Raw genomic sequence first — 124,781 nt, 5'->3', positions numbered from 1 at the left:
CTGGTGAGTTTTGGCTGCCCAGAAACAAAGCTAGAGACTATAGACGGACTGTGTGTGTGTGTGTGTGTGTGTGTGTGTGCGTGTGTGTGCTCTACCTGTCCACCTCCGTTGAGCTTGTTGGTGAGTTTGACCTTGCTGAAGGAGACAGGTGCCTTCATCCAGTGGGCCCCGAAGTTGGGTGAGTCGGGATGGATGTACACACAACCATTACCGACAGGCTCCGGTTTACCGGCTGTAACCCACTCCCCGTTAACGTACTTCCAGCGGTGGCTGTCAGCTGGCTGGAAGTCCAGCAGGAAGGAGTACATGGCGTTGGGGTCCAGACCCGATACACTCACTTTCAGCACCGGAAACATCCGCCTGGAACACCACAGTCGGAACGCACAAATTAATACACATACACAGGCACGCAGTATGCACACACACACACACACACACACACACACACACACACACACACACACACACACACACACACACACACACACACACACACACACACACACACACACACACACACACACACACACACACCAACTCTAAACTTGCTGTTTCAGACTTTTTTGCCTTTTTTCTGACTCTTTTTACTTATATTAAATTATTTTTTTGTTTTCCCCAAATAAAAACGTTCTGAAGTGGCCAACGTGTAAATGGACAGACACCCACCAGGTGAGCTGACCTGCCACTACAGCGCGCGCTGGACCGGTCAAGCCGCCCCTCAGAGCATAGGAGGGTCGGCACAAAAGTGGCCATGCGCCAGAAAAATCTATGAAACCGTCGGATACACTACGGGCAATACTAAGTATAGAACGCAGATTTTTTATAACTAACATATTTTCTTAATTTAAGAATGTGGCGATAAATATAGCCAGTAATAACCAGCTTGTCGAGGTTTGCAGTCGGATTTTTGGAACAAAGTCTTCCAAACGAATGTTTTGTAGACGAATCAAATAGACTATTAACATATCAAATGTTAATTAATGACATGAAAGACACGAGACTATACAATTAAACAGAATCAATTTGAATAACTCTCTCTGAAAAAAAATGCTGCCCATTCCTAAATTATCTAATATTATTCAATAGCACTTGGTCTTAAATTACAGATAGGCCTATGTAATTAATAGTTTTCGCTTGGATCTAATTCTTATGAAATCGTAATGATTATATAGGAATAAAGCAATAGCTAGGCCTATATACATTTCACACAAAGCTGAAGTTGAAAAAAGGGCTGAATTAAAAGATTCGATCAAGATGCGTTTTGGAAGAAGTGCGTAATTGAAAATGGAATTATCAATTGAAATCGAATGGTCTCTTAATTGGGTAATTGATTCAAAGCCATCTAATTTAACATACGTGTTAGAATTTTTAGAATGATATCTGTGACAGAGAAATATAGGTTTTAATATAGGTTTCAATTCTGCTGCATGTGTTCATAAAATGAATTTAGCAATGGGTGGAAAGATATCATGGGTGATCAAATGACCAAACTCCTGAAACTTGCATTTGGTATTGTCTGTATGTTTGTCTGCGAATCTCCTCTCCTCAATAAATGTCCTCTTGCGGTTGAGGATCAATAAAATATTTTTGACTATTCAAAAATGCTCGTCTGTCTTACTATCCGGGGCTCCGGAGTGGCGCAGCGGTCTAAGGCGCTGCATTTCAGTGTTAGAGGCTTCACCCTAGTTCGAATCGACGCACAATTGGCCAAGCGTCGTCCGGGTTTGGTGTAGGTCGTCATTGTAAATAAGAATTTGTTCTTAACTGACTTGCCTAGTTAAATAAAGGTACAAAATATATAATTAGCTCGAGCTCACCTGCCGCTTTTGGTGACTATCATCTCATTGGTGACTTCCTTAAACTTCCGCCACAGTTCCGCTTCCTCGAGCGTCACCTTCAGCTGCTTCTCGGTGGGGTCCCCCTTCTCTCGCCCCGCTTGCAACTCGCTCTCCACCACGCTTAGCAGTCGCGAGATACAGCACTGGCTGGCAGGACCAGGACCTTCAGCTAAACCCTCAACCTTCATTTGGGGACCTCAACGAGGTTAAAGGCTACCTCTCAAATAAGACAGATGTTTTCTCTAAGGAAAGTTTAAAATGAGGTAAAACAAATATCTTACTCACAAATTTCTCACTCAGCAGGTGATGTGGAAAAAAACTCGTTAGAATCGGTTAAATTTAAATAAAACAAATGAATTCCCATGTGGGGGTTTTAGCCATGAGGATTAGAAACTGCAGTTGAAAATCAATGCGACACTGGTGCCGAGCACAAGACAGGTTCGGCCGGACGGTCATGTGATCAACTGTCACTAATTTACCATTTATAGAGCGTCATTTGTCAGACGGAGAGAGGAAGAGCGAGAGAGGAAGAGGGAGTGAGAGAGAGGAAGAGGGAGGGAGAGAGAGTTTGAGAGAGTTTTTTGACGAGCTAGCCTAGACCTTAAAGGGTCAATCTGCAGTCCTACATCTAATTGTGGACTTATAAATGAATGTTACATACCCCATTGATTCTTGAAGAACATAACGTGTAAATGCCTCATAATCTTAGTTCAACTGTAAAACCTCAACATAACCCAAACTTTAAGCTTGTAAACATTGTAAATGTAAACAAACACTGTAGCCTATAACCTCAAAACATGCTTAAAACTACAATTTGGATATATTGGATGATCAGTCCTTGCATCCATAGCTTCGTCTATGAATTTGAGAGTGGTTACATTTCCCAGGCACATCCCTCAGCTTTTTACCAAAACAGAGGCAGGATGTGGCTTTGTTATTGTTTCAACTAGGCTAAGGATAGCCCCTTTAAGTCTTCAGGCCATAATATCAGTCTCTCTCTCTCTCTCTCTCTCAACTTGCATTGAAATACCATACGTCTATTTTACCACTTTTGTCAGCATGATGACTTTTCAGGCACACACTTTCAGCACCATGGACAGCGAAGGACCATGCTGGAGGGGGCCAGAAGTCTAGGTGACTGGCTTTTCCGTTCAGAATGATCACAATTCCACAAAAAGACAAACGTCACAGTCGTGGGCCTATAGCCTTATTATATAAATCATTATCCGTGACTACGGTTAATGGTCTAACTACCGGTGCTCTTGGCAAGGAGTGGAATCAGATGCTTTTAGCGCACGGACTGAACAAGCCTCCCTCTCTTCCAAAACGACAGAAAAGCTTCTGAAGAAAATTAAATATAGCCTAGGGCATTTCATACGGCTATTTTTTCGGATAATAATTCAAGTTCCTGCTCTTAAGCATATTCAACGGAAACTATGTTGTTAAAGTTTGAACGACTGAAAACGTAAAATGCTTCCCAGAACATTTCCCTCTACTCTTGGTCTGACGACCTACTTGGCTCAGAGACCAGTCCATGTGGACTACACTAATGTAGCCTAGTGTGTGTTGTCTAAACAAATTTAGAGTTTGGGACTATACGGTTGTATCTGCATTTATTTAACATGTAGTTATTGACACAGCCTTGTTCGGTTCAATGGTCTCTACATATACAGTAGTCTAAATACCTCATGACATGTTCGGTTCAATGGTCTCTACATATACAGTAGTCTAAATACCTCAATGACTTTTTCAGTTCAATGGTCTCTACCTATACAGTAGTCTAAATACCTCAATGACATGTTCAGTTCAATGGTCTCTACCTATACAGTAGTCTAAATACCTCAATGACATGTTCAGTTCAATGGTCTCTACATATACAGTAGTCTAAATACCTCAATGACATGTTCAGTTCAATGGTCTCTACATATACAGTAGTCTAAATACCTCAATGACTTGTTCAGTTCAATGGTCTCTACATATACAGTAGTCTAAATACCTCAATGACTTGTTCAGTTCAATGGTCTCTACATATACAGTAGTCTAAATACCTCATGACATGTTCAGTTCAATGGTCTCAACATATACAGTAGTCTAAATACCTCAATGACATGTTCAGTTCAATGGTCTCTACATATACAGTAGTCTAAATACCTCAATGACATGTTCAGTTCAATGGTCTCTACCTATACAGTAGTCTAAATACCTCAATGACATGTTCAGTTCAATGGTCTCTACATATACAGTAGTCTAAATACCTCAATGACATGTTCAGTTCAATGGTCTCTACATATACAGTAGTCTAAATACCTCAATGACTTGTTCAGTTCAATGGTCTCTACATATACAGTAGTCTAAATACCTCAATGACTTGTTCAGTTCAATGGTCTCTACATATACAGTAGTCTAAATACCTCATGACATGTTCAGTTCAATGGTCTCAACATATACAGTAGTCTAAATACCTCAATGACATGTTCAGTTCAATGGTCTCTACATATACAGTAGTCTAAATACCTCAATGACTTGTTCAGTTCAATGGTCTCTACATATACAGTAGTCTAAATACCTCATGGTCTCTACCTATACAGTAGTCTAAATACCTCAATGACTTGTTCAGTTCAATGGTCTCTACATATACAGTAGTCTAAATACCTCAATGACATGTTCAGTTCAAAATAATACTATTTATTTCTGACACTATTCAAACCAATGAGGGTTCGGAACTTTAAAGCCAATTATCTCAGAATCATCTTTTTCAGGTAGAACCAAGCTCTCGAACTGCTGTTGATTCAACTAGTTTGTGCACAGTGGAAGCTCCGTGCCCCACCCGAGGAGGGAAGAACAAGAGCACACGGAACCGTCAGTATCCAGAAGGGCCCCTATAGCGACACCCGATCCCCGCGAGCTGGCGGTGTGACCGAACGGCCTTGTGAGCTCGCAGCTGCGTGTGTTTGGAGAAAGATTTTTTTTAATCAGCGGCGGGCGGCGAGCGGAGATTAGGGGCTTTACTGATTTACAACGCATAAAGGAGCGTCATTAACTGAGCGCGAGGCAAATATCAAAAGGTGGGAAGCAAAGCACAGGTAAACGCACCAAATCATAAACCCACAATACACACCTCAGACCTTTTGTACAAGGAATGCGTTTGTGTGTGTGGCTGTGACCCCATCAGAAAATACAAAGCCAAGGAAGGCAAAACAGGTGGTACAACTCGCTCACTCTTGCACATTAAAAACACTCCACAATATAGTTTGAAAATGTTTATTTCGGTTGTAAGATGGTGTCACACAAACATGACAAGAACATATGAAACATGATTCATAGTCATACATTATTAGCCTACAACATCGCTAAATGATCGTTACACTTTAAAAGTGTTGAATCTCCAGATACTTTTTAAATCACGATGGTACAAAAACTATTTCCAAACCTGTAACTACCTGCGCTCATATTAGACAAGTAGACTAACCATAGTCCTAAAACAATGTATCCTGAATATAGAACATATGTTATTCTATAAAACAAGTGTTTAATAGCATCATACATGTTTTTCTGCAGATGAAACAACCATCTATAGGGAGGGTTTTATGAAACAGAGGCCACTCAGGGGAGTTACAGTATATATATATTTTTTTTAAAGCAGTGATTCCCTGGTTTAAATCATGTAAAGTAAGGCATTTCTTTTTTGCAAGTTAACATAAAAGTCACACAACCCCAGTGAGAGGGTTTTTTAATGGTCGTGACTAGGGCATGCTGAAGCCAGAATGTATATTTTAATTCTGCCCAGAAAACAGATATAGTACTAACCATGAAAGAGTTAAAACAGCAGTTAGACATGTTTACAGGAGACAGAGTTGAAATAAAAATAACAAAACAGACGTTTTAAATAAAAGGTGAAAGATTCAGGAGCACTTGAAGCAGTTCTTCCCTTCTTTTTTTCAGCATGTACAGTTGAAGTCGGAAGTTTACATACATCTTAGCCAAATACATTTAAACTCAGTTTTTCACAATTCCTGACATTTAATCCTAGTAAAAATTCCCTGTCTTAGGTCAGTTAAGATCACCACTTTATTTTAAGAGTGTGAAATGTCAGAATAATAGTAGAGATAATGATTTATTTCAGCTTTTATTTATTTCAGCACATCCCCAATGGGTCAGAAGTTTACATACACTCAATTAGTATTTGGTCGCATTGCTTTTAAATTGTTAACTTGGGTCAAACGTTTTGGGTAGCCTTCCACAAGCTTCCCACAATAAGTTGGGTGAATTTTGGCCCATTCCTCCTGACAGAGCTGGTGTAACTGAGTCAGGTTTGTAGGCCTCCTTGCTTAAACATGCTTTTTCAGTTCAGCCCACAAATTTTATATGGGATTGAGGTCAGGGCTTTGTGATGGCGACTCCAATACCTTGACTTTGTCCTTAAGCCATAACGCTACAACTTTGGAAGTATGCTTGAGGTCATTGTCCATTTGCAACCAAGCTTTAACTTCCTGACTGATGTCTTGAGATGTTGCTTCAATATATCCACATCATTTTCCTACCTCATGATGCCATCTATTTTGCGAAGTGCACCAGTCCCTCCTGCAGCAAAGCACCCCAACAACATGATGCTGCCACCCCTGTGATTCATGTTTGGGATGGTGTTCTTTGGCTTGCAAGCCTCCCCTTTTACCTTCAAACATAACGATGGTCATTATGGCCAAACAGTTCTATTTTTGTTTCATCAGACCAGAGGACATTTGTCCAAAAAGTACAGTCTTTGTCTCCATGTGCAGTTGCAAACCGTAGTCTGGCTTTCTTATGTGGTTTTGGAGCAGTGGCTTCTTCCTTGCTGAGGGCCTTTCAGGTTATGTCGATATAGGACTCGTTTTACTGTGGATATAGATACTTTTGTACCTGTTTCCTCCAGCATCTTCACAAGGTCCTTTGCGGTTCTGGGATTGATTTGCACTTTTCGCACCAAAGTACATTCATCTCTAGGAGACAGAACGCGTCTCCTTCCTGAGCGGTATGACAGCCCACTTGGTCCCACGGTGTTTATACTTGTACAGATGAACGTGGTACCTTCAGGTGTTTGGAAATTGCTCCCAAGGATGAACCAGACTTGTGGAGGTCTACAATGTATTTTCTGAGGTCTTGGCTGATTTCTTTTGATTTTTCCATGATGTCAAGCAAAGAGGCACTGAGTTTGAAGGTAGGCATTGAAATACATCCACAGGTACACCTCCAATTGACTCAAATTATGTCAATTAGCCTATCAGAAGCTTCTAAAGAAATTACATAATTTTCTGGAATTTTCCAAGCTGTTTAAAGGCACAGTCAACTTAGTGTATGTAAACGTCTGACCCACTGGAATTGTGATACAGTGAATTCTAGGTGAAATAATCTGTCTGTAAACAATTGTTGGAAAAATGACTTGTGTCATGCACAAAGTAGATGTCCTAACCGACTTGCCAAACTATAGTTTGTTAACAAGAACTTTGTGGAGAGGTTGAAAAACGAGTTTTAATGACTCCAACCTAAGTGTATGTAAACTTCCGACTTCAACTGTATATCTATCCAGCTAGAAGAACGTTTAACAGCAGGACCTTAGAGTCAGACTCCTGGTAAGTGCACTTGGGATGAGGTGCAAAAGGTTATCTGACTGTACAGATTTCCAGACCTGAGCCGGTGAAATGATCAGTAGTCAGCTGTACATTGTGAACATACGTGAATAAACCCCTACAGCACAAATAACTAGTGAAGACACACCATGTTGGCACCTCAACATAGATCTGAATAGTTTTGGTCTGGTTTGATTTACAGTTAGAGAAATGACAGAGGTGGTGCATTGACCCTCCACCTACAGTAAATTAAGAGGAGCTGGACTCACCATGTAGAAAAACACACAAAATTCACATATACACCGACCTTAAAAGGGACACAGACACCACACACACCCACAGAGAAGATAAGGCATCCCTCACAAACAGATTCCTCTACACAACATCATACCTCAGGTACACTTCTACTCTGGAAAGCATTCGCTGACGAGTGTTTACTCAGTGGGCACCAGTCCAGCACACCTGTGTGGAATCTGTGTGTTTGCCAGAGAGTTGAGGGCTTTAGCCAACCCCCAAACACACACACATCATAACCCCTCAGAGGGAGAGAGAAAGGGAGGTTTGTAGCCTCACTTCAGACAGACAGAGAAGGCCTTTATCACGGCATCCCTGTGAACAAACAAACAATAATAATTAGTAAAAGAATAAACACGCCAAAGTCATGTTTCAAAAACTTCAAAGCCTTTGCTTTAGGACTGAACTATCACTAAATGGGAAGGGAAGATGTAATACTGTGAATAGGGCTTAAGGCTACGGACAGAGGTGGACCGGCAGTTAAGGCTATGGACAGAGGTGGACCGGCAGTTAAGGCTATGGACAGAGGTGGACCGGCAGTTAAGGCTATGGACAGAGGTGGACCGGCAGTTAAGGCTACGGACAGAGGTGGACCGGCAGTTAAGGCTACGGACAGAGGTGGACCGGCAGTTAAGGCTACGGACAGAGGTGGACCGGCAGTTAAGGCTACGGACAGAGGTGGACCGGCAGTTAAGGCTATGGACAGAGGTGGACCGGCAGTTAAGGCTATGGACAGAGGTGGACCGGCAGTTAAGGCTATGGACAGAGGTGGACCGGCAGTTAAGGCTATGGACAGAGGTGGACCGGCAGTTAAGGCTACGGACAGAGGTGGACCGGCAGTTACTGTAAACCAACACTCACCTTGCGAATGGAATGTAGGACAGGCCATACCTGAAACACAGAAGTATAGCATAAGTCAGCATCATACATCACACACAGCAAAGGGCTGTATAGGTCTTTATCTGAAATGTGTCAGTGGCAGAGAGTTTGTGAAAACAGAGTTTATGCATGAGTGTTTGTTGTGTTACAGTGTAAGTTATTTTAATAGTGTTTATGTATGTCTGTAAACTAATTGCACATCTGTGTGTACCCCTGTGTGTGTGTGGGCGAGAGAGAGAGAGAGAGAGAGAGAGAGAGAGAGAGAGAGAATGCATCTCCTGTCTTTGTGAAGGAGGTGCTTGAGAGAACAAAGATAGCTGCATTAGTCGTGTGTGATTAGCCAGGCTAAAAGCTATGGCCATAATTACTCTGTTTTCAGTTACAAATAAGGACCTGGCATTGAGCTGCCTGCCAAAAAGCCCTCAGCACAGAACAACTCTGTGTGTGTGTGTGTGTGTGTGTGTGTGTGTGTGTGTGTGTGTGTGACTCAGACTGCAGACTGTAGGGATGTAATACCACACAAACACAAACTAAAGGAAGGAAGGAGATTACTCACCAAGCGAAGGCCAGAAACTGTAGAATACAGAAGAGTAAGGCTAGACCATTATTCTTCCACTGTAGAGAGAGAGAGAAGCACTCAGGACTCAGATATACTTTGAGGTAGAACAATGTAAGACAAAGTTTAAATGAGTAACATACTAGCTAAAAAGGCCTGCAGGTATTTGATAACACAACAGGTGCAGGATATGTATCATGTGTCCGTTCTACTCACCCAGAAAGCAGAACACATAGTTAGCACCAGACAGGTCTGTCAGGAGGGACACAATCAGCATGTCATTAATGAACAGAAAAACTGTGTGTTTTTTTGGTTTTACTATCCTTGTTGGGACCAGAAGTCCTCACAAGCATAGTAAAACAAGGACAATTTTGACAAGTGGGGATAGTTTGTTGGTCACAACAAGAAAAAAAGCTATTTTAGGCTTAGGGGTTAGAATTAGGAGTTAGGGTTATGGAAAATAGTATTTTGAAAGGGAATACGTGTTTTGGTCCCCACAAGGACGGTAAAACAAACATGGGTGTGTGTGTGTGTGTGTGTGATCTCACCAGCATGATAGCTGTGGCCAGCGCTCTTTCTCTGGCACACATCCTCTTCAGCTGATTAAGGGGTCCCATCAGGAACATAGTGCTGAGAATACACACATTATTTTACTAAACTTACTTATTTGTAGTAATGTTCAAATGCACTACAAATTTGATAGCTGTATCATGTGCACCTTAGGTGTTAAACTGGACAAGAACAATGTCAGCTTTGATCTGGGGAGGGTCCCAGGGATACAATAAAATAGGCCTAACTGTTTATTAAATTCCCACATAAGCCACATATACACACACTCACACTCAACAACGCTCTACTCACCTGCACAGAGAGGCAACATTGCCGAATGTGTACAACACAGCAAACAGAATCAGACCAACCCTTGGAATCCACAGCAAGCATGTCCCCTGCCACCAGGTGAGAGCATGAACAATTTAGCGTCGGCCCCTATTCTACTGTAGACACTATCAATTGGTCCCAAATGACTCCTATTCTACTGTAGACACGATCAACTTGCCCTTAGTGTCTAGACCTCTATGCACAGATTTTAATTTCTCCGAGATCAACCCCTCCATACTTTCTGGAATAAATACATATCTATGTGTACTGGCTTACTGAGAGAGGTTTGGGAAACACAACTGAGTGACACACGTCATTGACAGTCAGAGCAATGCTGAAATGGGAGAGAGATGACGACTCACCAGAATCGAACACAAGACCCCGAGCACGAAACACGCGATAAAGCCCTTCATGCGCGTGCCCCAGCCCAGGGTGGAGGCGTGGTTCGCCGCCTGTTTCAACACCGGACCATTTAGAAACAACATAGCTAGAAAACACCATCATTGACCTAGCTAGACAAGTGTTTCTAGCTAACGTTATTGCTAAGCAACTGTACTCGTAACGTAGATAAAGCATGCTTTGCAAACGGCTAAGCGATAAAGCCAAACTTAGCTAGATATTATTTAAGGTAAATAACATAGTAGCTAGCTAGCTAGAAAAAGTACCTACTTGCAATATGTCGCCGTCATCATTGTTATCTTGGCCACTCAAAACTTTCTTTAGTTTGTCCATTAAAGTTGACAGGGATAGAATGTAGCTAGTGGTTCTAGAACTTTCCCGTGGCTTCGATTGGCTTAGTTTTTAACAAGGACAAATATCGATTTTGTCGAGGTATTTTTGCTGTTCGAAGTGCAACAGGTGGATTGCGGTAACTTCCGCCAGTGTGTAACCACGGAGACGAGGCGGGCTGGGGATAACTGCAGTACCACAATCAGAGAAGGGGGCAGCACAGCCTTATATTTGTGGTGGAAACCTTCACAGGAGTACACAGTAATAATGATGATACAACTTAGTATACATTTTACAATTAGAACAACCAAAGTATTTTATTCAATGACTAGGAGAAAACAAAGACGTAGATGGGATACAATGTAAAAATGTAAATGCCCTTACCGACTAAACAAACAAAATCTTGAAATAAACATGTTGAATTGATAATTATAAGTAAAACATCCATACATTTCACTCATACACTATCACACAAACAATTTTAAAAGATACTGGATTATTGGGATTTGGGGGAATACAGAGAAGAGAGCTCTCTCTCTCGTTCCCTCTCTCTCAGCACAGCACTCTAGATACAGAGATTTAAGGGATAAGTTCCGTCCGTATCTAAGCAGTTCTGCACGGTTCATTACAACGCTAGGCAGTTCTGAGTGTTATTCTGCAGTTCTTCACCGGTTCTCATCAGTTCTGTGTAGTTCTTCCCGGTTCTGTGTAGTTCTGTCCAGGCAGTTCTTTCCAGCTATATGCAGTTGTGAGAGGTTGGGTCCAGTTCTAGGCTGTTCGACGTGGTTCTCAGGGTACTTTGACCCGAGTAGAGTGGTTCTGGCAAGAGCACCACCTGCACACAACACACCTGCCTCCTCCACAGCCACTCTTATATACACACTTCAGGGGACAGAGAGAGAAAGAGTGTGAGAGAGAAACAGTGAGAGGGGGAAACAGTGTGTGACAGAGAAACAGTGAGAGAGAGAAACAGTGTGTGTGTGTGATTTCAAGCTGCTCTTACTTGGCTGTGGAAGATATGAGAGCAGTGCAGCTCCCTGATTCCACTCCCTCCTCTGTGCAGGTCATCATGGCAGATGAGACACACACATGATCGGCGTCGCTCTGCAACACAAACACACAGATTTACTTTTAACAAAGTGTTAATTGAACGGAATGAGACTAAAGTATTGTTCTCAGAAAGACTCCCACCTGGCCATCACACACACAGCAAGCTCCCCGGAGACATGACGTTCTGCCTGCGGAGCCACGTCTGCATTTGAATCTGGAACGGTGGATGGCTGGTATCGGGCAGCCAGGATCGTCAGTGGACGAGATGCATTGCCGGGAGTTTTGCCTGGCGGGTGACGTGGCCCTAGCGGTGGTGTGGAGACGAGACAACTGCATCATCGCTGTGAGTTGAGCCTGAGAGAGAAACACACACACACACACACACACACACACACACACACACACACACACACACACACACACACACACACACACACACACACACACACACACACACACACACACACACACACACACACACACACAGAGAGAGAAAAAAAGTGCACGAGAGAGAGAGGAGGAAAGAAAAGCAGATAGAGAGATGAAGGGGGGAGTGGGGGGGTTGAGTGACAGATAATTCAGTAAATTAATCTGAATTCCCAACACAAGGAACTCAAGTAAACACACACACACACACACAAGGTGTGTAAATTACGTATGCTCCTGCTCTGTAGCCTATTATAATCCCATTAGTCCCTGTCCCCTGGCTGTAGCTAAGGCACAACAAAGCAATGTAACAACTTTTATTTCTCTGGCTGACAGTCACTGCCTTTTTGTTCTGACTTCCATCAAATCTCTCTAGCTGCTGTTTCCAGAACATTTGGTGCTGTCTGATAGGGATATAAAAGGGCCTGTCTCCAAGAGGCTGCTGTTTCCAGAACATTTGGTGCTGTCTGATAGGGATATAAAAGGGCCTGTCTCCAAGAGGCTGCTGTTTGCAGAACATTTGGTGCTGTCTGATAGGGATATAAAAGGGCCTGTCTCCAAGAGGCTGCTGTTTGCAGAACATTTGGTGCTGTCTGATAGGGATATAAAAGGGCCTGTCTCCAAGAGGCCAGTTAGACATTTCCTCAGCTTCTGTGCTGGGTGGTGTCACCCTGTTGCAACTTGTAATAAACCGGAAAGATTTTTGATTGACTTTACCCTACGACTGCTCTCCTTGAAATTCCTATAACACTGAGCTTGAGAAGAAGAAACAGCTATCTACCTGTACTTTGGGGTTCAGGCTAGGAGCTAAAGAGCCCTGTGGTGGGTCAGTGTGTGGTGGGTCGGTGTGTGGTGGGTCAGTGTGTGGTGGGTCGGTGTGTGGTGGGTCAGTGTGTGGTGGGTCAGTGTGTGGTGGGTCGGTGTGTGGTGGGTCGGTGTGTGGTGGGTCGGTGTGTGGTGGGTCAGTGTGTGGTGGGTCGGTGTGTGGTGGGTCGGTGTGTGGTGGGTCGGTGTGTGGTGGGTCGGTGTGTGGTGGGTCGGTGTGTGGTGGGTCGGTGTGTGGTGGGTCAGTGTGTGGTAGGTCGGTGTGTGGTGTGGTAGGGGATCCTAGCGGAGTGACTGACTGTTATCTTGAGTGTCAGAGGTCAAACCCAGCAGCCCTAGCTCTGACCCTCCCCCTGAAAACTCACTCCTACTGGTCTGTGTATACAACTCCCAAAGACAAAGCAGATTACAACAGCATCTCACATGTACACAGACTCACTAGACAGGGTAGTGATTGCCGCCGGTCTGCTCATGGTGGAGCTTGTCGTTCGAAGCTGTTCTTCCTCTCCTCTATCACTGCATCTCTTTTCTCCACCTCTTTATCCTTGTCCTCCTGTTCTGCTGCTTTCTTGTAGCAGCCCATCCATGTGGCAAAGATGTTATCATCCTCCTCCTCATCATCATCTCCCTCTTGTTGCTCCTCTGGCTCAATAGGAATCCCATCTGGCTCCTCAGCATCAGAACCTTCTGGATAAATTAACACTATCCTCCAGTTCTGTTCCGATTCTATCCTCCAGTTCTGTTCCGATTCTATCCTCAGGTTCCATTAGAATTCTATCCTCCAGTTCTGTTCCGATTCTATCCTCCAGTTCTGTTCCGATTCTATCCTCAGGTTCCATTAGAATTCTATCCTCCAGTTCTGTTCCGATTCTATCCTCAGGTTCCATTAGAATTCTATCCTCCAGTTCTGTTCCGATTCTATCCTCGGGTTCCATTAGAATTCTATCCTCCAGTTCTGTACCGATTCTATCCTCAGGTTCCATTACAATTGTATCCTCAGGGTCCATGATAATTGTATCCTCTGGGTCCATGATATCTGCCATGGGGAGCAGGGGGGAGTGGAGGCTCACTCAGGATCCAGGGAGTACTGGAGGAGGGCTGAAGTAGAATAGAGGCTGGGTCAGAGGGTTGTGTTGAGGCAGGGCTGGGACAGAGGGCTGGGTTGAGGCGGGGCTGGGACAGAGGGTTGGGTTGAGGCGGGGCTGGGACAGAGGGTTGGGTTGAGGCGGGGCTGGGACAGAGGGTTGGGTTGAGGCGGGGCTGGGACAGAGGGCTGGGTTGAGGCGGGGCTGGGACAGAGGGCTGGGTTGAGGCGGGGCTGGGACAGAGGGCTGGGTTGAGGCGGGGCTGGGACAGAGGGCTGGGTTGAGGCGGGGCTGGGACAGAGGGCTGGGTTGAGGCGGGGCTGGGACAGAGGGCTGGGTTGAGGCGGGGCTGGGACAGAGGGTTGTGTTGAGGCAGGGCTGGGACAGAGGGCTGGGTTGAGGCAGCGCTGGGAGAGAGGGTTGTGTTGAGGCAGGGCTGGGTTGAGGCGGGGCTGGGACAGAGGGTTGTGTTGAGGCGGGGCTGGGACAGAGGGCTGGGTTGAGGCGGGGCTGGGAGAGAGGGCTGGGTTGAGGCGGGGCTGGGTTGAGGTGGGGCTGGGTTGAGGCGGGGCTGGGTTGAGGTGGGGCTGGGTTGAGGCGGGGCTGGGACAGAGGGCTGGGCTGGGACAGAGGGCTGGGATGAGGCGGGGCTGGGTTGAGGCAGGGCTGAGACAGAGGGCTGGGTTGAAGTAGAGAGGAGTATCGATAGGCTAAGGCTAGAAGATGGAGGCTATAGAAGGATGTGCGGCTGTGCCTTTGTCCAATCACATCGCTGCCTGTTTCCCTCACCCCACACCCAGATCAGTGGCGAGGTAGTTCTCTCTCTCTCATACTGTACCCTCTGTTTGGTGTGTGTGGCTCAGCTGGACACCACAATACACTGCCAGGCCACAGCCCCAACAGCATGTTAATAGCAGAGAATCCTCTGTAATCTGGTTAAAGCGGGGCTGACAGGGGGAGGTGCAGGGGAGGAGCTTAGAGATATAGAAATGAATCCACAAAAACATATGTTTTTGTGGATTCTTTTGGGTAGAGAGAAGGAGAATGGGGAGACCAATGAAGAAAGGGTGAATAGAAAGGTGGCAGAGAGGTGGACGAATAGAGGGGTAACGGAGTGGGGGGGATGAATAGAGGGGTAACCGAGTAACGGAGTGGGAGGATGAATAGTGGGGTAACAGTAACAGAGTGGGGGATGAATAGAAGGGTAACAGAGTAACGGAGTGGAGGGATGAATAGTGGGGTAACGGAGTAATGGAGTGGGAGGATGAATAGTAGGGTAACAGAGTAACAGAGTGGGGGATGAATAGTGGGGTAACAGTAACAGAGTGGGGGATGAATAGAAGGGTAACAAAGTAACGGAGTGGGAGGATGAATAGTGGGGTAACAGTAACAGAGTGGGAGGATGAATAGTGGGGTAACGGAGTAATGAAGTGGGGGGATGAATAGTGGGGTAACAGTAATAGAGTGGGGGGATGAATAGAAGAGTAACAGAGTAACGGAGTGGGGGGATGAATAGAGGAGTAACGGAGTGGAGGGATGAATAGAAGGGGAGTAACGGAGTGGAGGGATGAATAGAGGAGTAACGGAGTGGGGGGATGAATAGAGGGGTAACAGTAACAGAGTGGGGGGATGAATAGAGGGTAGTAACGGAGTGGGGGGATGAATAGAGGAGTAACGGAGTGGGGGGATGAATAGAGGGAGTAACGGAGTGGGGGGGATGAATAGAGGAGTAACGGAGTGGGGGGATGAATAGAGGAGTAACGGAGTGGGGGGATGAATAGAGGAGTAACGGAGTGGGGGGATGAATAGAAGGAGTAACGGAGTGGAGGGATGAATAGAGGAGTAACGGAGTGGGAGGATGAATAGAGGAGTAACGGAGTGGGGGATGAATAGAGGGGTAACGGAGTGGGGGATGAATAGAGGGGTAACAGTAACAGAGTGGGGGATGAATAGTGGGGTAACGGAGTAATGGAGCGGGGGGATGAATAGAGGGGTAACAGTAACAGAGTGGGGGATGAATAGAGGGGTAACGGAGTAACAGAGTGGGGGATGAATAGAGGGGTAACAAAGTAATGGAGTGGGGGGTGGAATAGAGGAGTAACGGAGTGGGGGGATGAATAGAGAAGTAACGGAGTGGGGGGATGAATAGAGGAGTAACGGAGTGGGGGGATGAATAGAGGAGTAACGGAGTAACGGAGTGGGGGGATGAATAGAGGAGTAACAAAGTAACGGAGTGGGAGGATGAATAGTGGGGTAACAGTAACGGAGTGGGGGATGAATAGAGGGGTAACGGAGTAATGAAGTGAGGGGGATGAATAGAGGAGTAATGGAGTGGGGGGATGAATAGAGGAGTAACCGAGTAACGGAGTGGGGGGATGAATAGAGGAGTAACGGAGTGGAGGGATGAATAGAGGAGTAACGGAGTGGAGGGATGAATAGAGGAGTAACGGAGTGGGGGGATGAATAGAGGAGTAACGGAGTGGGGGGATGAATAGAGGAGTAACGGAGTGGGGGGATGAATAGAGGAGTAACGGAGTGGGGGGATGAATAGAGGAGTAACGGAGTGGGGGGATGAATAGAGGAGTAACGGAGTGGGGGGATGAATAGAGGAGTAACGGAGTGGGGGGATGAATAGAGGAGTAACGGAGTGGAGGGATGAATAGAGGAGTAACGGAGTGGGAGGATGAATAGAGGAGTAACGGAGTGGGGGATGAATAGAGGAGTAACGGAGTGGGGGATGAATAGAGGAGTAACGGAGTGGGGGGATGAATAGAGGAGTAACGGAGTGGGGGGATGAATAGAGGAGTAACGGAGTGGGGGGATGAATAGAGGAGTAACAAAGTAACGGAGTGGGAGGATGAATAGTGGGGTAATAGTAACAGAGTGGGGGATGAATAGAGGGGTAACGGAGTAATGAAGTGAGGGGGATGAATAGAGGAGTAATGGAGTGGGGGGATGAATAGAGGAGTAACCGAGTAACGGAGTGGGGGGATGAATAGAGGAGTAACGGAGTGGAGGGATGAATAGAGGAGTAACGGAGTGGAGGGATGAATAGAGGAGTAACGGAGTGGGGGGATGAATAGAGGGAGTAACGGAGTGGCGGGATGAATAGAGGTAGTAACGGAGTGGGGGATGAATAGAGGAGTAACGGAGTAACGGAGTGGGGGATGAATAGAGGAGTAATGGAGTGGGGGGATGAATAGAGAAGTAACGGAGTGGGGGGATGAATAGAGAAGTAACGGAGTGGGGGGATGAATAGAGAAGTAACGGAGTGGGGGGATGAATAGAGAAGTAACGGAGTGGCGGGATGAATAGAGGGGTAACAGAGTAATGGAGTGGGGGGATGAATAGAGGAGTAACGGAGTGGGGGGATGAATAGAGGAGTAACAGAGTGGGAGATGAATAGAGGGGTAACAGAGTGGGGGATGAATAGAGGGGTAACAGAGTGGGGGATGAATAGAGGGGTAATGGAGTAATGGAGTGGGGGGATGAATAGAGAAGTAACGGAGTGGGGGGATGAATAGAGAAGTAACGGAGTGGGGGGATGAATAGAGAAGTAACGGAGTGGGGGGATGAATAGAGAAGTAACGGAGTGGGGGGATGAATAGAGAAGTAACGGAGTGGGGGGATGAATAGAGAAGTAACGGAGTGGGGGGATGAATAGAGAAGTAACGGAGTGGGGGGATGAATAGAGAAGTAACGGAGTGGGGGGATGAATAGAGAAGTAACGGAGTGGGGGGATGAATAGAGAAGTAACGGAGTGGGGGGATGAATAGAGGAGTAACGGAGTGGGGGGATGAATAGAGAAGTAACGGAGTGGGGGGATGAATAGAGAAGTAACGGAGTGGGGGGATGAATAGAGAAGTAACGGAGTGGCGGGATGAATAGAGAAGTAACGGAGTGGCGGGATGAATAGAGGAGTAACGGAGTGGGGGGATGAATAGAGGAGTAACGGAGTGGAGGGATGAATAGAGAAGTAACGGAGTGGAGGGATGAATAGAGGGGAAACAGAGTAATGGAGTGGGGGGGATGATCACTTAAGTAGCTGCAATAAGCAGTAAGCATCTTACAAACAGTGAGAAGTTGGGCTAAAATTTGCCTTGCCAATGAACTCTAAACGAGAGAGAGAGAAATACATGCTATCACACACGAACACACACAAACACAAAAAATAAAGCCAAAGCTTTATTAACTTCCTTGCAACCTGGTTTGCCCACTGGGCTGTTTTTGTGTCTTGAGTCTACCTGTTACTGTCTGTTAGTGGGTATGTCTCTGTTATAGTGTGCGTTTGTGCGTCTCTGTGCCGTCCACATGGAGGGTCAGAGGTGAAGTGCCCTCTCCAGTGTGGTGCCTCTTCTGGTGTTTCTTTCGGTCGCCATCTTGTGAGAAGCTTCTCCCACAGTCAGAGCAACTGTACGGTTTCTCTCCAGTGTGAATTCTCATGTGTGTGGTTAGTGTGTCCTGTTGAAAGAAACGTTTGTCGCAGCAGGAGCACTGGAGAGCTCTCTCTCCATAATGGAACCTCCTCAGATGCCTCATCACTCCATCGGAGCGGGTAAAAGTCTTCCCACATACTGAGCAAGGATAGGTTTTCTTTTCAGAGAGTGGTAGCTCGTGTTTGCGCTTGTGTCTCCTGTACGTTGCATCGTGTCTGAAACTCTCCCCACACTCGTTGCAGAGGTAGGGTTTCTCTCCAGTGTGTATTCGCTGGTGATGTTTCAAACTATGTGCCTGTGTAAAACCCTCCCCACAGTGGGTGCATATGTATGGCATTTGTCCATTGTGTACTCTCTGGTGTCTTTCAAATTTTCCTTTGTGTAAGAACCGCTTACCGCAGTCAGAGCAGTAGAGCGCCAGCTCTTCAGTATGTACTGGCAAGTGTGTTGTTAGTTCTTCCAGGTCAGAAAAGCTCTCATCACACCTTGGACAGCCGTGAGGTTTCTTTTCCTTGTGTGTAAGGTGATTTTTTTCCAGATGTTTTTCAAGCTGCTCTAAATGGACAAAGCCTTTCACACAATCAGTACAGGGGTGTTTAAGTTTCTTCTTCTTTCTTTCATGTGTTTTCAGGTGTGATTTCAGATGATCTGTGCGGGTAAAGCCTTTACCACACTCGGAGCAGAGGTACGGCCTCTCTGTCATATGAATTTTCTGGTGTGTTTTAAGATTATCCGAACGGGTATAACTTTTACCACAATCAGGGCAGATGTGACAAGGCTTCTGTTCTCCGGTATTAGAACTCTTGAGACGGTCCTCTGTATCGTGAGGCTCGTCTCCATCCTCCTGTTTTATTTGCACCTGCAGTATATCTGTGTGTTGATTGTCCCTCTCAATATCAGCCATTGTCTCTGGAGTATCCTCCTGTAGCACTTGAAAGGAATCTTTTGATGATTCGGTCAAAAGGAGGACCCCTTTTGGCCCACAGTGAAGGGGGAGATTCTAGGATTCTGATGTGTTGTCCCAGGTAAGACTCTCCCGCTGATGGTGTGGTGGACAAGATCTGATAGGATCTTCTCACCAAATACCATGTAGTCTTTGTCTTGATGTAAAAAATAAAATAAGAAAAACATGGTTAGCTAGTTCGTAGTTTGACAAAAGAAGGCAAATGTTTAGCCAGTTAGCTAGTTACGTGCCTAATTTGGTTGATTATCAAAATCCATCAGCTTTGTTGTTGTTGTGAGTCGCAGAACGCACGCTGGCTATCTGCTGCTCTATCAACTTCCGGTTCATCAAAAGTTTACGAGGAAACGAGCAGCTAGCCTTGCCTCTTCAATCAACATTTGTAAGATACGACTAAAAGACGGCATATACGATTTCCACGTGGAAACAATATGGGTATGCATTAATGTAAAGATTGTGGCTAGGTAGCTATATAGCTTACTCTTTCTAATCAAGCTGTCGGTGGAAGCAGGCCGTTGTGGGTGTAGTTTAACGTAGCTAGCTAACGTTAGTTATCTAGCTAAAGTTAGCTTCCGCTGACATGAGTACTTTTCTCTAGTCTAGGTATCAAATATTATAGGCTAGCTGACGTTAGCTAGCTAAAATTGCACACTCAATTTCAGTGCATCTCCTGCGAAATGTGGGATTAACTGTAAAATATACTCATACGTACTTGCTTGGTAGCATCACTGGGGTGGTGCTGTGGCCTATGCACCAAGTTTGCCTGCTAGGAGTCATGGGTAACTGCATACATTGAGCGTGTCTGAAAGTGGGCGTTGCGAAATAAGCGGGAGGATCAACAAAAGCGTAAATCTAACAGCTAATTGGGCAGATTGGTTGCCACTCAAGACCGTTTTGCGTGGCTGCTTCCTTGTAGCGTTTTAGCTGAACTCGGCATGGTCAATCCGACGTCTGCATTGGCCATGCAGCATTTACAGCGATATGTCCTCTGCAGAAGTCATTGCATTCATACCTGGGGTCCTGAGTGGCGCAGCGGTCTAAGGCACTGCATCTCAATGTTAGAGGCGTCACTATGGTCCTGGTTCGAATCCAGGCTGTATCACATCCGGCCGTGATTGGGAGTCCCATAGGGCGGCGTACAATTGGCCCAGCGTCGTCCGGGGTAGGCTGTCATTGTAAATAAGAATTTGTTCCTAACTGACTTGCCTAGTTAATTAAAGGGGGATAAGTTTATATATATATGTGTATGTATGTATGTGTGTATTTATAACCAAGACCACAGCCTGTCGTTTCTAATGGCAACAAATTAGTCATAGTGGGCAGAGCCAAGCATGAGCTAGCGAAATCCTATTGGCGCGTTCTAGCCAACATCTGCATATTTCCGTTAGGGAACGCCTACTTTGAAATGCGCGTGTGCAATAACTCATTTCGCCTTTGCACTCCTTCTAAACAATGTGGGTTTTTTTTAACTTTAGTAAAGTATACAAAACATAGTCCACTCTGTTCATAACATATTTTAGTTTTGGGAACAGAAAACCGTATTGCAATCAAATGTTTCATAAATTAAGAAAATTTGCAGAATGTCGGCCAAAAGCCATCTCGTTACGTCTTCACGCACTTCCATGTTTGGTAGTGAGTGGAAACACCAAGCGAATTTATACATCCGGTGAAATATCTGTCTCATTGTTCTGTGTTCATATTTCTTGCGGAATAGCGCAGAGCTGTTGTGAAGGAAGTCTTCTTCTTCTATGGTATTTTGGCGATCGCACAATTGAATGTGCATCCGGTCACCTACTGTGCGGTATGTAAACAGGACCCCCCCGTCCAAACAGATCTGATCCCTCAGTAAAAAAAATAAAACAGGTATGATCCCTACACAGGCTCAAGGGGAACCTGGGAGGACGGGTCTTCCCAACACACACTTGAAACATGGCCAAATAATTTACAATTCTTACACAGCAGTGGTTTGGGAACGAAAGCTCTGACAGAATATCTTACATAACCAAGCTTCACATGCGTAAGTGTTTGCCCTTTATCAAACAACAACAGGACCGACAGACTTTTTTATTTTCTCCATTCAGAACATTTGTCTTAACCAACTTTGCTCGATGCGCTGCTTGATTCGAACTCGGCATCCACATCTGCCATCTTTTCTGCCACGTTAATTATCCTAACCTGCCAAGGTATTTATCCTAACCTGCCACCTTAATTATCCTAACCTGCCACCTTAATTATCCTAACCTGCCACCTTAATTATCCTAACCTGCCACCTTAATTATCCTAACCTGCCAAGGTAATTATCCTAACCTGCCAAGGTAATTAGCTAAAACGCTAAAAGGAAGCAGTTTGCAGTCACGCAAAATGATAGAGTGGCAACCAATTAGCTGTTATATTTCCATACACCCACTTTTGTTGATCCTCCCTCTTATTTCGCAACGCCCACTTTCAGACAATCAATGTATGCAGTTACTCATACTTGGCCAGCAGTGGAGGCTGGTGGGGAGGACGGCTCATAATAATGGCTGGAACGGAGCAAATGGAATGGTATCAAACACATTAAAACCATGTGTTTGATGTATTTCATACGATTCCATTGATTCCGCTCCAGCCATTACCACGAGCCCGTCCTCCCCAATTAAGGAGTTGTGTTGGCCAGCACAGCTCACATTGTAGCTCTGGTCCAGGGCGTCAGCGCATCCCTCTAATGCCCTGGACTAGAGCTATTCACAGTGATGACCAGTGGTGTGATTCTTGGATATGGTGAAATGTGTACTGTTTGAACACTTGCATCTCACCTAACGTCCATCCTTCTTTAAAATAAGCACTGCTGTATTATTAAGTAAGTAAGTAGCCTTGCATGAGTCTATTTCCTGTTTTCTGATGCGTGAGGCAGCTTGATGTGTACTCCCTTTGGACAGGACACTAGTCTATCGCAGGTCTTTACCCCCAATCCATTGCTGAGTGCCAAGCAGAGATGCATCTGGGCCCATTTTTACAGTCTTTGGTGTGACTTGGTCAGGGATCAAACTCCTAACATTCCAATCTCAGGGTGGACACTCCAGAAGTATTCAAACAGGGCAAATGTGTGCTTTGTGTAGCCTGCCTGTCTATACTTACCTCCCCTTCCTTCCCCACAGATGGCCCCCTCCCTCTCTCCTCTCTGAGACTCCTGGTGCCACCGCTGCGTCTGATGTCTGCGGTCATGTGGCAGGTGGTGGGGCGGCGGAGTTTGGAGCATTATGGGAAGCTGGAGGACTTTGTGTGTTTGGTCACAGAGACAGTTCCAGAACTACTGACTGACAGGCAGAGAGCATTACTGCTTCTGGGCCTCAGAGCAAAGGTGTGTGCGTTTCTTCCAGCAGTAACCTACACCGTATTTTCCATGTGCTGCAAATCAGAAGTTCACCTCTGTTGTAAAGTGTTGCACAGTGTTGTAATTTTAAACGGACTTCCTGATCGGTCCGTCTTGCAGATGTCCCAGGAGTGGATAGTTGAGGATGTCGCCCCAGAACTCATCCAGACTCACCTGGACAGGATCCAGTCCATCTGTCTGACAAAGGTGAGAGAGAGGGCTCATGGGAACTGGATTCTTACAGCCTGCCTTTTACTGAATGTATAGAGTGATAGGGTGGAGTAAAGGGAGGGAACCGAGTGCCAAAATGGGGACACACCTTTTCTGAGTGCTGAGAGGGAGACGTTTGGCCGTGACACACACTAAGGTATGTGTCTGTTGTTTTTCCAGTCCAGTGACAAGGCCTTTGAGGATGCCAAAGCCAGGCTCATGGCGTACACCCAGAGGAGTCCAGGAGATCGATGGGCTGTAAGAAAATCTCTTTCTTCACTTGAGTAACATGCAGCAGAGCAAGTGACAGCACTGTACTAAACTCTGAGTTCAGTGAAGAATTGTTCTCTCTCTACTCTCTCTTTTCTCTCTCTCTTTTCTCTCTCTCTTTTCTCTCTGTACTATCTCTCTTTCTCTCGCAACTATCTCTCTCAGTTTGGTCAATACTTTAATGCAGAGCTGGAGTCTCTGGTGTGTGTGTTCCTCTCCAGACTGGAGGAGCTGCTGCCAGTACCAGACTTTAAACAGGTACGCAGTGACCGGCGACCGCATGTCAACCCCAACTTCACTACTAAGAGACTACACAGGCTACACATTGACCACATTTACCAACCACACTTTGACCACCACACATCTCCCCCCCTGTGTTCCCCAGGCTGCCTCCTGGCTTGACTCTGTCCCCGGTGGTGTGGATGAATGTCTGCAGTCTATCCCCCACAGTGACAGGCTGAGGTCTGTGCTGCAGAGCCAAACGTGCTGCCGAGAACACCTGGTAAATAGAGGTACGTCACCAACACTGCAGCAATCACCAACCCCGTCATAGTCTGTAGTCTCAGTTGTTTTAAGGTAAAAAAATGTATTTGATTTGTTTACAACTGTGCTTCTCGCTTGTCTTGTGCAGACTCCAGCCCATCCCAGACCAACCTCCTCAGCTCTCTACCTGTTTGTCTTCCAAATATGATGGTGTACCATCCCTCTGCCGACTCTGACAGTGAGTCAGAACCCATCCCTGAGGAAAGGATGGATGAAGAGAGAGGAGAAGAACAGGAGAAGGTCTGCATCAAACGAGAGGACGATGAGAAATCGAAAGTAGCCGAGCTGATTGGTCAAGACCAGGAATCAGCCAATGGAGTGGCAGGAGAAACGGAAACGTCCAACCTAGGGATTCTGGGTTTCATTGTTCAGAGCCAATCTGTAATGATTATCCCCCAGCCGGGCCAGCACTCTCTGGCTGTCGTCTCCCAGTCTGCACCCACTCTCACCCTGCCTGTGGCCTGCAGGGGGCAGACTGCAGTCAGCTCTCCCCCAGGACAGAGCAGGCCCTCGCCAGAGAGGAACACTGTTCCTGTGAGCAGCCAAAAGCCCCAGGTCTCACTGGGGAGGTATGTATATGTGTGTGTGTGTGTGTTTGTGTTAGGAATGCAGTAGCGTGACAGTAAGTATGGACAGATTGTATCAGAATGGGTGTTTTGAGTGGTAAATGTGTGTGAGTGGTAGTGTGACGATTGGTGTGGACAGAGTATGTGTGGGTGTTTAGAGAGTGTGTGTGTCTAACACCTCAGTGAGGAGGAAAGTGTGGTCAGCGTGTGTTTGGGAGTGTTTGTGTGGAATGCAGTAGCGTGACAGTAAGTATGGACAGATTGTATCTTGTGTGTTTTTGAGGGTACATTATTTGAAGTGTCGAGTGTGTGAGTATTGGGTAAATGATGAATGATTAACATGACATGTTATTTCCCACTTCAGCATCATCCCTGAGTCGTCTGATAAGCCTGTAGAATGTATTAGGGTGGAGAGTGACACAGGTGAGTGTCTTATACCCTCCTAACCACCTGCAGCTCACAGGAGGCTGGTGGGGAGGGCAGCTCATAATAATGTCTGGAACGGAGCAAATGGAATGGCATCAAACACCTGGAAACCATGTGTGGTTTATTTGATACCATTCCACTCCAGTCATTATCACAAGCCCGTCCTCCCCACCAGCCTCCTGTGCTGCAGCTCCTTATCAGGTGTACGCGTAAGATATTCTTATTTTGTCCTCCATTACAAACTCCATTTCCCAATATCCTCTCTGCTTATCCTCTCGTGTGCCTTTTTTAAATGTACGTAGTTCTGTCTGTGAGCAGTACTTGTCTATTAATGTTCGTGTTCTGTGTGGACCCCAGGAAGAGTAGCTTTCACAGCAGCTAATGGGGATCCTAATAAAATACCAATCACCTCTCACCTTCCCTTCCTGTTTCCTCACAGACAGCCCCACAGGGGAGTCCTCGTCTTCCGGGACGCACCCGTCTAGCGTATCCCACAATCCCCGGCGTGTTGCCCACAAGTGCCCGACGTGTGGGAAGTGTTTCATCTACCGTTCCCAGGTGCTGCGTCACCTGACCACACACTCGCGAGGCGGCCGCTACAAATGCGCCCAGTGTGGTGTTGACTTCCCAACGCCCTGGAGCCTGAACGACCACAAGCGCTCTGTGTGTGTCAACGCCACCTTGGACTGCGCACAGTGCGGGAAGCGGTTTGCGTCGCTCCGCGAGCAGTACCGCCACCGCCTCACCCACAAGACCAACACCTGTTTTCAATGTGGGGCGGGCTTTAGGACCAAGCTGGAACTGACCCGACACCACAAGACCCACTGGGCCCAGCCGCTGCACCAGTGCTGCCTGTGCGGCAAACGCTTCCGCCTCCTCTCCAGCCTGACCAATCACAAGCAGACTCACTCGTCCGGCGGCGGCTTCGCCTGCACCCAGTGCGAGCGTGTGTTCGGCTCGGCGAAGGAGCGCGACGCACACCGGCAGATGCACCGCGTACCCAAGCTCGTCTGCCCTGTCTGCGGCGAGATATTCACCTCGCAGGCCAAACTCATCAAACACCAGCAGACCCATCCGGTCCCAGAGGGGAGCGAGGGCCAGAGGTACAAGTGCCGTTACTGTGAGGAGACGTTTACAGGCCTGACCCTCATGAGGATCCACCAGAGAAGCCATCTTGTGGACAGACCTCATCAATGTGACCAGTGTGAGAAGAGCTTCACTACTCTGGGGTCCCTCCAGTCCCACCTCAGAACCCACTCGGAGGAGAAGCCCTTTCTCTGCGCCCACTGCGGCAAGCGCTTCCGGACCAAAGACGGCATGGAGGGACACCTCCGGATCCACACGGGCGAGAAGCCCTTCCACTGCTCCTACTGCGGGAAACGCTTTACGGCGCTCGCCGGGTTGAACGTTCACGTGCGGCGGCACACGGGCGAGAGGCCGTACGTGTGTGAGGTGTGCGGAAAGGCGTGGCCCTCAGGTGGGGACTTGCAGAAACACATGCGCTGTCACACAGGAGAGAGACCTTACAGCTGTGTTGACTGTGGAAAGACATTCTCTATATCCTGTCACCTGACAGAACACATGAAGACACACTCAGGTCAGAACCAGGAGCTTGTAGTTAAAGGGATAGTTCGGATTTTGGCAATGAGGCCCAAGAGTCCGATGAAGTTGTGGATACCATTTTTATGTTTCTGCGAGCAGTTTGGAGGAAGTTGCTAACTAGCGCTATTGCAATTGCTAAGTCCCCGTGTAAGAATTTCCACAACAATACCCATAGACTTCCAGTCATTGCGCTAATGCTAGTTAGCATTGGCCCGTGAAACTACCTATAACTTCCTTCATACTGGACACAGAGACATAACAATGATATCCACGAGTTCATCTGACTCTGGGGAAGTAGATAAAGGGACAACATCCCGAAGTATCCCTTTAAGGGGGCCGTTGATATAACAACTATATGGTGTATATGAATGATACTGTCGTCATTTGTCCAAGAAATGCTAAACATGTTTGTACTTTCATATGTGATGCAGTATATTTATACATTTGTGATCGATTAATAATAAAACAAACGATTTATTCGTAGTTCTGTGTCATCTGAAGTAACTCTTCTGTGTAATCTTGATTTATAGTCCTAAATACTGTCCCGTCCCTCAGGTGAGAAGCCGTTCTCTTGTCCAGAGTGTGGGAAGAGCCTGAAGAGGAAGTTTGATCTGAAGAAGCACCTGTTAACTCACTCTGGAGTGCGTCCGTACCCCTGCCCTCGCTGTGACAAGAGCTACACCCGCCGCACACACCTCAACAGGCACCTACAGAAACACTCGGCTGAGCTGTTAGCAGCAGCATTGTAGCCAGCATCAACATTTGCCCATGGATGGACATCTCAATAGAATTCTGCCCTTGAAATAACAATGGGCTCCCATCACCAAGATTCTGAATTGGAATTCAATGACTTCCAGAGACTAGAGCAACAGAACGTTCTGCCTATGAATGGCAGGGGGAAGCAATGTCTCCCTGCTGGTTGAGTTAGATTGACCGAGATCATGTGACTTTTCTTGATTCATCTTGTGTTAATCAAGAATGTGGTATCACTGTAGTCTGTCGTTATCAAATAGACCTAAAGCCATTTGTCTCCTGATTTTTCTACGTTGTGGCCTCTCGTTTGTTATAAAATAGTTGACTGATGGGTAACTGCTGCCTGAATAATGCCTCTTCAATTTATATCCTGTCTGTAATTCAGTTTATTTTCTTCTGTGCATTGATAAAACCTATCCCAAGTTATACCAGTGTGTTGGCATTCTTCCTTACCTATGACTGCTGGTGGTTATAATATACCCTTAAAAGTAATGTTTCAGACAGTGTAGTTAATATCAAATGCACTGTAAATCAATTGTATTTGTTAAATGTGGTGATAATACATAAATCCTACATGTACATTCCAAAAGAGATCAATTCAACAAATTACAAATCTGAATATTGTACTAACATATCTCCCTGGTACAGTATAATTGATGGGTGCTAAAACAAAATATGCAGGAACACAATGACATCACCATAGATATTTAGCATACTCAATGACCCATCATATGGCTTAGTTATTTGTGACACTAGCCAACTCATGATTTATTTTCATTTATTTATAAAGTAAATGAAAATACACATTTAAAATGAATAAAATAAGGCAAGACCCCCATGCTGCCACCGTACCAGAACCTCCAAGAAATTCAAAAAAAACTGAGCTCCCGTCTCTTCAGGTTACTGGTATGTGGTCAACCCCTAGCTACATTACACTGTTACTATGTGGTCAACCCCTAGCTACATTACACTGTTACTATGTGGTCAACCCCTAGCTACATTACACTGTTACTATGTGGTCGAGCCCTAGCTACATTACACTGTTACTATGTGGGCAACCCCTAGCTACATTACACTGTTACTATGTGGGCAACCCCTAGCTACATTACACTGTTACTATGTGGGCAACCCCTAGCTACATTACACTGTTACTATGTGGTCAACCCCTAGCTGCATTACACTGTTACTATGTGGTCAACCCCTAGCTACATTACACTGTTACTATGTGGTCAACCCCTAGCTACATTACACTGTTACTATGTGGTCAACCCCTAGCTACATTACACTGTTACTATGTGGTCAACCCCTAGCTACATTACACTGTTACTATGTGGTCGACCCCTAGCTACATTACACTGTTACTATGTGGTCGACCCCTAGCTACATTACACTGTTACTATGTGGTCGACCCCTAGCTACATTACACTGTTACTATGTGGTCGAGCCCTAGCTACATTACACTGTTACTATGTGGTCGAGCCCTAGCTACATTACACTGTTACTATGTGGTCGACCCCTAGCTACATTACACTGTTACTATGTGGTCGACCCCTAGCTGAATTACACTGTTACTATGTGGTCAACCCCTAGCTGCATTACACTGTTACTATGTGGTCAACCCCTAGCTACATTACACTGTTACTATGTGGTCAACCCCTAGCTGCATTACACTGTTACTATGTGGTCAACCCCTAGCTGCATTACACTGTTACTATGTGGTCAACCCCTAGCTGCATTACACTGTTACTATGTGGTCAACCCCTAGCTACATTACACTGTTACTATGTGGTCAACCCCTAGCTGCATTACACTGTTACTATGTGGTCAACCCCTAGCTGCATTACACTGTTACTATGTGGTCAACCCCTAGCTACATTACACTGTTACTATGTGGTCAACCCCTAGCTACATTACACTGTTACTATGTGGTCAACCCCTAGCTACATTACACTGTTACTATGTGGTCGACCCCTAGCTACATTACACTGTTACTATGTGGTCGACCCCTAGCTACATTACACTGTTACTATGTGGTCGAGCCCTAGCTACATTACACTGTTACTATGTGGTCGACCCCTAGCTAAATTACACTGTTACTATGTGGTCGACCCCTAGCTGAATTACACTGTTACTATGTGGTCAACCCCTAGCTGAATTACACTGTTACTATGTGGTCAACCCCTAGCTACATTACACTGTTACTATGTGGTCAACCCCTAGCTGCATTACACTGTTACTATGTGGTCAACCCCTAGCTGCATTACACTGTTACTATGTGGTCAACCCCTAGCTGCATTACACTGTTACTATGTGGTCAACCCCTAGCTGCATTACACTGTTACTATGTGGTCAACCCCTAGCTGCATTACACTGTTACTATGTGGTCAACCCCTAGCTGCATTACACTGTTACTATGTGGTCAACCCCTAGCTGCATTACACTGTTACTATGTGGTCAACCCCTAGCTACATTACACTGTTACTATGTGGTCAACCCCTAGCTACATTACACTGTTACTATGTGGGCAACCCCTAGCTACATTACACTGTTACTATGTGGGCAACCCCTAGCTACATTACACTGTTACTATGTGGTCGACCCCTAGCTACATTACACTGTTACTATGTGGTCGAGCCCTAGCTACATTACACTGTTACTATGTGGGCAACCCCTAGCTACATTACACTGTTACTATGTGGTCAACCCCTAGCTACATTACACTGTTACTATGTGGTCGACCCCTAGCTGCATTACACTGTTACTATGTGGTCGAGCCCTAGCTGCATTACACTGTTACTATGTGGTCGACCCCTAGCTGCATTACACTGTTACTATGTGGTCAACCCCTAGCTACATTACACTGTTACTATGTGGTCGACCCCTAGCTACATTACACTGTTACTATGTGGTCGACCCCTAGCTACATTACACTGTTACTATGTGGTCGACCCCTAGCTACATTACACTGTTACTATGTGGTCGAGCCCTAGCTACATTACACTGTTACTATGTGGTCGACCCCTAGCTACATTACACTGTTACTATGTGGTCGAGCCCTAGCTACATTACACTGTTACTATGTGGTCGAGCCCTAGCTACATTACACTGTTACTATGTGGTCAACCCCTAGCTACATTACACTGTTACTATGTGGTCAACCCCTAGCTACATTACACTGTTACTATGTGGTCAACCCCTAGCTACATTACACTGTTACTATGTGGTCAACCCCTAGCTGAATTACACTGTTACTATGTGGGCAACCCCTAGCTACATTACACTGTTACTATGTGGTCAACCCCTAGCTGAATTACACTGTTACTATGTGGTCGACCCCTAGCTACATTACACTGTTACTATGTGGGCAACCCCTAGCTACATTACACTGTTACTATGTGGTCAACCCCTAGCTACATTACACTGTTACTATGTGGTCGAGCCCTAGCTACATTACACTGTTACTATGTGGTCGAGCCCTAGCTACATTACACTGTTACTATGTGGTCGAGCCCTAGCTACAATGCACATTCCAGCTCAAGGTGTTTCACACCGGCATTACAGGTGAGTCAACCTGTGACTCAACCCAAAGTGGTTTAGTGGTGAAAACCCCTTCAGGCGTCATTCCTTAAAGCGGCAATCAGCAGTTGAAACATGAACAAAGCGTATTCCCTGCCCGTTTCAGTAAAAAGCTGAGGGATGGGGCTAATGAAATGTTAACACTCAAATTCATAGACACGGCTAAGGAGTAACCATCCATGATATCAACATTATAGTTTGAACCATATTTTGAAGCTACTTTTCATAGTGTTTGTTTCCATGTACTTTGTTTACAAACACTGGAGTAAAACAAGATGATATATTTTGGGTTCTGATGGGGTACGACAGTTGAACTAAGCTCATGATGAATTTATAAGTTATATTCTCCAAGAAGCAATGGGTACATATGAATCATTTACAAGTCCAAAAATTGATGTAACAACTGCAGATTGCCCCTTTAAGGGAGAAGATCACATGGTTACTCAAAATACACTACACTGTAGCGAACAACATTCACTGTTTCATTGAAACAACTGACATCTGCCATACATACGATGGCAAATAATTTCTACATAGACTGGACTGTCTGACTGACAGTGTTTCTGGACAGGAGATCACATCCTGCATCCTACTGGGCAGCAGACCGGGCCTGGTAGCCTTTCCCCTTCAGGATACGCCGCACCTAAGAGAAACAACCAGAGGCACATTATTGCAATACAGTCCTATCTTGTTGAAGTGTGTGTGTGTGTGTTTGTTTTGAATGTCTGCCAGTCTAACACTTGAACTTTTGTGTATTCTTCATGTTCTGTCTTAACCAGGCCTTAATAATAATCATTGATAAAAGGTTCTCAATCGACTTGCCTGGTTAAAGAATGATTACATGATAATAAAACAAGGACATGGGAATATTGACCTGAAAGATAGACACAAGAACACTATTAAATGCTCCCACAGAGGGAGGGTTCAGCCGTGTGCTGGGATCTTAGATGTTTTTCTCCAGGCAATGGCATCATTTTCTTTTTTTATCATGTAGAACCATGCTGTACTTTTCGTACCCTGCACCTGCAAGTTCCTGGATGTGCTTACACTCTTAGCACCTTTTTTTCTATCTAGAACCTAAAAAAGGTTATTTGGCTGTCCCCATAGGAGAACCATTTGAAGAACCCTTTTTGGTTCCAGGTAGAACCCTTTTGGGTTCCATGTAGAGCCCTTTCTACAGAAGGTTCTACATGGAACCCAAAAGGGTTCTCCTATGGGGACAGCCACAGAACCATTTTGGGGCATTATTCACCTGGTCTCCGACGGGCCCTTCAGCCACCAGCTGGGCAGGCTGCTCATTCTCCAGGTTCTTGGAGCTGGGGTCGGCCCCTCTCCTCATCAGGAGCTTCACAGCATCCACCTGAGTCACGCGACCATACACAGAACTGGCAAAGTGCAGCGCTGTGTTTCCACTGAATGCCTGGTAGAGACAGAACTCATGTTAGAGGGTTTAGGTAACTTACCTCCTGATAACCAAAAACAATGAACAATGGGAACACTGTCTGTCAGCTCAGAATTTGAGCCAGCACGCTGATTGGTTATCATGTATGTTTGTTTTCCAGAGAGGCGAGATCTCACCTTGACATTAGGTACTGCAGCAGTATCTCACCTTGACATTAGGTACTGCAGCAGTATCTCACCTTGACATTAGGTACTGCAGCAGTATCTCACCTTGACATTAGGTACTGCAGCAGTATCTCACCTTGACATTAGGTACTGCAGCAGTATCTCACCTTGACATTAGGTACTGCAGCAGTATCTCGCCTTGACATTAGGTACTGCAGCAGTATCTCGCCTTGACATTAGGTACTGCAGCAGTATCTCGCCTTGGCATTAGGTACTGCAGCAGTATCTCGCCTTGGCATTAGGTACTGCAGCAGTATCTCGCCTTGGCATTAGGTACTGCAGCAGTATCTCGCCTTGGCATTAGGTACTGTAGCAGTATCTCGCCTTGGCATTAGGTACTGCAGCAGTATCTCGCCTTGACATTAGGTACTGCAGCAGTATCTCGCCTTGACATTAGGTACTGCAGCAGTATCTCACCTTGGCATTAGGTACTGCAGCAGTATCTCGCCTTGGCATTAGGTACTGCAGCAGTATCTCGCCTTGACATTAGGTACTGCAGCAGTATCTCACCTTGACATTAGGTACTGCAGCAGTATCTCGCCTTGACATTAGGTACTGCAGCAGTATCTCACCTTGACATTAGGTACTGCAGCAGTATCTCACCTTGACATTAGGTACTGCAGCAGTATCTCACCTTGACATTAGGTACTGCAGCAGTATCTCACCTTGACATTGACAATAGACAGAGAGTCTGGCTGGTCGAGGAAGATGCGTAAAAGCTCCACATTGGCCTCCTGAGAAGCCATGTGCAGGGAGGTGCAGCCACTTTTATGATCCTGTTAGAAAAAGACACAGGTAAGGTCAGACTGTATTGAATGGGCTATGCTGCCAAAGAATGATACGCAAAAATTATAAAATGAAAGATTCTCAACCTCTAGCCTGGTTCCAGATCTGTTTATGATGCCTTGCCTACTCCAATGACCATAGGAGTTGGCAAGGTTGGAGTTGACAAGGCATCAGACAGATTTGGGATCAGGCTACTCAAACTCACCTTAGTTGCACAGGAGGCTCCCATGAGCAGCAGTGTGTTGACACACTGCCCCAGTAGCTTCCTTCTCTGCATCAACTCCACCACCCCAGGGGACTGGGGGGTCACCGCCGCCATACGGCCCAACTCCTGGACAACCGCATTGTGAGACCGGACCGCTGTCTGAAGAGGAGTTAGGCCTGGAGAGAAAATCAGGTTGAGGCATTGGGGAGGTAGTATTTATTTTGCCGTTATGACGGTTAAATAATGTTGACTGTCGTAGTGTGACTGAGCCTTGTGTCGAGACACCGGTTGCCTCACCTGTTTTATTATATAGCAGATTATGAGCAACTCTGACTCACCGTCATAGTTGACTTGTTCCACATTAAGCTCCTGCCCTTTACCCTTCAGAGCTCTTTGGATGGTCTACGGGAAGAGAGAGCGTGAAGGAAAATGTTAAACAGGGGGATAAAGGGCAGATGGGTATAACAGGAAGAACTTTTGATTTCAATTTAAGACACACACACACTTGTGTTAAGGTACAACTGTGGAACTAGCTAGTCAGGGTAAAACATGTCATCGCTAACGACGACAGTGTCAATGTTTAGTTCTAGAGATCTGAAAGAGATAGTAGATGCCAGCCATTCATCAGCAGCGCCTGTTCTTCCTTAACGCATTAGTATCCAACCACAGGAACTGTTGTGAGAGTCATCCAGGACCAGTTGAGTAACAGATTAATAGGCGTTAATGATTGGGAGGTTTAGCGTGCCATGTTCTGTTGACAGTTAATGTTTGATTGGCTAGGAATGCATTTGCCGTGACCTCTTATCAGAAGCACATCTGTTAAACCAGTTTTTCAAAGAAAGGGGGATTTTGTCCCAGTGTTGTTTTGAGGAAATGCTCTGTGATCGGCTGGTTGTTATATCTGTTATGAGCTGATGAGGAAGTCACTGCCTGAGATCTAACCCGATACAGAACAACTGTTGCTATGGGACACAAGAAAACATTCTAACATTCCAAGTCAGGAGGAACATCAAACACAGTGAGACAAAATTCCAATTGAAAGATAAAGATATCACTGAAAAGGTCACAGTTTATCACAGATAATCAAGATGGTAAAGTTTCAGTGAAACCTAGAAATCCATTCATTGAGTCATGAGCCAAATTTGCATAAATTATCAAAATGGCATCAGAAAGTTGCTGACAGATCTCTTCTGATTGTGCAAAGTTCCCTACACTTTTTTTGCATTTGGTCATGAGCGTGCAGGGGTGCAAATCATCCTGCCTTATTTCCATATCCTGGAAGCCTAAAACAATCGACCATTGACAACCAACCTGTGCTTTTACTTCTTGACACAGCGGGGGTAAAATACCCTGAAAACCAAGGTTGCACAGTCCAGATGATATACTTTATCAGATTATGTTCAGGTCATCTGGTGAAGTCATAAATGGATCATTGTTCAGGGCGATCATAAACCTAGCCTTTTTAGTGCCCTATTTCTTCAGAGTGAGGAAATAACTCTCTTATCACATAGTGGAGAATGGAGGACTATTCATACATTAACCAACACAAGGCTCCTGGTAAAAACGTTAACTTTGTCTGCTGTGATTGGCAACCAGTGTTATTAAAAGAGAGAACTCACATCCCTACGGCTCAGTGTTTTCCCTGACTTCTTTTCCAAACACTATTACCTTCCTCTAGTGCCAAGACATTGATTAAAGTTGCCATATGTATTATAATAATAATAATAATAATAAGAGAAACAGAGATTGTGTTCAACAATCATCATGTTTTCAGACCTTTCATTCCATAGTCTCTGTATGATGAGGTATGTTCACTTTAGTTGTGAAAACCCAACCCTAGGCAACACAGTGACTAGGATGTGGTTTCAATTATGGACTCTTTTGGCGTAGAGGAACTAAGTCACTGCCTACGTTGATAAGGGAAAAATATATCTGGGGATTCGCCTCCCAAATCCAGAGGCAGACATGCCAGAACAACGTGAATCTAAACCAGGCACAACCCTTGCAGTTGTTTTAGTTCAGGTAGTTGATGCAAACTAGCCACTTGTGAAAAGCACTCATTAAAAATAACCTCTGATCTCCATATTGCTAGCTACTATTTAGTATTTTATTCAAGCTGATGAAGTAGTGACGTAGGCAGTTCCTCTATACCAAAAGAGTCCATCACTGAAACCAGACCTTAGTCACTGTATTGCCTACACTGGTCTATGTGCATGACACTTCCCTGACTTAAATATATTTTATTTGTATTTATTTAACTAGGAAAGTCAGTTAAAGAACAAATTCTTATTTTATAATGACGGACTACCCCGGAAAAAACCTCCCCTAACCCGGACGATGCTGGGCCAATTGTACGCTGCCCTATGGGACTCCCGATCACAGCCGGTTGTGATAGAGCCCGGGATCAAACCAGGGTCTGTAGTGACACCTCTAGCACTGAGATGCAGTGCCTTAGACTGCTGCGCCACTGAGGAGCACTGGGTTATCTAACTGCTAAGGTTGACTGGCTGCAGTGATGCCTCAAACAGAAGTTGTGAAATACAAGTTATAAGGCTAGAACATGACATGGTCAGATCAAATCCAGAGCCCCTATTCATATCACATCACACTCTTATTATGTGCCACAGTGGGAAAGTCAAAGACCTGGAGAGTGAGAGCGTGGCCCTTCTCTGCACACACATGCAGAGGGGAGCGGCCCCAGCAGTCAGCGGTGTTGATCTGAGCCCCCTGGGCCAACAGGTCCTGCAATATCAGATGCTGATTGGCTGCAACACTCAACTGAAGGGCACTCTGGGTACAAAACAAAAAGACAAAAAAGATCAAATGTTGAAAATGCTCCTTTTCAGATGATATGATTACAACTGGGATAACTGCGCCCTTGTAACCAATTCCAAATCAACCCATAGCCACTAGCTCCTAGGCACTAGTGTGTGTGTGGCAGAAGTCTCTGGGGCTAGGGGTCCATTTAGAATTGGGCGTGAGGATGTAAGTCTTTACCTGGCCATTGTGCTCCTTCATATCCAGCATGCCGACGGTAGCCATCTTGCTGGCCAGCACATAAGCTAGAGCCCTTCTGCCCTGTGCCACAGCTATGTGCAAGAATCTGGCAACACAGAGATAAAACAATCTACACTAACATAAAAGGGTTCCAAAAGGGTTCTTCGGGTCTCCCCATAGGAAAACTCCTTTTGGTTCCATATAGAACCCTTTTTGGTTACAGGTAGAACCCTTTAAGGTTCCATGTCGAACCTTCTGTGGAAAGGGTTCTACATGGAACCCAAAATGGTTCTACTTGGAACCAAAAGTGTTCTATATGGAACCAAAAAGGGGTTTATTAAAGGGTTCTCCTATGGGGACAGCCGAAGAACCCTTTTAGGTTCTAGATAGCAGCTTTTTTTCTAAGAGTGTAAATGTCTGCCAAGCATAGGTCACATGATGGATTAGAACAGTGGTCACTAACATCCTTGTTCCTGGAGAGCTACAGGGTGTGGCAAGTTTGTGTTCAAACACTGTGCTAGGCTGGAACAAAACCCTGCACACCCGTACCTCCCCAGGACCAGAGTTGGAGGCCACTGGGTTAGAAAAATAACTGAGTTGAGTATGTATAGTTGCTTAGATCTACAAAAGGCAAATGTATACAACGTGTTGATCAATACTACACAAACTGACGTGTCTCCATCATTATCCTGGCTTGTGAGCATCTCGGGGGTGAACCCTGCCAACTTCTCCTCTTCCTGTCGTATCTGCCATTGAAAGAAGGACATCGGCTCCCCTTCAGCAAACTGAGTCAATGGCCAAACGCCCTTTGGGCTCAGCGGGGCGATGAAAGGCTGGGGGACAGAGGAGTTTCCCATTGCATGTGGCATGTGGGTTTGAGGGTAGAGGGACTGATAGTCAATGAGGCTGAAGGGGTCAGGGAGGGTCTCCTGTGGGGAGGTCTCTGAGTTCATAGACTCATATCCCAGTTCCATGAAGTCAATGTCCAGTGTGTTTCCCTCTGGAGGGCTCAGAGTCTGAAAGAGAAGTGGATGATAAATACTTAAAAGGGGTAATCTGCAGTTGATACATCCGTTTTTGGACTTAGAAATTAATTGTATGTACCCATTGATTCTTTTTTTAAATGTTTTATATTTAACCTTTATTTAACTAGGCAAGTCAGTTAAGAACAAATTCTTATTTACAATGACGGCCTACACCGGCCAAACTCGGACGATGCTGGGCCAATTGTGCGCAGCCCTACGGGACTCCCGATTACAGCCGGATGTGATACAGCCTGGTTAAACTACCATTTTGATATCATGGATGGTCAGTCCTTACATCCATAGCTCAGTCTATAAATTTGAGAGTGGTTACATTTCTCCTGCGCAATCCCTGAGCGTTTTAGAACGCTTTGTTATCATTTCAACTGCTGATTGGGATTGCTGCTTTAAGTACATTTCCTGTCATGAAAGGTAAACCATAAGGAAGAAAGATATTTGTAGTTGGGTTCCTTCCACTTCCTCAGTTCACTCCAAAACAGCACAGTCTATATGAGCCACACATGCAAAACCTAATAATCTATATGCACGATAACATTGCCAAAGTGTATTCCTAATTTTGAGTTCTGGAATAGCCCTCAGGGTGGAGGCGGTAACTGAGTCTCACTGGGGTTTACCCGGAGGGGTCTCACTGGGGTTTACCCGGAGGGGTCTCACTGGGGTTTACCCGGAGGGGTCTCACTGGGGTTTACCCGGAGGGGTCTCACTGGGGTTTACCCGGAGGGGTCTCACTGGGGTTTACCCGGAGGGGTCTCACTGGGGTTTACCCGGAGGGGTCTCACTGGGGTTTACCCGGAGGGGTCTCACTGGGGTTTACCCGGAGGGGAACTGAGCAAGTGAAGAGACATCAGACTACACAGAAAAGGAGAAATGGAATTGGGCTACGGATTGAAGTGGTCGGTCATATCACACAATATAGTTTGTAGCTATAACAACGTGACCTGCATGAGAGTTTGTGGTTTTCACTAGTTCTTCATTAGCTAAACCAGAGGAATATCTCTGGATTGATTTAACCTGGGTCTATGAAACCAACCCTAGCCTGAATACAAAGAATCATGGGAAAAGTTAAAGGGGACTCAATTAAAATAACGTTATAACCAAAAGCATACAATTACCAGGATTGCCTTTGCAGTAGCAAGTCTTTTAGCAGGTGAATCGGTTATCACGCTGAAGTCCGCAGTCCTCTTATGCCCTTGAAGAAGGGACGTCAACAAATGGTATTATAATGTACTGTATCTACAGTATTTCTGGATAATGTGTGTCGATAAAACGTTAATATTACCTGTGTATTCTCTCTCAGAGTGTTGCTGGACATGAAGAAAAACAGAGATCATGAAAATATGGACAGATGTAAGCTAAATATATGCAAGCTAACCATAATATTTACACAAATTAGCAGAACAATAACTATTTAATTTACCTGTACATTTTGGTTGCTAAGGCGCTTCTTCAGCATGATGAGTTCTTTCACTGTATTCTTCACCCGCACTCCTTGGAAACGGCCAAAAGACCCCACCTCACTCATGGAACACTCTGCAACAGGTATAAATATGACCCATGAGAATCTTTGAGTCCAAGACAAGTTTGAAATAAACACTACTTTTAATTAGTTTGGTATTGAGGCAAAAGTGGCTGTTAAAAGGACCACTCAGTAATCCATAAAATGTTCATTTGCAAAAAGCCCTTGATGTATGATATATCTATAGTGGTAGGATACATGAATACAGTTCCTGGGAACTCTGCCTGCCAAGTTCAAGCACAGGAGCTCAAATAGTCCATTTTATTCAATAGGGCGTGGAAGCTACAAAAAGAGGCATGTCCATATAGCCATTGAAGTTGATCTGCACAGATGATTAGATCTCATTATGTCTGGAGAACTGTCTCAGAACAACTCAGGCTTTATCAACATCAGAATCTCAGGTATTCTAAACAACTCAGGCTTTATCAACATCAGAATCTCAGGTATTCTAAACAACTCAGGCTTTATCAACATCAGAATCTCAGGTATTCTAAACAACTCAGGCTTTATCAACATCAGAATCCCAGGTATTCTAAACAACTCAGGCTTTATCAACATCAGAATCTCAGGTATTCTAAACAACTCAGGCTTTATCAACATCAGAATCTCAGGTATTCTAAACAACTCAGGCTTTATCAACATCAGAATCCCAGGTATTCTAAACAACTCAGGCTTTATCAACATCAGAATCCCAGGCATTCTAAACAACTCAGGCTTTATCAACATCAGAATCTCAGGTATTCTAAACAACTCAGGCTTTATCAACATCAGAATCTCAGGTATTCTAAACAACTCAGGCTTTATCAACATCAGAATCCCAGGCATTCTAAACAACTCAGGCTTTATCAACATCAGAATCCCAGGCATTCTAAACAACTCAGGCTTTATCAACATCAGAATCTCAGGTATTCTAAACAACTCAGGCTTTATCAACATCAGAATCCCAGGCATTCTAAACAACTCAGGCTTTATCAACATCAGAATCCCAGGCATTCTAAACAACTCAGGCTTTATCAACATCAGAATCCCAGGCATTCTAAACAACTCAGGCTTTATCAACATCAGAATCTCAGGTATTCTAAACAACTCAGGCTTTATCAACATCAGAATCTCAGGTATTCTAAACAGCTCAGAATCACACCTTCATACTGCATTGTATAAAGAAACATTCTAAAATGGGAAAGACGACCTGGAACGCGACCTTACACTTCCCCCATTTCCACAGCTAGCGGAGCTCAATCCAAATCCACACTGTTATCTACAACATTCACCAAATGACAGTAACTGTTTGTTTGCCTCTGCCAATCAAATAGCATAATGTATCTACCTTGCTCTTCCATTGTACAGTGCTATTATAGGTCTAAATATGTGGGTCTACAGATGATCAGTGGTGTGAAGTGCTTAAGTAAAAATACTTAAAACTACTACTTAAGTAGTTTTTTGGGGTAACTTTTACTTTACTACATTCCTAGACAAAATTATGTACTTTTTACTTCATACATTTTCCCTGACACCAAAAAGTACTTGTTACATTTTGAAATGGTCTAATTCAAACACTTCAAGAGAACATTCCTGGTCATCCCTACCGCCTCTGATCTGGCGGACTCACTAAACACATGCTTCGTTTGTAAATTATATCAAAGTGTGTGAGCGTGCCCCTGGCTATCCGTAAATTTAAAAAACAGTCTATTTAAAACCAAATACTTTAAAACTTTTACTCAAGTAGGATTTTACTGGGTGACTGACTTTTACTTGAGTCATTTTCTATGAAGGTATCTTTACTTTTACTCAAGTATGACAATTGGGTAATTTCCCCACCACTGCCAATGATCAGTAATCCTCCGTGTCACTAACGCAACGCTCTTTTCGGTTTTCCAGGAGTAGGCTAATAAGGAAGTAACCATTAACTTCAATAATTATTATCGGGTAATATAAAGTAGACTGCCTATCATTAACACAATCGCCTGCTTAGAGGAAAGTTATCAACAATTACAAATATGTATATTGATTTCTAAAAGTAAGGGTTTTATTTTACCGTTTGTGCCACTGTCTGCAGTTGGCGGAGTCATAACATTTCCCCAGCCATCCAACTCGTTTGGCGCACAGAGAGAGTTGTTGATCTCCGGTGCAGCTGAGGTATCCTGGTAAAAAGAGCCCAAATACACGGGGCTCGTCACAACATTCCCTGGATGGACAAGATTCAGGCCGTTCTCGATAATTCTGTCGATGATCATGTTGCGCTCAGAGCTTGATCACTGTGTATGCACCGTCAAGAGTTGTAATGGAGTTTGTTCCCGTTTGGACCATGTGACTACTGTACCTTCAGGAGCGCACAAAAGCGAGCGCGCTTGCAGCCTACTTGAATTACCTATTGGGCGCGTTCCAGATCTGCCCGAGGACGTTCGACAAAAGCAGCCTATACAGGGACAGCGCCTCATAAATATAGAAGAATAGAATACATTCTTTATTGTCTATTTTCACAGAAGTGGGATCAAAGTCACCATCCCACCTCTGACACCAGTGAAGCCAACGCTCACAAAGATGTTGGCTAGACCAAAGGAAACCATTGAAAAAAATGGTCAGCTCAACTTAAATACAATTGTATTGGTCACATGCACCGAATACAACAGGTGTAGACTTTACAGTGAAATGCTTACTTACGAGTCCATTCCCAACAGTGCAGAGTTAAAAAGTAAGACACATTTTTGCAAAATAAAAAAAGGAAATAGTAAAACAATAAAAACAATATTGAGGCTGTATACAATGAGTACCAGAATGGAGTCAATGTGCCGGGGGTACGAGGTAGTTGAGGTAATTGAGGTAATACAGTATGTACCTGTAGGTAAGGGTAAAAGTGACTAGGCAATCAGAATATATAATAAACAGTAGCAGCAGCATATGTGAAGTGTGAACGTGTGTCTATGTGTGAGTATGTGATCATGTGGGTAGAGTCTAGTGAGTGTGCGTAGAGCCAGTGCAAAACAATTAAGATAAATAAATAATAAAGGGGGTCAATGTAAATAGTCCGGGTAGCCATTTGATTAGCTGTTCAGCAGTCGTATGGCTTGGGGGTAGAAGCTGTTAAGGAGCCTTTTGGTTCCAGACTTGGTGCATCGGTACCGCTTGCCGTGTGGTAGCAGAGAGAACAGTCTATGACTTAGGTGGTTGGAGTCTTTAACTATTTTTAGGGCCTTCCTCTGACACCGCCTGGTATAGAGGTCCTGGATGGCAGGGAGTTCGGCCCCAGTGAGGTACTGGGCCATACGTTCCCTCTGTCGCGCCTTGCGGTCAGATGCCGAGCAGTTGCTATAACAAGCGGGAATGCAGCCAGTCAAGATGCCCTCAGATCCTCTTTAAGGATCTGAGGGCCCATGCCAAATCTTTTCAGCCTCCTGAGGGGGAAGAGGCATTGTCGTGCCCTCTTCACAACTGTGTTGGTGTGTTTGGACCATGATAGGTCCTTAGTGATGTGGACACCAAGGAACTTGAAACTCTCGACCCGCTCCACTACAGCCCTGTCGATGTGAATGGTGGCGTGTTCGGCCCTTCATTTCACGTAGTCCACGATAAGCTCCTTTGGCTTGCCCACATTGAGGGAGAGGTTGTTATCCTGGAACCACACTGCCAGGTCTCTGACCTCCTCCCTATCGGCTGTCTCACCGTCATCGGTGATCAGGCCTACCACTGTCGCGTCGTCGGCAATCTTAATGATGGTGTTGGAGTCGTGCGCGGCCACACAGTCATGGGTGAACAGGGAGTACAGGAGGCGACTGAGCACGCACCCCAGACCCTCGTGTTGAGGATCAGTGTGGCGGATGTATTGTTGCCTACCCTCACATCCTGGGGGCGACCCGTCAGGAAGTCCAGCATCCAGTTGCAGAGGCAGTGTTCAGTCCCAGGGTCCTTAGCTTAGTGATGAGCTTGGAGGGAACTATGGTGTTGAACGCTGAGCTGTAGTCAATAAACAGCATTCTCACGTAGGTATTCCTTTTGTCCAAGTGGGAAAGGGCAGTGTGGAGTGCAATAGAGATTTCGTCATCTGTGGATCTGTTGGGGCGGTATGAGAATTGGAGTGAGTCCAGGGTTTCCTGGATGGTGGTATGCATTTCAGGGCTACAGATGTGAGTGCTACGGGCCTGGTGTTCTTAGGCACAGGGTCTATGGTGGCTTGCTTGAAACGTGTACGTAAAACCCTCACAAACTTTTACAGATGCACAATTGAGAGCATCCTGTCGGGCTGTATCACCGCCTGGTACGGCAACTGCACCGCCCGCAACCGCAGGGCTCTCCAGAGGGTTGTGCAGTCTGCCCAACGCATCACCGGGGGGAAGCTACCTGCCCTCCAGGACACCTACAGCACCCGATGTCACAGGAAGGTCAAAAGGATAATCAAGGACAACAACCACCCGAGCCACTGCCTGTTCACCCCGCTAACATCCAGAAGGCAAGGTTAGTACAGCATCAAAGCTGGGACCAAGAGACTGAAAAACAGCTTCTATCTCAAGCCCATCAGACTGTTAAACAACCATCACTAGCACATTAGAGGCTGCTGCCTATATACATAGACTAGAAATCACTGGCCACTTTAATAATGGAACACTAGTCACTTTTATAATGTTTACATATTTTACATTACTCATCTCATATGTATATACTGTATTCTATCCTATTCTACTGTATCTTAGTCTGTGCCGCTCTGACATTGCTCATCCAAATATTTATATATTCTTAATTCCATTCCTTTACTTTAGATTCTGTGTATTGTTAGATATTACTTGTTAGATATTACTGCACTGTTGGAGCTAGAAACACAAGCGTTTTCGCTACACCCGCAATAACATTTGCTAAACACATGTATGTGACAAAGACATTTTGATTTGATTTAATACAAACTGGGTCAGACAGAGGTTGAAAATGTCAGTGAAGTATGCGTCCTGGTAATCCGTCTAGCCCTGCAGCCTTGTGAATGTTAACTTGTTTAACCTTTTACTGCAGTGGGCTAAATCAGGGTCACACAGTGTTTCTTGGTAGTCTTAAACAAATCTACTTTGAAACAAAAGTATACCTCACACACATGGTTATGGCCTAAAAAAAGGAGAGATGAAATTCATTCAATTTTGAATCTTAATATTATACTTTATATACTGTTCGATGGTTCAGGGGGCATAGAGCGATTTCTTATAGGCATCCAGATTAGTGTCCTGCTCCCATGAAAGCGGCAGCTCTAGCCTTTAGCTCAGTGCGGATGTTTGGGATATTTATTTGACCTTTAACTAGGCATGACAGCCTACCGGGGAACAGTAGGTTAACTGCCTTGTTCAGGGGCAGAACTACATTCTTTTTTTTTTTCCAGCTCGGGGATTCGTTCTAACAACCTTTCCGGTTACTGGCCCAACGCTCTAACCACTATTTTTTTAAATGTAAATTAACATTTTTTTTTTTTTATTAACAAATATCAACAAACAAAAGAGGAATAGTCACATGCAAAGAAGCATACAAACAAACTATTTACATTGCCAGGAATCCTAAACAAACAACTTATATTCATTAATAATACAACAAGTTTTAATTGCCTTTTTGTTTTTCATTTTAGTTAAAGTGGTGCCATATTGTTTAAACTCATTTATAAAGTGAAAAAATTTAGGTTTTGAATATGAAATGTACCTAGTATTATTAGCAGTTGAATTAAATATACTACATCTTTATCTATGTCAACATTTCTGAAATAAATCATTGTATCAAAACCATTAAATAGTACAACCAGTCCTATTTTTTTTGTAACAAAATTCTGTATGTCAATCCAAAACACTCTACTATAAATATAGGCAAAAAACTAATGCAAAATGGTCTCCTCCTCCATTCCACAGAAATCATAGTTATATTCAATATTCAGTTTGAATCTTTCCAAAACATGTTTCACAGGATAAATTCTATGTAACCTTTTAAATTAAACTTCCTTTACTTTGTTACCGATACAATATTTGTTAGCAATTTTCCATGCTTTCCCCCATTGTATATCACCATAGATATTTGACCAAAATAATCTTGCTGAGGGAATTGTAGTATCACAAACAATATTCCTAATCTGTTTATTTCTACATTTATCTTTGACGTTAATATTTCCAATGAATATATTTTCATGTAAATCTATGTTACTTACATCAATCACAGAGGAACTTAAGAGATTCAACCCCCCTTGGAATCGCATCAAAAACAATTGCATATTCTTTCGGGGTAATTGGAATTTGAAACTTAGCAAGAAATTCCCCATATGAGAGTAGATATCCATCCTTATTCAGTAACTGACCAACCAAAATAATTTTATTCTCAAACCAGTTACGAAAAAAAAGAGACTTATTTTTAAATCGTATGTCTTTGTTGTTCCATAAAACGTATCTGTGAGGGGGAAAAATTGTGTTTATACGCAAACATCCAAGATAAGATTGCCTGTTTATGGAATTTGGCCAACTTTACTGGGATTTTATCAATATCAAAATTACATCGAACCAAAAATTCTAAACCACCAACAACGCTCTAACCACTAGGCTACCTGCCGACCCAACACAGTGACCATGTATGTATGGTCACTGGGTTCCGGTCTACTTAATTAACAGGTGTCTCCCATAGACACTAATGCAATAGTTGCTGGGTCTGGGTACTTAGTTCATTGGCTTTTATTGAACCAGAAAAAAAACGGCGAGTGGGGTGTCTCACTTCCTCTTCCGTCTCTGGCTTGACTATTTTTTCTCTCTTCTCTAGCTCTCTCTCTTCTCTAGCTCTCTCTCTTCTCTAGCTCTCTCTCTCTCTCTCTCGACTAGACTAGACTAGACTATTTCCGGTACGTGTGGGACTTTTATTGTGAAGACCGAAGGAAATAAAAGACCCGGAAGTTATTCTCCGCGGTCGCGCTATGATTGAATCTGAGAAGGACAGAAGATGAGGAGGGAGAACATGTCCGAGACCCCTACCGAAGCGGGAAAGGAGATGCCGACAAAAAAGCAGAAGCTGAGCAGTGATGAAAACAGTAATCCCGATCTCTCTGCAGATGAGAATGTAAATTCGGTTTTGTTCTGTTTGTATCGGCGCGGACATGAAAAACGGTTAGCTAGCTAAGTAGCTAATGTTAGCTTGCTAGCTATGAAAAGTTACGCTAACTAGCAAGCGACTGGTAGTTGATTTTGGAGTTCGTGATGATAGCTGGGCCTTTCCCTTTGTTTCAACTAGGCCTAGATTTTTATTTTTTTAACTATAGATACCTAGTTAACGTTAGTTGTGGTTCTTTCCCTTTCAAACATTCCAGAACAGGAAATAAGAAAAGTAACCTTCAACGAGCAAGGGATTCGAGGCAACACTGCAAAGGGCCTCCACCTAAAATAGCTAGCTGGCTAGTTATGCTCTCTAGGTAGTGTTAGCTATCAAGCTATGGACTCTTCTGGGATTGTCCAAGTAGGTAATCATTAGCCAGTTGTCAGTTTAGTTTTTCTAGTCTATCTCAAGCCCCTCACACCCAGGTACACCTCAGATGGCCTCATGGTAGGCCATCCCACTTCTGACACCAGTGTAGTCGAACAGGGGATGTAGAACATCCATTGCAGGCTGCAAACACATCAACCACAACCAACCCCATCTTATGTTGCTATAATTTCTGTTTGTAGGATGATGCTGTCAGCGTTGAGAGTGGGACCAATGTGGAGCGCTCAGACACACCCACCAACACAGCCAACGCTCCAGGCAGGAAGAGCTGGGGCAAGGGCAAGTGGAAATCAAAGAAGTGCAAATACTCCTTCAAGTGTGTCAACAGCCTCAGGGTGAGCCCATTTTATCAAGAATATTTCCAATCATTTCCAACTGCAGACATGTCACATCTTGTCAATAGGCCTACTTTTGATTCCAGAAATGTCATAATCTCAGCCTTGGACTTGGCATGCCTGTTATAAGTGTGTGTGAACTGTGCTGCTTATATGATACTGTGTGAGTTGTAAACAGCTGAATGAAGGTGTTCTAATGTTACGGGTGGGCTCTGAACCCAGGTCTCCCACAGCAGAAACCAATGTCTTGACCATTAGACCAAGAGGGAATTCCTACTTGGGCCGAAGTTCACACTGATTTTGAAGTCGCAGCCAGGGCTACCTCACCATGAGTTCAACTCATAATTAACTTGTTCTTTACACAGGAGGACCATGGCCAGCCATTATTTGGGGTCCAGTTCAACTGGCACAGTAAAGAAGGGGACCCGCTGGTGTTTGCTACTGTTGGGAGCAACAGAGTAAGTATCTTGGCATCACATAAACCATGTTGAAAGTGTAATAGCTGACTCGTGTGGTGTAAAATACAGACTCATGTGCCACCTGTCACTGCTGACTATGTGATGTCCTTAATTTACCAGGTAACACTGTACGAGTGCCATTCCCAAGGAGAGATCCGACTCCTGCAGTCATACGTGGATGCCGATGCAGATGAGAACTTCTACACCTGCGCCTGGACCTTTGACACCAGTACAAGCCATCCCCTCCTGGCCGTGGCCGGGTCGCGGGGCATCATTCGGGTGATCAACCACATCACCATGCAGTGTATCAAGGTGGGTGAATTTCCAAGTAGTTTTATCCGATACACTAGGGCTGGAATTTACATTCGTGCATAAGGGAGGGGTTAGTTGTGCCATCTCTGAATATTTTCGTTGTTTTTTAATGCAGCACTATGTGGGTCACGGGAACGCCATCAACGAGCTCAAGTTTCACCCCAGAGACCCCAACCTCCTGCTATCCGTCAGTAAAGGTAGAACAACTCTGCACCATAGCTGGGACTTCATATTTCCTCAACTGACCTGACCTTTTGAGAACTAAACAATTTACAATTAGGGCTGATTTATAATCTGTATGCATTTACATCATTAACAGAATGACTTAACATAAAATCAACTGTGTGAATATCTCATCAGCTTTGTGTTTTGTCTTTAGACCACGCCCTTCGTCTGTGGAACATCCAAACAGACACACTGGTGGCCATCTTTGGAGGTGTAGAAGGCCATAGAGATGAAGTCCTCAGCGCAGTGAGTACACGACACTACCACAACCATCTCTTACTGGCTTTCTTGAGCAATAGAAGTCAGGGATTTCTATGTGTATGTGACAATTGAAAATGGCGATACAATATGGATCACACAAAAAAGAAATGACAGATGAATGATATAATAATGAAAAATGTCTCTGCGCCAGGACTTTGACCTGCTAGGTGAGAAGATCATGTCGTGTGGAATGGACCACTCTCTGAAGCTCTGGACGATCAACTCAGAGAGGATGCAGAAAGCCATTCATGGGTCCTATGAATACAACCCTTCCAAGACAAACAGGTGAAAATATTGGTTGTGGGCAACACGCGTACGTGTATTCTCATGTATATTTCAGTCATTCGGCAGACTTTTACCCACAACAAAGCGTGTTAAATAGTACAGTGTTGCCAGGATACAGTGAGAATCTCACTTTTTTATTTAACTAGACAAGACAGTTAAGAACAAATTATTATTTACAATGACGGTGTAGGAACAGTGGGTTAACTGCCTTGTTCAGAGGCAGAACGACAGATTTTTACCTTGGCAGCTCAGGGATTTGATCTTGCAACCTTTCGGTTACTGGCCCAACGCTCTAACCACTAGGCTACCTGCTGGTTACTGGCCCGACGCTCTAACCACTAGGCTACCTGCTGGTTACTAGTCCGACGCTCTAACCACTAGGCTACCTGCTGGTTACTAGTCCGACGCTCTAACCACTAGGCTACCTGCTGGTTACTAGTCCGACGCTCTAACCACTAGGCTACCTGCTGGTTACTAGTCCGACGCTCTAACCACTAGGCTACCTGCTGGTTACTAGTCCGACGCTCTAACCACTAGGCTACCTGCTGGTTACTAGTCCGACGCTCTAACCACTAGGCTACCTGCTGGTTACTAGTCCGACGCTCTAACCACTAGGCTACCTGCTGGTTACTAGTCCGACGCTCTAACCACTAGGCTACCTGCTGGTTACTAGTCCGACGCTCTAACCACTAGGCTACCTGCTGGTTACTAGTCCGACGCTCTAACCACTAGGCTACCTGCTGGTTACTAGTCCGACGCTCTAACCACTAGGCTACCTGCTGGTTACTAGTCCGACGCTCTAACCACTAGGCTACCTGCTGGTTACTAGTCCGACGCTCTAACCACTAGGCTACCTGCTGGTTACTAGTCCGACGCTCTAACCACTAGGCTACCTGCTGGTTACTAGTCCGACGCTCTAACCACTAGGCTACCTGCCGCCCCGAACTGTTGATTTTCACCTTGAAAATGTTTGCTCCTTTAACCGATGATTCGGTCTTCTTCTTACAGGCCATGGGTCTCTCAGAAGATCCACTTCCCTGACTTCTCTACCAGAGACATCCACAGGAACTATGTGGACTGTGTACGCTGGCTGGGAGATCTGATTTTATCCAAGGTAAGACTGTGAGAATCTTTTAGTCCAAACACATACGTCACATCCTGTTATTAGGTTGTGGATCCCATTGTGACCCTCATAACCCCTACTCCTTTGTTCTGTTCCTCTCCTGACCAGTCGTGTGAGAACGCTATCGTGTGTTGGAAACCAGGGAAGATGGAGGACGATATTGACCGCATCAAACCAAACGAGTCCAACGTGACAATCCTGGGTCGCTTCGACTACAGCCAGTGTGACATCTGGTACATGCGTTTCTCCATGGACTTCTGGCAGAAGGTAAAGATGATATTTCCCCTTTTGTTGTGTCTGGCTTTGTGGAATCCCTTATCTGCTACTGTTCATCCCAGTATTGTAAGCAAACAGTGGTTTGGTGTTGGAACTAACTAAATAGATGCAAGTTTGTTGTTTAACATTAAACAAAGTATAGTATTGTCTCCACATAGAAAGTTGTCTGAAGCTCAATTTATATTGTTTGACTATTGAAGTAACACATGTCTTGTCCTATAGATGTTGGCTCTGGGAAACCAAGTGGGGAAACTGTACGTGTGGGACCTTGAGGTAGAGGACCCCCACAAAGCAAAGTAAGAGTCCGTAGGGAAACTGCACGTGTAGTGGTGTTGGGAAAGCTACTCTGAAGATATAGTTTACCAAGCTACCAATTACTTCACACTGGAAGAAGTTAAGCTACACTAAAGTTTCTTTTTCAAACTAGTTACTTTGAAAAAGTAGTTCACTACATCCAAACTACTTTTTCAAACTAGTTACTTTGAAAAAGTAGTTCACTACATCCAAACTACTTTTTCAAACTAGTTACTTTGAAAAAGTAGTTCACTACATCCAAACTACTTTTTTTACATACTGTATGATGATTTTTCACAATCTGTAATTTAGCCTAATGATAGGGTAACATTTGTATTTTTGCCTAAATAGACATATCCAAATGTAATAATTTTTCATGGTGGCCATAAACAGTAACTGGTAATGTTGTATAGTTTAGAAAGGTCTGGAACTAGCCTGTCTGGTAAATGTTATAACTTGCTGAGGTGTACTCTTTTTAGAACACAAGCTCAAGTACATGGTACAAATATAAACAAACAAATTCTAAACGACTTCGTATAAGATTTCCCATTTCTTAACAGTAAAATACATCTGATCTAAAGGTCCACTGAGCAGCGCAGAGACACCATTCAAATGTGTGTAGACTTGTTACAACTTCCGTCTGTGACCAAGAGAACGCGGTCTTTCAATTCTGTGAAATTATTTAGTGTTTTTTATTTATTTTGAAAGCTCTAAATCCGGCTGAGAATATCACAGCGAGATGAAACCACAAACGGCTGGACTCAGACTCATATGCCATTTCCCAGGCTCACTTGCTCAGAAGAAATCAATTCTTTGTCTGGATTGGCCAGAGAATGTGACATGTCACTCCCTATGAACATGAAGTGTCACGTTTCAGACCCCACAAGTCCGCGCCCCAGAGCGTGGAAGCAGAGAGCACAAGTCCGCGCCCCAGAGCGTGGAAACAGAGAGCACAAGTCCGCGCCCCAGAGCGTGGAAACAGAGAGCACAAGTCCGCGCCCCAGAGCGTGGAAACAGAGAGCACAAGTCCGCGCCCCAGAGCGTGGAAACAGAGAGCACAAGTCCGCGCCCCAGAGCGTGGAAACAGAGAGCACAAGTCCGCGCCCCAGAGCGTGGAAGCAGAGAGCACAAGTCCGCGCCCCAGAGCGTGGAAACAGAGAGCACAAGTCCGCGCCCCAGAGCGTGGAAACAGAGAGCACAAGTCCGCGCCCCAGAGCGTGGAAACAGAGAGCACAAGTCCGCGCCCCAGAGCGTGGAAACAGAGAGCACAAGTCCGCGCCCCAGAGCGTGGAAGCAGAGAGCACAAGTCCGCGCCCCAGAGCGTGGAAACAGAGAGCACAAGTCCGCGCCCCAGAGCGTGGAAACAGAGAGCACAAGTCCGCGCCCCAGAGCGTGGAAACAGAGAGCACAAGTCCGCGCCCCAGAGCGTGGAAACAGAGAGCACAAGTCCGCGCCCCAGAGCGTGGAAACAGAGAGCACAAGTCCGCGCCCCAGAGTGTGGAAACAGAGAGCACAAGTCCGCGCCCCAGAGCGTGGAAACAGAGAGCACAAGTCCGCGCCCCAGAGCGTGGAAACAGAGAGCACAAGTCCGCGCCCCAGAGCGTGGAAACAGAGAGCACAAGTCCGCGCCCCAAAGCGTGGAAACAGAGAGCACAAGTCTGCGCCCCAGAGCGTGGAAACAGAGAGCACAAGTCCGCGCCCCAGAGCGTGGAAACAGAGAGCACAAGTCCGCGCCCCAGAGCGTGGAAACAGAGAGCACAAGTCCGCGCCCCAGAGCGTGGAAACAGAGAGCACAAGTCCGCGCCCCAGAGCGTGGAAACAGAGAGCACAAGTCCGCGCCCCAGAGCGTGGAAACAGAGAGCACAAGTCCGCGCCCCAGAGCGTGGAAACAGAGAGCACAAGTCCGCGCCCCAGAGCGTGGAAACAGAGAGCACAAGTCCGCGCCCCAAAGCGTGGAAACAGAGAGCACAAGTCTGCGCCCCAGAGCGTGGAAACAGAGAGCACAAGTCCACGCCACAGAGCGTGGAAACAGAGAGCAGACAATTGGTCTTTGTGCCACTCAGGCACAGGATAGTATGGCGTTCAGAGAGCTTTGTACACCAACATGTCAGTCAGAACCAGTCCAGAACCGCTCAGTCCCCCATACAGGGGACTTAACATCTAAGTTTTAAACAAACTGTTTGAAATGAGAATTAGACAGGTCTGATGCTGAGAGAGGACTTTTGCCTAGTTTACCCATATTTTATTTTTGCAAAAGACATTTCTAAAGTTCACTTCTGAAAACACCAAGAATTGAATTTAGTTCAACTACCACCAAGCTAAAGCAAAATGTATTCCCACAGGGGACCAGTACAGAGAAAAAAATGTATGAAATGTATGCATTCACTACTGTAAGTCGCTCTGGATAAGAGCGTCTGCTAAATGACTAAAATGTAAATGTAGATCAACTTGTCATTTTAAATACATGTATTTCACTACATCACTTTACGTGAAGGTGGAGGACCAGCAAAGTTAAGTCAACCTCCCACCAATACACCTCACCTAAGCAGTAGTCCATGCCTAGATGGTAGACTGCCTGAGAGAAGTGAAGGCCAGTAGAGAGCACTCCTCTCCTTATGTATAATGTTCCAGGGCTGTGACAGAGACGCCACAGAACAATTAGACAGATATTTCACGCGATGTATAAATGTGAAGCATCCGCTTGGCGTTTCCTTTCACTACCAAATATGGTAGTGAGAGAAAGCAAAGTGGCCGGCAGTGGGAGATGCTGGAGCAAGATGGATTTTGGCCGACATTCTGCAAATGTGTCATTTTCAAAATGTTGATCTCAATACAGTTTTCTGTTCCCAAAGCTACAATCTGTTACGAACAGAGTGGACTAAGTAAAAAAAAAAAAAAAGAGATTGTTTAAAAGGAGTGCAAAAGCGAATTAAGTTATTGCACACGTGTACTTCAAAGTAGGCATTCCTAGGATCTCGCAAGCTCGTGCTTGGCTCTGCCCACTGACCCATTTGTTTCCATTTGAAATGACGGGCGGTGGTCTATCTTGGTTTAGTTATAACAATCTTCGGAGACACGGTCTTTCTGTTGTTTCACCAAATACATTCTAACCTGGCTCTCCGTTTCAGGTGCACCATCCTCACCCTCCCAAGATGCACCTCTGCCATCAGACAGACCAGCTTCAGCCGTGACAGCAGTATCCTGATCGCAGTCTGTGACGACGCCTCTATCTGGCGCTGGGACCGCCTGCGATGAAGACCACATTGGCAACGAGCAGCCAATTCTATTATGACAGACCAGTCACTTTGCTGTCAGGAACCAGAAACATTTTCCAGGTACACATTTTCTGTGTATAGTCTGCATCAGATCTGTCCCATGGAGGTGTTTAACATCTCAGAAACCACTCCCAACATGACAACGGTGCTATAGGTCTGCACTGAAATGTATACCTGGAACCCACCAATTATTTTCCTTTTGTTTCCCATCTCCGGGTTACACTTATACCAGCCCATCCTTATTAAATCCATGAGGGGGGTGTAAAGGTGAGCAATTTGGGGAGAAGGGTGGAGAATCAAAACTACAACCCTGGAGCTCTTCAAGCATTCTCCTCCCTTCTCGCTATTTAGTTCCCCTTTGCTTGCTATTCACTTTTTAATGGGCTTTAATAAATGCTATTTTTCTAAAGGCTTCTTGTCTCATTCCGAGAGACTTTTCAAGCTTCAGTACAAGTAAATATATGGTCAGCTAAGCCCAGGCCATCTGAATGCATGGAGAATAGGAGTAAGGGTGTTAACTAAAAGGTTAACTGCCCCAACAGTGCATCTCATGACTAGAAATGAAAGTTTTCAACAAGAAAATAAATGAAGCACCTAGGATCAGCTTGTATAGGCAAGCTAAATATGTACAGAATAAAGTAGCGGTGAAAAGAAAGAATTTTAAGAAACGTTTAATATTTGACAAAACACCTAGTAATTGTTGCTATAAAAGCAGATCTCTTTTCGTCTTCTGTGGAGGACCATTCCTGGACATTATGGAGCAGAAAATGAAGTCTTTGGTCTTCTCTGTCCATGCACCTTTATCATGGTTTTTAATACTGTGGTATCATCGAGACAACTCAAGTCTTCCAGAAATGAGGGTTTTGAGCCATGCGCCTCTGGAAGTTCTCATACCTGGGGAGAAAGACCAGAGGAGCACATGACTTTATGCTTTTGATTTAGGAAGCACATTCAGATCTTTTGCAGCATCCATGCTTAACTGAGTGATTGAGCAATTCCTCAAATGTTAGTTTCCTTGTAGCCAGCCCAATAACCACAGGTTCCACAAACGTGGGTTAGGCAAATTGAAAACAATTGATTGGGTTAATTCAAGCAGGTGTTTAAATGGCCTGACTTTGAATAGGACCAACAGGGAATCATTTTACCATTTGAGGATGGAACTGGCAGGGATGAACATTTCTGAGGGGTTTGGAGTCATCTGCGACTGGGAAACGGCAAAAGACGAGGAGAAATTATACAAACTGTCCAGCATCTTCTGAGTGAACTGAGGAGAGAGAGTTGAGTTTGTCAGCTGAGTGTGTAGGTGCTCTTAGCAACATCAAAATAAAAGTCCTGCACTTGTGGACAAAAAAGGAATGACTTGTGGGGGATGTATTTTGACACGAGGTAAGCAAAGAGGAAGTGGGTCTACATGTTTGAAAAGTCTCAATACGATCCTTTAGATCTGGTCTCAAATACCCCCTGTCATAACTGTTCTGCCCACTGACTTTTTGTGCAACCTAATACAATTGAAAACGTTCGTGTGCCTCTAGAAAGTCTACCCCCCCTCTTGGATTTCTTCCCATTTTGAGATTAAAATGGGCTTTTTTTTTTTTTATCTTCACAAAATACTCTCAAAGTGGTAGAAAACATAAAAGATTTATGAAAATTAAGTGCCAATATACCTTCATTAGTTAAACACCTTCGCAGTGATTACAGCTGAGTCTTCTTGGATAAGTCTCAGAGCTTTGCACACCTGTATTGTGCAATATTTGCTAATTCTTTTCAAAATGCAAGCTCTGTTAAGGTGTTGGGGATCATGGCTAGGCAGTAAGTCTTACCATAGATTGTCTAGTAGATTTAAGTCAACTGAGGAACTCGGACATTCACTGTCTTCTTGGTAAGCAACTCGAGTGTAGATTTGGCCTTGTTGCAGGTTGTCCTGCTGAAATGTGAATTCCTCTCCCAGTGTCTGGTGTAAAGCAGACTGAAGCATGTTTTCCTGTAGGATTTTGCCTGTGCTTAGCTCCATCCAGTTTATTTTCATCCTGAAAAAATCCCCAGTCTTTGCTGATGTCAATCATTCCATGATGCAGCTACTCAGTGATGTATCAGATTTGCCACAAACAAGGCTTTGCATTTAGGCCAAAAAGTATCTTCCTTTGCTGTGTTTTTTTGCAGTATTACTTTAGTGCTTTGTTGCATACATATGCATGTTTTGGAATCTTCTGTATATTTGTATTCTTTTCACTCTAATTTAGGTCATAATGGGGTCACTACAATGTTGTTTATCCATCCTCAGTTCTCTCCCATCACAGCCATTGAACTCTAGCGGTTTTAAAATCAGGAATGGCCTCATGGTGAAGTCCCTGAGCAGTTTCCTTCCTGTGCTGCAGCTCAGTTCAGAAGGACAACTGCATCTTTGATGTATCTGGGTGGTTTAATACAGTGGTTCCCAAACTTTTAATAATCCCGTAACCCTACAAACATTCAACCTCCAGCTGCGTACCCCCTCTAGCACCAGGGTCAGCGTGCTCTCAAATGTTTTTTTTTGCCATCATTGTAAGCCTGTTACGTACACACTATACAATACATTTATTAAACATAGGAATGAGTGAGTAGTCATAACCCGGCTCGTGGGAAGTGACAGAGCTCTTATAGGACCAGGGCACAAATAAATCATTTTGCTCTTTTATTTAACCATCTTACATATCAAATTGTGAATAACTCACCCCAGGTTAATGAGAAGGGTGTGCTTGAAAGGATGGACATAACGCTGCAATGTTGGGTTGTATTGGAGAGAGTTTCAGTCTTAAATCATTTTCCACACACAGTCTGTGCCTGTATTTAGTTTTCATGCTAGTGAGGGCCGAGAATCCACTCTCACATAGGCACATGGTTGCAAAGGGCATCAGAGTCTTAACAGTGCGATTTACCAAGGCAGGATACTCTGAGCGCAGCCCAATCCAGAAATCTGGCAGTGGCTTCTGATTAAATTCAATTTTCACAGAACCACTTGAATGCAATTTCGATGAAGCTCTCTTGTTCAGATATCGTTAAGTGGACTGGAGGCAGGACATGAAAGAGAACCAATCCAGTTTGTGTCATCCGTTTCGGGAAAGTACCTGCGTAATTGTGCACCCAGCTCACTCAGGTACTTCGCTATTTGACATTGTCCGGAAGCTTGAGTTCATTTGCACACAAATCATACAATGATGTAAAGACCTGTGTGTTGTCCTTGTTAATGCAGACAGAGAAGAGCTCCAACTTCTTAATCATAGCCTCAATTTTGTCCTGCACATTGAATATAGTTGTGGAGAGTCCCTGTAATCCTAGATTCAGATCATTCAGGCGAGGAAAAATAAATAAATCGCCGAGATAGGTCAGTCGTGTGAGAAACTCATCATGCAAGCGGTCAGACAAGTGAAAATGGTCATTAAAGAACTAAGCTTGTCTCTTAGTTCAAAAAAAAGTGTCAATACTTTGCCCCTTGATAACCAGCGCACTTCTGTATGTTGTAAAAGCGTTACATGGTCGCTGCCCATATCATTGCATAGTGCAGACAATACGAGAGTTCAGGGGCCTTGCTTTAAAAAATTTAACCATTTTCACTGTAGTGTCCAAAATGTCTTTCAAGCTGTCAGGCATTCCCTTGGCAGCAAGAGCCTCTCGGTGGATGCTGCAGTGTACCCAAGTGGCGTCGGGAGCATCTGCTTGCACACGCGTTAGCACTCCACTATGTCTCCCTGTCATGGCTTTTGCGCCATCAGTACAGATACCAACACATCTTGACCACAAGTCCATTTGATGTCACAAAGCTGTCCAGTACTTTAAAAATATCCTCTCCTGGTTTCCAGAAGAGGATGTCTTCCTTAATTGACCCCCCATAAACGTAACGGACATATAGCAGGATCTGTGCCAGGCCCGCAGCGTCTGACTCATCCAGCTGTAACACATAGAATTCACTGGCTTGTATGCGAAGCAGTAATGGTTTCAAAACATCTCCTGCCATGTCACTGATGCATAGTGAAACAGTGTTTGATGAAGGCATTGTATATTTTTTTTGGCATCTTCCCCCAGCATTGTCCCAGACATATCCGCAGCAGCAGGAAGAACTAAGTCCTCCACAATAGTATGGGGCTTGCCTGTCCCAGCCACTCGGTAGCTCACCATATAAGATGCTTCTAGCCCCTTATTAATGGCATCTGTTGCTTTTATACATGTCTTACTACTCGAAAGTCATCTTAATTCTCTTATTTTTCAAATTGGCATGTTTTGTTTCTAAATGGAAAGCACTACTTTATGTACAATAGCTAAAGGGATAACGATTACTATTGCAACAGGATTACTATTGCAACAACACATCATCAGTAGGGTAAAACTAACCTGTCTCAAGACGGTCTACGCAAGAGTGAAGGTTTCATTGAGTTGTGAGATAGTACTTTCGCACATATAACACACTGTGGCTGAGGAAAGGCACTACTCCCAATATCAGTGAACCCCAAATCAATGTAGTTCTCATTTGTGCCTCTTCGCTGGTCCAACGTCCCTGTGTGTTGTTCGGTGCTTTCCCGGGTAAGGGGGCAGTAGCTCTTCGGCTGCATCAGATTCACAACTGTCAGTGTCCATGCTAGCTGGGCTAACAACAAATGTAGAATTACTGATGCTAGCATTGGATGTGCTCGTGGAAGCAGAACAACTTGTGTCGTCGACAGGTGCAGGTGAAGTACTGCTGGTAGCAGCAGTACTACTAGTAGAGCTGGTATGTGTCTCTATGGACGCGGGCCTTACTTTGTTTAACCTTCTATACATTTTCAAGCAAACGGAATGAGCAGCAGCTACATTTGGCTACATATGGACCGTTAATGGAATTCCCGCGAGAGAGTAACGTTTAATGTGATTGGATGTTAATTATTTGACTAGGCTACCTGTATTTGACTGTTGTTATTTCGCTGAACACTAGATGCTTTAATTTTACTTTTGGCAGTGAAAAGAGGCTACTCAGGAGAGAGAAACCTCACCCAAATGTATAGCCCCGTTGGAAAATAGAAATTGACTGTTTTTTAAAATGTAAATCACATTTTTATTTGGCTTACCCCCGATGGCATTGCGCGTACATACCCCAGTTTGGGAATACCTGGTCTAATACATCATCCACAGCATAATTATTAACTTGACCATGCTTAAAGATATTGAATGTCTGATTTGTTATTGTTACCCATCTCCCAATCACTGCCCTTTGATGCTTTTGAAAAAGCTACTTGGTCTTTGTAGTTGAATCTGTGCTTGAAATGTAATACTTGACTGAGGGACCTTACAGATCTATGTATGGGGGACAGAGGAAGGTGTAGTCATTAAAAAAGTCAACCGCGTGAGTCCATATAACTTATGTGATTTGTTAAACCAAATTTGACTTCTTGACTAATTTAGGCTTGCCTTAACAAAGGGGTGAATACTTAAGCAACAACTATAGTTATGTTTTTTTTTAAATGTATAGAATTTTATTTTCACTGACAGTATTTTGTGTAGCTCAATTACAAAAAAAAATACAATTAAATCTAGCACTTTAACAGCAAGGTGAAAAAAGTGGAAGGGGGTGTAGACTTTCCATAGGCCCTGTAAATACACACGTGTTGCTAGTACACAGCAATCAAAGCAAGCAGCTTGAGTATTGACTCGGAAACATATTATTAAAGGAAGGTTATTTTCACTGATTATGTACACTGCAAACCACCCATAATGTTCTAACCTGCATAAAGGAGTCAACAGCACACACAGTGGCACCTGATACAGGCGTCTGTTGGACCAGCTGCTCCAAAGGCTCAATAGACACACCAACTTGGGCCACGGAGGCAAGCTGAGGTACTGTCATCATTCCAAATGGATGCTCTCCACCCTCACCTATAGGAAGACAGCAGAAACACCAAGTGTGTGTAACTTTTGCTCAACAGTTTACCCACCTTTTGCAAAAAAATGCATTGAAAGAATATGAAGGGTTATTTCTTTTCCACCGCAACTGGCGATCAGTTTACCCACCTATTGTTTTACCACTACATCACTAACACACACACACTGAAAAAACACCTTGTGACAACTACTAATCTACGAAGGACTTTATTAAATACATTTGATTGATCCTTACCTGGTTTTAATTGAGATATTTTAAAGATGGCACTTGGTTTGTCGTTGGTGATGAAACCCAGGAGCTGCCAGACCTGCCCAGCGACAGGGTCCGGGAAGGAGAAGTAGACAGCTCCACCCATCCCCGCAGGGAAAGGCACTGTGCCCAACATGAACACCACTACATGGTTCACATTCTCATAGTCTGGTAGGTTGAAGACAAACTTGTCACCAGCAACCTGCTGGGGGTCAGTCTGGACCTAAAAGACAATTGTGACTCCTACTTGAGTTGGAGTTATTTCAAGAGGTACTTTTCATTTAATTAAAGGCACAATCTGTTTTTGTATTTCAGCAGTTTGACCCTGCCACGTTTTTTGTAAACTGATAAATGGGGGTAGGTAGGGACCAGTGGAGGCTGGTGGGAGGAGCTGTAGGAGGATGGGCTCAATGGATGGAATGGAATGAAACTGAGTCACACGTGGTTTCCATATGTTTGATACCGTTCCATTAATTATATTCCAGCCATTACAATGAGCTTCTCCTCATAGCTCCTCCCACCAGCCTCTGGTAGGGACATCATGATGAATCTATAGGGACGCTTACATTCATAGACAGCCATGCATGCGTGCAAGTCCATGGACCTGTCATGGTTGTAGGAAACATACTTTGAAGCGATACATTTTCTGTTTAGAATGACGCCCAAAAACAACAAATATTTGAGCACAATCTGGGTTATGATACTAGCTAACTAGGGTAAGATAAGTTGTACAAGCTAAACGATGTACACAAAACCACTGTCTCTGTTAAACTCATATCATAGAGCATTTATAACTAGCTATTTTGTTCAAGAATCAATGGGTATATGTAGCCTACGAGTAGAAATGAACAGTGAGCAGCCGGGAATATAATAACACATTGTTCCTTCATATTAAATGTGTAGCTAGATGTCATTTCAGTCCCAGGTTAGCTTGCTGCCGTTAGCACGTTCCATACTTACCAATCTACCAGCAACCAAACATCCAAACATTGTAATGGCCTTGGTTTATTTTATATTTCGGTCAAGATGACGGTCTTACACTTAATCGATAGCACCAGCTGAGTCCATTTCACAAAACTCCCGAGAAAGTTAGCTAGCTAACTCCAACGTTTTGTTACTCGTTCGTTCTGCTTCAGACCACGTGTCTACGAGAACTTCCGGTTTAATAGATTTTTCAAAATAAAAGCACCCAGAAAGAAAGTGATAAAATGCTCATTAGAATGTGATAGAACGCTTGCGTGGTTCTAATAGGTAGGCTGTTTGTTTAAAAAGAAGAAAAACATACAAAAAGAAAGCACCAGAAAAAACAAATGTCTATAATCTAAGATACATTGTATTGTGATGTGACTGCCGAAAAATACACAATGTGGGTCCATGGAAGTATGAAAACAGAAATACTTAGGACAGTTCTGTGTAACCAACATAAGTGATAAAATCACAAAAGATCCATCCTATATCTCTCCCACACAAGAGGCCTTTACTTGCAGGTTTATATTTGGAATTGAAGGAGCATTCAGTAGGAATCTGTCAAAGGCTTCATTGTGTGGCCTAAATCTGAGGATCTGTTTCAGTCACTGATGCATGGCTCGGAGGAGAATGTTCGGGTGAATGTGAGCTATTCGTCATGGTCTGTGGCCTCTGAGTCTACTATATTCTTGGTTGGCTTGGAATTAATCCACATTTTAAACAATTGCCATGGAAGTCATGAGCATTCACCTATTATTGGCTTATTGGTCATCTAACATTGGGATATATTGGGGAAATGTAACCTAGATTTGTTTCATTGAAGAGTATCGTATTTTATTGAAACTGGTTGCACTGGGTTGAGCAATGTTTGTTGATATGTCAATATAGATTGAATAACACCAATGCCTGCCACAATGAAACCATTATTGTCAGCCAGGCCATAGTCACCAATATCTAATAACTGTCACCAAAAGCTGCCAAGGTAAACCTACACCCCCCTGACTATGATTATGTGGACTTTTATAATCACACTCTATCAAACTCTATTGGTTTATACTATAGCTTTCTCTTTCCATGAAGTCAAGCACTCCAGCATTCCAGTGATGTGATAGTTTAGAGTTGACATCATCCATTACAGATAAAATTGGATAACTGTGACTTGTGTCATGTGGCCCCCCTGTTCGGACTGGAGTTGTCCATTGTTGTCTTGCCTTCAGATCCTTTCTCTGAAGAAGACTGCAGAAGACCCCTGATCCAACTGGAAGTCTACCATGTATGGATCCACATGGCCCACTAAGTGGAGGAGGAATTGCCTGAACTATGTGAGTAATCTGGATCCAGTGTTGCCTCTATGTGTTTACATGTTCATGTTATTATCAGGCTTCAGACTACTACTGAATTCAGAAAATCTCTATACTCTGATTGGGTCAATAGACAATAGACAGTTGTGCTACATTTGGGACAACTTCAAGCATATGGGTTGTCAAAACATTCATTCATAACCTTCATAGAGCCTTTATTCAATATATACTGCTCAAAAAAATAAAGGGAACACTTAAACAACACATCCTAGATCTGAATGAAAGAAATAATCTTATTAAATACTTTTTTCTTTACATAGTTGAATGTGCTAACAACAAAATCACACAAAAATAATCAATGGAAATCCAATTTATCAACCCATGGAGGTCTGGATTTGGAGTCACACTCAAAATTAAAGTGGAAAACCACACTACAGGCTGATCCAACTTTGATGTAATGTCCTTAAAACAAGTCAAAATGAGGCTCAGTAGTGTGTGTGGCCTCCACGTGCCTGTATGACCTCCCTACAATGCCTGGGCATGCTCCTGATGAGGTGGCGGATGGTCTCCTGAGGAATCTCCTCCCAGACCTGGACTAAAGCATCCGCCAACTCCTGGACAATCTGTGGTGCAACGTGGCGTTGGTGGATGGAGCGAGACATGATGTCCCAGATGTGCTCAATTGGATTCAGGTCTGGGGAACGGGCGGGCCAGTCCATAGCATCAATGCCTTCCTCTTGCAGGAACTGCTGACACACTCCAGCCACATGAGGTCTTGCATTGTCTTGCATTAGGAGGAACCCAGGGCCAACCACACCAGCATATGGTCTCACAAGGGGTCTGAGGATCTCATCTCGGTACCTAATGGCAGTCAGGCTACCTCTGGCGAGCACATGGAGGGCTGTGCAGCCCCCCAAAGAAATGCTACCCCACACCATGACTGACCCACCGCCAAACCGGTCATGCTGGAGGATGTTGCAGGCAGCAGAACGTTCTCCACGGCGTCTCCAGACTCTGTCACGTCTGTCACGTGCTCAGTGTGAACCTGCTTTCATCTGTGAAGAGCACAGGGCGCCAGTGGCGAATTTGCCAATCCTGGTGTTCTCTGGCAAATGCCAAACGTCCTGCACGGTGTTGGGCTGTAAGCACAACCCCCACCTGTGGACGTCGGGCCCTCATACCACCCTCATGGAGTCTGTTTCTGACCGTTTGAGCAGAAACATGCACATTTGTGGCCTGCAGGAGGTCATTTTGCAGGGCTCTGGCAGTGCTTCTCTTGCTCCTCCTTGCACAAAGGCGGAGGTAGCGGTCCTGCTGCTGGGTTGTTGCCCTCCTACGGCCTCCTCCACTTCTCCTGATGTACTGGCCTGTCTCCTGGTAGCGCCTCCATGCTCTGGACACTACGCTGACAGACACAGCAAACCTTCTTGCCACAGCTCGCATTGATGTGCCATCCTGGATGAGCTGCACTACCTGAGCCACTTGTGTGGGTTGTAGACTCCGTCTCACGCTATCACTAGAGTGAAAGCACCACCAGCATTCAAAAGTGACCAAAACATCAGCCAGGAAGCATAGGAACTGAGAAGTGGTCTGTGGTCCCCACCTGCAGAACCACTCCTTTATTGGGGGTGTCTTGCTAATTGCCTATAATTTCCACCTGTTGTCTATTCCATTTCCACAACAGCATGTGAAATGTATTGTCAATCAGTGTTGCTTCCTAAGTGGACAGTTTGATTTCACAGAAGTGTGATTGACTTGGAGTTACATTGTGTTGTTTAAGTGTTCCCTTTATTTTTTTGAGCAGTGTATATTATGTGGGAGGTTGTTGTTGAATAGTATGTCATACTCATATCGCAGACATATTTCTATTATCTGTTTCTGAAATTAACTTAAAAAAATTAACTTAAAACATTAAAGAATGACAATGAAATAACTGTATGTATTAGTCTAATTGAAAAATAACTTAAACGACATAAGTTATTTTTATGCATATACCATTATGAAAAGGTTATTTTGAATTCACAGAGTAGGTTTAGGCTAAGCTATGCTGAAGTTGTGAGTGTAGGATTATATATGCATGTTTGTAGCTAATACATGACACAGCAGCGAGTTTGCCTTGTTGTTGCACTCGTTTCCAGTATAAAGTGCAACGGGAGGGGCTTTGCGCGCGTCCTCTTCTAGCCAGGTAAATGATCTACAAGACACGCTGTACCTGCACTACAATACAGTAACACAATCACCAAACTAAGTGCCCAGTGAAAAATTGTCATAGGTTTCCGTTTTACTGTGGGTGTTCCACAGCTGTGCTATGAATTGTCATTCAAGTGCCCACTGCTTTTTTACTTGTATTATTACGTGATATTAATTGACCGTTATTTATATATTTTATTTCTCTCTGCATTATTGGGAAGGGCCCGTTAGTAATAATATCACAGTTAGTCTACACCTGTTGTTTACGAAGCATGTGACGAATGAAATTGGATTTGTCCAAGAGCTGGGCGCAAAAGCAAGGCATTGCCAGAGGTAGAGGTAGCCGCAAGCAGTGCGACTGGACTTCAATCATGCGCACAGCTCTGCACTCTGCGCTCTCTGACATTATAGTGGCGTGTTGCCTAATAGAAACGTGAACCACGAACTTTTGCCCTCTCTTGTGTGATGAGAAACAAATAAAGAACCACAGAGAAGTGACCATGTTTTCGCAAAATCCGTTAAGTAGCCTTAGTAAATATGTTTCGAAGCCGTCAGTCGTGGGACAGGTGGAGGTTTGTATGGTTGAATGTCAGTCGCCTTGCGCGGTTAGGACAGCTGTACCAGACGGACAAACCGCAGACCATGGGAGGGTAGCAAATCAGGCTGATCTGAAGGTAAGAAGAAACCGGTTAGTTAGTGTTTAACTGTTTAAATGTATATTCCAATTTTAGATATACATGTATGGTGTTATACTGCTCACAAAAATTCTGAATTTATTTATAAATTCTGAATTGATGTATTTGAAATCAGTGGAAATATTGTTTTGAGTCACGACATTCAGACCATGTTGTGAGTCCATATCACATCTATCCCTTGACCCTTTGGTTTGAGGTTACTACTGTACATAGAGAGCTCTCTCTCTCTCTCTCCGTTGACGTTCCCATCAACAAACATGGAGTATCTTAGTATTTGTTTAACAGACAGTGTGAGCTGTGGCTTTCCTCATAGGACATACAGTAATGTAGGCTAATCTACAGTAATGTAGGCTAATATACAGTAATGCATTTTTTTTTGTAAAAAATGTATTGCCCACATGTGACACAAGGTCAGGAGTTCATATTGATCAGATGAGGTGGTGTTATTTCTTATTGTATGGTAAACTGTAGTTTTACCATATTAAAAAATGGCATCGGTGGTGTTCACAATGACTGCCAATGCACCGAATGCTCCCTGGCCTCTCCTCTCCTCCTCTTAGCCTGGGTGTCAGATCCAGATGAGCGTTGACTCTAAGCAGAGTCACATTGTTACCGTGTGAGCAGGGTTACTTATGGTCACGTGGTCCTGGAGCTTCTAGTAATGCATGGGGATTTCAACACCTTTGTTTTACACCAGCAGTCTCTGGTCTGTGTGCTCCATCCTCATACACTGGATGACCAGAAGTACTGTACTTTCTAGGCACTAAAGCCATTTTAACCAGAACCACAACCCTGATATTAAAGCCACACTCCTCCACCTCCACTCCAGAGGGGGCCACTAACAATGTTGATACTGGAGAATTCATTGTGAAGCAGTGGTGACCTAACTTGTCCTCTGCTTCAAGCCTTTTTAAGGGGCAGTCACAAATCTAACTCAAGATTTCAATGAGCTGATTGCAATCAGCTTTTAATGGCATCCAGTATTTAAAGGGCTATAAAAAACTTTGCTGCTTTCGACTTCTGAAAACACTGAGACTACATATAACTGATATGATCAAGTATGTGCATCTCAAACCTTTCTCTCTTGCTCTCGTCCTCTACCTCTCTGACCCTCTCTTAAGGAGAAGATGTGTCCCTGTGAGGCCTGGTGTTCCCAGAAGCGGACCTATGAGAACCTGGCCTACGAGCCTGGGAGTCAGAGTGAGCTCTACCCCCAACCTAAGGCCCTCTCCCGGGCTGTTTTCCAGCTCTCTGGCCTCACCCCCAAGTCCTCCATCCAGGCCATCGAGGGCCACGTCGCTAGCCTGAAGGGAGTGGTGTCTGTCAACTTCTCTGTGGCCAGTGGCCTGGCTCAGGTGGACTATAACGCATCATCTATCTCTACCAGGGAGTTATCCCTGGAGATCCAGGCCATGGGCTACGGCGTCGTGGACGTGGCTGGGGAAGAGGTGACTAAGATCGGGGAGACGGAGACCCCAGAGTCCCTGACGAGGATCAGGGTGAAGGGTATGACGTGCCAGTCCTGTGTGCGCTCCATCGAGGGACGGATAGGAACTCTGCCTGGGGTTCTGCACATCAAGGTGTCTCTGAGCGATCAGGAGGCAGTAGTACGATTTCAGCCCCACACAGTGACATCTGAGGAGGTAAAGGAACAGATTGAGAACATGGGATTTGGTGCGACTCTTACGAACAAAGACACAAGTATAGATTGTGGGCAAGGGGAGACACATGTGTCATCCTCCATCTTGGATTCACTGACTCAGACGTCTGTCATTGGGATTGTAGGGATGACCTGTAATTCATGTGTCCAGTCCATTGAGGGGAAAATCTCTGAGATGACTGGGGTGTGTTCTATAGAGGTGTCATTAAAGGAGGAACAGGGGACCGTCACCTTTGACCCCAGTCTGACTCAGCCAGAGGAACTAAGGGCAGCCATTGAAGACATGGGATTTGATGCTTCACTCATAGGTATGCTTAATTGTTTATTTCACCTTAGAAATTGAACAAAAATCACAACTACACTTTTATAATCAGACATTTCATTCATGTAATATGGGGAGGGGGGCTCAACTGAGTAAGTACATTGTTGTACAGAATGCAGAGAAATGGATTACTTCAACATTCCAAACTCACCAAATTGGCAGTCTCGCAGCGGTGGGCATACAGTAATACTGCTTTCAATGGACAATGCTGTTCAAAGCATTCCATTTCCATCCAGCCTTGCTATTGGTGGAGAGTAGGCAGCACTTGGGCACAGGTCTCCTTAGAAACGAGACAAGTGTGCTTTCTAGTGTGGCATCAAGTGTTCTTGAATTACCCAGACTTGGGGCCAGTAAAACAAGCTTATAAACGGATTATGAAACGGTTTGGTTCTTTTCTGTCACCCCCCCTTTACACTGAAAGCACTCTCTCTCCATCCATGCATAACCCATCCAACCAACGGTCTTGTTAATATGCTGTGTTCTTTTCTCCTGAAGAATCTGCTTCTGCAGAAACTCTACCAACCCCTCCCCTTCAAAGACCAAAGACTCCCCTTTCCCCCCACTCCCCCAGAATGGCTCACAGTAGCTCTGGCTCTACCAAGACTTCCATTAATGGTAGCTCTGGCTCTACCGAGACTTCCATTAAAGGTAGCTCTGGCTCTACCAAGACTTCCATTAAAGGTAGCTCTGGCTCTACCAAGACTTCCGTTAACGGTAGCTCTGGCTCTACCAAGACTTCCATTAACGGTAGCTCTGGCTCTACCAAGACTTCCATTAACGGTAGCTCTGGCTCTACCAAGATGGCCACTGCCGGTGAGGAGGGGAAGGTTCAGAAGTGCTTCATCCGTGTGACAGGCATGACCTGTGCCTCCTGTGTGGCCAACATTGAGAGGAACTTAGTCAAACACAGAGGTGGGTGATGTTATCCTTTAGGTCACTGTCATTACCCATAGAGTCACTAAGCAAAATGCTTGACCTGGCAGTACAGTTTCTATCATGAGGATAAACAAGTATTTTGTGGTGATGCCACTTTCCCTGGTTAGGGGTTAACTGCACAACATTGTGTGTGGTGTGTGTGTGTGTTCCAGGTGTCATCTCAGTGCTGGTTGCCCTCATGGCTGGTAAGGCGGAGGTGAAGTATGACCCTGGTATTGTTGATGCCAAGCGGATAACACAGCTCATAGAGGGTCTAGGCTTCGGTGCCACACTGATAGAGGACAACGCTGTTATGGACGGGAAACTGGACCTCTCTGTGAGTCCTCTCATTGGCTCAGAAAACATGGAGAAAGAAGAAATACATTTCTATGCTTGGCTAAATATATTTCTATGCTTGGCTAAATACATTTCTATGCTTGGCTAAATACATTTCTATGCTTGGCTAAATACATTTCTATGCTTGGCTAAATACATTTCTATGCTTGGCTAAATACATTTCTATGCTTGGCTAAATACATTTCTATGCTTGGCTAAATACATTTCTATGCTTGGCTAAATACATTTCTATGCTTGGCTAAATATATTTCTATGCTTGGCTAAATATATTTCTATGCTTGGCTAAATACATTTCTATGCTTGGCTAAATACATTTTCTTTGATGTTTAGTCCAGTCCTACATTGGGCCAACGTATTGTCTGGTACAGCTGCATTCAGTTTCAATTTGTTTCGCTCATCTCATGTGTAGGTAACTGGGATGACATGTGCGTCGTGTGTCCATAACATTGAGTCCAAACTCACCAGGACCAAAGGGATTCTAGAAGCCTCAGTTGCACTGGCAACCAACAAAGCCCAGATCAAGTTTGACCCAGAAGTGCTTGGTGCTCGTGACATCATCAGAATGATTGAGGTAGCTAGCTATAACTTGACTTTGCTGTTATGTCTCTTTACATTTCGTTGCTGAATTGTTTTCCATCACGAACATCTTGTAATTGTTTTGATCACCTATATATTCACATTGTGCAGTTACAGTGTTGGTACATATTCTTACACATACTTACAACTGTAATAACTCTGTCTGTGACAGGGACTGGGCTTTGGGGCGTCTCTAATGAAAGCTGAAGGCTTTGGGAACAACCTGGATCATGGGGAGGAGATTCAACAGCAAGTATCTGTTTTGGTCGTCTGTAGATTCTGACTGGAGATACGTGTTCTTGAATCAACCTTGAAATGTTTTAACACACTCTCCTCTCTGCATGCGTCCTGCGTGTGTGTGTGTTCCAGGTGGAAGAACTCCTTCCTGTTCAGTCTGGTGTTTGGGGTGCCAGTGATGGGCTTGATGATCTACATGATGGTGATGGACAGTCAGCACGGGGAACATGGTGGCTCTATGCCCGAGGAGCAGAACCTTCTCCCAGGCCTCTCCCTCCTCAACCTGGCCTTCTTCCTTCTCTGTACACCTGTCCAGGTATAATAAGACCCTACCAAGCCCTGATACTGGCCCAGTCTCAATACTGTATAAGTGTCTTTGACCCCCAGATACTATAAGACCCTACCAAGCCCTGATACTGGCCCAGTCTCAGTACTGTGGAAGTGTCTTTGACCCCCAGATACAATAGGACCCTACCAAGCCCTGATACTGGCCCAGTCTCAGTACTGTAGAAGTGTCTTTGACCCCCAGATACTATAAGACCCTACCAGGCCCTGCTACTGGCCCAGTCTCAGTACTGTGGAAGTGTCTTTCACCCCCAGATACAATAGGACCCTTACCAAGCCCTGATACTGGCCCAGTCTCAGTACTGTGGAAGTGTCTTTGACCCCCAGATACAATAGGACCCTACCAGGCCCTGATACTGATTATCTACTGTATGTAGTAGTCCATTATATAATACCTGTAAGTCACATTTCTCTCTCGCTCTTTCTCTTCATACCTCTCTTTCTCAATCTCTCTCTGTCTCTCGCTCTCTCTCTCCTCCTCTTTCCCTCCCCCACATCCTACTCCTCCGTCAGATCTTCGGGGGTCGTTATTTCTACATCCAGGCGTACCGCTCGTTGAGACACCGCACGGCTAACATGGACGTCCTCATTGTCCTGGCAACCTCCATCGCCTACATCTACTCAGTTGTGGTCCTCATCGTGGCGATGGCTGAGAGAGCCAATCAGAGCCCTGTCACCTTCTTTGACACCCCGCCCATGCTCTTCGTCTTCATCGCCCTGGGCCGGTGGCTGGAGCACATAGCAAAGGTACGGCTATTCTACCCTACTCTATTCTACTCTACTCTATTCTATTATGCTATATTCTACTCTATTCCATTCTATTATATTCTATTCAATTGTATTCTACTCTACTCTGCTCTATTCCATTCTACTCTATTCCATTCTATTATATTCTACTCAATTGTATTCCACTCTACTCTGCTCTATTCAATTCTACTCTATTCCATTCTACTCTACTCTATTCTACTGTACTCTATTCCATTATACTCTATTCCATTCTACTGTACTCTATTATATTCTACTCTATTCCATTCTACTCTACTCTGTTCTACTCTACTCTATTCCATTATACTCTACTCACCTCTATTCTACTGTACTCTATTCCATTCTACTCTATTCTATTCTACTCTACTCTACTCTGTTCTACTCTACTCTGTTCTTCTCTACTCAATTGTATTCTACTCTACTCTATTCCATTCTATTCTACTCTACTCTATTCTATTCTGCTGTACTCTATTCCATGATACTTTACTCTATTCCATTCTATTATATTCTGCTCTATTCTACTCTACTCTACTCTGTTCTACTCTACTCTACTCTACTCAATTCTAGTGTTTCCCCTACAATTAATTATATGGGTTGCATTCCACTTTTGGCAAGTCCTTTTGGTTGGAAGTACTTCTGTTGCTCTCAGCTTTATGGATGGTTGATCACCAGGGGGTTATTCTAGGTCATATCTGATCAGTTTTTGTGGCATTTATGGTCATATGATTATGTGTATATTATGGTGTCAGTGTGGGAAAGCAATCACCAGACTACAGGCTGAAGGCTTACGCTGAGGTCGGCTGGTAATTCCCAGGTCTAATCAACACCCACTCACGTCATTGTCTCTGTCTGTGTTTCCTGTTCCTGTTCTGCAGAGCAAGACATCTGAAGCATTGGCCAAGCTGATGTCACTGCAGGCTACTGATGCCACTGTGGTCACGTTAGGTCCTGACCACTCCATCCTCAGGTGAATCCAAACCCAGCTCCATTTTCCCACAGTGAACACTTGTGGAAAAATACCTTTATTTTAGGTGATGTTTATTTTTTTATTGGCCTCATATAATCAAACCTGCCTTAGCCATGATTTCTTTACAGTCTGTTTATAGCTGTGTCCATAAACTGTTTTGAGAATATTTCACCACAATAAATCCGTACTGTGTCTGTGCTGTGTGCGTACGTGCGCGTGTGTGTGTCTGTGCTGTGTGCGTACGTGCGCATGTGTGTGTCTGTGCTGTGTGTGTCAGTGAGGAGCAGGTGTCAGTGGAGCTGGTCCAGAGAGGAGACATAGTGAAGGTGGTGCCTGGGGGAAAGTTCCCCGTGGACGGGAAGGTGATCGAGGGAAGCTCCATGGCAGATGAGTCCCTCATCACAGGTAAGAGCCGTTTTGTTGGGGAGCCAATGGGCCATAGTGGTTTTCTGTCATTATGGTCCTTTTGTGGTCTATTGGTGATTGGCTGTGTTGTAGTGAAGGGTAAAGGCATGTAAATGCACCTTTTTTTAATTTAACACTAGCAAAATACCACTAAATGACCCACCAAGCGTGGAAAAATGAATTGAAAATATAGGTAGCATTACTTTATTCACCTCTAAAGGCGATCAGCGTTGACCTACTTATTTTCTTAACACTACATCACTTGTAGTCATTGTGGTCATTTAGTAGTCTATATCAGTGGTTGCTGGTAGTCACTGTGGTTCTGTGGTGGTCTACCATGACTGATGGGGTGGTCAATGTTCTCTCTGTGGTCAGGTGAGCCCATGCCTGTGAGTAAGAAGCCCGGCAGTTCAGTCATAGCTGGCTCCATCAACGCCCATGGATCTCTACTGGTGCAGGCCACCCACGTAGGAGCAGACACCACCCTCTGTCAGATAGTCAAACTAGTGGAGGAGGCACAGACATCCAAGGTAAACAAACCACTGTATGGCCAAGGTCAAGACTGGACGTCTTTGATTGTAAGCTACAGCTACCTGTGGAAGTTACAATATAATCAGTTGTTGATTATATTTTCTAAGTATCTGAAACATCTCTTGCTGGACTAGGCCCCCATCCAGCAGTTTGCAGACAGACTGAGTGGCTACTTTGTACCCTTCATAGTCATTGCCTCAGTGCTAACACTGCTGGTCTGGCTGGTGATTGGCTTTGTCGACTTCCACGTTGTGAAGGAGTACTTTCCTGTGAGTAACCACAAGAGCTTATCAAACTCATAAGAAAGCCTTATGGCATTGATGTACTTTCTGAATGAAGAGATCAGTCCTGAATGTTTGTAGTGTTTGTGTGTGTGTTTCTGTTTGTGTGTTTCAACCTCACAGGGTTACGATGAGAACATCCCCAAGACAGATGTTATTGTCCGCTTCGCCTTCCAGGCCTCCATCACAGTCCTGTCCATCGCCTGCCCCTGCTCTCTGGGCCTGGCGACCCCGACAGCTGTCATGGTGGGCACGGGGGTCGGAGCCCAGAACGGCATCCTCATCAAGGGAGGGGAACCGCTGGAGATGGCCCACAAGGCAATGCACCTCTATTTACTTCCTCCCAACTGAAACATACTTCCTGTAAACTTCCAGTGTTTTCCAAACTGTAGTGTGGGCCGGGTACAGGGTAGAGTCGGTTATGGGGACTTAGTGTGAAGCTGTACATGTATGATGGGCAGTTTCCACTGCTCTAACCCTAAAAGCCACAGCTAAAGCTGCCACCAGTAACACAGAAAGAAAATGACAGTGTTTTCCGCTCCCTCCTTTCCTCCCATTCAGATCGGTGCGGTGATGTTTGATAAGACGGGCACCATCACTAACGGCGTCCCGCGGGTGACGAGGGTGTTGGTGCTGTGGGAGAGGGCACGGCTGCCCCTGCGTAAGGTCCTGGCGCTGGTGGGCACAGCGGAGGCCAGCAGTGAACACCCACTGGGGATGGCTGTGGCCAAGCACTGCAAAGAGGTGAGGGTATTTAATTGATATCTACCAGGTATCTGTGCTTTAGCCGCTGTATAAACACAGACAAGGTCATTCTATCCACTTAACCCTGGAATTATTCTCCAGGTCGTTGATATAAATAAGAATGAATGTTCAGTCAACTTACCTAGTGAAGTAAGGGCTCAATATAATGAAATAAACAACTAGTGTGAGCTTGCGTGCGCCTGTCCGTATGTATATCAGGAGCTGGAGACAGATGTTCTGGGTTCCTGTAAGGACTTCCAGTCGGTGCCAGGCTGTGGGATCAGCTGTAAGGTGTCTAACATTGAGGAGGTACTGCTGGAGGGTGACCAGGACTCCTGCCATACCCAGGTCACACTGCAGGGGGCCACGACTGATGAGAGCAGCCTGGTCGGCGATACTGTGTCAGTGTCAGGTCAGTGTTGCTTTACACGGTTTTTACCCCTTTACTTTGTGGTCGTACTCATGATGTACAGTACCAGTCAAAAGTTTGGACACACCTACTCATTTAAAGGTTTTTCTTAATTTTTACTATTTTCTGCATTGTAGAATAATAGTGAAGACATCAAAACTATGAAATAACATGTAGTTACCAAAAAAGTGTTAAACAAATCAAAATATATTTTAGATTTTTCAAAGTAGCCACCCTTTGCCTTGATGACAGCTTTGCACACTCTCAGCATTCTCTCAACTAGCTTCATGAGGAATGCTTTTTCAACAGTCTTGAAGGAGTTCCCACATATGCTGAGCACTTGTTGACTGCTTTTCCTTCACTCTGCAGTCCAACTCATTCCAAACCATCTCAATTGGATTGAGGTCAGGTGACTGTGGAAGCCAGGTCATCTGATGCAGTACTCCATCACTCTCCTTCTTGGTCAAATAGCCCTTACACAGCCTGGAGGTGTGTGTTGGGTCATTGTCCTGTTGAAAAACAAATGATAGTCCCACTAAGCACAAATCAGATGGGCTGGCATATCGCTGCAGAATGCTGTGGTAGCCATGCTGGTTAAGTGTGCCTTGAATTCTAAATAAATCACTGACAGTGTCACCAGCAAAGCACCTTCACACCTCCTCCTCCACGGTGGGAACCACACATGCAGAGATCATTGCTCATGTTTCTTGGCCCAAGCAAGTCTCTTCTTCTTATATGTGTCCTTTAGTGGTGGTTTCTTTGCGGCAATTCAACCATGAAGGCCTGATTCACACAGTCTCCTCTGAACAGTTGAAGTTGAGATGTGTTTGTTACTTGAACTCTGTGACGCATTTATTATCACATTTATCCAGAGAGGGTGTAAATGGTCCAGAATGGCAGGCAGTCTCAGGGTCAGGGCAGGCAGGGGTCAATAATCCAGAACGGTGGGGTAAGGTCCAAAACGGCATGCAGTCTCAGGGCAGACAGAACGGTCAAAACCGGGAAGGACTAGAAAACAGGAGCAAAACAAACTGGCAACAGACAAAAAGGTATAAATACACAGGGGATAATGGGGAAGATGGGCGACACCTGGAGGGGGGTGGAGACAAGCACAAAGACAGGTTAAATAGATCAGGGTGTGACAGGTGGACTGTCATTTCTCTTTGCTTATTTCCACTGTTCTTGCCATAATATGGACTTGGTCTTTTACCAAATATGGCTATCTTCTGTATACCACACCTACCTTGTCACAACACAACTGATTGGCTCAAACGCATTAAGATGGAAAGAAATTACACAAATTAGCTTTTAACAAGGCACACCTGTTAATTGAAATGCATTCCAGGTGACTACCTCATGAAGCTGGTTGAGAGAATGCCAAGAGTGTGCAAAGCTGTCATCAAGGCAAAGGGTGGCTACTTTGAAGAATCTCAAATATAAAATATATTTTGATTTGTTTAACACTTTTTTTGGTTACTACATGATTCCATATATGTTATTTCATAGTTTTGATATCTTCACTATTATTCTACAATGTAGAAGGTTGTCTAGCCTTGAAGTCCACTCCATTGCTAATGATGTTTTGTGTGTTGTCCAGGTGCCTCTGCTAGCCCCTCCTATTCGGTCCTGATTGGGAACAGAGAGTGGATAAGGCGGAACGGGCTTCATGTAGGAGCTGACGTGGATGACGCCATGTCCAGCCACGAGACCAAGGGGCAGACAGCCATCCTGGTAGCTATAGATGGTACAGTCTCAGTCCAATGACAGACATTTACATTTGAGTCATTTAGCAGATGCTCTTATCCAGAGAGATTTACAGTTAGTGCATTCATCTTAAGATAGCGAGGTGGGACAACCACACATCAGTCATAGTAAGTACATTTTTCCTTGATAAAGTAGCTACCAGCAGAGTCAGTGCTGGTAAGGGGAAGTGCGAATGTTAGTTCACGAAAGGTATAGTTTATTTTATTTTTTGGGGGGTCCAACAGAGGAAAAGCCTTCACATCCCACTGGGTCAGATTATAGACACATATTGTAATAGTCCTGAACTGTCTCTCAACAGTGGTTTATCTATGACCCTCAGGACTGTGTCCTACTCCAACAGTGGTTTATCTATGACCCTCAGGACTGTGTCCTACTCCAACAGTGGTTTATCTATGACCCTCAGGACTGTGTCCTTCTCCAACAGTGGTTTATCTATGACCCTCAGGACTGTGTCCTACTCCAACAGTGGTTTATCTATGACCCTCAGGACTGGGTCCTACTCCAACAGTGGTTTATCTATGACCCTCAGGACTGTGTCCTACTCCAACAGTGGTTTATCTATGACCCTCAGGACTGTGTCCTACTCCAACAGTGGTTTATCTATGACCCTCAGGACTGTGTCCTACTCCAACAGTGGTTTATCTATGACCCTCAGGACTGGGTCCTACTCCAACAGTGGTTTATCTATGACCCTCAGGACTGTGTCCTACTCCAACAGTGGTTTATCTATGACCCTCAGGACTGTGTCCTACTCCAACAGTGGTTTATCTATGACCCTCAGGACTGTCCTACTCCAACAGTGGTTTATCTATGACCCTCAGGACTGTGTCCTACTCCAACAGTGGTTTATCTATGACCCTCAGGACTGTGTCCTACTCCAACAGTGGTTTATCTATGACCCTCAGGACTGTCCTACTCCAACAGTGGTTTATCTATGACCCTCAGGACTGTGTCCTACTCCAACAGTGGTTTATCTATGACCCTCAGGACTGTGTCCTACTCCAACAGTGGTTTATCTATGACCCTCAGGACTGTCCTACTCCAACAGTGGTTTATCTATGACCCTCAGGACTGTGTCCTACTCCAACAGTGGTTTATCTATGACCCTCAGGACTGGGTCCTACTCCAACAGTGGTTTATCTATGAGGTACATACACTGAACATGGGATATGTTTCAATCCCCTACATCAACCTCAGCGTTCCGTGTCGTGGACATGTTCCATCTCCTCTTCCTATGCCCTAGGTGTACTGTGTGCCATGCTGGCCATAGCAGACACAGTGAAGACAGAGTCTGCCCTGGCTGTCCATACTTTACTCAGCATGGGGATAGAGGTGGTCATGATCACTGGGGACAACAGACGTACTGCTAAGGCTATAGCCACACAGGTAAGAGAAAGAGAGACCGCATGCACGTGCAGCACATGGGGATGTGGGAAACTTACTCCTCAGCCTGAAGGGTCGCCACTTATGCCGCCAAATTGTACATTTTATGGTGGCGCCGCCTGGTAAGACTCTGGGAGGGGGGTCACGTGTGCTAGCAAGACAGAGGTCCTGGGTTCGAGTCTTGGTGTGAGCTGAATTGGGAGGAAGTGGTACTCGCTAAGCAAGCAGCGTGGCGTTCGTTACACAGACACACGTCTGAATTGTGTCTGTCCCTCCTCCAGGTGGGCATCAGGAAGGTATTTGCGGAGGTGCTGCCGTCCCACAAGGTGGCCAAGGTGCAGGAGCTGCAGGAGAGGGGTCTGAGGGTGGCCATGGTGGGTGACGGGGTCAACGACTCGCCCGCCCTCGCCCGCGCCGACGTGGGCATCGCCATAGGGACGGGCACAGACGTGGCCATAGAGGCAGCTGACGTGGTGCTGATCAGGGTGAGGAGCAGAGTGGGGTGTGGTTGGGATGTTAACTACATACTAGTTACTTGTGTTGTGATATACTTGAAAAGGAGAGATGAGGTCTACTGGCTGTATTTTCTGTCCCAAAGGAACTTGAGTTATTTGAGTTGTTTCTCCTTTCTATGTAGAATGATCTGTTAGACGTGGTGGCCTGTATTGAGCTGTCCAAGAAGACTGTTCAGAGGATACGCATCAACTTTGTCTTCGCTCTCATCTACAACCTGGTAGGGATTCCCATCGCCGCAGGTGAGTAACAAATCCTATTGTATTAGTCGCATACACATATTTAGCAGATGTTATTGCGAGTGTAGCAAAATGCTTGTGATCCTAGCACCAACAGTGCAGTTGTGTGTGTGTGTGTGTGTGTGTGTGTGTGTGTGTGTAGTAAAGCTGGGTTGCACTGTACCCCTCCAGGTGTGTTTCTGCCCGCTGGTCTGGTCCTACAGCCATGGATGGGTTCAGCAGCTATGGCGGCTTCCTCTGTGTCTGTGGTCATCTCTTCCCTGCTGTTAAAACTGTGAGTGTATGCTTCTGCCTCTCTGTCTGTCCGTCCTTCCATCTATCTCCCTGTCTGTTGGGGATTTTGCTGTGTATTTATTTCAACCAATCAAACTTGCCCTCCTAGATGTTTTGCATACTTTTCAACATCCCAGATGGGAACTTTTACTGGACGTCATGCAAGCATTTTTATACCACTTTTCATGCACCAAAATCTCAATCTCTTCACTGTAAACTCGGTCCATTGAGAAGCATTTCCATAGTAACCCGAGTAAAGCAGCGTGTGCCTGTAGAACAGCCCAGGGCACTGTGTCCAGAGTGTCTCTGTTGCAGCAGCCCACTCACTGAACACTACACAGACTGAACACAGTGCACTTTGACCTCTCAGCTGTATCTAGTTAACTATTTGGAACCATTCCAACTCCCTCTTTATTTATGGCAAACAATGTAAATGTCTCAATCTTTCTCTCCTTTTCTGTTCCTTACATGCCACATGTTTTTATGTCATGTTTGTCTTCTCACTCACATGTTATTCTGCCTATGTTAACACGCCACTTGTCCGTTTCAGGTCAAATCTCTGTCTCTTCACTTTTCTCTCCATCCTCCTCATACTCGCTCTCTCGTTTACTCGTTCAAATATTTTTTATTGAACACACACAAGAATGGTGTATAGGTATAAAAGACAAGTATGCAATTCTTATCTAAATATAAAAGAGCAGACAGAAACAACAAGACCCAGAGTTCTGGGTATAAAACAAATATTACAAAACAAGACATACAGAACAAGGACAGGCAGAAAGAAAGAGGGTAGATGTCACCCATAATCCCCCCCCTATTCCCCTCCCAACTGCTCAGGTGGCGGGGCAAGCACATGCTGCCCAAAGGTAGATTAAAATATTACAATTGAGAATGCGTTAAAATGTACAAATTCACAGCGCCGACTGGTCTAAGTAAGAGAGGAAAGGCTGCCAGATTTGATCAAATGTTGATCATTTATTGTTCAGAATATATCTAGTTCTTTCTAAGTGTACAGTGTTTGCCAATTCGCTAAGACATCATTTGGTAGAGGGAGCTTCCCTCCTTTCGCTCTCTCGTTTACTAAAACTGACCTCAGTCCTCTTCTGCTTCTGCCTGCTCCAGGTATAAGAAGACGTCAATCGAGACGTATGAGTTCCGGGCCCAGGGGAACATGAAGAGCCTGAGCCCCAGCCAGGTGAGCACCCACGTGGGTCTGGACGACCGGCGACGCACCCCTCCCTCCCGCCGCGGGGCCTGGGAGCGCCTGAGCCAGGGCAGCCGCCTCTCCCTGCCCATCTCCCTCTCCAGCCAGCCGGCCAGCCAAGGTCCATCCACCCCCTCTCTCCAGGACCGCTGCTCCCTGCTGGACCACGAAAAGGAAGTGGGCCTCGTAGTGTAGCAAGGTGCCAGGTAGAGGAGATTATGTCGAAAGGGAAACTACCTGTCCTATGGAAACCATCTGATGGAAAGGTCCAAGGGTAACTGTCCACATTCCTTAGTCTCATCCTCTTCATGTCAATTACATGTATTTTAATATTTGACTGAACGATAACTGAGAAATTAATCAATACCTAGGAATTAATCATTCACAAAGTTACTTTCTTTTAAATCTTTCAAGACACTTTTTATCACAAGCGATTTAACAATATGGCTCTTCAGTTTACATTATGAGGAAATGTTACTCGTTGTGAACTTTTTTTAGGGGGATTGTCATGTGCCCACCTATTTAGTCTGTTTTGAGTTTGTTCTAATGATTCATTTGTCTCTCCTTTGTCCCTGTAGTCCAAATATATTTCAGTAAAATCCACCAAGGTTTCTGCTTTGTACTTCCCTTGACTTGCTTGCGTAGCCAATCTCATCAAGCATTTCCAAAAAATCTCAAACAACATGTGCATGTAGGCCTGTAAGTAGGCCATATGTGTATAATCACCTTCTAAATTCAAAGCATCGTGTTTTGTAGAACCTCATCGGAAAGACGTTTACTACATCTTCAGAGCTAAAGATACACATCATTCTGTGTCAGTGAGAGAATGGATCATTCATGTTGCATGGCCTGTCATGTCTTCACACTAGTGGTAGTAGATGGTGAGGACAGGGAATAGGTTACACCCCTGAAGTCCCCTAGGGTGCATCTCAATAGTCTGCATTGACTTCCTCAACTGTCTGTCATTTGACTTACATGAGAGAACTGCAGTGAATTTGGATCCTTGTAAGATGTGATTTCCCCTCACCTTTACAAAGTTCAGGGTAAGGGAGTGGGGCTACCAATCACTGTCTACCTTGCTTGATAATGAGGTCCACAAAATGCGCTCATCTTTCATTCAGTAAACTGAGAAGGCTTCTTCTGCTATTAAACTTGTATGTCTATTTCTAAATTATGTTACATAACTGGTGGGCGGGCAGCTGTGGGTGGTGGGTGGGCAGCTGTGGGTGGTGGGTGGGCAGCTGTAGGTAGCCTGCGAGAAGAAAAAACAGGATTTTAGGCGCAACATTCAGAGAAATGTATTTGCACAATATTCCTCCTATTCATGAAAACATTGCAGTCGCCCATGCAGTTGTTTTAATTAACTACTCTGCGGGGACGCGGGAGGGCGAGACTCTCCCTGATAAAGGAGAGGGGCTCAAGAATACAGTTTCACAGAAGATGCTCAACTGAAAGCGTCTCCTAGTTCCACTTGTTCTGTTGTGCACCGATTAAAAAACAACTTTACACACGTTGTCGCAGACTATTTCAGGAAGGCTAGAAGGTAAGTCGTTGTGAATTGGTGGAGTTTTTATATTATTAACAAGTATTTGCAGAGAATGAAAAATGTTCTATCTAAACTGTAGGCTAACCTTTTTGTCTCTGCGTTGACATAATTGACCATCCAAGTCATTTGATAAAGCTTTTGTGCTTATTTCAGTTGGATGTGCATGGTTACCACTTTTCCAGTACGGTCTACCTCTGTTTCCTGGTCAGTGTGGATGCAAAATAATGTTCAGGTGGATATTAGGTTCTAGGTGACTGTAAGGGAATTCTGCTCTATGCACACAAGAGACCACAGGAAAACTTCTTTGATCAGAGGTTTTGTTTAATAAGGATTGCAACCCGGAGTACACATTTACAGCAATTTGCAAGCAAGACACTCAGTTCTAAAGATATTTTCCCTTTTTATCCCCTACTATAGTTCACCCCGTCCAGGGTGATGTCCATTAACTTTAATACCATATAAGCTCATAATTTTCACTCCACTGGGCGGAGTTCAGTTTATTGTGTTATTGGTAGTTAGTTTCCCAATCCTTCTTCCTCTTATTGCTATCATGTGCTAGCAGAAGTAAGACTGGAATAGCATCAACAGAAACTGGCTTAGTTCCCTTTATCTATCTGTTACCAACAGTATAGTTCAACACACAGGCTTGTACAATTGACCTCTTAATGCTTGTAATGTGTCGACACTGATCCTTAATCTCAAGCTAAAGCAAAACATCAAGCATTGTACTTTTGTAATTACAGGTGTTCTTAAGTAACAGTTCATACATAGTATGTCTTTTCCACACCCAAGCGTCTTCCTATAATGTACAGATATTATAAAATTCCTTACAGTGACCTGTGTAGAATTCATCATGACTGGTGTGGCGAAGGCATGTCATCACTGTCTGTCTAAAATGGCCAGTAATGGTGAGTGAGTCACACACAAACACACACAATGTATTCAAAAACATTAATTAACATGAAGGAACTGAATTGCACTGATTTCATGGATAAAATGTGGATCCTCTGTAGCTGCACTCGCAACGCCATGATAGTGGGTTTGATTCCAGCGACCATGACTGTCAGTTGCTTTGGATAAAAGCATCTGCTAAATGGCATATATTATTATATATATTAAAATAGAGTTGGTGATCACTTTATTAGCACTTCAGATATGGGTACTTTCCCTCTAATCAATAGACTCTGTTAAGACCTGCTAAGTACCATAGGCTAAATCTGTTAAGACCTGCTAAGTACCAGAGGCTAAATCTGTTAAGACCTGCTAAGTACCATAGGCTAAATCTGTTAAGACCTGCTAAGTACCAGAGGCCAAATCTGTTAAGACCTGCTAAGTACCAGAGGCTAAATCTGTTAAGACCTGCTAAGTACCATAGGCTAAATCTGTTAAGACCTGCTAAGTACCAGAGGCTAAATCTGTTAAGACCTGCTAAGTACCATAGGCTAAATCTGTTAAGACCTGCTAAGTACCAGAGGCCAAATCTGTTAAGACCTGCTAAGTACCAGAGGCTAAATCTGTTAAGACCTGCTAAGTACCAGATAATTCTGAGTTTTTGATGTTTTGATGTTTGTTTTTTACACCACTGGTTTCTGAGTCCAAGTCAAGACCGAGTAAAAATGTATCCGAGACAAGACCGAGACACTCAATATGTGGTCTCGTGACCGGACTCATCTGGAGTAGGCCTGCTACAACACTGGATAGTGGTAATGGTAGTTTAATAAGAGGTTAGATTCAGTGTCAGAAAATGTTCATGTCATCAAGAGGCAATTGATTTTGCAGCAGTCAAAGTGCATACAGAGGAGGCCACATATTAAAATGGAAAACACAACAACAACAGAAAGAAAAGCTACGTACTTGTTTGAGTGGAGCTGGTTAATGCTTTGCATGTATTTTTCTGGACAGATTTATAACGGTTTCTTTTTCTCTAGCCTACTTTGTGGTGGGACTTCTGTTCTTTCTTGCCGTTCCTCTCACCATGGCGTTTGTAGGTAAGACCATGTAATTATAAATTACAATACTAGAATGGACATGAACCTTGTTATGATTGATGGGATAAAGGTCAGCCATTTTGGTCAGGGAGTTTGTTAGCCAGGGTGATAAGATAATGTGTTAAAAGAAATGTGAAGAATTGATCTACACTGTATGTTTGTTAGCTAGATAGCCAGACAGTTTTAGAGGAATGATTCCATTAATGTTTCAAATTAAATGCCAATATGCCAACATTCCATTCAAACAATGCAGTCAATCCACAGCCATACAGTGGCTGAAATCAGTTGATGATACTGTAGGACTTAGACAAGTGGTAAATGCAACAAGTTCTGATATTCTACAGAAAATTGGTATAAAACCAGTATAAACTGAAGTTATAATTACTAATGGCACCCGTCCTTATGGACTGTATATCATTTAAATTATTAATTTGATTTAATGCAATTCCCCCCATCTACAAATCAAAAATGTGTTTAGCTTTTTGGTCTCTGGATATACCAATATTCTCAACTCCAGAACATTTCAAAAACTCCCAGAGGCCTATTTCCATGGGATCATGTCACTTGCTTTCTCTTTAAACTGTATTGTTGGCCTACCATGAACACACGTTATATATATATATATACAGTGCCTTCGTATTCAGACCCCTTGACTATTCCCACATTTTGTTACGTTACAGCCTTTAATCTAAAATGTTTTAATAAAATAAAAAACTCATCAATCTACACATGACAAAGCTAAAACAGGTTTTAAGACAATTTTGCAAATTTATTCAACATAAAAAAACAAAAATACTTTATTTACATAAGTATTCAGACCCTTTGCTATGAGACTCGAAATTAAGCTCAGATGCATCCTGTTTCCATTGATCATCCTTGAGATGTTTCTACAACTTGATTGGAGTCCACCTGTGGTAAATTCAATTGATTGGACATGATTTGGAAAAGGCACACATCTGTCTATAAGGTCCCACAGTTGAAAATGCATGTCAGAGCAAAAAACAAGCCATGAGGTGGAAGGAATTGGCCGTAGAGCTCCAAGACAGGATTTTGTCAAGACACAGATCTGGGGAAGGATACCAAAAAAGGTCTGCAGCATTGAAGGTCCCCAATAACACAGTGTCCTCCATCAGAGCTGGCCTCCCGGCCAAACTGAAAAATCGGGGGAGGAGGGCAATTGGTCAGGGAGGTGACCAAGAAGTTGGCTTCCCTGTGGCTCAGTTGGTAGACCATGGTGTTTGCAACGCCAGCATGGTGTGTGCAATGCCAGGGTTGTGGGTTCGATTCCCACGGGGGGCCAGTACAAACAAAAATAAAAAAGGGGGGAAAAAAGTAAAAAAACGTTTTTTTTTAAAGCATGAAACGAAATTTATGAAATGTATGCATTCACTACTACTGTAAGTCGCTCTGGATAAGAGCGTCTGCTAAATGACTAAAATGTAAAAATGTAAATGTAAGAACCCAATGGTCATTCTGACAGAGCTCCAGAGTTCCTCTTTGGAGATGGGAGAACCTTCCAGAAGGACAACCATCTCTGCAGCATTCCACCAATCAGGCCTTTATGGTAGAGTGGACAGACTGGAAGCCAGTCCTCAGTAAAAGGCACATGACATGTCGCCTGCTTGGAGTTTGCCAAAAGGCACCTAAAGACTCTCAACATTTTGAAATGTTGTGTAGCCTGTTTATAGATTTTTGGGCTTTCTACCCTCTCCATAGGCTACTCCAAACCCACAGGGAGATACAGAGGCAGAGCAAACACTTTCATCCAGGAATCAGGATGTAACTGTTTGACCAAATTATTGTTTTAGCTGCCCCCAAAATAGAAAGTGTTGAGTGAAGTGACCAGACAGAATTTCTAGCTCTCACAGATGCAACCACATCCAAGCACCTCTCCACTTTATCTACCAGCTCACTTTCCCCACCTATGTTTTAGGCCTAGTGCTTGGGCTATATGGCGCATTATATACCTTGCTATATTTGACAACATTATTTGAAAGGAGTTGAAGGTTAGTGTATGAGTTGGGTATAACAGGACAGCGGGTGATAGGATAGTAGGTTGAATATTTTACGCATGGGCCCGCCCTACAGCAGCGCAGTTATAGACCTATGTGGATTGCTGCATGTTGCTAAATGAATATGACTATTTTGGAATGTCCAGTCAATTGAGCATTATGATTAACAGGCCTACTAGTCATTCCACAGATCGATGCTTGATGACAGCATCATCTCTCGTAGCAAGGGGGAGACGTTAGATTCCTCACATACTAGTTAGTACCTGGTTATTGTCCTATCGGCTGCAAAGTCTTCGATCTCTCCTTTTGCGCCTAACGGTTTAAGAATATTGGTATATCCAGAAACCAAAAAGCTGAACAGATAAACACATTTTTTTATTTGGAGGAAGGGGGAATTGCATTGAATCAAGTTATTAATTTACCTTCCGTAAGGGATGCAATGTGTCAACGTTTTAAATAAATAGCCTACATTGTTAGGTCTACATTTAATTGTCAGGGACAGATACAATGATTACAATGTCTCAATATTTTGTTATCCTAATCTACTTATTTAACTCTATACTGACTAAAACAAACTCTAAACCATCTAATAATAAAAATACAAAGTCGTAACAGTTTTAGTTAAAAGCCCATCTTTTATTTAAGCAGACTTTTAACATCTCTGCACTACCAGTGGTCAAGTCTGGAGGGAGAACCGGTAGGGGGCGGTTAGTTCAGGTAGGTTACCCGGCCTGTCTAACGCCTCCTTCGGCCTCCTCTCCTGCGACGCCGGGACACCCTGGGCCGACGGCGCCTGCGGACACGGCGGCTGGCTCTGCGTCTTCTGGGCATAGTGATTGATAGATAAGACTATGAATGACTTTGAGATGTGCCGGGGGTCCCTTTTATAGGGCAGGAGGGGGAGTTACGTCATCATGGCATAAACGATGATGCCATAATTATTAATGACAATTAGAATTTGGAAAAGGCCTGTCTTAAGTGAGGTCATAGTAGTATTCAATGTCAGGATGATGCAATAGTAACTGTGCCATTCCAAACACAAAAACCGGAAAAATACATTGGATAATCAGATATGGTAATATGATGACAAGCTTTGATTGAGCCTAAAATGAAGAAAAAAATCGGCCCAAAATTGTAGGAGACCTTCCTGCACCTTAGAATCCTTAGCACAGGCCTATTATAATATACATATGACAATATTTGAGGATGACAATAATTCATTCTATTACATAATTTCTGATATATCACATGCCTATTTCACTTTTATTTTCCTGCATAAGTAAAATCAGTATTATGCCTCTACTGCCATTCATTCCAATTAGACTGGGTTAGATTTCTCCCTGACCAATATGGCTGCCATTTTCACCCCATTATGGAACTTTGAGGGCTAGGAAAAACTCCCTAGAAAGGCTGGGAACATAAGAAGAAACCTAGAGAGGAACCAGGCTCTGAGGGGTGGCCAGTGACTCTTCTGGCTGTACTAGTTGGAGATTATAAGAGAACATGGCCATTAAGGCCAGATCGTTCTTCAAGATGTTCAAACGTTCATAGAAGACCAGCCAGGTCAAATAATAATCACAGTGGTTATAGAGGGTGCAAAAAGTCAGCACCTCAGGAGTAAATGTAATTTGGCTTTTCATAGCCGAGCATTTGAGGTCGAGACAGCATGTGCGGTAGAGAGAGAGAGAGAGGGAGAGAGAGAGAGGGAGAGGGGCGAAGCAACAGGTCCGGAACAAGCAGAAACTCAGCAGCATGACCAGGTGGACTGGGGCCTGACAGCCAGTAGTTGTCAGGCCAGGTATTCCTGAGGCATGGCCCTAGGGATCAGAACCTCCAGGAAGAGAGAGAGAGATGGGAGAATTAGAGGGAGCACACCTAAGATCCCAGCGGACCAGATAGGACAGACTGACACTAGCCCCCCGGCACATAGACTATTACAGCATAGATACAGGAGACTGAGGGGGGGGTCTGGGGAGATGCACGTATTGGTTTTGGTACTGTGTGGGTTCTATTGAGTTATGTTGGTAAACTAATGAACTATTGATGATGTTTAACCCCTGCAGGTGTGAAGTCTATAGACGACTGCCCTGTTCAGCCAATGATTCCTCTCTACCTGCTGGTGGGTGGGGTTATTGGCAGTGTAAAGGTAATGGATGCGTTCCAGGTCATAGGTTGTAATGTGGCAACAGGGTAGTAGAACAGGTTCCAAACACTTCCAGGCTGTACAAATTATAGACAGTGCAAAACAATATGTAAGGAAGGCAGGCACTGCGCTCTAGTGTTCACCCCAATCTGACCCACGACCTCTGACCCTGAACCTTCCAGGTCACGCTGCTCCTGTACGACACCACCCGCATGAGGTCGCTCATCTCCAAGTCGGTCGTCATCGGCGACGACGATGCCGACGAGTATCCATGGAGACAGAACGCAAACAAGTACTACGTGCACATCATCCTCAGCCTGTTCCTGTTCGTCTGGTTCCTCCTGGGGAACTACTGGGTGTTCTCTGTGTTCCAGCCTAACTTCATCACACCCTTCCACCAGCCACAGGACTACTGCAGGAAGTCTCTGTACCTATTTGCTGTGTTTGTGTTGACGCTCAGCCACACCGTGCTGCTCCTGCTACTCTGCTGTGGGGTCTGTGTACACGTCTGCTCTCAGACCAGCACCAGGGACGACTACGGGGATAGTGATGAAGACTGAGTGACTGACTGGCTGGCTGGATGACTGACTCAGAGAAGCATACAGATGTAGGATTTTAATTTGATCATCCTGTTGTTGCAGGAAATACAAGCTTGTAGTGTATCTGAGGTTTAAAAAGGCTTCTGGAGTTTGTAATTTCCACTTTGAAATTTCAGACTTGATTTTCCCTTACAAAAGTTGTACTGTATCAACCCCTACAAAAATGTCCATTAATTATAATCCACATAATAATTTACATTTCCTGTTGCTCTTATGATTATTTTCCTGCTATAGCAAACTGTCTCAAATAAAGATCCTACATCTGTACAGAAAGATTGTAGAGCACTGGGGCATTGCAGTTAGATGGTTCTGTAGTTAGTAGAACAGTGTATCATTGCAGTTTGATGGTTCTGTAGTTAGTAGAACAGTGTATCATTGCAGTTTGATGGTTCTGTAGTTAGTAGAACAGTGGGGCGTTGCAGTTAGATGGTTCTGTAGTTAGTAGAACAGTGGAGCATTGCAGTTTGATGGTTCTGTAGTTAGTAGAATGCTGGAGCATTGCAGTTTGATGGTTCTGTAGTTAGTAGAACAGTGGGGCATTGCAGTTTGATGGTTCTGTAGTTAGTAGAACAGTGGAGCATTGCAGTTAGATGGTTCTGTAGTTAGTAGAACAGTGGAGCATTGCAGTTTGATGGTTCTGTAGTTAGTAGAACAGTGGAGCATTGCAGTTAGATGGTTCTGTAGTTAGAAGAGCAGAGCGACAGGTGAGGTTGGGTGTGTAACGTTGGGGAGATATGAGCGCAGGGAAAGACTCACCTTAGCATAACTAACAGAAGATCTAGGCTTGTATATGTGACCTATACAGTTGCACTAGTAAAGAAGAGTCATTCTGGTGGCAACTCCAAAACAAATCTGTGAGATCTACATGTATCATATGTAACCACACAGGTGGGCCTAGGAGCCTGTTGTTATCTTGATTGCATCATGTATGGGTGTTTTTGTGCAATGTAATTGTCTTTTTAGATATTAAGTTACACAAATGAAACATGTGCTACAATTCTACAACTGTTTCATGTACTTTGTAGGGTCTGAAATGAATTTACAAGGCATGTTTTATATGCAGTTCCAGATCAACATTTGATCAACACAGATGTCAGCATGTACAGTATATTCTGTTTAACTCAATGTTGGATTTTAGCACTAATATTTATTAATTCATGTTTGCACTTTCTATAGTATTTTAAATCACTTTGTTTGTCAGGGGGCAATGTGCACTGTTACATTAGGCTCTTGACTTGTGGAAGATCATTTTTGAACGCCGCCGATCTAACAGTACAGCAATACTACTGCACCATCTAGTGGTCAAATAAAGTACTATGAAAGCGTAATCTCACGACACCTCATTTTCTTAAATGTAATTATAATCTTTAGTGGGTGTGATGAATAATCTCTCAATTTAATTGGTGTTCATTTTTTATCATAAGGACATTTGAATGCAAATAAATAATACATTTTTCAGAAGTATTACATAGTCATTCATGAATTCAATTTATTTTGGAGGCAGTAGCTAAATAGGCCATAAATTCCACTCTGATATGTCTACCCAAATGAGTTTGGACGTGCCTCCAAATCTGATTGGTCTATTCGAAGACGCTTCTGACGAGCTGTTAAAGGAAACGCCAATCCCTCACGCCATTGGCTATGCGCGCCCTATCCCTGCTATCTTGAATCCTTGGGACGTCCATTGACGTTGATATTTAAAATGGTTACTGTAGGTAAGCGTTATGTTTAGGTAAAAGGGTAGGGACGTCTCAAGGATCCCAGATAGCAATAATTGGTGCTGCTGCGTCATCAGAAGCGTTCTCACGCATGTGTCTCCGCTTAAGCGGTCGAAGTGTCAGTAGCAAAAGAAAACCAGCTTCAGTCCACTGCTAGCCCCGACCACCGCAAGGACACAGGGCACATAAACAGTAGAATGGCTGCGTTTTCGAGCAGGGTAATGCTGGGGCCTCTCGTTGCTGCCATCGACCAGGGAACGAGCTCGACGCGTTTCCTGGTGAGTTACAACCCCCGCAGTCGCATTGAATGGTTCTTCTCGCCTAACGGTGAATGTCCTTTAAATAACCTAGTTAGACACCCGGTTGATTCCATTATAACTCTCCAATCTCCTTTTTTAATGTAGCCTATATAGTCGTACACATTATATTCTAGTCCTATCGACGGAATGTTTGTGCTTTCTGCATATTTGTTGTTTAGTAATCGTTCATTCATGCACGAACTTGCAGGCCTGTAGTGGGACTAACTAAGGGTCACTTAACTCAATTTTCCTAGCTAATTGACTAAATTACTGTCTTCCTCTTGGATGTCATTTCGGCTTGTAAATTCTATACGGTTGTTGCAGCCATTAGGCCTACATCTCCAAGTGGCTGCAGGCTCTTTCTCCAGCTGAAATACTTCACTAAACACATGAACCTGATGGCTGGAGCGAAAGCCTGAACACACACACACACACACCAGCCCTTTTGTGGATAGGACTATCCTGTAGGACTATCCTATGTGTAGCCACTACAGAAATGCTGAGTCTGTAATTCATTCATTGTGCAGACCAGCACATCCTCCAGTGCCTGAGGTTTGTGTAACAGTAGGCTTGGAGGGACTCTCTCCCTCACTCTGTCCCAGTCCTCCCCCCTGCTGCTACTCGCCGATGGCATATTCTTACCCCGCATTGAAACCAGCTGTTGTGTCCTATGGAAGCCGGTTTGGACCAGAATGGACAGGTTGACAGGTCACCCCTAAAATCTCAAAATGTTTCACTAGCCCTCTGAAGGGAAGGCAGGAAAGGAGGGGTGGGTGTGTGTGAAAGCTAATGACTAACAAGGACACTTTGATTTGCTAAAGAGCTGTCCGTGTTATTGTTGTCACATTTCCTGGAGAGGTGTCTGCTGTTGAGGACACTACTGTGATGGGGCATGGAGCTGTCTGTCCCATCTCCCTTAACGCTGTCCCCTCTTCTCTCCTCTCCCACAACTGATACATCATAACTCTGTGTGCTCTCTGTGTGCTCTCTCTCCTGTTGTCGTCCGTCTCTCCTGTTTTCATCTGTGTTGTCATGAGTTGTTTTTCAGTTCCACTCTGAGGTTTAGGTAGCAGAGATACTTTGGTCCAGATGTTCACTCCTGTTCTCTCTTCTCATCCCCAGGTGTTCAATGCTAAAACAGCCGAGCTCCTCAGTCACCATCAGGTTGAGATCAACCAGAGTTTCCCCAAGGAAGGGTCAGTACATGCAGCCGTGTTGCCTCTACAAATCCCCTGTTAGTTCCATTCAAACTGGATGACCTGTAACCTCTGAGGTCTATTAACCTCTGACCTTTAACCCTCTGTTTAGGTGGGTGGAGGAGGATCCCAAAGAGATCCTGCAGTCTGTGTACGAGTGTATGGAGAGAACCTGTGAGAAACTCACCCAGCTCAACGTTGACATCTCCAACATCAAAGGTAAAACACACACCACATACTGAACACACCCACACAAACACTTCCTCATGCTACAGACTGTCACTTTCACTCACCAAATGTGAACCTTTCTAGCCATTGGAGTGACCAATCAGAGAGAGACGACGTTGGTTTGGGACAAAGAGACGGGCGAGGCCCTCTACAATGCTATCGGTGAGATATGAATATGTGGCTGTGTTCACATCTCTTTCCTCATGACCTAAAGCCATCATCTAAGGCCTGGAAGGATTTTAAAGACCCAGGTTGTGTTGGTTGTGTGCAGTGTGGCTGGACCTGCGGACCCAGTCGACCGTGGAGCGTCTGATCAACAAGACACCTGGGAGAAACAAGAACCATTTGAAGGTGAGATGCTGGGGAACACAGACAGCAGATCATGTTTTTATCAGGCCTAGCTTACCCAGACATCACAGGCAAATGTGTCCAAGAAACAATCCCAACTATCTGAAGTATAACAAAAGAAGAACTCAGTTCCACCTCTCTGAGGTCTGTCATAATTGTCCCCCCTCTCTGCTCAGCACAAGACGGGTCTCCCAATCAGTACGTACTTCAGTGCTGTGAAGCTTCGCTGGCTGATGGATAATGTGGACGAGGTCGCTGAGGCAGTTCTGACACGCAGAGCCATGTTCGGTACCGTTGACTCCTGGCTCATCTGGGTAGGATGAACACACCTCTTTAGATGGGGTTTATCATGTCTGTGTGAGTGGTAAGGATAGGAAAGGCCCACCATGGCCATCTGTATACTCCAAGACAAGTTGTCCTCCGCTGTGTTTCTGATTAGATCTTACGTGTCCAGTATTGTCTGTGCCCCCCCCCCACAGTGTCTGACAGGTGTCTGTGTTTGCCCCCCCCCACAGTGTCTGACAGGTGTCTGTTTGCCCCCCCACAGTGTCTGACAGGTGTCTGTGTTTGCCCCCCCCCCACAGTGTCTGACAGGTGTCTGTGTTTGCCCCCCCCCACAGTGTCTGACAGGCGTCTGTTTGCCCCCCCCCACAGTGTCTGACAGGTGTCTGTGTTTGCCCCCCCCAGTGTCTGACAGGTGTCTGTGTTTAACAGGTGTCTGTTTGCCCCCCCCCCACAGTGTCCCACAGTGTCTGACAGGTGTCTGTGTTCCCCCCCCCACAGTGTCTGACAGGTGTCTGTGTTCCCCCCCACAGTGTCCGACAGGTGTCTGTGTTTGCCCCCCCCCACAGTGTCTGACAGGGTGTCTGTTTGCCCCCCCCCCCCAGTGTCTGACAGGTGTCTGTTTGCCCCCCTGTCGACAGTGTCTCCACAGTGTCTGACAGGTGTCTGTATTCCCCCCCCCACAGTGTCTGACAGGCGTCTGTATTCTGTTCCCCCCCACAGTGTCCACAGTGTCTGACAGGTGTCTGTGTTCCCCCCCACAGTGTCTGACAGGTGTCTGTGTTCCCCCCCACAGTGTCCGACAGGTGTCTGTGTTTCCCCCCCCACAGTGTCTGACAGGTGTCTGTGTCCCCCCCCCCCAGTGTCTGACAGGTGTCTGTTTGCCCCCCCCAGTGTCTGACAGGTGTCTGTTTGCCCCCCCCCCCCCAGTGTCTGACAGGTGTCTGTTTGCCCCCCCCCCCCACAGTGTCTGACAGGTGTCTGTTCCCCCCCCAGTGTCTGACAGGTGTCTGTATTTGCCCCTCCCCCCCACAGTGTCTGACAGGCGTCTGTTTGCCCCCCCCACAGTGTCTGACAGGTGTCTGTGTTTGCCCCCCCCCCCACAGTGTCTGACAGGGGGGAAGAGTGGGGGAGTCCACTGCACAGACGTGACCAACGCCAGCAGGACCATGCTGTTTAACATCCACACCCTGGACTGGGACCCAGAGCTCTGCAAGTAGGTGGATGTCCAATACATAGTGTACTCCTTCATACATGTCCATTCAGTGTGAGAAACCATATCTTCTATTTATTTTAATTGTTTATTTACACTTGTTCCTGTTTTTGACACGTTCTTTCAGGTATTTTGATATTCCAATGGAGATTCTCCCAAAAGTGAGGAGTTCCTCAGAAATCTACGGCTTAATGGTAAGTCCCCATTGTCTTTGTGTGAATGTCTGTGGGTTGGGAGAAGGTGAATTATGACGTGTTGCTCTGTCTATTCAACATGCTTATGATTATGTAACTGAACCTGTGCTTAGCTGTGCTTCTATCCAATCATAAGCATTTATGAATCACATTCGTAGGGCATTTAGTCTGTTTTTCATAGTCTGTACTTGCTTGAGGTGTTGTCACAAGCATTCTTTTGTGTGTGTCCCTGTTGTCTATAGAAGATATGTTCTAGCCTGGTGAGTATTGAGGTCTTCATCGATGTCCTCATCACTGTTATTGTTATGTCAGAACGTGATCCCCAGTCATCTTGCTTCTGTGTCAAAGTGATTGAACCATCCAAAGGTGCATTTCCAAGCCACTGAGATAAGACAATGGTTAGATGTGTTGAGCAAGACTTTTGAAGGCCTCACCCTAAAATGTACTTATATTGATTTACCCCCCCCTTTTATTGTATAGGATATAAAGCATTTTAAAAGTTTGGGTGAAACAGATTTTCATGGTACACACACAATATATATATATATATATATATATTACACACACGAGTATGTGGACACCCCTTTAAATTAGTGGAATCGGCTATTTCAGCCACACCCGTTGCTGACAGGCGTATAAAATCGAGCACACAGCCATGCAATCTCCATAGACAAACATTGGCAGTAGAAGGGCCTTACTGAAGAGCTCAGTGACTTTCAACATGGCACCATCATAGGATGCCACCTTTCCAACAAGTCAGTTCGTCAAATTTATGCCCTACTAGAGCTGCCCTGGTCAACTGTAAGTGCTGTTATTGTGAAGTGGAAACGTTCAGGAGCAACAACGGCTCAGTCGCAAAGAGGGAGGCCACACAAGCTCACAGAACGGGACTGGTGCATAAAAATCGCCTGTCCTCGGTTGCAACACTCTGTACCGAGATCCAAACTGCCTCTGGAAGCAACGTCAACACAATAACTGTTTGTTGGGAGCTTCATGAAATGGGTTTCCATGGCCGAGCAGCCGCACACAAGCCTAAGATCACCATGCGCAATGCCAAGCGTCTGCTGGAGTGATGTAAAGCTCGCCGCCATTGGACTCTGGAGCAGTGGAAACGCGTGAATCACGCTTCACCATCTGACAGTCCGACGGATGAATCTGGATTTGGCGGATGCCAGGAGAACGCTACCTACCCCAATGCATAGTGCCAACTGTAAAGTTTGGTGGATGATGAATAATGGTCTGGGTTTTTCATGGGTCGTGCTATGCCCCCTAGTTCCAGTGAAGGGAAATCTTAACCCAATGACATTCTAGACTATTCTGTAGTTCCAACTTTGTGGCAACAGTTTGGGTAAGGCACTTTCCTGTTTCAGCATGACAATGCCCCTGTGCACAAAGCGAGGTCCATTCAGAAATGGTTTGTCGAGATCGGTGTTTGAGAACATGACTGGCCTGCACAGAGCCCTGACTTTAACCCCATCGAACACCTTTGGGATGAATTGGAACGCCGACTGCGAGCCAGGCCTAATCGCCCAACGTCAGTGTCCGACCTCACTAATGCTGTTGTGGCTGAATGGAAGCAAGTCCCAGAAGAGTGGAGGCTGTTATAGCAGCCAGGGGGGGGGGGACCAACTCCATGTCAATACCCATGGTTTTGGAATGAGATGTTCGATGAGCAGGTGTCCACATACTTTTGTAGTGTATTTGTAAAACACATCTTGAGTAGTCAGGTCCGACTGAAACAAACATTCACCAAACCGTCCTGGATAAGATTGGAAATGTACTGGATGGGTGTGTGCTTCCTGTCGTGGCATGCCGCTCCGCTACTGTGGATGATGCCGCCCTACACCTTACTGCGATGCCCCACACCTTGCCCAGGTGTTCAGTGGGCTGCTGTCTACTTCCTGTCTGGCTGCTCCTCATCCTGTTGACGTGTTTCTACAAGCTGTTCTGTAAATCTCTTCACTCTTCCACTCAGTTCCATTTCGGTCGGCTCAGTTCTATTTCGATCCCTAGCCCCTTTTGGTGATTGAGGGTTATCGTGAGTTCAATGGGAGTGAAGATATTTGACTTGTGTGCCTTAAACCATTTGTCTCCAAGACAAACGCATTCGTCTGTCTCCTTCATGCTCTTTGATTGGCTGTATCGAGAACTTCTGTTGGCTACAGCACCATACTGTATAGTAAAACACTTCTACAGTCTGTCTGTACACAAATAACACTTTTACGGCAGCTTGAAACATCAAGCTGGCATGGCGTTTTATACAGGGAATAGTCTTGCTTTGCTGGGTCTTGTGGTTACAGAGTTGGCCAGAATTCTAAACTGTGAAGCTGTTCATTTTTCTAACACGTTTTGTTTCTTTGACAGAAATCGGGCTGTCTTAGTGGCATACCCATCTCAGGGGTAGGTTTTGAAACATCCTGTCTTACTCTATTCAATGTCTCTTATTACATTTCCTGATGTTATGAGGAGTGATTGGCACCTGTTCCCACCAATCTGAAGGGTCTTTGTTTACAGTGTCTTGGGGACCAATCGGCTGCTCTTGTTGGACAGATGTGCTTTCAGGAAGGGCAGGCCAAAAACACGTAAGACTTCTCTCCATAGGCTTTTCATAGCTGGTGATATTACCATATATTTGGGATGTACTGTAAGATATTTTTCTGTGACAAACGTCAGTGACCAGGTATGACTATCTTTCAGATATGGAACGGGCTGCTTTCTACTCAGAAACACTGGGGCCAAGGTGATTTTTCTTCCAAATGATCTTAAAAAGAAAAAATTAAGAGTTGGAACATTCATCTGTGACATCACTCAGCCTAGACAGCCTGTCTCTTGAAAGTTGTGTTTTAATATATCTGTTTAACTGTTATCTCTTGCAGCCTGTCATGTCGGAGCATGGCCTACTAACCACGGTGGCGTACAAATTAGGTCGAGACAAACCTGCCTGCTACGCACTAGAGGTAGGCATGGATCATAGATGAAACTTGTACAGCACTATTATGCACTCATCTCTGACCTGATTGGTCTGTTATCAGTTCTATTTTCTGATTGGTCCTTAATTCCCCTACTGGTCTATGATTGGTCGTTGCCAGGGCTCAGTGGCCATAGCGGGGGCTGTGGTTCGCTGGCTGAAGGACAACCTGGGGATCATTCAGACTTCCACAGAGCTGGGTAAGGGGAAGTCCTGTCCTTCACAACACTAGTAGAGGGATGTGTTCCAGAACACCTCATGACATGACTACCTCTCCTCTCCATGCCTCTCGTCTCCATGCCTCTCGTCTCCATGCCTCTCGTCTCCATGCCTCTCCTCCTCGTTTCCTTCATCCTCAGAGAAACTGGCAGCTTCAGTGGGCACGTCGTACGGTTGTTACTTTGTCCCGGCGTTCTCTGGTCTGTACGCCCCCTACTGGGAGCCCAGTGCACGAGGGTGAGTACTCGAACAACTTGGATTCAGCATAGTCTTTAAATTAGCTCATTCTCTTCCCTTACATTTGGTAAAGAAGGAATGTTATATCAAGAAGTGTAAAATAACTTATCTCGCTCTCATACACAGGATAATCTGTGGTCTGACTCAGTTCACTAACAAGAGTCACCTGGCCTTCGCTGCGTTGGAAGCTGTCTGTTTCCAGACTCGAGAGATCCTGGATGCGATGAACCAGGACAGTGGCATCCCTCTGACCCAGCTCCAGGTGGATGGGGGCATGACCTCCAACAGACTACTGATGCAGCTGCAAGCTGATATACTCTGCATCCCCGTTGGTAAGAGACTCTCTCTCTCTGTTTCTTTGTCTCGATAAGTCTGTCCTTCTCTCTCTCTTTCACACAAACTATGTTTATGTTAATATCCACAATGATGAGGAAGAATGTGTTTGTAGTGAAGCCCTCCATGCCTGAGACCACTGCCCTGGGGGCGGCCATGGCTGCAGGGGCAGCAGAGGGGGTCAGTGTCTGGAGCCTGCATCCTGAGGACCTCAGTGAGGTCACCTCTGAGAAGTTTGAGCCACAAATCAACCCTGAAGGTAAGGGACATGTAAAGCACTGTTACCTTATTTCAATACTAGCAGTTCCTATTTGTTTGAACACAGACATACAGTCAAAAGTTTGGACACAACTCCTCATTTTAAGGGTTTTATTTATTTTTACTATTTTCTACATTTTAAAATAATAGTGATGACATCAAAACTATGGAATCATGTAGTAACCAAAAAAGTGTTAAATAAATCAAAATATATTTTAGATTCTTCAAAGTAGCCATCCTTTGCTTTGATGACAGCTTTGCACACACTTGGCATTCTCTCAACCAACTTCACCTGGAATGCTTTTCCAAATTGAAGGAGTTCCCACATATGCTGAGCACTTGTTGGCTGCTTTTCCTTCACTCTGCGGTCCAACTCATCCTAAACCATCTCAATTGGATTGAGGTCGGGGATTGTGGAGGCCAAGTCATCTGATGCAGCACTCATCATTTTCCTACTTGGTCAAATAGCCCTTACACAGCCAAGAGGTGTGTTGGGTCATTGTCCTGTTGAAAAACAAATGATAGTGCCACTAAGCGCAAACCAGATGGGATGGCGTATCGCTGCAGAATGCTGTGGCAGCCATGCTGGTTAAGCGTGCCTTGAATTCTAAATAAATCACAGTGTCACCAGAAAAGCACCCCCACACCACCACCTCCATGCTTCACGGTGGGAACCACACATGTGGAGATCATCCGTTCATCTACTTTGCATCTCACAAAGACACTGCAGTTGGAACCACAAATCTCACATTTGGACTCATCAGACCAAAGGACAGATTTCCACCGGTCTAATGTCCATTGCTTGTGTTTCTTGGCCCAAGCAAGTCTCTTCTTATTATTGGTGTCCTTTAGTAGTGGTTTCTTTACAGCAATTTGACCATGAAGGCCTGATTCACATAGTCTCCTCTGAACAGTTGATGTTGAGACGTGTCTGTTACTTGAGCTCTGTGAAGCATTTATTTGGGCTACAATCTGAGGTGCAGTTAACTGTAATGAACTTATCCTCAGATAAGTAACTCTGGGTCTTTCCTGTGGCGGTCCTCATGAGAGCCAGTTTCATCATAGCGCTTGATTGTTTTTGTGACTGCACTTGAGGAAACTTTCAAAGTTCTTGAAATGTTCCGGATTGACTGACCTTCATGCCATAAAGTAAAGATAAAAAATAATAATAATATTGAACCTTTTTAACTAGGAAAGTCAGCTAAGAACAAATTCTTATTTATAATGACTGCCTAGCCCAGCCAGACCCGGCGATGCTGGGACAATTGTGTGCCGCCCTATGGTACTCCCAATCACGGCCAGTGACTCCTCTAGCACTGAGATGCAGTGACTTAGACCACTGTGCCACTCGGGAGCCCTGTGATGGACTGTTCTTTCTCATATTTGCGCTGTTCTTGCCATAATATGGACTTTGTCTTTTACCAAATAGGGCTATCTTCTGTATACCACCCATACCTTGTCACAACTGGTTGGCTCAAACGCATTAAGAAGGAAAGAAATTCCACCAATGTACTTTCAACAAGGCACACCTGTTAATGCATTCCAGGTGACTACCTCATGAAGCTGGTTGAGAGAATGCCAAGTGTGCAAAGCTGTCATCAAGGCAAAGGGTGGCTAGTTTGAAGAATCTCAAAATATAAAATATTTTGATTTACCACTTTTTTTGGTTACTACATGATTCCATATGTGTTATTTCATAGTTTTGTCTTCACTATTATTCTACAATTTAGAAAATAGTAAAAATCAAAACCCCTGGAATGAGTAGGTGTGTCCAAGGCGTTGACTGTAGGCCAAAAGTATTTGTCTCTATCAATTCTGGAGGTAAGGCTGTTACCTTATTTCATTGCTAGCAGCTCCTTTTTGTTTGAACACAGACATGGGTCAAGTATTTGTCTGTCTCTCTATGAACCCTGGAGGTCAGGGAGCCTATGGTCAGGACAATATACATAAACCCTGGAGGTCAGGGAGCCTATGGTCAGGACAATATACATGAACCCTGGAGGTCAGGACAATATACATGAACCCTGGAGGTCAGGACAATATACATGAACCCTGGAGGTCAAGGAGCCTATGGTCAGGACAATATACATGAACCCTGGAGGTCAGGGAGCCTATGGTCAGGACAATATACATGAACCCTGGAGGTCAGGGAGCCTATGGTCAGGACAATATACATGAACCCTGGAGGTCAGGGAGCCTATGGTCAGGACAATATACATGAACCCTGGAGGTCAGGACAATATACATGAACCCTGGAGGTCAGGGAGCCTAGGGTCAGGACAATATACATGAACCCTGGAGGTCAGGGAGCCTAGGGTCAGGACAATATACATGAACCCTGGAGGTCAGGGAGCCTATGGTCAGGACAATATACATGAACCCTGGAGGTCAGGGAGCCTATGGTCAGGACAATATACATGAACCCTGGAGGTCAGGGAGCCTATGGTCAGGACAATATACATGAACCCAGCAAACAACTGCACAATGTTTGCTGTTGTGCCCATGTATTTATTTGTCGTTCTCTCTCATTCTCTCCTCTGTAGAGAGTGAGTTTAGATATGCTCGCTGGAAGAAGGCTGTACAGAGAGCCATGAACTGGGAAACCACTGAACCCATCTCTAATGGAAATGGTAGGGACTGTTCTCCACTTCCCCTGACCGGTTTAATGTAGGCTGCTCCATAATAGCAATGTGTATAACAACATCAAGGAACAGTAAGACTGAACAGTGGTGCCCCTAATGAATACAGTGATAGACTGGGTGGCTGTTCCAATTCCTAAACTGGAGAAAAAGTCCAAAACATTGTAATCTAGAGTGGCAATGTTGTTGTTGAGCTGTGGCCTGGTCCCAGGCCTGTTTGTGCTGTCTTGCCAACTCTTATGGTCATGCCAATGACCGTAGGAGTTGGCAAGACAGTAGAAATAAAGGGATCTTGGAACAGGCTAGTTAAGCTGTACCCAGAGGTGGTAATTCTGTCCCGCTGTTTCTCTCTCTCTCTCTCTCTCTCTCCTCTGTCTTGCTTGAATTGGACCTGGGTTTGGACATCGTCCAGGTGAAACTAGTATCTTCAGTAGTGTCCCACTGGGCTTTTACATTCTGGGTAGCATGTTAATGTTAATTGGAGCAAAATACATCGCAGGTCAGTGTCCGCTTTAGTGTGGATGTGCTAACCGTGCATGAGAGAGGAAGTGTGTGATGTACTTTCTATGAGCAAGGGTGAATGAATCTGACTGAACGTTGTGGTGTGTGTGTGTACTCTATCATACAGACTAGCTTTTAGTTGATCTGAGGGTTAAAGTGGTGTGTTGAAGTGTTTTTGTGTGGTTAATCTGTATCCTAACTCTTGTCCTAACAAAGTTAGACTGACTAGCTCTCCCAACCTGCTGCTACTGCAACAATCACATGCTTTACCTGATCGTTTCTCCTGCAGTAACACCACAGCTCCTGCTACCTCTTCCTTCCAAGACTTAGCGATACTACCAGCTTGCATCAATTGCATGACATTACCATGTAGTTTCAATCCCTGGCATGTATAGCAAAACATCCCCTCTTATGTGGCCTGGTGGTATTAAACTCTTTCTCTCTGTTTTGTTTTTACCCAGGCCACAAGTAGACTGTGGCCCGTGATGCATTGCGGCGGATCAGAAGAAGGTGCGGGGCCAAGAAAGGACACATCCTGCTATTCTTCAGTTTTACTGGACCACTCCCTCCCCGTTCCTTTGGTTGAATGGCCAAAACAAACATTCCATGTCAACGCTCCAATCCAACCGTTACCTGGAAACCAACTGTTGGCCTGGAGCCCAGTGGCTGATGGGAACTGTAGTGTGGAATGGACCCAGTATGAATAAATCTGGTGTTTAGGAATGATGTTGCTCTAGATCCTAATGGACACTGCGCTTCTTGTGTTACTGAGTGAATGGGGGGGTGTAGTGACTGTGGGGTGGTGAATATGGGTTGTGTATGCAATATCTATCCATGTCATTTTTGGCTCCTTGTTCCTTGTCAACGATATTCACTAATGTAGAGCAATAACGTTGGGAGAACTCGTTCTCACAATGAACTGCAATGTGGGTTTCTGGAGCACTTAGATTTTGTTCTGGGTTTGTCTAGTATGTAAATGGTCTGAGAGAGAGAACTTTTATAACCCTCTTTGGTTGAACCCACTGCCTGCTGAGACCGTTTGGGTTGGAGAGCAGAACTTGAGTCTCGTGGCCCCAAGAAATGGTAATGCAGGGTTATTGTAAAGGACTAGTCTTTGTGTAAAGAAAGCTTTGGTTACTTTTATAAGTTGCCATGTATATATAGACAGACTGTTTAAGGATGTAGTTGCCCCTATGCACTGATCTGGGGGGGGGTTTAGTGTTCCCCCCTATGGAGGACTAGGGTAAGGTAAGCTGATCCTAGATCTGTGCTCTGGGGAAACTTAACTTCTAAGTGAGGGTTTGTCCCATATGGTACACTGTTCTCTATGTAGAGTATAACCTTTGACCAGGACTCATTTGGGACGCAGCCTGAGTAAGGGACCCATTGTTTATGATTTAATGTACCAAAAAGAAGTGACACTCTGGCAACTGAATACTACTGTAAATGTGGCCTTTGAATGCATTGTCCAGAGTAAGCATTTTAAACATGCAAACACAGTAAGTAAAATTGATATGAACGGTTTCGGTTTGGAAGACGAGACTTTAAAGACAGAATTCAATCCATATCTTAGATCTGCTGGATTGAAATTTAAAGGCAATGTTCAGAGACTGCATTCACGGTATACGTCGACTCAATTACCTTTGCATTTTGACACGGATTGAATCCAGCAAGGCAGCACAATTCTTGCTTCTGACTACTGATTCGAGTCTTCCTTTAAATATACGTGTAAGTACTTGAAATTCTTCCCCTTTAATATGAAGTAACATGGAGACCAGTATTGTTCTGAAAGGAACTTTCAAGCCACTCGAGGGTCAATTGATTTTTGGTTACTATTGTCATCAGGTATGATTTTGCATCTAGCTGACCCCTGTACTGTGTATATTTCTCATGTGGTGTATATTATGAGAAACAACCAGTTGTCCAAACCTGCATCTCAGGGTTAGGAAAATGACATTCATTTGGAGAAATAAAATTGTTTATTTTAGTATCGCTAGCAACCCAGAATTACTATGTTGAGTGACAAGCTATAAGATGACAAATAGAATTTCTACTTGGTAACCAAAATGATATCGCGGTCCTTAACTGTATACATTTCCCCCATCACTATTTCAATCACAGGAGCTGGTGGTGTTCCAGGTAACTTAACACTAAACTATTCAGTCATTTTTCTAACAGTTTACTACAACAAACACGGTTGCATGGACTTTGTAAATAAACAGGTTAATCCTTTGGCCTGTTGGTGGCCATCTTGAAGGCACTGGGAGAGGCCCTGTGTGATGAGGTCAGTGCCTCTTGGGCTGCATACTACAGTACTTAAAATGCTGGCCCCATACATTGCTTCATTGGAATGTAGCAGTGGTATGCTAGTGTAGATATTGGAACAGAACCTTGTTGAAGCTGCATCACCGTGCTCTTGAGTGGCTTTGTCTCCTTTCCTTTATCAGTGGTTAGATGTAGAAGAACTGCACTGGGTCTGCTTCATACCACTCAATGGTTTTCCTGGCCCTATATTCAGGTCAGAGTGGATGAAGGGAAGTACACCACTCGAGGTTATGGCTGCGTCCTATATGAGCATGTCTGTCTCCTCCAGAGAGGCCTCGCTCATCACCTCAGAGTCCTCGCTCTGGTCCTTGTCACAGAGAGCGTCCCCCGCTGTCCTCTTCACACCCCTCTGCTTCGACAGGGCGACTGCGTAGCGGATGGTGTACATGTTCCAGTCACAACTGCACAGGACACAGAGACAAATGAACACGACCACATTCCACACTGTTGCAGGACGCACACAGATCTGTAACAGTCTGTACTGAGACGGAGAGAAAAAAAAGAGATGCAATATATTTGGACTTACAGTTTTGAGAGATCCTCAAAGTGCTTTTGAATACTCTTCTGCAGTGACTGAATGGTGGGCAGAACAGCTCCAGACCTGATCAACATAAAACAGTGTTTAGCAGTCTGCTGCGGCTTCACAATCCTTTATCTAAATGACTCTACAAGATGCCATTTCTCCTCTCAGTAAATGTTGAACTGTTTTTTCTATGGTGTGTTTGGGGCCAGCAGTACCCACCTGGTTTTGAGTTTCTGTCCATGCTGCGTGAGGAGAGACTGGGACCAGCTCAGGTAGAACTGCAGGTGACCACATCGCTCCAGGGCTGCTGCTATGAAACCTAACAGTTTCTCTACATAGACATCAGGCAGGGAGCCGCACACCACGGCGACTAAAACACACACAGAGGACATGCTGATGGCGTGTGACTACTACCATGATAATCTACTGGTCTGTGGTTACAAAAAACTAACTCTTACACCCTCCAAGACCCAACCTCTCATTTTTACAAACTAGTACAGATCGCAGCACTTTTGACCAGAAATTAAAGTCACATGACACCTTGACGGAAACAGAAATACCCATGAGCACTCACTCTGGTGGTGTGGCACGGCCTCCAGGACTTCTTGTGTGAGGGCGGTCTCGTTGAGGCGGAACGCCAGCACGATGGCTGTCGCCCACTCGGCCTGGCGCAGCTGTCGGCGGACGCTGGCGGGGGTCACGTCCAGGTCAAGGTCGTAGGGGTCAAACACCAGCGCCCCGTCCAGAGAGTAGGTCAGCAGGCCCTCCGTGGAGGTAGCAGCCCAGCTACGACCTGAGAGAAGAGAGAGGTGGAGGGGAAAGAGAGAAGAGGAGTGGAAAGAGAGAAGAGAGAGGTGGAGTGGAAAGAGAGAAGAGAGAAAGAAGAGGAGTGGAAAGAGAGAAGAGAGAGAGGTGGAGGGGAAAGAGAGAAAAGCGTTGACATTGGATATCCGTGGTACAGAATGATGCACCAGGTGGACTCTTCAGCAGAACCAGCTCAGATAAGACACTTGTAATCCTGATACTAACCAGTAGGAGAGAAGCGGATAGAGCTCACTCTGATTTCAGGCTTGAAATGGCGAGAGCTCATGTCTCCTTTCCTAACCCCGGGCAGACTGAGCTCTACCCCGTCCCCATCACCCACCCCCTCATCCACCAGCGCCAGACTCCCAAACTCTGTCATTTTCCTCCGGTCCAAGAACTCCTGAAGGAGACAGAAAACAGACGAGATCAATCTCACGCAACACATCTGACTAGAAGACAGCTAGCCGCCATTCTACTAGCACAGTGTACTGTATATATGCTCTGAAGGTGTGCTCAGTCAGAGTACATATGGACTGATAGACCAGTGATCTGTAGGTCAACCTGTGGTCAGTACTGTACCTCCATGGCGTCCAGGGACAGGTTGCAGGAGATCTCAAACTTCTTCATGAGGATCTGTTCTCTGATGTTGTAGATGCAGACAAACTTGGACTGGCCTCCAGCCAGAATGGACTCCCCATCTGCAGAGTAGCACAGCGACGTGAAGGACCTGGAATACACAGTACGGGTGGCCACACTTAATGCCCGAAGGGAAACTTGTGAGGTAATTGCTTAGACGCTGCTAGGGAAATTTACTGTTGGTCCAATAACCAGAACACTGGCAGAAACATCCAGGTTATTCCACTCACTTGCCCTTGGCGGACTGTTTGGAGGTGATCTTGTCGGTCTCCTTGCGTCCCATCTCCAGGTCGTGGCGTCCGCTGACCGAGCCTGTCTGATTGGCTGACTGGGGGTTCCAGAAGGAGATCTCTCCGTCCAGCGTGGCCACGGCTAGCTCCTGGCCATCCGGCCGGTACGACACCGCCAGGCCTGCACAACCAATCGGAGACAGAGACATTCATTCAGTGTTTCCCCTACTACCATTACTTCCGCTGAATCCCAAATCGTCTCTACACTCAGCCACACTACGACTAAGTGTCTGTCTGGAAACAACTAACAACTCTGGATTAAGAAAATGACGAAGAAATGCTAATTTAGCAGGAAACTATCCCATTAACAGTCAGTCAGTCAGAGAGCTGTGGAAGGGACTGAGGGGAGACTGAGGCGGGGCTTACCGTCTGAGGTGAGACGGAGTGTCTCTGTGGTCTGCCAGCTGTCCATCATGTCCCAGAGGCGGACCGTCTTGTCCCATGATGCACTGGCCAGGATGGACTGCACCGGGCTGAAGCACAGACAGCTCACCGGGCCCTCGTGGCCCCCCAGGACCTCTAGCAGGCGTCCAGTCTGCATGGACCAGATGAAGACCTCGAAGGAGTCCTGGGCCCCAGCGCTCACCAGGTCCCCGCTCGGGTCCACCGCCAGAGACGAGAACTGGGCCGGCCGTGGAGACGTGAACGTCCGGAAGTTACGGTACCTGTGTAGATACAGTAGTTCCAGACAATCAACCATCAGTATGAACCACTCATTAACCATAGAGCCTGTTTCTCTATCAAACCTTCCTAGTCTATGTGATTGAAAGGAAAAACATGTTTCTGGGAAGGTTTATATAATGTTGCATTGCTAGTTTGTTGTTTTAATTGAAAGGGTGAGTATGGTGCATGGCTGTCTTAAACAGGTTTGTGGTGTGGTGTGTAGTGTGAAGCTGTCTTCACCAGGTGTGGTGTGTAGGTGTGGAGTGGTGTGGAGTGTAGGTGTGGCGTGGTGGTGTGGTGTGAAGGTGTGGCGTGTAGGTGTGTGTAGTGGTGTGTAGGTGTGGTGTGTAGGTGTGATGTGGTGTGTAGGTGTGGTGTGAAGGTGTGTAGGTGTGGTGTGAAGGTGTGGGGTGAAGCTGCCTTCACCAGGTGTGGTGTGGAGTGGTGTGGAGTGTAGGTGTGGAGTGTAGGTGTGGCGTGGTGGTGTGGTGTGAAGGTGTGGTGTGTAGGTGTGTGTAGTGGTGTGTAGGTGTGGTGTGTAGGTGTGATGTGGTGTGTAGGTGTGGTGTGAAGGTGTGTAGGTGTGGTGTGAAGGTGTGGGGTGAAGCTGCCTTCACCAGGTGTGTTCTCTTACCTGTGAAGGTCGAAGGCTCGGACCGTTCCATCCAGGGAGGCGCTGACGATGACAAAGCCTCTGGAGGTGAAGGTGACGTTAGTGACAGAGCTGGTGTGTTCTGTGAACGTGACGAAGCACAAGCCGCTGGTCATGTTCCACACTTTCACCTGAAACACAGAACACCATCAGCATTCACATGCCTGTCTGAAAACACAGGAACATCCTGCTGTTGTTACCTAACCATACAATCATTTGCTTATATTTGTTGTGTAATTGTGTTTCTTGCATATCCCAACTCCCCCTATAGCTCCCGCAGGGAGTGGGGTCACGGCCAGGGTCACCATTTTCATGACCTTGGTATTCCAAAAACGTTGTATCATTCAGCCAACATGTGATTTGGCACAACAGAACAACTGTGACACAGCAGCTAACAGGCCATGGAGAAAAATGTATAAGAACTCACTTTCCCATCATCCCCTCCTGTAGCGATGTACTGTCCGTCGGGGGAGTAAGCCAGGGCAGCCATGTTGTTGAAGTGTCCCTGCTGTTTGAACACGTAGGATTCACTCTGCCACTCCCACACCAGCAGCTGGCCCAGACCTGGACAACACACAAGGCAACATGTCACACGAGTAATTGATGATATTTTGTTCCTTTGTTAAACACTGCAGGTTTGGATGTGCTATTTGGGTATGTTAACTGAGACACCATGAGAACATACCTGAGCAGCCAAAGCCTATCCAGTCGCCAGAGCTGTTCATTGACACTGTGGCAATCCTCTGGTCTGAGATACTGAGAACACATGAAAACATACAGGCTGTTATTGCTACTAATAATACAACAAAACCTAATTGTCCTAACAACTTGATGAATGACCCCACGAGCAAGAACTGCAGGCTTGGGGCCTGAATGAAACTGGTCATTGAGTGGTTCAACAGTCGAGGAGTTAGTGTGTGTGTGTGTGACCCCTGACCTTAGGGAGTGGATGAGATTGAACTCGGGCAGTTCGTGGAGATGGAAGATCCCCGAGGCGAACCCAGTCACCAGGATGTGTGTGGGCTTGTGGAACGCTGCAGCCGTCAGGTTGTTGAAGTCACCCTCCTTGTTGAAGAAGTGTCTGATGGAGACAACACAACAGGCAGCGTCCAATCAGAAACCAACCTCACATTGGTAACACTCAGTCGGCCCAAAACAAATGTAAGTATCATCAATCTTTATTTGTAAATCGCTTGGTAAGAGTTGGTTAGACTCGTGGCCAGGCAAACCTTCGAGGCAGTCTGCTGCTGTACCACAGATACTAAAACAGGTTTGTGAGATGACATACTTGCTCCTCTGTTTGTATCTGACGTTCTTGGTTCCCTCCTTCTCTTTGGGTCTTTCTCCTTTCCCTCTGATCACCTCTCCTCTGGGCTCTTCCTCCTCTCCTTCTCCTCTCTCCTCCTCTCCTCTCTCCGCTGGTAGCCTGGTCTTTCTCAGAACCAGCCCGTCCAGCTCCGTGTCACTCTCCCACACACACAGCGTCCCGTCCTGGCTCACTGTGTACAACTGGAACACACACATATTCAGCAGGTTACTATGGAAACATGTACACACACACACACACACACACACACACACACACACACACACACACAAAGGGATACTTCAGGGTTTTGGCATGCTAGCAGATAGCGGGTTGGCGCCCCCCCCCCTTGGGATGTGCCGTGGCAGAGATCTTTGTGGGCTATACTCGGCCTTGTCTCAGGATGGTAAGTTGGTGGTTGAAGATATCCCTCTAGTGGTGTGGGGGCTGTGCTTTGGCAAAGTGGGTGGGGTTATATCCTGCCTGTTTGGCCCTGTCCGGGGGTATCGTTGGATGGGGCCACAGTGTCTCCCGACCCCTCCTGTCTCAGCCTCCAGTATTTATGCTGCAGTAGTTTATGTGTCGGGGGGCTAGGGTCAGTCTGTTATATCTGGAGTATTTCTCCTGTCTTATCCGTTGTCCTGTGTGAATTTAAGTATGCTCTCTCTAATTCTCTCTCTCTCGGAGGAAGACCATAGGACCTAGGACCATACCTCAGGACTACCTGGCCTGATGACTCCTTGCTGTCCCCAGTCCACCTGGCCGTGCTGCAGCTCCAGTTTCAACTGTTCTGCCTGTGGCTATGGAACCCTGACCTGTGCACCGGACGTGCTACCTGTCCCAGACCTGCTGTTTTGAACTCTCTAAAGACAGCAGGAGCAGTAGAGGTACTCTGAATGATCGGCTATGAAAAGCCAACTGACATTTACTCTGAGGTGCTGACCTGTTGCACCCTTCACAACCACTGTGATTATTATTATTTGACCCTGCTGTTCATCTATGAACATTGAACATCTTGGCCATGTTGTGTTATAATCTCCACCCGGCACAGCCAGAAGAGGACTGGCCACCCCTCATAGCCTGGTTCCTCTCTAGGTTTCTTCCTAGGTTCTGGCCTTTCTAGGAAGTTTTTCCTAGCCACCGTGCTTCTACATCTGCATTGCTTGCTGTTTGGGGTTTTAGGCTGGGTTTCTGTACAGCACTTTGTGACATCAGCTGATGTAAGAAGGGCTTTATAAATACATTTGATTGATCGATACCCATTCAACTCAAGTCATTGTGCTACCTCTAACGTCCTTCATACTGGACACAGAGACATAAACATGGTGTCCACCAGTTTGTCAGACTCTGGGGAAGTAGACAAAGAGCCTCGTTGCCAACATCCCGAAGTATCCCTTTAACTCACATACGGTAAATGATGCACAACCACACGCAGGTTCCAATCTGCATACACACACAGGGCACATAGAGAAACCTAGTACATGTTGGACACAGAGAAGGGCTGAGGGGGAAACCCCAGAGAGAACACTCACATCTAAACTGTCCTTCTCGAAGAAGCAGCCCACCATGATGTCCTTGTGTCCCCCCAGAGAGTAGTAGATGAGGTTGGACCAGCGCTCGGCTCCAAACACCCAGGTAGACATGTCTTTGCTGCCCACCACAAAGCACCTGCGTGGGGGAAACAGAGTTAAGGCAGGGGGTTTCTCTCTACGACAATTATATAATGAAGGGTCACCAGACTAAACTGTGTACTGGGGATGCTAACCTCCAGCGGTAGGGGTAAGCAGTGTTAGCTGGTTTTCCATTGCCAGGTGACATGAAACATGTTCTGGGTGGGCCAGTGACTCACTTGGAGTCGTCGGTCCAGTCGATGCAGGTGGTCTCATCGTAGGGTCCGTAGTAGCTCTTGTCCAAGACAAAGGCATTGAACTCCCGGTTCTTCCCGGGAGCGTGGTACATCAACGCTACATTCTCCTTGGTTACCACAAACTTCCTGAGGACCAGGAGAGAGTCACACCAACAGAAATTAGGCTACATCAGCTGATGTAATGATGTAGCAACGCAGCGTGTGTCATGACGCGTGAGGGACTGACCTGCCATCAGGAGAGAAGCGGATACTGGCCACAGGTTTGTGGAAGTGGAAGTGATGGAGAACAGCCCTTGTGATCAGGCTGACCAGCAACGCTGCTCCATCTTCATCCACCAGTATAGCCAGGTTCCCATCGGGGGAGAGGCCGACACAGGTGATGTTCTTGGCAGTGGACACTGGCAGTGTCTCTGACTTGTTGCTGTTAGAAAGAGGACGTGTTCAGTCAGTCTGTTCTCCAAACGCAATAAGTTAAAAATGTATTTTAATCAACAGTCTTGTAAAGGAATCTAGCTAGCTATAACACGTGGCTAGTTATCAGATACTAGTAATCCTGTAATCAGATGTCATCTTACTTTTTTAGATCAAAGACGGAGATGCGGTTTCCCACCGGACTTATCACAGAGTTGCCATCCTTGGAGAAACTCAGATTCCCATGACGATACACAGCTCCCAACAAATTGGAAAACTAGAGGCAGAAATGAGAAAGATTAGCTAACTAACTAAAAAGCTAGCAAGCAGATACAATCTACTGAGTTGTATCACTTACCCTGTAAGCAAACTTCATGTTGGTAGTTGTTCCCTATATTTGTTATTATTTAAATGATCATAAACATCACAGAAAGAGTACATTCATTTATTTTAAGCACGCCACACGTGTGTCGGCATGTTGACAGTAGTCATTTCCGTGTATAAAAAGGGCAATTTACGAGTTGTTAGGGAAATCTACAGAGCCCTCTAGCGTTGAGGAGGGTAAAATGCACGTGAAAGTGAAAAGTTACAAATATTGTTTTGAGACCATACAAAACTCCTCAAGGTGACTTTAATAAACTGGTATGTTACACAATTTAAACAGCCTCCTATATTGCCAAACATATCCGTGGGAACCCCATAACCCTGAGTCATAAGCAAAGCTTTGTAGTTTTACATTGTGCAGACAGATAAACTTGTAAAGAATGTTAATCCAATTATAAAGTAGGTTAGATGGTGTTTACTCTTGACAGATTAACATATTAGGAACAAACACTAAACAATCAGCTCCCTGCAGACAAAGTGCACATTATTTACCTAAAGGATTGTCCTAGAACGTTGATCATAAGATGTTATTGTGCACCAGAACTGAATGCAGTCTGCTGCATACACCAATCCTGTCTGCCCCAATAATTCATTCACAATAGATAGTCCCCATCTACCAGACAACAGAGAGAGAGAGGGGGAGAGAGAGACAGAGAGAGACAGACGGAGAGAGACAGATGGAGAGAGAGACAGAGAGAGAGAGTGAGACAGAGAGAGACAGAGAGAGAGACATATGCAGAGAGAGACAGAGAGCAGAAAGAGACAGAGATGGAGAGAGAGAGAGAGAGACAGAGAGAGAGATGGAGAGAGAGCGAGACAGAGAGAGACAGAGAGAGACAGAGAGAGAGAGACAGAGAGAGACAGAGAGAGACAGAGAGAGGTGACATATGCAGAGAGACAGAGAGCAGAGAGAGACAGAGAGAGAAAGAGACAGAGATGGAGAGAGAGAAAGAGAGAGAGCGAGAGACAGACAGAGACGGGGAGAGAGAGAGAGACAGAGAGAGAGATGGAGAGAGAGAGAGCGAGACAGAGAGAGACAGATACAGAGAGAGCAGAGAGAGAGAGAGAGAGAGAGAGAGAGCAGAGAGAGCGATGGAGAGAGAGAGAGAGAGAAGGGGTGCGGCCTACAGAACTGTCTGAGGAGAACAGTTTTGAAAGGAATGATGGCGTTCTGATGGAATATTTTCTGGAAGGAATGGAGCTGGAAGTGTTCTCTCTTGTCATGTAGATCATTGATCGTATTGGGGATATCTTGTCATCAGAGCCCACCATAGAGCCCGAGCTTGAGGGAGATGATGACGAGGATGATGAAGAAGAAACTGATTATAGCTCTGATGACAGTGAGGATGACATGGGTGCAGCTAACACAGTAAAGGATGGTGAGGGGGTACAGGGAAAATCATCATCATCACAACCACATAGGTCGCTGTTCTCTAAAGTGGGAATTAGTGTGGTGGTCACAGAGACAATCAGTGAGGACCTTTGTAATGGGGCCACCATGGCTGCTGCCAGCGATTCCATGGTACAAGAGAGAGGAACAGCAGGAACTACAGCCAAAAATCACAGCGGGATGTTTTAGTCACATCCCTGGACAATGGTAGAGAGAGAGAGAGAGAGAGAGAGAGAGAGAGAGAGAGAGAGAGAGAGAGAGAGAGAGAGAGAGAGAGAGAGAGAGAGAGAGAGAGAGAGAGAGAGAGAGAGAGAGAGAGAGAGAGAGAGAGAGAGAGAGAGAGAGAGAGAGAGAGAGAGAGAGAGAGAGAGAGAGAGAGAGAAGAGTCTTAGCAGCAGGACAGCCTGTGATGCAGAAGAGCCCCTAACAGATTCCCAGTCACAGACGCTGCCCCCTAGGACTGGGACAGAGCTGTTACAGCTAGGGCTGCTCTGGTCCTACAGCTAGGGCTGCTCTGGTCCTACAGCTAGGGCTGCTCTGGTCCTACAGCTAGGGCTGCTCTGGTCCCCCCAGAGACCTCCAGAGCAACAGAGACAAACTTCTCATCTAGAACCAAAGCCTGGACCAAGCACACAGTGTGACCCAGAGACAGATCTTCACATAGAGCAAGGTGGGAAGCTCCTACAAGGTATTTCAATTTGGTTGATTAGGACAGTTAGTCAGGGAGGTCTTCAAATGATGTGGTCGGATTTTTGTATCTTGACATTATTGAATTATGGAGAAGATGTACTCAGTCAGATAAACTCACAATAAGGAGATATTTTGATGCACTTGGACACATGCACCTATCTTATTTATTTCTAGTTGTGTGTATTGTAGATGAATGAAAAAATAAAATACAAATAATCATTTATTATCACATGCTCTAGGAACTATGTGGTGTGGCATACGAGTGCAGTCGAGATGTATGCGAAGCAGCGTATTTTTTTGCAGGCTCATTGCACACCAACAACTGCAGTGCAACACAAATTAGGGCATCAGGCCTAGCTGGAAGTTTGTGATTAATTAGAATAACAATTAAAGTTCCACAAAGTTGCTCTTCTCATGCAATGCCATGTTGCCAATCATTGATTGTCCAAAGTGGGCAGCAGTGTATCAACAAGCCTCCTTTTTATTGGACAGAAAGCCTTTGTGTCTCATCAAGAGAGCTATAATTATGGAGGATTGTTGGCAGAACAACAACTATTGATAATCAATTGAAATGTTTTGTCTCTGTTCACTAGCGCCAGTTTCTGCATAACTAGAACAGGAAGTGACATCTTCAATGGAGGGGACGCCACAGGGGACAAAGCTGGGGACTGGGGTGTCCACTGGTCAACCTGTAAAAGGTGCAGGACCTAACACATTCACCAAGCCAAGAGAGAACCACGAGGAACCTGAGGAAGCGTGTGAGGAGGAGGAAGAGGGGTTAAATCGAGGTGGGTGCCAGAGTGGTGGGCAGCAGTCCCCTGACGAGAAGCCTGGCAGCAAAAATGCTTCAAAGTACAGCACCGTGTCCTACAGGAAGATACGGAAAGGGAACACCAAACAGAGGGTTGATGAGTTTGAGTCCATGGTAAACACATGACCCTGATGTCAAGTACGCGTTTAGGAACTTTTTGCCCTTACATTGTGTCATAATAAATCTTTGTATATTAAAATGTCCAATAATTGCAAGAAATGCTTTTTATACAGTTCATAGAATGTAAATCTTATGTACTGTATGTTATAAGTTGAATAATCTAGATCAGGGGTGTTAAACTCATTCCATGGAGGGCCGTGTATCTGTGGGTTTTTGGTTTTCCCTTTCAATTAAGACCTAGACAACCAGGTGAGGGGAGTTCCTTACTAATTAGTGACCTTCATTCATCAATCATATACAAGGGAGGAGCGAACACCCCAGACACTCTGCCCTGTGTGGAACGAGTTTGACACGGGATCTACAGTATTTGCTGTAAACTGGTGTTCAAGTGTGTTTCTGTTGTAGATTGTTTCTTAAAATGTTGTTTCAGAGATCCCGGGACGAATACTACAGCCAAACATGTCTTGCCACACACACAAAACAACATCAAACTCAATCTGATCCTTTTCTTTCTCATTCCAGTGTATTCCATAAGACCATCCTGAACAGTCACACCAACAACAGAGATATGGACTAACAGTTATTCTGTGACTTGTAGATTCACTCTGCACACATAGATCAGACTTACAGTAAATTAGCTGATGTTGACAGACCTTGAGACAAGAAGGTCTACATTTAGAAAAATATATTTTACACATACACTGAGTGTACAAAACATGAAGAACACCTTCCTAATATTGCATGGCAGAACAGCCTCAATTCGTCAGAGAAAGGACTCTACAAGGTGTCGAAAGGATGCTGGCCCATGTTGACTCCAGTGCTTCCCACAGTTGTGTCAAGTTGGCAGGTGGACCATTCTTCATACTCACGGGAAACTGTTGAGCGTGAAAAACCCAGTAGCGTTGCAGTTCTTGATACAAACCGGTACACCTGGCACCTACTACCATACCCCGTTCTTGCCCATTCACAATGGCACACACACACAATCCATGTCTCAATTGTCTCAAGGCTTAAAAATCCTTCTTTAACCAGGAAAAAAATCATCTACACTAATTGAAGTGGATTTAACAAGTGACATCAATAAGGGATCATCTTTCACCTGGATTCACCTGGTCAGTCTGTCATGGAAGAGCACTCAGTGTACTTTACATTTACGGACACAAGGTGGCGCTTGAGATCTAGATTAACTAAGGACCAAACAGCAGGCTGTGTGTGTGTGTGTGTGTGTGTGTGTGTGTGTGTGTGTGTGTGTGTGTGTGTGTGTGTGTGTGTGTCTTCACACATGGTCTCCCTTCCTGTCCCCCCTCCACTGATCAGAGGGCTCATTAATTCTCAGGCCCATGGTCAATATCTGTGTGTGAGACAGAGACACAGAGACACACACAGAGATAGAGAGAGAGAGAGAGAGAGAGAGAGAGAGAGAGAGAGAGAGAGAGAGAGAGAGAGAGAGAGAGAGATGAGCCTATTTTGCAATGCAGTATTGTCAGACGGCAGCATAGTTGAGGCTAGACTGCAGTGCCACCTGCTACGTTAGTTCTCCTAACTTGCTGAGTAAGTTCTCCTAACCTGCTACGTTAATTCTCCTAACCTGCTACGTTAATTCTCCTAACCTGCTACGTTAATTCTCCTAACCTGCTACGTTAATTCTCCTAACCTGCTGAGTAAGTTCTCCTAGCCTGCTACTAAAAGCCCCCCCACCACAAAACATCTTCCTGCGATCATGATAGTGCCGTTGGCATTGTAACATAGTGGTTGATTGAATTTCAAATTCAAACTACAATGTGGAGGAGTAGATGAAAGTGATTTGTGTGTGAAAGTGATCTAAATGTAGCTAATGTCACAGATTACGGCAGTTTGGAATGTGACATTTAAGCCTTCATTAATATTTATAGAGTGTATTTCATTGTGCCCTTACTGCCTGTATTCACATACATATCTACAGAAACTAAAGGAGCAATCATGGGCCAATCATGCCCATTAAGAAAGGTAGTAAACATCATAGGTCTAATGAGCTGTTTCCCTCCGTTCTAATCTTGATTTAGCTGTTGTGACCTGGTGAAGTACGACAATTAGATTAGTTGCCTTTGCTAATTTGTCTCTTCGAAGTTTGTTTCATGTTTGTGTTTTTTCTTATGCTGCACGATGTCGTAAAATGTATTTGATGACATTTTCCAAAGCTAACTTTGTATTGACCTTAGCATATTGTCACCAATAGAGCCCTTTCTCGTCTCTTTTTGGGCGGTGGTAGTGCTTGTATTTAATTGAATCCTCTTGGCTGAGACTGGAGAAGGAGAATGCAATGCACATCGTCCGGTTTCATTTGGTTTTGAATAGATGGGATACACCTTTATTCAAATGTGACTTTTCATAGCAGGTTAGGAGAACTTACTCAACAGGTTAGGAGAATTAACGTAATCGGTTAGAAGAATTAGGTTAAGGTTAGGAAAACAGTTAGGGTTAGCTAAAATGGCAACAAAAAATACTTTTGATGTTAATTTGACAAAAGCTGGAGCCCTTCTAGCCATGACTGTTTCATTTGACTAGAGGCAAATGTCAGATAATATGGCTGCAGGCTACCTGTTCATTCCATGATGAGCTCTGTTGGGCTTCTTCCTGATGTAGCTGGGGGTCACAGGAGGTACCAGGTAACATTCAGCACTCTGGTGTTCTGGGGCCACGCTTGACCTTTAGAGCAGTTGTACAGGACAACATTCCTCCAATGCATAAATAAGAATATCCTTTATATGCTACAAAAATATTCTTCTTAACATTGGATTACAGTATGGATACACGACTCTGACAGAGAGGACCGTCTGCTGCTCTACATGTAGCCACGGTAACCAATTCCCACTAAAAGCAAAGTCCTACATTACACACACCTGTTGTGGTTTGGTGCTCAATTAGATACAGGTGAAATAAAGGCCTTTATCTCATCTGTGGACCTATGTTCAGCTAGCCATAGAGACGGGGATAGTTAGTGACACTTCTGTGTCATAGTGTTCACACCACCATCATTAGCCAAGCAGGGGGAGCAATATGTGAGGGTCTAATTAGCTTTCTGTAGCAGCAGGGTGGCTAACAGGATTAGTTCTTCTCATACCACTGTCTTTCTTTCTTTCCTTTGTTCTTTCGTTTCTTCTCTTTCTTTCTTTCTTTCTTTCTTTCTTTCTTTCTTTCTTTCTTTCTTTCTTTCTTTCTTTTGGAAGAGGAAGAGCAGGATGCTGAAATACCACTGTTTACCCTGGGCTTTTGATTCTCACATGCACTGAACAATGTTCATTGTCTCTCCTGAGGGAATTTCAGTTTTAATTTTAATTATATTTCCTGGAAGTTTCTTCAACATGTCATAATTAAATAGTCACTACATTACCTAATAATAACAACACAAACTGTGTTTATTTAAATTGAAAATCAAGACAACCTTTCACCATGCAGCACGCAGTTCCAGTTCCTGCTAGTGCTGGCGAATTCCACTTAACGAGCTCTTAATCCAACATATAAAACAGCATGCTCTCTGGTGACATTTCACTAAGACATTAAACCATGATACGTGAGAACTGTTGGGGAAAGGATGGTTTCAGTGCAAGACTATGTGACCAGTCCTACAGTGGTTCTAGGATTTACAGCTCTGGACTCTTTAGATTTAATATAGAGATAAACAACAGCCTAACAGGATACCTTGAACTATCACAGAATGTGTCCGTTTTAACAGCTTCCTGTTTTAGAGAGCTCTCTACATTGGTGATCCTTTGGATGTCCCTACCCCATTGAAGTTGAAAGGTTGAAAGGTTAGTGTAAGGGCAGGGGTTAAGGTTAGGGTATAGGGTATGGATGTCCCAAGGATCCCAAATAGCACTTACCCTACATTGGCTCTAGATTACTGTTCTGAGCATCCATCAACTCTCAGAATGGTAGACCATAATATTTGCCAGACTTCGGGGCCACGCCGTAAAGCACCTACATACAAAACTTTGTTTTGGTTTGAAGTCCAATCAGAAAGTAAGGTGGTGCACCCACCCACACACTGTATGAATGGTTGGCAGTCTTGGCCCATTTCTTTCCTCAAGTAATTGTGTTTGAGATACAATGCAAAAAAAGACAGTAGTTTCACCATCACCCTTGACACTGAACAATCTTCAAGATTAGAACAATACCATTCACTTTTAATATAGTCTGGGTACCAGTCTCTGTAACATTCCACTCCTACTCCATGCCATGTGTCATTTGCCAAATGACACAGAGTAGGCTACCTGGACAAGTAGTTGAATGTAGCTGAAAAGAGATTGGCAGCCAGGCTGATAGTCCTTCTAAATGGCCAAATTGCCAAACACCTGAAGGATATGTGTTGGTTTACACAGATGCCTGAGCTAAGATGGGAGGCAGCCTTCATTCTGTGTTTCCGTTAACTCCATGGTGACCAGTGAAACAGACCTGTGTGGCAGTCAAAACGCTGTAGAATATTCATGACAGGCCTGGAAGGGGGAGATTAGTGAAACACCTAACCTGGTGACATAGGGACCAATGGTCTTCCTGTAACCCTGAGTCCCCCCCCCCCCACCTCTGTGGGGTGGCAGGGCTCTGAGTAGGCTTGCAGAGAGGATGACTCAATAACCCAGGAATACTAAGAAACTTCCATTGTGTGAAGAGAATAGATTATTGAGCTACACCCCCAATTCCGTACATTCCGTCCCCTCCTCCTCCCCAATGATGCAATAATACTGGGGTAATTTGGAAGGTGAGCCGGCAGGCATTTATCCAGGCCATCCACTGCCTGATGATAAGAACCACATAGTGCTGCATATCAATGCTCAAGCAGGAAGCTCTTTCTCTGGCATTTGAAAGGACACCTGTCACTCAGTCTGTTCAGCAAAATAAGATGATTTTCTCTTTATTTTCCTATTTTCTATGTTATCAGCAGTAGAAAGTAGAACAAAGCGGCCTCCCAGAACCTGGTTAGGTAAAAAGCTGAGGAATGGGGTTGAAGAAATGTAACCACTCTCAAATTCATAGACAGAGCTATGGATGTAAGGACTGACCATCCAGTATATCAAAATGATAGTTTTAACCATGTTTTGAGGCTAAATAGTGTTTGTTTACATTTTCTTTGTTTACAAACATTGGAGTTCTGATAGGGTACGACAGTTGAACTACATTATTATATTTTTAATGACATTTTTTATTTAACCTTTATTTAACTATGCAAGTCAGTTAAGAACAAATTCTTATTTACAATGATGGCCTACACCGGCCAAACCCGGACGATGCTGGGCCAATTGTGCGCTGCCCTATGGGACTCCCAATCACGGCCGGTTGGGATACAGCCTGGATTCGAACCAGGGTGTCTGTAGTGACACCTCCAGCACTGAGATGCAGTTCCTTAGACCACTGCGCCACTCGGGAGCCCAACTAAGCTCATGAGGCATTTATAAGTTATATATCTTCAAGAATCAATGGGTACATATCATTAATTTATAAGTCCAAAAATGGACGTAGCAACTAGTTTATAACAATGTACAATGGAATGTTGAAAAATATTGCTTTGTTATCAAATGAGCCTGTATGGATGGTATTTAGCATCATACAGAGATCTCCCTCCTACTGACGTGGATGTTCCATACAGTGTGCTGTAGGGACATACTCTGCCATCATACACTGCAACTCATTCCACCTCTACAGTGAGACACTAGCTTTACTTGTCCACTGAGGTCCTGCCCTGTCCAACTGGCCAGCGTCATCCCAGGATTGCTGTCTCCCTCAGAGCACTTATGTGTGGAAACACCAGGGAATGAATGGCATGTCATCTCTCCCATCATTGTTCTCCCCACGTAGAGAATCAGAGACTGTTGCACTCTGGGTTAAGGAAGTCAACACTTCAACTACTTTCCTCACTCCCTTTTTCTCCCTCAAATATTTCCCAGTTTCTCTCCACCCCTCTCAACAATGTCCTCTTTGAGACCAGGCGCGGGGTTCACAAACTCACTGAAACCCATGACTGTTCCCCCTGTAACTACTGTAACACCAGACTGTGAGTGGGCTGCCTAAATTACACATATATATGAAGGGATGGCTCCAATACTGCCCTGGCATCATTCTGTTTCCTCCCACTCAGTTTTTTAAATGAATTTAGCTGCCATGTTGTTTTTGACAGATTCCAGAACTCTGAGGGTGCAGCATTCAGTTCTCCTTTGGCCATCATGCAGCGTCCATCAGTGCTGCTGCCTCCATTACGTCTTAGCTGTTGCAGCAGCTAGCAAGGCAATGTGGTTTCTCCTGAAGCACTTTCAGTAACCTCTCAGTGCTCTTCTGTACTACAATGTGTCTTAGAGCAACAGTGGTGACCTTGCTATGAATAGCTTCAATGTGGTGGTGATCACGCCTTTGTCACATTGTGACATCAGCAACTCTAAGACCCTTTGTGTACAGAAGAACGCCCACCTCAAAAATGTACTCCCACGGGGCATAGCTAACTAGTTGTACTTTGAACAAAGGTGCGCCAAGGGCAGAATTCCTGGGTGCTATGGAGAGCAGAAGGCCTGGGTGCTATGGAGAGCAGAATGCCTGGGTGATATGGAGAGCAGAAGGCCTGGGTGCTATGGAGAGCAGAAGGCCTGGGTGCTATGGAGAGCAGAAGGCCTGGGTGCTATGGAGAGCAGGAGGTCTGGGTGCTATGGAGAGCAGAAGGCCTGGGAGCTATGGAGAGCAGGAGGCCTGGGTGCTATGGAGAGCAGAAGGCCTGGGTGCTATGGAGAGCAGGAGGTCTGGGTGCTATGGAGAGCAGAAGGCCTGGGAGCTATGGAGAGCAGGAGGCCTGGGTGCTATGGAGAGCAGAAGGCCTGGGAGCTATGGAGAGCAGGAGGTCTGGGTGCTATGGAGAGCAGGAGGTCTGGGTGCTATGGAGAGCAGAAGGCCTGGGAGCTATGGAGAGCAGGAGGCCTGGGTGCTATGGAGAGCAGAAGGCCTGGGAGCTATGGAGAGCAGGAGGTCTGGGTGCTATGGAGAGCAGGAGGTCTGGGTGCTATGGAGAGCAGAAGGCCTGGGAGCTATGGAGAGCAGGAGGCCTGGGTGCTATGGAGAGCAGAAGGCCTGGGAGCTATGGAGAGCCATCTTGGTTCATAATAACATGGATGACAGCTAGCATTCACACTGAAGACCAAACCTCACAATACTGGAGCCAAAATGGACAGCTCTTCTTTTTCAAGTGATGAAAACTGTTATTCTCGTGAGATAAAACCTTCTAATAATGAACATTCTAGTTTTGACAAATTATTCTGATCAACCCTTCCATTAAGAGCTCATGGCAGGACAGGCAGTATGATTGTGTCATATTGTCCTGCATCTGCAGCTGTAGTGGTTTGCTACAGAGAAGATGCAGAAAAGATATTGCACAGATGCAGAGAAGCCATTACAGCTGCACTGTTGAATTCCCACAGCCATTCCCTAATGCCCTTTTCTAGTAGTGTGCAGTAGTCAGTCAGACATCACAGCGCACACCAGTCAGTCAGACATCACGGTGCAGACCAGTCAGTCAGACACCACGGAGCACACCAGTCAGTCAAACACCACAGTGCACACCAGTCAGTCAGACACCACGGAGCACACCAGTCAGTCAAACACCACGGTGTACACCAGTCAGTCAGACACCACAGAGCACACCAGTCAGACACCGCGGAGCACACCAGTCAGTCAAACATCGCGGAGCACACCAGTCAGTCAGACATTAGAAAGCACACCAGTCAGTCAGACACCACCGAGCACACCAGTCAGTCAGACATTACAGAGCACACCAGTCAGTCAGACACCACGGAGCACACCAGTCAGTCAGACATTGTGGTGCACACCAGTCAGTCAGACATTACAGAGCACACCAGTCAGTCAGACACCACGGAGCACATCAGTCAGTCAGACATCACCGAGCACACCAATCAGTCAGACACCACGGAGCACACCAGTCAGTCAGACATTGCGGTGCACACCAGTCAGTCAGACATTACAGAGCACATCAGTCAGTCAGACATCACCGAGCACATCAGTCAGTCAGACATCACCGAGCACACCAGTCAGTCAGACACCACGAAGCACACCAGTCAGTCAGACACCACGGAGCACACCAGTCAGTCAGACATCACAGAGCACACCTGTCAGTCAGACACCACGGAGCACACCAGTCAGTCAGACATCACAGAGCACACCAGTCAGTCAGACACCACAGAGCACACCTGTCAGTCAGACACCACGGAGCACACCAGTCAGTCAGACATCACAGAGCACACCAGTCAGTCAGACACCATGGAGCACACCAGTCAGTCAGACGTCACAGAGCACACCAGTCAGTCAGACGTCACAGAGCACACCAGTCAGTCAGACACCGCGGAGCACACCAGTCAGTCAGACGTCACAGAGCACACCAGTCAGTCAGACGTCACAGAGCACACCAGTCAGTCAGACACCGCGGAGCACACCAGTCAGTCAGACACCACGGAGACACCAGTCAGACACCACAGAGCACACCAGTCAGTCAGACATCACAGAGCACACCAGTCAGTCAGACACCGCGGAGTACACCAGTCAAACACCACAGAGCACACCAGTCAGTCAGACACCATGGAGCACACCAGTCAGTCAGACATCACAGAGCACACGAGTCAGTCAGACATCACAGAGCACACCTGTCAGTCAGACACCACGGAGCACATCAGTCAGACATCACAGAGCACACCAGTCAGTCAGACACCACGGAGCACACCAGTCATTCAGACGTCACAGAGCACACCAGTCAGTCAGACACCGCGGAGCCCACCAGTCAGTCAGACACCACGGAGCACACCAGTCAGTGCACACCAGTCAGTCAGACACCACAGAGCACACCAGTAACAGTCAGACATCGCGGAGCACACCAGTCAGTCAGACACCACAGAGAACACCAGTCAGTCAGACACCGCAGAGCAAACCAGTCAGTCTGACATCACAGAGCAAACCAGTCAGTAAGACACCACGGAGACACCAGTCAGACACCACAGAGCACACCAGTCAGTCAGACACAGCGGAGCACACCAGTCAGTACACACCAGTCAGTCAGACATCGTGGAGCACACCAGTCAGTCAGACACCGCGGAGCACACCAGTCAGTGCACACCAGTCAGTCAGACATCACAGAGCACACCAGTAACAGTCAGACATCGCGGAGCACACCAGTCAGTCAGACATCGCGGAGGACACCAGTCAGTGCACACCATTTAGTCTGACATCACAGAGCACATCAGTCAGTGCACACCCACACCAGTCAGTCAGACATTGGTAGGTGTACTCTCCCGATCTCTAATCCCCCTGCTGCCGACCTGCTGCCTCCAGAGATGGAGAGCTTTAGTGGTCATAATGCCAAGAAGATTTGTCTGATTATTCATTACATATTCATTACAATTACTGTAATTGCCTCTGGTCTCGCTCATTCAAGGCCCTTAAGAGTGGCGCTGGATGGATCTCATAGACTTCCACTGCAAACGCACCAAGTAATATGAACAGAGGACTTTAGTCCTGACATTCAAATCTCACATTGACCTTTAGGAAAGCCTGGTTTTGTGTGTGTGTGTGTGTGTGTGTGTGTGTGTGTGTGTGTGTGTGTGTGTGTGTGTGTGTGTGTGTGTGTGTGTGTGTGTGTGTGTGTGTGTGTGTGTGTGTGTGTGTGTGTGTGTGTGTGTGTGTGTGTGTGTGTGTGTGTGTGTGTGTGAGAGTCAAAAGGCTGCTAGCAATGGCCCTTCCATAATAGTGCTTGTATGTGTGAGACATTTTGGCCAGCCTGACATCTTGTCTCCCCACTCTCCCTGACACATGGCGAGTGTTCAGAGCTGAGGACCTCTATCAGCCTGGTCTGCCCACCCAGTTTCATTAGCAGCCCACATGATTATTCCAGGATCACAGCGCTTGCTATCAAACCGCAGTTCAAATTAGTTCAGGATCAGAGCCCCTCGTCCAACAGCCCCAGGTTGCTTAATTGCATTATACCGTCTGCTGATCACCTAGGAATACCCATTACCTATTCCCCTGGTGCAGGAGAGAGTCCCCTGGATTAACACTGGGCTGGGTGACAGGGGACCAGGGATATTAAGGGCCTTTATGCAGAGCAAGCCACAGATACTAGTTCCCTGTTCAAATGAATGAAATCAGACCCAATGAAACAATAACAGATTTTCAAAAGCTTTAGATGGATTTGGGGTTAAAACCAGTTTGTTTGAGGCAATCAGACTGAACTGAATGATCTAGGTGGTTTCCGCTGGTTGTGGGGGTATTACAGTTGGCTAACTGAATCTATACATGACCTTCCTCTTGGAGATTAGGTTGTATGTGGCCAAATGATGAGGTCCTACACCCAGTGTAGAGCAGCTTATCTGTACCAGTGACTGATAAATCTATCCTTCCTTATTGCAGGATCATCTCCATGTGCTTCACTCTGACCAGTCTCTTCCATACCTGTAGCTTCATAGTGATGCTAATAACAGGTGTCATCTCTCATATATACAGTTCTGTATGTAGACTGCTCATCAGAACCTGCTTCATGGAAGGCTGCCATATGAATAGATTTAGTGCAAGTGACTTGGGTTTGTTTGTTACAGTTCAGTGGTTATAATGTAGGTACTAATTACCTGTGTTCTACGTGTAGTTCTACATGTAGTTCTACGTGTAGTTCTACGTGTAGTACACCTCAGTCTGAGTACAGTTCAACATGCAGCCGGTTGCTGTATTGTGTTGAATTATACTACTAAGTTCCCTTATGGGAGAATTATCATGCAACCTTGTTATGCTCAGAAATCTGAATGGCGGTAAGCGGGATTGTAAAAAACACAGGGTTTGCCATGAAAACAATGTTGTTGTTAGCAACCAGATACACTGCAATTATGTAATTAAATGTGTCTCGGAAAAGCATTTGAGATCGACTTACCGTGTTTATTGAAAAAAAGAGGACTATGAATCTCTTTCAATCTGAATAAGGGTGGAATTTCATCCAAGCAGACACAAGCAAACAGAGACTAAGTTGGCCCTGACTGTCAAGGCATTGTACTGAAAACTCCCATTTGGCAAAAAACTGATACACATGGTTGGATTCAGTTACAGTAACAGTACACAGCGGAAACCTCTAGAATGATTCCCTCAGCCTTTTTAGACAAAACAAGAACACACACAAATTGTATTACAAACATGCTAACAAGACCAATATTATGAACCAATTTGCATCCTGTAGTACTAACTCAAAAAAGTTCTGGGACACTGTAAAGTCCATGGAGAATAAGAGCACCTCCTCCCAGCTGCCCACTGCACTGAAGCTAGGAAACACTGTCACCACCGATAAATCCACTATAATTGAGAATTTCAATAAGCATTTCTCTATGGCTGGCCATGCCTTCCACCTGGCTACCCCTACCACGGTCAACTGCCCGGCACCCTCCACAGCAACCCGCCACAGCCCCCACCATTTCTCCTTCACCCAAATCAAGATAGCTGATGTTCTGAAAGAGCTGCAAAATCTGGACCCATACAAATCAGCCGGGCAAGACAATCTGGGCCCTCTCTTTCTAAAATGATCTGCCGAAATTGTTGCAACCCCTATTACTAGCCTGTTCAACCTCTCTTTTGTATCGTCTGAGATTCCCAAAGATTGAAAGCTGCCGCGGTCATCCCCCCTCTTCAAAGGGGGTGACACTCTAGACCCAAACTGCTACAGACCTATATCTATCCTACCCTGTCTTTCTAAGGTCTTCGAAAGCCAAGTTAACAAACAGATTACCGACCATTTAGAATCCCACCGTACCTTCTGCGCTATGCAATCTGGTTTCAGAGCTGGTCATGGGTGCACCTCAGCCACGCTCAAGGTCCTAAACGACATCATAACCGCCATCGATAAGAGACATTACTGTGCAGCCGTATTCATCGACCTGGCCAAGGCTTTCGACTCTGTCAATCACCACATTCTTATTGGCAGACTCAACAGCCTTGGTTTCTCAAATGATTGCCTCGCCTGGTTTACCAACTACTTCTCTGATAGAGTTCAGTGTGTCAAATCGGAGGGCCTGTTGTCCGGACCTCTGGCCGTCTCTATGGGTGTGCCACAGGGTTCAATTCTCGGGCCGACTCTCTTCTCTGTATACACCAATGATGTTGCTCTTGCTGCTGGTGATTCTCTGATCCACCTCTACGCAGACGACACCATTCTGTATACTTCTGGCCCCTCTTTAGACACTGTGTTAACTAACCTCCAGACGAGCTTCAATGCCAGACAACTTTCAATGCCAGACAACTCTCCTTCCGCGGCCTCCAACTGCTCTTAAATGCAAGTAAAACTAAATGCATGCTCTTCAACCGATCGCTGCCCACACCTGCCCGCCCGTCCAGCATTACCACTCTGGACGGTTCTGACTTAGAATATGTGGACAACTACAAATACCTAGGTGTCTGGCTAGACTGTAAACTCT

At 45.2% G+C, this 124,781-nt stretch overlaps 11 protein-coding genes across 31 annotated transcripts in view; 5 read left to right on the top strand and 6 right to left on the bottom strand.

Annotated features, from left to right (window-relative positions):
• Positions 1-2,026, bottom strand: part of LOC106575762 (T-box transcription factor TBX19) — a 5,640-nt gene extending 3,614 nt beyond the window's left edge. Inside the window, exons 1-2 of the mRNA XM_045696716.1 lie at positions 1,818-2,026; positions 96-360 (exon numbers count right to left, since the gene is read on the bottom strand). Of these exons, the coding sequence (XP_045552672.1) occupies positions 96-360; positions 1,818-2,026 (474 nt within the window). The remainder of the gene's footprint in view (positions 1-95; positions 361-1,817) is intronic.
• A 5,276-nt stretch (positions 2,027-7,302) lies between these two features.
• On the bottom strand, positions 7,303-10,940 carry LOC106574874 (vesicle transport protein SFT2B). The gene is made up of 8 exons (XM_014151004.2): positions 10,719-10,940; positions 10,412-10,501; positions 10,032-10,117; positions 9,719-9,800; positions 9,387-9,422; positions 9,171-9,229; positions 8,597-8,626; positions 7,303-8,050 (listed from the first exon to the last, which is right to left on the bottom strand). Exons 1-8 carry the CDS (start codon positions 10,779-10,781, stop codon positions 8,011-8,013), a joined length of 486 nt encoding a protein of 161 aa, XP_014006479.1. The 5' UTR covers positions 10,782-10,940; the 3' UTR covers positions 7,303-8,010.
• Positions 10,941-11,064: 124 nt separating this feature from the next.
• LOC106594175 (gastrula zinc finger protein XlCGF8.2DB) lies at positions 11,065-20,410 on the bottom strand. 3 transcript variants are annotated; one of them, XR_006759845.1, is made up of 4 exons: positions 13,503-15,613; positions 11,970-12,182; positions 11,782-11,882; positions 11,065-11,660 (listed from the first exon to the last, which is right to left on the bottom strand). XR_006759845.1 is itself a non-coding variant. In XM_045698048.1 (4 exons), exons 2-4 carry the CDS (start codon positions 12,165-12,167, stop codon positions 11,444-11,446), a joined length of 516 nt encoding a protein of 171 aa, XP_045554004.1. In that variant the 5' UTR covers positions 12,168-12,182; positions 20,274-20,342; the 3' UTR covers positions 11,065-11,443. The 3 variants fall into 3 exon arrangements, 2 of the variants coding, with proteins under 2 accessions (XP_045554004.1, XP_014041018.1); XM_045698048.1 differs by lacking the exon at positions 13,503-15,613 and adding an exon at positions 20,274-20,342; XM_014185543.2 differs by lacking the exons at positions 11,065-11,660; positions 11,782-11,882; positions 11,970-12,182; positions 13,503-15,613 and adding exons at positions 18,259-19,700; positions 20,274-20,410.
• Positions 19,864-27,709, top strand: LOC106574872 (oocyte zinc finger protein XlCOF6). Of its 2 annotated transcripts, none has more exons than XM_045698034.1 (10): positions 19,864-19,996; positions 22,699-22,901; positions 23,034-23,120; positions 23,304-23,381; positions 23,559-23,651; positions 23,779-23,905; positions 24,025-24,505; positions 24,867-24,925; positions 25,368-26,525; positions 27,086-27,709. In XM_045698034.1, the coding sequence occupies exons 1-10, from the start codon at positions 19,993-19,995 to the stop codon at positions 27,277-27,279; spliced, it is 2,484 nt and encodes an 827-aa protein (XP_045553990.1). In that variant the 5' UTR covers positions 19,864-19,992; the 3' UTR covers positions 27,280-27,709. The 2 variants fall into 2 exon arrangements, with proteins under 2 accessions (XP_045553990.1, XP_045553991.1); XM_045698035.1 differs by lacking the exon at positions 19,864-19,996 and adding an exon at positions 20,275-20,723.
• Positions 27,710-30,661: 2,952 nt separating this feature from the next.
• On the bottom strand, positions 30,662-41,367 carry LOC106574873 (NF-kappa-B inhibitor zeta). Of its 3 annotated transcripts, XM_045698044.1 has the most exons (12): positions 41,068-41,367; positions 38,934-39,046; positions 38,796-38,820; positions 38,629-38,705; positions 37,146-37,489; positions 36,474-36,579; positions 36,120-36,266; positions 33,815-33,878; positions 33,477-33,652; positions 33,151-33,261; positions 32,112-32,279; positions 30,662-31,502 (listed from the first exon to the last, which is right to left on the bottom strand). In XM_045698044.1, the coding sequence occupies exons 1-12, from the start codon at positions 41,264-41,266 to the stop codon at positions 31,449-31,451; spliced, it is 1,584 nt and encodes a 527-aa protein (XP_045554000.1). In that variant the 5' UTR covers positions 41,267-41,367; the 3' UTR covers positions 30,662-31,448. The 3 variants fall into 3 exon arrangements, with proteins under 3 accessions (XP_045554000.1, XP_045553999.1, XP_045553998.1); XM_045698043.1 differs by lacking the exon at positions 30,662-31,502 and having other exon boundaries at positions 31,994-32,279; positions 38,940-39,046; XM_045698042.1 differs by lacking the exon at positions 30,662-31,502 and having other exon boundaries at positions 32,000-32,279.
• Positions 41,368-45,850: 4,483 nt separating this feature from the next.
• Positions 45,851-53,758, top strand: LOC106574878 (polycomb protein eed). 2 transcript variants are annotated; one of them, XM_045698045.1, is made up of 11 exons: positions 45,851-46,085; positions 46,688-46,840; positions 47,206-47,298; positions 47,419-47,610; positions 47,726-47,807; positions 47,990-48,081; positions 48,248-48,381; positions 49,390-49,495; positions 49,613-49,771; positions 50,003-50,076; positions 53,203-53,758. In XM_045698045.1, exons 1-11 carry the CDS (start codon positions 45,969-45,971, stop codon positions 53,327-53,329), a joined length of 1,329 nt encoding a protein of 442 aa, XP_045554001.1. In that variant the 5' UTR covers positions 45,851-45,968; the 3' UTR covers positions 53,330-53,758. The 2 variants fall into 2 exon arrangements, with proteins under 2 accessions (XP_045554001.1, XP_045554003.1); XM_045698047.1 differs by having other exon boundaries at positions 45,913-46,056.
• Positions 53,759-54,004: 246 nt separating this feature from the next.
• On the bottom strand, positions 54,005-60,646 carry LOC106574699 (protein Hikeshi). Its single transcript, XM_014150710.1, has 5 exons — positions 60,446-60,646; positions 59,471-59,708; positions 59,078-59,229; positions 54,495-54,613; positions 54,005-54,243 (listed from the first exon to the last, which is right to left on the bottom strand). The coding sequence occupies exons 1-5, from the start codon at positions 60,473-60,475 to the stop codon at positions 54,189-54,191; spliced, it is 594 nt and encodes a 197-aa protein (XP_014006185.1). The 5' UTR covers positions 60,476-60,646; the 3' UTR covers positions 54,005-54,188.
• A 3,616-nt stretch (positions 60,647-64,262) lies between these two features.
• On the top strand, positions 64,263-79,130 carry LOC106575646 (copper-transporting ATPase 2). Of its 5 annotated transcripts, none has more exons than XM_045698023.1 (21): positions 64,267-64,616; positions 65,759-66,605; positions 67,115-67,531; positions 67,708-67,871; positions 68,301-68,462; positions 68,640-68,716; positions 68,837-69,020; positions 69,563-69,796; positions 70,690-70,781; positions 71,059-71,186; positions 71,562-71,716; positions 71,852-71,986; positions 72,122-72,316; positions 72,560-72,742; positions 72,962-73,154; positions 74,749-74,895; positions 76,159-76,301; positions 76,580-76,783; positions 76,936-77,053; positions 77,222-77,324; positions 78,446-79,130. In XM_045698023.1, exons 1-21 carry the CDS (start codon positions 64,443-64,445, stop codon positions 78,720-78,722), a joined length of 4,332 nt encoding a protein of 1,443 aa, XP_045553979.1. In that variant the 5' UTR covers positions 64,267-64,442; the 3' UTR covers positions 78,723-79,130. The 5 variants fall into 5 exon arrangements, with proteins under 5 accessions (XP_045553981.1, XP_045553982.1, XP_045553983.1 ...); XM_045698024.1 differs by having other exon boundaries at positions 77,193-77,324; positions 78,446-78,630; XM_045698025.1 differs by lacking the exons at positions 76,159-76,301; positions 76,580-76,783; positions 76,936-77,053; positions 77,222-77,324; positions 78,446-79,130 and adding an exon at positions 75,235-75,351 and having other exon boundaries at positions 64,263-64,616.
• Positions 79,131-79,423: 293 nt separating this feature from the next.
• Positions 79,424-88,282, top strand: LOC123727886 (transmembrane protein 272). 5 transcript variants are annotated; one of them, XM_045698053.1, is made up of 6 exons: positions 79,424-80,070; positions 80,227-80,277; positions 80,907-80,981; positions 82,002-82,061; positions 86,137-86,219; positions 86,399-88,282. In XM_045698053.1, the coding sequence occupies exons 3-6, from the start codon at positions 80,927-80,929 to the stop codon at positions 86,774-86,776; spliced, it is 576 nt and encodes a 191-aa protein (XP_045554009.1). In that variant the 5' UTR covers positions 79,424-80,070; positions 80,227-80,277; positions 80,907-80,926; the 3' UTR covers positions 86,777-88,282. The 5 variants fall into 5 exon arrangements, with proteins under 5 accessions (XP_045554009.1, XP_045554010.1, XP_045554007.1 ...); XM_045698054.1 differs by having other exon boundaries at positions 80,227-80,305; XM_045698051.1 differs by lacking the exon at positions 80,227-80,277.
• A 217-nt stretch (positions 88,283-88,499) lies between these two features.
• glpk3 (Glycerol kinase, testis specific 1) lies at positions 88,500-101,440 on the top strand. 7 transcript variants are annotated; one of them, XM_014150987.2, is made up of 21 exons: positions 88,500-88,811; positions 89,955-90,028; positions 90,141-90,247; positions 90,341-90,418; positions 90,528-90,607; positions 90,781-90,918; positions 91,993-92,102; positions 92,227-92,293; positions 92,536-92,553; positions 94,658-94,693; positions 94,808-94,875; positions 94,991-95,033; positions 95,170-95,250; positions 95,383-95,461; positions 95,621-95,717; positions 95,844-96,049; positions 96,166-96,309; positions 98,225-98,239; positions 98,852-98,938; positions 99,360-99,446; positions 99,910-101,440. In XM_014150987.2, the coding sequence occupies exons 1-21, from the start codon at positions 88,731-88,733 to the stop codon at positions 99,918-99,920; spliced, it is 1,707 nt and encodes a 568-aa protein (XP_014006462.1). In that variant the 5' UTR covers positions 88,500-88,730; the 3' UTR covers positions 99,921-101,440. The 7 variants fall into 7 exon arrangements, with proteins under 7 accessions (XP_014006462.1, XP_014006464.1, XP_014006465.1 ...); XM_014150989.2 differs by lacking the exon at positions 92,536-92,553; XM_014150990.2 differs by lacking the exon at positions 99,360-99,446.
• Positions 101,409-109,424, bottom strand: LOC106574871 (periodic tryptophan protein 2 homolog). Its single transcript, XM_045698030.1, has 18 exons — positions 109,284-109,424; positions 109,090-109,202; positions 108,741-108,935; positions 108,497-108,640; positions 108,180-108,315; positions 106,630-106,850; positions 106,279-106,422; positions 106,027-106,097; positions 105,769-105,905; positions 105,324-105,472; positions 104,393-104,691; positions 103,967-104,147; positions 103,680-103,827; positions 103,326-103,500; positions 102,871-103,089; positions 102,516-102,666; positions 102,300-102,374; positions 101,409-102,174 (listed from the first exon to the last, which is right to left on the bottom strand). Exons 1-18 carry the CDS (start codon positions 109,299-109,301, stop codon positions 102,015-102,017), a joined length of 2,736 nt encoding a protein of 911 aa, XP_045553986.1. The 5' UTR covers positions 109,302-109,424; the 3' UTR covers positions 101,409-102,014.
• Positions 109,425-124,781: the final 15,357 nt, after the last annotated feature.

Source organism: Salmo salar, chromosome ssa16 (genome assembly GCF_905237065.1).
Source record: "Salmo salar chromosome ssa16, Ssal_v3.1, whole genome shotgun sequence".
Taxonomy (NCBI): domain Eukaryota; kingdom Metazoa; phylum Chordata; class Actinopteri; order Salmoniformes; family Salmonidae; genus Salmo; species Salmo salar.
Note: the sequence above shows the minus strand (reverse complement) of the source record. Positions and strands in the feature narration are given on the sequence as shown.

Excerpts from the sequence above, each read along its gene's own strand:
- LOC106574873 (XM_045698042.1), bottom strand. The coding sequence starts at position 41,266 with ATGATCATCGACAGAATTATCGAGAACGGCCTGAATCTTGTCCATCCA. Across the intron at positions 39,047-41,067 it reads TGCAGACAGTGGCACAAACG|AGTGTTCCATGAGTGAGGTG; the intron begins GTAAAATAAAAC and ends TACCTGTTGCAG. Across the intron at positions 37,490-38,628 it reads CTACTGCAAAGGCAATCCTG|ACTCTGAGCCCTCCAGAGGG; the intron begins GTAATTGTATGC and ends CTTCTCTTTCAG.
- LOC106594175 (XM_014185543.2), bottom strand. The coding sequence starts at position 19,504 with ATGGCTGATATTGAGAGGGACAATCAACACACAGATATACTGCAGGTG.
- LOC106574699 (XM_014150710.1), bottom strand. The coding sequence starts at position 60,475 with ATGTTTGGATGTTTGGTTGCTGGTAGATTG. Across the intron at positions 59,709-60,445 it reads GTTTGGTTGCTGGTAGATTG|GTCCAGACTGACCCCCAGCA; the intron begins GTAAGTATGGAA and ends ATTGTCTTTTAG. Across the intron at positions 54,614-59,077 it reads CTGTTGACTCCTTTATGCAG|TTCACTCAGAAGATGCTGGA; the intron begins GTTAGAACATTA and ends CTCTCTCCTCAG.
- LOC106574878 (XM_045698045.1), top strand. The coding sequence starts at position 45,969 with ATGAGGAGGGAGAACATGTCCGAGACCCCTACCGAAGCGGGAAAGGAG. Across the intron at positions 47,808-47,989 it reads CCTGCTATCCGTCAGTAAAG|ACCACGCCCTTCGTCTGTGG; the intron begins GTAGAACAACTC and ends TTTTGTCTTTAG. Across the intron at positions 48,382-49,389 it reads AACCCTTCCAAGACAAACAG|GCCATGGGTCTCTCAGAAGA; the intron begins GTGAAAATATTG and ends TTCTTCTTACAG.
- LOC106574872 (XM_045698034.1), top strand. Across the intron at positions 23,906-24,024 it reads AGAACACCTGGTAAATAGAG|ACTCCAGCCCATCCCAGACC; the intron begins GTACGTCACCAA and ends TGTCTTGTGCAG. Across the intron at positions 24,926-25,367 it reads TAGGGTGGAGAGTGACACAG|ACAGCCCCACAGGGGAGTCC; the intron begins GTGAGTGTCTTA and ends GTTTCCTCACAG.
- LOC106575646 (XM_045698023.1), top strand. The coding sequence starts at position 64,443 with ATGTTTTCGCAAAATCCGTTAAGTAGCCTTAGTAAATATGTTTCGAAG. Across the intron at positions 68,717-68,836 it reads CATGGGGAGGAGATTCAACA|GTGGAAGAACTCCTTCCTGT; the intron begins GCAAGTATCTGT and ends TGTGTGTTCCAG. Across the intron at positions 74,896-76,158 it reads CATCCTGGTAGCTATAGATG|GTGTACTGTGTGCCATGCTG; the intron begins GTACAGTCTCAG and ends CCTATGCCCTAG.
- glpk3 (XM_014150987.2), top strand. The coding sequence starts at position 88,731 with ATGGCTGCGTTTTCGAGCAGGGTAATGCTGGGGCCTCTCGTTGCTGCC. Across the intron at positions 95,251-95,382 it reads CTGCCTGCTACGCACTAGAG|GGCTCAGTGGCCATAGCGGG; the intron begins GTAGGCATGGAT and ends GGTCGTTGCCAG. Across the intron at positions 95,462-95,620 it reads TCAGACTTCCACAGAGCTGG|AGAAACTGGCAGCTTCAGTG; the intron begins GTAAGGGGAAGT and ends CTTCATCCTCAG.
- LOC106574874 (XM_014151004.2), bottom strand. The coding sequence starts at position 10,781 with ATGGACAAACTAAAGAAAGTTTTGAGTGGCCAAGATAACAATGATGAC. Across the intron at positions 10,118-10,411 it reads GGGTCTTGTGTTCGATTCTG|GGGACATGCTTGCTGTGGAT; the intron begins GTGAGTCGTCAT and ends ACCTGGTGGCAG. Across the intron at positions 9,230-9,386 it reads CTATGTGTTCTGCTTTCTGG|TGGAAGAATAATGGTCTAGC; the intron begins GTGAGTAGAACG and ends CTCTCTCTACAG.
- LOC123727886 (XM_045698051.1), top strand. The coding sequence starts at position 80,927 with ATGACTGGTGTGGCGAAGGCATGTCATCACTGTCTGTCTAAAATGGCC. Across the intron at positions 80,982-82,001 it reads GTCTAAAATGGCCAGTAATG|CCTACTTTGTGGTGGGACTT; the intron begins GTGAGTGAGTCA and ends CTTTTTCTCTAG. Across the intron at positions 82,062-86,136 it reads TCTCACCATGGCGTTTGTAG|GTGTGAAGTCTATAGACGAC; the intron begins GTAAGACCATGT and ends TAACCCCTGCAG.
- LOC106574871 (XM_045698030.1), bottom strand. Across the intron at positions 105,906-106,026 it reads GATAGGCTTTGGCTGCTCAG|GTCTGGGCCAGCTGCTGGTG; the intron begins GTATGTTCTCAT and ends TGTGTTGTCCAG. Across the intron at positions 102,175-102,299 it reads TTTGAGGATCTCTCAAAACT|TTGTGACTGGAACATGTACA; the intron begins GTAAGTCCAAAT and ends TGTCCTGTGCAG.